The 144179-nt window shown below is 40.8% G+C and overlaps 2 protein-coding genes across 4 annotated transcripts in view; both read right to left on the minus strand.

The window, feature by feature from the left end:
* Positions 1 to 25806: 25806 nt before the first annotated feature.
* adamts18 (ADAM metallopeptidase with thrombospondin type 1 motif, 18) lies at positions 25807 to 89089 on the minus strand. Its single transcript, XM_040129332.1, has 24 exons — positions 88928 to 89089; positions 88530 to 88605; positions 86807 to 87120; positions 71101 to 71395; positions 69203 to 69417; positions 68234 to 68317; positions 67951 to 68110; positions 66359 to 66464; positions 65251 to 65388; positions 65006 to 65159; positions 63108 to 63203; positions 61282 to 61430; positions 54688 to 54860; positions 53554 to 53684; positions 50639 to 50762; positions 50072 to 50316; positions 41412 to 41532; positions 39706 to 39832; positions 33099 to 33303; positions 30650 to 30844; positions 29014 to 29084; positions 28664 to 28829; positions 27105 to 27300; positions 25807 to 26676 (listed from the first exon to the last, which is right to left on the minus strand). The coding sequence occupies exons 1-24, from the start codon at positions 89027 to 89029 to the stop codon at positions 26561 to 26563; spliced, it is 3759 nt and encodes a 1252-aa protein (XP_039985266.1). The 5' UTR covers positions 89030 to 89089; the 3' UTR covers positions 25807 to 26560.
* A 44262-nt stretch (positions 89090 to 133351) lies between these two features.
* Positions 133352 to 144179, minus strand: part of phkb (phosphorylase kinase, beta) — a 106461-nt gene continuing 95633 nt past the window's right edge. For 2 of the 3 annotated variants that reach the window (XM_040130981.1, XM_040130800.1), the window contains 8 exons: positions 141693 to 141783; positions 140233 to 140438; positions 139385 to 139519; positions 138904 to 139033; positions 137324 to 137431; positions 136804 to 136944; positions 134690 to 135206; positions 133352 to 134542 (listed from right to left, as the gene is read on the minus strand). In XM_040130981.1, coding sequence (XP_039986915.1) covers positions 135069 to 135206; positions 136804 to 136944; positions 137324 to 137431; positions 138904 to 139033; positions 139385 to 139519; positions 140233 to 140438; positions 141693 to 141783 — 949 coding nt within the window. In that variant the 3' untranslated portion in view covers positions 133352 to 134542; positions 134690 to 135068. The remainder of the gene's footprint in view (positions 134543 to 134689; positions 135207 to 136803; positions 136945 to 137323; positions 137432 to 138903; positions 139034 to 139384; positions 139520 to 140232; positions 140439 to 141692; positions 141784 to 144179) is intronic. The other variant, XM_040130895.1, reaches the window with a different exon arrangement.

The raw sequence follows: 144179 nt of genomic DNA on the forward strand, positions 1-144179 counted from the left end.
ATGTTGGAAAACAGTTTTTATTGCTGCTCGTACACAGTCTCTCTCCCTAATGCTCTCTGTCTGACTGAAATCTTCAAACATTCTTCTGCCACTTCCTTCTGAATCCTGGATAGAAAACTTAGTTTACAAGTTTCTTCTGTACCACCAGTAGAATTTAGTTTATTTCCTACATCGTATATGATGAAAATACACAGAGTGCATTTTAATTTAGTTATCCATTAAAGTCAATGCACCATTATTTTTGAATAAACAGGGATGCTCGGCTGAGAGAAAAAAATATTCACAATATCACTGTACCATGATTCTCTAAATGCTGTTTGAAAGTCACTCAGTTAGGTGGACTGTCATGAAATTTATGTTTAACTTTGACGATCCCTTACCTTTTCCTCTAGTGCCATCTTAGGCCATTTTATAATTTGTCCAGTACTTTGGTTTATGACCAAATACCTGAAAAACTAATCATTTTTCAGCCTCAGATGTGCTTTGTATTCAGTGCTAATTAGCAAATGTTAGCATATTAACATGCTAAACAAAGATAGTGTGGGAATCCTTCTACCTGCTATAAATCAGCATACAAGCATTGTCATTGTGAGCGTGTTAGTACGCTGATTTTAGTATCTAGCTCTAAGAACCAATGTGCCTTAGCCTTGTTTTCTTAAAAATAGGACATACAACCTTTTAATCCAAGTGTGTTCAAAGTGAGACTATTTTTGATGGAAGAAATATCACATTTTTCATCTTACAATGGACAGACATCTTTAACAGTAAAGCTAGCAATGTAGTTGCTCAGTCAGGGGTTTACTACAGCCTCACTTGCCAATGTTAGCATTTGACCCTAAATTGAGTTTGTTTGAATCTCCTGTCAAGGTGGAAAGAAAATTTGAATTTGGGGGAAGTTAACAAATTAATGCACTTCATTCCCTCTATAACTACCACTGAAATGCCTTAAGGCAGTGGGGCTGCCAGCAGAAGCAGAATCGGGGCAGCTCCCAGGTCCAAAAGTGTGTGTAGTCAGAGTCAATGGTTACTGAAACAGAGCAGACTCCCTCAGTCTGCCCGCTCTGCATAAAAAAAGGTTAAAAACCGTGAGCTTTCCTTTTCTCTTTCTCTCTCTTCGCCCTGTCTCTGCTCTTGCACTTTTATACCTTCCACCTTCTGTGCTCAGAGGCAGCAGTACGCCCATTAACATTTAACTACACACAGTTAATGATGCCGTCCTTCTGTAAGTTTAATCCTCGCTTGTTTCATAGACGTATCATCTAGCGACTGAGCTGCAATGCAACAGACTGTAAGAAGGGAACACACACACACACAAAAACACACAGTTTTGACAAGAGACTTATTAAGGAGGCTTGTAAAATTATCTCTGAACCCTCCCTGTCCTGCTTTCAAACTGCCTCCATCAGGTGTAAACTGCTTCCATTCAGTTAGTCTTTACAACTGAGGAAATAAGGAGGGTGGGAAGTGAGAGCGCAGTTTATATCTATACTTAGTCTTAATTCATTAAGCCTGTGAATGCACTGTGAATGTCGGTCACTGCACTATAATTGTCTGTGTAATTGGGACAAATAAAGCAATCTTGAATGGTGAACCATACATGCATGGACACACAAACAGACATGAGTGTGGGCTCCCTGCTGACAGATATACAAGGTCATTTAATATTCACCGAAGAACACAGACAAGGACAATAAGAGGTACAAGACAGACAAAAAGAAAGTAAAAGACAAACACAAGGGGGAGGCAAAAATAGAGAAACAAAAGCTCTGTAAAGATGCATACAAGAGTGTGTTTTTCATGTTGTGTCTTCTCCCGCTGACAATTGACAGTAGAATAATTTGAAAAAGACTGGAAGTGTTTCTTGGCGGTGAGGGTACCTAGTGACATCAGGCACTCTCCCCTCCAGGGAGTCTGCCAAAGGAGCAGAAAGACCTTCACCAATTAGAGACCCAACGCATTCTCATTCCCTACTCGTCACTTACAGCTGTTTGGTCAGGACACTTTGGTGTCACTTTTTGACACACTGGGTACCCCTTTAGTGTCATTTTACAACGTGCAGGGTACACTACAGCAGGACTGAAGTGCTACATTTATTAACAGAAGCAAAGTTGCCAGGAGGTGCTTGAGGTGGATGGTGTGTGTACAAAGCGCACAACTGTCACACCAGAGACCAGAGTTCGCATCCAGAGTCCCGTCTGGGGTTAGGTTTGGGCAACAAAAGGGGTTAAGGTTAGGGAAAGATCGTTGTTTCGGTTAAGGTAGGTCCGTCTGAACCTTTTTCTGTATTAAACTAGACCACAACCTTTCTCTAACCTTAACCAAGTGCTGTGAAGTCCCAAACATAACCATAAAAAAGTGTAATAATGCTGTAGTTACTACAAGTGGCAATTTTTACTGACACGTTCAGTATCAATATATTTGCAACTAACAACATACCCTCATTAGGTTAATTAAAAACACAATCTGAACGCAGTTATGTTTTGTTCAGAATGTGTTTTGTTTTACACTCTAGTTGTATAGAAACTGAATTTTTAGGAGACAGATTTCCTTACAGACTACCTTGCACATTGAAAAAAACACTAAAAGGGGACCCTGTGCGTTAAAAAGTGATGCCAAGGGTGTCCTGATCAAGCATCTGTATGTGACGACTTGGGACCATGTTGACCCTCCTACTTACCAGTCAACACACACACACACAAAAACCCCTGTCCTTACCTCCTACCTCATCCTATTCCCCCACTCCATCACAGCCGATCTTAGAAAATAGAGGAAACATTCTCTCAAACTGTCATTTTGCAACCACTGTCAAGTGGGAAATGCTGCCTAAATGGGTGAAAATTACTTAGCAGTTTCAACCGTAAAAATCATGGTTTCAAATTGGGGAAAGGCAATTATTGCCTCTTTCTTTGTAATATTGTTTGTGGGAAGAGAAATTTGAAATTTGAATTTTGTCTGTTTCTTATGATTCTCAGACATGGGGTTTCCGTTCAGCCTCATTTTCATTCCTTCACTAAGCGAGAATGTTCACATTGGCAGTGCTAGAGGAAGCACTCTGATCTTTAGAATACTCAGTCAAAAGTACTAGTGTTAAAAGTAAGCATTCAGAATTTTACTTAAGTAACAGAACAGGTTTATTTTCAACACAATATACTTAAATTTACTTACAGTCTGTTAAAGGGGGAGATCATTTTAAGTACTTAATATTCTGCTGGATAGTTTCATCTATAATAATGCATCATATTTTATTTGTTAGTCATATTTTTTGCACATAAAATCTGTAATCTGCAAAGTAACCAGTTACCAGCTGTCAGATTTAAAGAAGTACATTGTTTCCATCTGAAATTGAATAGACTGAATCCCTCCGTCTAGAAGTGGGGTAGAAGTATACAATTACATAACATGTAAGTAAACTTCCTCAAAACTACAGTTGAGCAAGTAAATGTACTTAGTTACTTTCCATGACTGGTATTAATTAGGTTGCTGACTGTCACGATTACCATCATTTATCTTAATTTTCCTCTGCCTGTCTCACTGGACCGACCAGTAACTAAAAAGTAACTAAATTTAATTTATTCATGTGAGGTACTTGTACTTAACTTGAGTATTTTCATTTTATGGTACTTTATATTTCTACTCCACTACATTTGCAGATTACGATTTTCAGATACATATCATAACAACTGAATAAATATGATATAGATTAAACTGCGCAGCAGTATAAGGCTACATATTAACACATCTGTCACAGTTTATATAGTATTCTTACAGTATATAACAATATAATAGTGTATAATGATATAACACTCTCAAAGTAGCCTGCCTTATGAGTACTACTACTTTTAATCTACGTACATTTTATTGGTAATACTAAAAGTACTCTAGGAGTAGCTGTAATCCTTAAGATTTCAGTCCTAGTTTATTTTTTCTGTGATTTGGAGATACACATGGTTATCGTGGCAAAAGTCATTTGCGGTACCTGTGGCTGCTTCACAATAAAAGCCACCCAGTCTTTTGCCACCTGAACACCTGTAAAGTGAAGCAGCAGCGGTAGTAAATGTTCGGTTTAGATTTGTGGATACTTAATACTGACCTGGCCTTGGGAGACCAGTAAGGCTGGTATCAAGATAAACTACAAATAGTAACACCGGATTTAATACATGCATAATTTCCTGTGAATCCCTCGTGTATTTGTAGGCAACTTGTATCCAGGGAGGGAATGGTGGACTTTGCCACTAATGGCGACTGCTACTTTATAGAGTGGTAAGAATGTAAATACACTGAATGGCTATTGCTGAAAAAATGTCAGCAATAAACAGTGTCAAAAGTTGTGTTGATGTCATAAAAATCATAAACATAAATTCATTATATATAAGTTACTGCTAATTCAAACCAAACATTCTCTACTCTACAAACATTTCCAGTTTTCAACTGGCGAAACACAGGGTGACTTTTATTATTTAAGTAGTGACAGGAAACGCAAAGTATTTGTCACTGAGTTTAGCACTGACCTTGAACGTTCAGCTAAAATGTGTCTGGACCGCAGGCAGTTGCCTACCTTGACTAATGGTAAAGTCAGCCCCTAGTAGAATTTGAGCCGTTTTGCATTCCATGCTGATTTTTTGTCTATATATTTCCTGGTGTGATCTTATGCCTGTTTGAATAAGGAGACATCTTGTGAAACAATTTTTGAAACTTTCTCCTCACCTCCCAGCCTGAGTAAATTAGGGGAGTGAGAAACTATTTCTGTCTGCGCTGCAGGGTGTTTAATAGCAGCTGATATCTGCAGTCTTGTAAGCCTTTTGTCATCCCATTGTTTTCTTTGTCATTCCCAGTAATCCACATCAAAAAAGAAAGCCCTCCAAGCATCATGTCATTACTTTGCTTGTCACGCACTGCTTCAGAATCCGTTTTATTCTGCAGTGTCGCTCATTTGTACCATCCGTCGCTTTGCAAAATTGGACACTTCAATCCATTAGGCTGTTTACAAGTATAAAGTTTTCAGTTTGCTTTAGTCAAAGTGGTGCCATAAATTGAATATATTTGTCTCCTTCAAACAGAAGAAGGTGTTGACAAAATTGTCAGAAAAAGAATTAGTGAAACGAGAGTTATAAACATACCAACCAATGCTCCTTATTGACTCTTCAAAGAGGAGGGGGCAGTGTTTGATGGGGCTGGAGACAGTGAATTTTGGAAGAAAGGAAGATTTGATGAGATAACTATGACTTTGGTCATATTCATTTAGTGATAACAAGGTAGAGTCTGGAAAGATAAATGCTCTGTATTGTGAGTGTGTGCAGTTATTTATGCATACATATTGTTTTAGCTTGAATATGAGTGTGTTTCTGCTTGATTTAGAGTGTGTGCTCTCTGGCTTGTGTTTTTGACAGTGTACTTTTAGCAGTCACAGTCAACAGCGTAGTTGAACAAAACAACGGCGTCCAATTCCCTCTCCAGCAGCTTCTGGATGGCTCTTACACCATTTCTCCTCGTAATCTTTGCCTCCCTTTTATTCTCTGTCTCTCCCCTCATCTCCTCATCTCCTCCAGCCTGTGTTTCTCTCCAGAGGGCATGTGACAGCTGTAGAACCTTGTATCAAGGCGCTGACCTACGGTGTGTTGCCCCCCCCTCATCCCTCCCACTCTGATTCTCCCCTTCGACACTTTGCTGAAGTGTAACCCCCCCCGTCCTCAGCCCCAGTGGCTCGCTCTGCCACTGCAACAGAGCTATCTGCAGCTGATGCTGTGGAGCTGATAACAGTCTCTTTTATCTGTCGCTTAGCAGCACAAAGGGACCTGGGCATTGATCAAATGCCAGCAGACTGATGGCTGCTCAACAGGCTGCTTTTTACGCCCGCGACACTGCCTAGGGGACGGAGGGAGGAAGAGAGGAGGAGGAGGATTCAACTAGCTGAAAATACAAGGCCGAAACTGACAGTCTGATTCTATGGTAATAGAGATAGAAATAGAAATCTTGCTGGTTTTGTGAGCTCTCTGCAGTATAAGCAGAGCATGACATGAGATTGGCTGGCTTAGGCTGATGGTAACAACTGCTGTGGGTAGCACCAGTGCCGGTAGCAAGGTGAAAGTTGTTGTTCCACATCAGGAGTATAGTATTAAGGCAACCTAAAACCATGATACACAGATGTTTTGTATCAAACAAAGAGCAACATGTAACCCTGTTCTCCTCCCTAACTTATTTTTTTATATTCCCTTTTTTAGCCCTAGTGGTTCTAGAAATGGCAATGTCTTTAATTCCAATTGATTGCAATTCATGGTTCCCAGAAGACGAATCCCACTGACTTTTGAGATCCTCTAACTTTTCCTCCTTTTGGTTTTTAGTGAAATGAATCCACAACTTTTGGATTGCCATGGAATTTGGTACAGATACTCATACCCGGAGGATAAATCCGGGTAACTTTTGTGATCCCTTAACGTTTCATTTAGCACCATCAACAGATCAAAATTTTATTCATTCTCAAAAGTTTGGTTTATGACCAAATACCAGCAAAACTAATAACATGTTCATCAGCTTCATCTGTAATTTGTGTTTAGTAATACTTTGCAAATGTTAAAACAATTTTAAACTAAAATGGTGTTAACATTATACCTGCTAAACAACAGCATGTTAGCATGCCAATGTACATAAGTACAAGCTTAGCATGGGTAAGTAAGTATAGAAATAATCTAATTTAGTGAAGCTTTGTACCTTGGACAAAGTGATCTGAACCACTTATTTGCTTTTTCCAGAGCTTTCAACCACATTTTACAGTCTTCATCATGTTGTATGTCATTAGTCATTGAGATATCCATTACTGTGATGAAGACTGTGAGAGACAGTTGAAATCTATGGAAAAAGCTAGTGGACCTTACGTTAAAATTATTTTGTCCAGAGGAAAAAGAATGTTTTGCATAGCTAAGTTATAACTTTTAATATACAAGGACTAAAACACAAACAAATGCTACTATTTTGTTGGTTGATTTGCTTGAACAAAAACCAAAACCAAACAAAAACAGAATGACAAACAAACACATATAACTCAGAAATATATAAATAAATAAAAAATGACAAAGAGTATATACAATATACTTATATATATTTACACCTACCAAATATTTGACTTCATAATTAATAGGTACATAGTTGTGCATATAAAACTAAAATATGCTAGGTTGAGAATTCATCTTATATTTTAAAGAGAAGGAAGAAACTAATTGTAATCCTCACATAATGTTCTAGTTTTACATCAGCTAAGTTCAGCCTTTTTTCAACTACATCCTCAATGTTCCCATCCCTAAAATTAAAAGGAAAGTCCAATCAAGATTTTTCTGTCATCCAGTAAAGAAACAAAGAAAATCTTTCATGTTACAGCAGCTGAGAGCTGTTCTATTTAACCAACCTTTGAAAGAAATTGTAATTGCATGACATTTTAAAGAAATGCTTTCATTAGTGATTGACCTACAAAACCATTATTAAATATGCTAAGTGCCCATTTTGAGAAATACACAAGTCATTATGAAAACACATATAGGGTTTATATGCAATACAATTTGTTTGCTCACCCCTGCACCCTGCAATGATTTTCTTTCCATTCCTTCTGAACACATTTTTGAAGTGTGTGATTTGAATCGATTCACACTGAATCGAAAAATAACCAACAACAGTGCATTACAAAACTAGGAAATGGTCCTAACTTGAACGACATGTTTTGTTCAAGCTGCCCAAGCTGCACTTAATCATTTGCACTGCATGGGGCAAGAATTTTGTTCAATAACTGCTTGTATGGACCTAAAAACACTGAAATCATAAAAACTTCCTCTCTAATTTCAGTTGTAACTATTATTAGAGGGAGTTTCCTGTGCATTCATGTGCATTATATCCTGTGAACACAGTATTAGAATCCTAAAAGGAAGTGATGTCATGTTACAATGGCACATTAGTCCCTTTTGGGATTTACATGAAATTGTGAACTTTTGTGAAACCACACGCCAGTTGTCTGAACAAAGCCAGAGATTAGGAAGATCCCTGCAGCAGTCTCAGCTAAGAATAAAGATAAATATAACAATGACATTTTAATTTTGTGCTGCTAACAGACCCACTACTTCTCTTCCTCCCATTTTTGTGTGAACTGCCAAACATTCAACATCGCTGCTTTCACAATTAAACAGAGGGTGTCAAACATGCAAAAGTGAGAGTGGCATTACTCTCTCTTGACACCAAGGGCCACCTTTAGATTGTTTTGAGGTTTATGCTCAAATGTGACTCATGTCAGCATTTAATTATGTTGGAACAATAGTACTTCATTTGCCTGTTTCTTGATGTATCTTTCTGTGAAAGAGGCACGTGTCAGCCTCAACTATTCCCTGATGTTTTTCTGACATTTTGAAGTAATCAACAGGATTCTGTCTCTAAAGGTTCACTTCAACCGAACCCGTATAGCGATGAGTTTTGGTTAAGTTCTGAGATATCAGTCTGTGAGTTTTCTGCCGCCACCACAATACAATAGGGGTGAAATTGAATCAAATGGGTTTTTTCAAAGCTTCAAGAAGCACAAACAAAATCCCATTCCCCCATTCCCATTCACCCCACTTAGGTTTTCAGAAGTGGATATCTGAAAACCTAGGCAAATAACACCAAAATTGTCTGAATACCACAAGGTTTAAGTTTATCTTATTTGATTTAATGTTTGGTAATCTGGGTCCTTAGAATTGCTGTAATACATTTTTTTATATTAATGTAGATGAAATGACTACATGTAATTTGAAAGATGTCACTGATACTGACAAATCTATGAAGAGCTACCACCTGACTCATTAGCTTATTGTTTTGGTTTTACAATCTGCAACTGTAACAATTCTAGAACTAAATGAGACTGGGAAGCAGAGAATTTCAAAGGACACAACAAAAGGTTAAAAACAGCAATGTCTTTACTTCAAAAGCAAGAGGTCACACACAGGCAGTCAGTCCAATACAAGAGACAAAACAAAGGCAAACAAGAGCAGGCAGGGAACAGGCAAAAATCCAAAAACCGAGTAATAAAGCAAAATAACAAACCATGAGAGCAACATGATGGGAACACTGGGAAGCAATGCACACATTAGGAGTAACAAAGACAATCTGGCATAGAACAAAGGGACACAGGGGTAGTATATAAACAGGTTGGACTGGCGAGAACAGCAGGGGCAGGGAAGTAAGTGAGACCAGGTGAGGGTGATCAAGGGGGCGGGAAACACATGAGGGCAGGAACTGAAATGATCCCACCCCTCAACAAACGTCTTCAGACATCCCAGGGTTAATAATTTCAGAGATAGGAAAAGGGCCAAAAGACCTGGGAGCCAGCTATGGGATTGTACCCAGAGGTTAGGACCAGAGAGCTGGACCTTTTGACCAACACCATATTGAGGACCTGGAGTGTGATGATTATCAGCTTTTCTCTTGTACCAGCCTAAGGTGCGGAGAATAGTTGCCCGTTGCCTTCCTCCAGGTGAAATGACAAAGTTGCACCAGTGCCCGGGCAGAGGATAGGGAAACTTCTGCCTTGACAGCTGAGTGTGATGAATGCCCACACTGCAGGACCTGCAACTGGAGAGCAACAGGGACAAAGGACATCTGAGGACATATGTCTGGGATCTGCACCCCCCCAGGTCCCGTTTGACCGTTTTTGCCTATTTTTTACTTTCTATGCCCCAGATCAGTGCTCCGAATAGACAGGTTGCTGGCAAGATGGTGGTTGGGTTCTTGGGGGAGTCGTCTGGTTTGAACTGACAAGACAGGGTATCTGCCTTGATATTGCTGGAACCAGGGTGATAAGACAGGGTGAAATAGAATTGGCTGAAAAACAGCACCAACCTGGCTTGATGGGTTTAAGTCTTTTGGCTGTCAGGTTGTACCACAGGTTCTTGTAGTCAGTCCGCACTAGAAAAGGTTGTTCTGCCCCCTCCAGGCACTCCTCCAGTGCCACCTTAACGGCCAACAACTACCATTTGCCCACATATCATAGTTTCTCTGAGCGGGGGACAGTTTCCTGGAAAAGAAAGCACACAGCTGTTATCTTTAGGAGAACACTGAGAGAGGATAGCCCCCACTCCCACATTTAAGCACTGACCTTGACAATGAACTGGAGCTTGGGGTCAGGCATAATGAAGATGGGTGCAGAGGTAAATCGATGCTTGAAGGTCCAGAAGGCTAAATAGTAAATGGTAAATAGTAAATGGACTGCACTTATATGGTGCTTTTCTAGTCTTATCAACCACTGACAAGACTGGGCATTCAGCTTGACATTACTTGAACCAGGGTGATAAGACAGGGTGAAATAGAATTGGCTGAAAAACAGCTTCTTATAAACCACTCAAAGTGCTTTACACTACAAGCCACATTCACCCATTCCGACAAAAATTCATACAGCGCCTTTTTTCCCCTAAACTTACAACACTTAGCAAGCAAACGTAAGCAAAACCCAAAAACCTTTGCAACCGTTTACTGTCAGCAGGGACAGACCAGTCTGTAACTGCACTAATCTTGGCAGTGTCCACCCATTTCATGACTGCTGGTGAAACCCGCACTATTCAGTCTTTACAAAAAGTTGATTCCTGCCGGACATGCAGCACACATTTCTTCTCAACCTTAGAACAAAATGATAATTTCCATCCAGGAGAACAAAAACAAAAACATTCAGCATGTCACGCAGTGCGTCATCACTAGGGCATGAAACACGGCTGGAGCATTAACTTAAAACAAAAGGCATGACAAGGTACTATAGTGGCCACATCAGGTGTTGAATGCTGTCTTCCACTCATCCCCCTCTCTAATGCAAACAAGATGGTAAGAATTTCTGAGGTCGAGTCTGATGAAGCTAGTGGTACCCTGCAACAGTTCAAAAGCAGTACATATGAGGGGAAGAGGGTACCTATTCTTGACAGTGACATCAGTAAACCCAGATAGTCAATGTATGGCTGAAAAGTCTGTCCATCTTGTCCACACAAAAAAAAAAACAGCACCAGCAGGTGAAGAAGAGGGGTGTATGATGCCAGCAGCCAGGGAGCTCTGGATGTACTTATTAATAGCATCCATCTCTGGGGCAGATAGTGAATAGAGACAACTCTTGGACATGATGCCCCAAGAAGGAGGTCAATGACACAATCATATGGTCAATGAGGAGGCAGGGATGTAGCATGGGCCTTGTTAAACACTTAATTGAGGTCCAGAAAGAAAGGCAGAACATCAGAGAGGTTGGGAAAAACTGAGAGAGAATCAGAGGACTTGGGAAGAGACATTGGGAGATGCAGACAGGAGACATGATGAGTGGCAAAAATTACTACAGACGAGAATGGGCCCAGTAGACCAGTCAATGTGAGGGTTAGGCTTCAATAGCCAGGGATAACCAAGAATAAGTGTTGACTGAGGAGAGTTTATAATGTGGAAACCAATGTGCTCTGAGTGGTTACCTGAGATATGAAGGCTCGGGGTGGAATCTGATGAAGCACACTGCAGGGAAGGTGATATCAAAAGAGGTGGCAGCCAGAGGACTGGGAAGAGGCTTTAAGCTGGAGCTGACAGGCCAGTTCTCGATCCATAAAGTTCTCCTCAGCTCCAGAATCCACAATGACAGCCAACTCCAAAGAAGTAGCAGGAGACTCCAGGCAAGCATGTGTCAGTAGTTGGGAGGGAAAAGAATAGGACGAGGTTTGGCTCATCAGTAACCCCCCCTTTCACTGATGAGCCAGGCCTTTCAATGGGCACATTCCTCCCTTAAGGCGGCGCTGACATTCCTCAGCTGACAGGCGGGTGCGTCCAAACTGCATGGATTCCTACCTCCTAGCAAGGGGCACAGAATTGTCCTCTCTGCTGCTTGCCACAGCACCAGAAGATCAGTCGTGCAAGCACAAGGACAGGCGGAGCACAGGACTGCAAGCACAATGTCCAAAAAATCTTTTTTCAAAGCTTCAGAATAAAGGGGCAACAGTCTGACATGTAGGAGATGCTTGTTGACATGCTTGTTCTTCAGTAGCCCAATCTTGTGCTTTCGCTGTGAGGTTTGTAATCATGAAAACAACATGGAAAGTTCAGTGGAGAAAAAGAGGGGTTGTGGTTCCAAAGATAGAGAGCAGAGAGCCAAGGAGGAGGGACAAGTATCAGGATCGCCATAATACCTCTCTATTGGCGGAGCAAGTGATCCATGGCATGGGCCCAGTTGATTCTTTGAAAGTGCAGTGGAGGCAGAGGTTGAGGCGGTGGCAACCACTGACTTTTGGGGATTGAGGCTGGCAGGCACTCACTGCTTCTGGGTGAGTACATGGAGCTGTTCAGTTATGATAACTTGGAAGGCATACTGCTGAACCTGAAGCTCCTGGACACCGCTGACCAAAGTCCTTAACATCTGCTCAAGGTCATGTAGTTGCTTGCCTTGAGACTGGGGACTGACCAAAGAGTGCCATTCTCTGCTGAGTCAGTCATGGCCAGATCGTACTGTAATAACTGACCCTTCACTAAGCCCCGCCCTTTGTTGTTGGCAGCTGGTAGTCCATCAAGCTAACTGCACTCCTTGAAGAAATATTATCTAAGTTTGGAAAACCAAAAGGAAATTTCAGATAGAAGCACACAGAAGGGTCTACAGTGTGTACTTGAGGGATATATCCAGGATGTCAAACTGACTCAGCAACAAAAACAAAAATGTTAAAAGACAGGAGCTAAAGCCTACAGATCACAATGTAAAAGTGAACCACCACATCACCTGCCAGTCGAAACAGAAGACTATTAAATTAAAGAGCAACACTGTTTCTGTAAAGCAGGGTATGTTCACTGTTAAAATTATTAAACAGGAAACGCAGCATGTGTATACGTTCAGTATACCTTCAGTAACTAGCGCAGCATGCTAGTTAATGATTGATGTGCTGTACTCTGCTAATGTTAGCTCCACAGGTTTTTGCGTCGATCTCATCAGACCTGCTTTGAGCGATATCACTGTTACAGTTGCCCCAGTCACAACATTAACCATTACTAGCCCAAGACCCTCAAAACCAGCCCGAAATTACAAAAATCTGAAACAATTGCACGAGATTCCATGGAGTAAAGCCATTTAGTTGTTGGACCATGGTCAGAGCTGGCTAATGATATGCTATGATTGGCCAATGTGCGTTTCGAGGGGTGGGACTTAGCAAAGGGTCAATTAACTGAGACTTGGAAGCAGAGAATTTCACATGGATATGGTTCAAACAGTAATGTCTTTACTCCAAAAGCAAGAGGTCATACACAGGTAGTCAGTCCAATACAGGCAAACAATAGCAGACAGGGAGCAGGCAAAAATCCAAAAAACCAAGTAATAAAGCAAAGTAACAAACCATGAGAGCCAAACGGGGGGAATGCTGGAAAGCAATGCACACACTAGGAGTAACAACGACAATCTTGGGGTTTCTGCTGAATGGTGTTCTGGTCAGCTATTGTAGGAAAAAACAGAAACACATCTCGTGTGCTAGAAGATTTTTCACATAAAGCACAAACAATTTGTTTAGTTCAATAAATTTCAAAGCTTCCGTGAACTGATCATTGGTTGAATCATTTGTGCTGCCCATTAAAAGGGCTTACATACTATTTCCACTACTGGTTGTAAATACAAGAAAACTCACCTAAATATGTATTTTTTTTTTTATTTTATACATGAAAGATAAGAAACTTGATTTATTATTTTCTTGTACTATTATGTTGTTTTAGGTTTGGACGAAATCTGGTGCAAGGGTGGTGTTGTCGTCAGTTTATTTTTGTAGTTTCAATCCATTTCCTTACATTTTCATTTAATATTCTCGTCCTCATTTAATTCCATATTTTTTTCCTTTCAAATTTCTCTTGAATTATTTCCTGACTGAGAATATGTTGCACACATACACACACTACACACAATTAGTCATTACATTTATTTCTACCTTTGATGTATTGCTCTGCTTACAGTCACACAACAGCTAATGTTTTTTCTTGCCTTTTGCCTATCCATCACTCATCCGTGATTGTGATGGTTATTCACCTGTTACGCAGACATACATACATACTCACACACTCTACATGTATATGCACAACAAACCGACATTATTTTCTCTGACATGAATCAAAACATGCCAATAAGCATTTAAGCAGGGGTCAGTAGGTTGAGGAAAGCTAAAAAAAATGCTCCAATGGATGTGGTATTGTCTCGACACTCCCCTCTTTTCATCCTGAATGCTGTTTCCTCCTCTTTCACCTCTTTTCAACATATATATCCATCCATCTTTTGATTTCCCTTTCCCTTTTTTCTTCAAAAGTGACAATGATGCTCATTTGTCATGCCTCTGACAACACTGTAAATCTGGGCCCTGTGAAGACTAGGAAAAACTTGTCTCAGCTGATTTATGAAACCTCCCTAACTATTGATACAACTGCAAAATCCAATGTGAAAGGTGGCCTGGTGACATTTGTCAGAGCCATGCAGTGGATACAGTCTGCATGTGGTTTCCCAGTGAAAGAGAAATAGGCCATCTTTTCTTGTTTGTGAGGCTACGGCTGAGCCTCTCCTTTGAAATAGTTTAGTTAATTCACTAAAGGCTGTTCTATTCAAAGGGGATATGTGCTGTGACAGGAAAATACTACCTCAGAATACAAAACTGTAATGCTGGAGGTTGTCATTTGTTGCATCACAAATGAAGTTAGTTGATATTTAGTTTAATATCCTGCTCATATTTTCTACATTCAGGCTCGATGTGAGGTGGACGCTGACAGTACCAGCAAAATTCAGATGATACATATTGTGGATGCCTCCCACTCACTCATCTCCTTCTGACTGTTCAAAGTGAAATGTAAAAATAACATAAGGAGATGTGTACCCACTTGCCTCCCTGAGTATTCAGCTATCAGTGTTAATTCCAGAATATTGCAGCCACTTCAGCCCGCTGCTGCTCCCCTTTCACAAGTGGCTCTTATGGGCTTTTTCATAGAAATTCAAGGAGGGTTTTCTGGGTTTATGGTATCACACAGGTGCAGAGACAAAGAGCAATTATTCCAACCTTTCACAAAAAGCCACACTGAGATGTGGGTTGTGGAAACAAGCTGTGTAATTTTCTGCCCTCCCAAATAAAGAATGCAAACCCTCACAAGCTCAAGGCCCCGTGAGCACACAAGTGTAGGCTCAGTCGATGTCTTATTTCTGGATACAATACTCTCGAGTATCAATTTGTGGCAGCTTAGTCAACGAAATATATAGTATAATGCTATTACTAGAATAAATGAAAATGTTTTTACATTTATGTTCCATTGGAATCACATGATTGTAAGTATGCACTTCTGATTTTTTATTTTTATGGTTTGATTTTTAATAGTCAAGACAAATGAAAAAGAATATCTTAGCTCCAGCTATTGGCATATATGCATATACAAATATATACACATACATACCTATTCATACTCACATACAAACAAAGCCTCATTCTTATTTTTCTATAACCCATAAAAACCCATTTTAAGAGAAAGCAGTTTTTGCATTTTTCTTCAAATTTATTGCATATATAGTATCAGCCTGTCTCAACCTTTGGGTCAGAACCTCACAGTGGGGTTGCAAGACAGCAAGATTTTAAAGTTTTTTTTTCATTTTTGAAAACTTTTCTTTTAATTATAAAAACATGAAGATGTGTTAAAAGAAAAGTACATTTCCTGAATTATGTTGCATGACCCTTGAACTTTCTTTTTTTTCATGTCAATTCCCTCTAGAATGAAAAGGAAAAGCATTTTCTAATCTAACACCCCCTTGCTTAATATTCAACACGTTAAGCCCATTCAGCACATGTGTATGTGAAGGAAGCAAGTCTTCCTGAGATGCACACTAAGCTGGTAAGTTAGCAAAGGGTGGCTGCAGCTGAATGATCGACTGATACAAGGAGTTTTGGTTTTGGTGACTGTAGCCAAGTAGCATAGCGGTGGTTCTATGCTAAAATGTTTTGTCATAACTTGCCATTCACATTTCTCTGATCAAAAACATTTCCAACTGACGACTTCATTTTAAATAGCTCGGGTCGTGAAAATTTCACCCCTACAATTGGGGTCCGAAGTTTAAAAAAAAAAAAAAAAAGGGTGAGGAACCTTATAGTCTTAGCAACAGGGAGAGATTCGGCTCAGGATCAACAGCCAATATCTTACTGAATTCCTGTTAGACTTCAAAATGGAACGTGTGAAATTTATGGCAAGACCACAGACAATGAGTAAAGCTTTAAGTCCCTACTCTACAATTGGAAGACGAGTCTGTCTGAAACTTACTACATTGAGTCGAGGTCAGGTGAGCTCTACTGCATATTGTAAGTATCTTAAGTTTCTTCTCTAGACTTTTGTCAGAAGAGACAGTGTGATAAACAAATGAATAAGGGTAAGAATAAGGTAAAAGAAAAAAACTATATATACATATATATATATATATATATATATGTATAAAAACATGATTTTAATTCAAAGAGGAATTTCATGTAGCATATGGTCTGACGCATTGAATGAATTTTAACCATTAAAATGTAAAAACCACAGACAGTTAGACCAAATGAAGGTGGAAGGAAAGTTTTGCGATGCAAAAGTCTGTTAACTATTTTTTGCAAGCCTTGTAAAATTGTTAAAAGGCCTCAAAACAAAACTTATTTCACAGCTGTGCTCTTGACTGTTTCTGCATCAAAAACAATACAGAAAGACTCTTCTCTCCCTGGACTTGTTGTAGGCAGCAGGAAAAGATAATGAAAAAAATACAGTGACACTTGTAGCACTGCACCATTGTATCAGCTGTATAACTAATCTGCATCTGCCTGCTGATTTGAACAACACTGTATTGCAGACACCCCCAAATAGGGCTGGGGTGGTGCTGGTTTGGGGGATGTCTTGCTTTGCAATCAGTCCCCAGCAGCACATGGAGAGCTGCTGTAATTAAGGAGCAACGTCCCCCATGAATCCCATCCGTGAAGCAGGACTTTAATTCCCCACTAATTGAGGCCAACACAGGGAGGGTGGAGGGAGGTACGAGGTATCTGAGGCTCCTGCCAGGTGGACCGACCACTGAGTTAGATGATTAGCTGAGGTGTAGCAAAGGTAGCTAGGAAACTGAACCTCGCCTGCACAGCCAGACACACCTGCCCACCTCTCCCTGCTTCCCTACTCGCACCCCACTGCTCTCCAAAGGAAACCCGAGCCGAGTGGAAGCAAACTTTCCCATTTTAGCTCCACTTTAACAGCAGCTGTCTCCTCTGCTGGTGGGAGGCAGATGGGAGAGGGTGGGGGGAAAGGAGGGAAGAGGAAGAGGAGCAGGCAGCTTGATTGATTTGCTTCATTTGGATTCGTATCTATTGCGGTTGCGAATGCTGTCGACAGAGGTTGATACAACTCCAGAGAGAACAAAAGAGGGGTGGGGGTATGTTTAGAGAACACTCCAGGCTGCTGCAAGTGCTTCATCTAATAAAGGGAATCATTTGTAAAATGGGATTTATTTATTGTGTTGATATTACAGTTTGCATGGATGTGTGTCAGAGAACTTTTTTGGGTTTGCGCTTATCATATTTTCACTACTTAAGTTCACTGTAAACAAACTGCTGGAAGTAAGGTGAGGTAAGCCGTCAAACCCTCTGACTCCAGCTTCAGGTGACAGTTGTTTTGTATCCGTAATGGCGCCGTTCGCCGATTTGGCTGCATGTGATGCCTCCTTCACTTTCATGCACATTGTCACTGAAATCTGCCAGACTCCTCTCTCTCACTCCATCTCCGCCTGTCTCTCTCGTTCTCTCCCTCTTTCTGCCTGTATAAAAATCTTTCCATTTCAGAGCAGTTTCTGACAGCAACAGACGATTCAGTGGGCCGAGATCTACTTGCAATTGTCACTATTGTCTTAGGAAAAGTTGTGATTTATTCCTACGCAACTTCGCCATACAGATGGATGTTTTTGGTGCCTTTTTATACCAATTGTCTAAAGCTTTCTGTAAATATTGTAGGTTTTGTTGATTGAAAAGCACACCAGCCCCCATACAGACGTGGGTTATTTAAGCAATATGAAACTGAGGTAAGATGAGACACAGCAGCAATTTAACTTTGTCTAAACTTGTTTCGATTTCTGGAATACCATTTTAGCTTGACATTAAAATTTAATCAAGCTATTCTGATCCATTAAACTGATCTGAGCTGCCAGAGATCAACTTATCGCGGCGGTGATGGAGAATTTATCTCCACTGAGTTGCAATAGCACCAACTAAAATGAATCTCCCTCTGAAATAACTTCGGACATTTTGTTCATGCATAGGGCCTTTCACTTTCAAAAATGCAATCATTTCAGTCTCATAAAGGCCTCAATAAGATGAGACTCTTGTTGAAGGTGATTTGGAGGCTCTTCTTCGACCATGTGTGCAACTCAATACAACTGAACATACAGTGGGAGGTCAAGTAATGGGGATCGCTTCTAGCCAGTAGTGGGAAGTACAGTCATTAGATATGAGGACGTGGTCGACCAAAGTGTGTGTCTGACAATAATGTGTCTGCTGTAATGTGACCACTGCTGTGTCCTTGTTTGAAACACTAGCGTGGCTTTGATTTATCGAGGTTTGTAACCTTGGCCAATTACCTCCAAACATGTGCCCTAGCTGTTTTCCACAATGAAGGAGAAAAACTTCACTCCCCCCCCCCTACATTTTTGTTGCTTGCCTTGCACAAGAAAAAGTAATAGATAACTGGTAATAGTTCTGACCTTGTTCTCTCTGTCTGATGATGTTTCCTCCTGATTATTTGTAATTCAGCTTTTCCGTCAACATTCTGGAGAGCGCTTCAATTATTTCGGAAAAGCACTGGTGGTCTAAAAACCATGCCTGGTTTTTTCGCCTATTCATCTTTCTATCCACGAGGGGCAAAAATGAACAATCGCCTCAGACATTCAGCTGGCATTGCGCGCCAAAGCGTCCAAAAAATTGATGGGTTTGGAATTTACGTATCTGTTGTGCAATTGAATTCCCTGTGGTCAGCAAGAGAACACAGTTCATCAATAAAATATGACTGTCTGAGCTGCAGATATTGAACCGATGCCATTCAAAATCAGGTTTGGGAGTGTGCATACAGTAGTAGTTGTTACAGTGTTAAACTCGGCAGCAGAGGTGGGAGCTGTCAATGTTTCTGTTTAGGGTACAAGGAAATCAAGGGAAATCTATTTGCATGCATCTAGCATTTTAGTTGTGAGAGAGTATGATTTAAACTCTTTTTGCTGTTGTTCTTTGTTTATGTTGTTGTTAGTAATTTGCATTTAAAATGTAGTTTAAACTGTGGAGGGAGAAGAAGACAAATTGTGGTATTATTGAGTAAGCATTGCCCTCTGGTGGTCAGATAAGGAACTGACCAGTGCTCTGTCTCCCACATACATTTCACCAGCAGCTCACTCAGTGTGTGTGGCAGCTTAAAGCTTGCTCCACTGTAAAACACGGCAGAATATCATTTCAAAGGCAGCCTGTGTGCATATACAAGTGCCTACATGTACTGTACACACTGCATGTGGCTCTATATGAATAAATTGACGCCAAGCCAAGCAGAGAGGAGGAGGAGTTGGGGTGAAATGGATGAGCTTTCTGCTTTACATTGATTAATTCACATGCATACAGACACTGAACAAACACCACATTAAGGGGAAAAGACAAGACACAAAAAGCGGGACCCCTTTGCAGCTACTTGGATGCTGTTTCCTCAAGGTCGGAGGGTTAACAGGCAGGCGGGCACTGCTGCAGCTGGTGCCTACAGGGCCCCGAGGACCCTAATCAATTCATACATTTCAGGGAGAAAATGATGAGAAACCGGCCGCTCAAAGGAAGATAGATGAGAGAGAGTTGCAGCAAGCGCATAGATCAATAATATTCATAGCCTAGAGGAGAAAATACGTTAAGTAAAAGCTTTTTACCCAGTGTATCTAAGCAGAGATGCTCAGAAAAGCAGCTGTTATGTCCACCTTTAGAGTAAAAGAATGAGCAATAAGAAAGAAATTGTCTACTGTCAAGATTCTGAAACCAAACTATGCGCTGTGGGAGGATGAGAAAAAAATGCTCTGAATACTGGTTAGTATATTACTGCATTTTTGGTGTCCAAATTCTCAGAAAAAATGTAATAGGTGGACTATATTTTGTTAGAGTGGTGCTCAAGCAACCACATTGAAAAGTGCTGCTTCTGCTGCAGAATGACAAACTGAGATGGTACAACATTAGAGAGCAAAATGTTCCAGCAATCAGTGAAAACTGATTCTTAATCAAGCAGGATCAAATGTCTTTAAAAAAAAAAAAAAAAAAAGAAGTAAACTTTTCTCTGCTTCACAAAGAAAAGAGCTCCTGATGATTCCCAAAAGAGGGAGGCTTTTTCTGAATTTGAAGACTCGCATAGACACTAGCTGTGACGGATTCCCAGAGGACGCACACTGCAGACAAAACACACGGCAGGTGGGGTTACAAAGTGATTTGGGTGCTCCAAAAGCCAATCATTATAAACTTTGCAAGGTTTGCAAACGCGTAAGCAAGGGCAATAAGACGAAAGGGGTGAGAGAGAGGTGGGGGATGCGATGAGAGCTAGAAAAATCAAGATGGAGGAGGATGACCGTGGTGCTCAGAGAAAAGCAGAGGGAGGAAAGGAGTGGACAGCTGGAGAAGATGTAAAAAAGCAAAAATAGAGATGGATAGAGGAGGAGGCTAATGAGAGGCAGGCGGGGGGCGTGTGATGGGTAAGGATCAGGGTGAGGGTTCAGGAGAGCCGAGGAGGTTTAGCTGGGCACAAGTGAGTTATCCACAGGTCTTTACCCGACTCTTAAATCATCCAGTGTGACAGAGGCACAAAGGCTTGGCTTGACGCGGAGCTGTCAGTCGTCTTTTGAGCTGCTAATCAGGGAGATCTGCGAGGGGCAGATCTCTTGACGTCGGAGGAGATGCCTGGCAGCAACAAAATGAGCCCCACACTGACTCCCACGCAACCGCACACCTCTAAAACCCCGCCAATGCCGTGATCCACCCGCAATCACCCCGCAGCCAATACCGGGTGCTCCCCTGTGAAGGCAGCCACATTGTCTCTGCGTCTGTGTGTGTGCGTCTGTATGTGAAAGAGAGAGAGGGCCAGAGGAAAGAAATGAAGAAAGAGGCAAGAGTGTGTGCTTGTTATCTTTTCGTATGTGTGGGCACGCGCTCAGTGAACTCTGCCTGATACAGAGGTACTGATGGGAGAGGTGTCATTGAAATATGACAGCGCTCACTTGTTCTGAAGCCTGCCCTCGGAGTAAGCCCTGCAAGAAATAGAGAGATCACTCTGACTTTCTCTCAGCCCGCACACACACACACACACACATACAGACACACTGAGCTGGAACTCCGTTAAGATGTGATTAGGCGGACTGTCAGTTGCGCGGGGTCCTATCAAGGTTCACTGCACGTCAAGCGCACACAAACGACCGTCTTACCCGGGGCTGCCTGACAGTTGGCTAGCGGAGGAATGTCGAAGCTGGAAATAACAGCCAGCCCTGACTTACAGCTGGACCGACAACGACTGGTGCTTTGCCAACTGGAAAAAAAAAAAAGATGGAGCTCCAGAGCATGCTGAAAACAGAAAAGAAATACCTGCATCGATCAGCATGGGTAGGGAAGGTATTAAGAGAGACAGGCCTATTTTGGAGTTGACAGACCAGGGCATCTACTTTGGCTCAGTGTGCACATTGTGTACTCTCTTTCCAAAAAGGGTGAACTGGTGCACATACTTTACTTTAGAGAAGGTTTCTTGTCTACACAGAAAGGTTGTTAGATTGTTCATGAAAACAGATGTGATGAATCAGGAATTTAAACAAGACTAGAAATCTACAGCCATGCCAGCAGCCTCTGAGAGCCTGTACTCAGGCACGGCAGTGCTTTCAGCTAAGCGCTAACGTGAGCACACGAACATGCTCACAGTGACAATTCGACCATGCCGACGCAGGTAGAGGTATTTGTTATGGCTAATGCATCCGATAGTTGTCGAGACATCTCACTAAAAACCAAGAAGGTCAACTTCATGGTGGCAGTAGACGAAAAAAACGTGGCACACCATCCAACAATCAAGATATCTTAGTCAGGACCAGTGTGGCGGACCGAATAACGTAACTATAAAATGCTGTCAAGCCATGCAAGATCTCAACAAAGGCAGAGCTGGTTATTTCTAATTTTTTTAACCAAGTACCAATACTATAATATACCTGAGTTTCTGTTGCAATACTAAAATAATACTGTTTGTTATACCTAACATTGACGAATACTACCATATTTGTCTACTAAACCTTTTCTACTTACCAAAATAAGTCAAATGCCCTAATTTTATCAGTGAGTGCATCAGCAGCTGTAAAAAATAAAATTAATCAATCAATAATAATAATAATAAAATCTAAAATTTACATAAACATGATTTTAGAGGAGGGTTTATCTTTTCAAAGAATAAGCAAACAAGCAACTTTCGGGCCCTTTTCAATACTCAAAGTTACAGACACAATTCTGTTGGTACTAAAAATTTGTTGAGAATCATGTCCCACATGGGGAAAGATCCAAATTAAAGCTAGATACAAACTAAAAATAGCCCTCAGTTTCTGTCTATTTATCCGAGTCTTAGTCTCTTTATTTCTCTGCTGCAGTAATGCTTACGGTTGACGTGGCACCGCATGCTAAGATAATCAAAATATGTTATTATGAACCAATATGGTCTGAAGAAATTGAGTCCCATCTGGAACTGAAAGCAGTATGCTGAAGAAATAGAAATCCTCACATCAGCTCAGCGGTAAAATTGCTGCCCCACTGAGAGGTAGACATTATAAGCCAGGCTGTAGGGACATACATATGTAATGTACAAGCTCTCTCTCTCCTTTCAACACACACACAACTAGCAAACACAGGCATGCATCCAGGAAAGCATGCAAAACATGCATGCACGCACAATTTGCACAAGCATGCTTTCACCCACACAAATTCAAGCACAGTAAATACACACCTTCACAGCTAGCCTGGTGCTCCACGGACACATTACATGCATGCAAGTTAGCTGAGTCGACATATTTGTGTGTATGTGCGTGGGCCCCAGATCGCGGTGTCTGGCTCACAGCATGCCAGTAAACAGCATGCAGCCGGGACGATGTGGGGACTCCAGGCTTCGTGATCATCCAGACGGGTTGATTAAAGAGCAATCGCAGCCCCCGCAGCGCAAGAAAGGGTGGCATAATCACCGTAAGAAAAACACTGTTGAGAAGCGCGAGCCTCAGCACGCTTCAAGTTGTGAAAGTTTTGAGGGGGTAAGAAGTTATCAAATGTCCAAAGTTGCCGAAGAAGCCAATGATAGTGCAAGCAGATTCCCACTGAGTGGCCAGACTGAGGAAATAACTGGGCATAATAATCACTGTGTTCATGGGGAGGACAAAACAATTTAGCATGCAAGAAAACTCTAATGTCATACAGAACATTAAAGCTGCTCTATCAATATTTTTTATAACAAAAAGAAATTAAATGAGCATGTCTAATGTGAAAGGACTCTTTTGAAGGAATAAACCCCCAGTGATCTATCAGCAAATCTTTAGTTCCCCTCAGCTCTACGGAGTATTTTAGTGTCTTTAGGCTCATTTATTTGGTTTTACAGCCCACAACTTTGATGTTATGATACACACCCACCGCTCTGATCAGCGTTTTTCAGCCACAGCAGGAAGCTGTTTCCAGCGAAAAAGCTCTAAAAAAAACAACTGTACATCACGGACCCTACACTAAATGGCAGACAGACAACTAGGTAGTAACTTGCCAACTAGTAGAGCATTCGGAACTAAAGATTGTATTTCTCAGGAGTTGGTAGGGAGCAAAACAGAGCTAAAAGGAGAGAGAATACTAGACTGCCTGTCTGCCATTTGGTGCTGGGCAAGGAGTGTACAGTGGGTTTATCAGAGCCTTCTCACCGCCTGCTGCAACTGAAAACGCTTATCAGAGCAGTGATAGTGAATCAAAATAGTGAGGTCATGGGCTGCAAAAACCGAAACAATTAGCTAAAAGATGCTAAAACACTAGAACTGAAAGGAACCGTGTGACAATGCTCTGTGATTTTGTCACAGTATACATACCATTTTTATCCACCATTGTTAAAATATGTCGGAGCCAAGTTTTGTCGAAAAGTGTCAAAAAGTAATATGAACTACAAACCAATAGAATAAGATTCTCAGATGTGTTGTGTCTCTCATAACTTTAATTACAAGAGTATGTTTTTGCTTTGATATGTTGCATCAGGAGAAGGAGACAAAATTGAAATTTAAAAATAGACTTACAAAGTCACAAAACTTTTTTTGTATAACATATACAGGACTCTGCAAAAAAAAAAACCTGAAAAAAAAGGCTTCTCAAGCAGGTCAGTAAAAGTACTCATAAAAAGGTGAGGATGTAGATCAAGTCTTGGATCATCAGCTGCCTCTGACTCCAAGTTTGTGTTCTACATGCCATTTAGGGCCTGTATGCGTGCACATATTGAGCATGTTAACATCTTTCACTTTTTGCATCCCGTCTTGGTCTGAGTTGTCTATCATATACAAAGTGAGTGGTTTGCAAACATGTTTTTGTATTTATACATCCCACGGCACATTTTTATGAATTTCTGAAATGAGATATAACAGATTCATAGTACCTTTGAGGATAATTAGCTAAATTTGAACAGATGCCTCTCAACTAATTGGGTGCAGAGCAGATAAGATTCTCTCAAGAGCTGATTGATTTAACTGAACAATTGTATCTGTGCTGTGTCTGGGTGGTGGGTAATAAAGGTGCAAAATAATATCTGGCTCCGGTTGCCAGATGATGTGAAAGAATTATTTTGTGTATGACATAAAGAAATTGAATTTCACTTCAGCCCAGGTGACATTTGTTTGTGAGCACAAAAACATCTGTGACCAAGTCATTTCAAACAAAGCACATTCAGGAATTTTATTTGAGTAAGCATTGTGTTACCTATTTCAAGTTCTATAAAACAAATATAACCCCATTTTGCTCTGATTTGATATTTTATTTGGTATCTTTTGGCTCAACTCAGCCAAACTACACTGCATTTTTCATTCTGTATAAATAAAGGTTGAATGAATTGCCAGAGCCCAGAAAGCACTGACTTTATGTGTTTCAGATGTCAAGACTATAAGTGGCAAAAAATTGATTGAAAAGTTTTGTTGACATATAACTTAAATAGGACTTGTTTCAAAAACATTTCAATAACTTCATTTCAATGCACAGTTAGGACGTGCTTCACATTGAAATGGAATCATCTAAAAAATTTCAACCACATTTATCTGAGTTTTTTAGACGTCTAGATGTCTTTTGACCTGCAAACCACTGGCTCAATGCTTACTGGGAGACAGTCATTGTTCAAAATGATAACACTTTTGGATGCAGTGGAAATTGATCTGTTTTTATGATTAGTGTGTAAAGGGAAGATTGTGTCTGCGTCGAGTGAAGCCTTCAAGCCATTTTTGGCTGTTTCGTGACTCAGGTATCACATTGCTCAAGCAGTGCCTGAACAACACCAAGCTGAAGTCTCCGAAGTCCACTGGCCACATCGGAGCGAACTTGGTGGAGGGATGGGGCATTGGCCAGGGAAGAACCCATTAAGAATCATTTACTACGAATTTGAATTTTTTTCTCTGAAGTCTGGTGTATGTTGTTTGACATTGGCCTTGGTGGAAGTTTGCGCTCTACTGAGTGCCATTCTAGTTGTGTTTGTAATTGAAAGAGAGAATGCAGGGAAGAAAAGAAAGACAAATAGTTCAAGTTGTATTACCATAACGATACAGGAGAGATAAAAACAACCACTTACAGCGTGACTGGATAAAATGTTTTACGTTCACAGATACGTGTGTTTTATAGTGTTTACATGAATGGAATGCACAGGAAAGATGCGTCATGGATTCAGCAGCAGCAAACAAGACAAGCGGAGAATGTGTGAAGGAGAGCAAGAAATTCTGACCAATTGATTACTAATGCCTCATGTAAAATCTCATAACGTGGATTCAAGGGTGACTGGCAAAATCCTATGGTATATCACAACATAGAAATAACATGTCACAGATCCACTGTACACCTGACAAATATTAAATCATATATTACGAACCATAATAATTTAAATAAAGGTGTATGAAACCAGACGCCTTTAAATATACAACATACAGTACAAGCGAGCTGAAAATGCAATTGTCCTTGCCTGTTCTCTTAATGGCTTGTAGTTTCAGAGGTTTCAAAAAGAAAACACTCCGCAAAATGACAAGATGCTGGATATATTACATCAACGGGTCTTCAGATGCTCTGCATTTCCAGTTTCAAGGCGACTAATGACGTGATGACACCGCTTTGGCAGATGAGCATCAGCAGCCCCATTGCTTTCTTTAAGAAAGTCCACGGATTCTCGCTTTCACTTCTTTCAAAATTCATTAGTCAAGTACTCCAGGAAGAAAACACACAGTTTTGTGTCCTGATAGTACCCCCCCCCCCCGATGGCCTCTGAAGTGTTGTTTCCTCAAGAGGCTTGAAGCCATAGACTCAGATGTATCAGAGCTCTACGGCCGCTTGCTGGAGCACGATTTGCAGCACTGCTGTCCATAGAACTTGTGGTTACAAACGCCGTGCTGGGGCACCAAGTGGCACCAGCTGAAATGGTCCACACAGTGTTCATCTGCAGAGAAAAAACAGGAAAAGGCATTTAGCAGCGATTGTTAGGCCACCACTAACACAATTTCCCAGAACCCAAAGTGACAACTTCATATGGATTGTTTAGTCTGAAAAATGAGCTTTGCCGACGGGAGAGCCTCATTTTATGACGATAAAAAGCAGAGAAAGTAGCAAAAGCTGACATTTAAGAAGCTGGAACTGGTGAATGTTTAACATTGCCCTTGAGAAATGACTTAAATGACAAATTCTTCCATTTCCACATACAAACACATACCATATAGACAACGTACTGTTGAATTCACTGGAGTTGCTTGTCTTTAGAAATTGGAAAGAATTCACAAAGAGGAATGCCAACTCCACCGCCATTGCAGTTTCATGGCTATAAGTGAATTAAACAGGATGAATCTGTATTTTGCTCCCTCGGGAATTTACCTTTAAGTGTCGATCCAGCAGCTGTGATCCAGCCAGAGCGTTGTGCTGGAGCAGGGGGAGCGGCGGGGCAGAAGTGTGTGTTACATGCCCTAGAAGTGACAGGCCTCTGATGGGGCAAGCAGCCAGCTGCAGGGCGACCTTGCCGGAGACACTGGATGGACCGAGTCTGAACCCCTCCGCCACAGGACACAGAGCACTGAGACAGAGGCAAGGGAGGCACAACAGAGAGACAAAAACAAAAGGAAAGGCAGAATTAGAAGGAGAGAAATGAGAAGGAGTGCAGGGATATAAATAGGAGAAGGAGATAAAACGTTGAAACGCATGGAGGGAAAAGAGTCGTCATAAAAGGAGCAGAGGAGGGAGGGGAACAGATGGAGGAGAAAGTCCACACAGAGACAAAGAACAGATTAAGAAAACATCCCATCCAGCATGTACTTGCCTTCCAGGGAGCTGTCAGGACATATCTTCTCTGGTTGAAACATACAGGCATCACAAGCTCCAGATCAAGCAGAATAAGACACTGTGCTATGTGAGGTTGCCCTTAAGATGTTTTGTACAATAGATGATACAACACATAAACTACAATGCAACTGCCCCGAAAGGCTCTGTAACAGAACGGAGCTTTCGGATAGCATCTGAAGTCCTTTCCACACAGCCAGCCGCTGTGGGGAAGAACTAAGCTAAGTCTGTGAACCACCACCACCTACACTGTACAGTCTGCCTTTTTAGGGAAACAGAGATATTGGAACAGAGGGGCCACTTCCGGTCATATGTCCTGTATTGATCAGGGTTTTGGCCCAGATGTTGTGCTGCCTTCCTTATTCCAGGGCCTCCCAGAGAAGAGGGCCTGGTAAACTCACGTGGTGTTCCCAAGTGAGAGATCACAAAGTGGGATGACTTTGCTAGTAGCTACTTTTAAGAGCTTCGCACTACTTAAAATTGAATTCTACATTCACACTTAATCTATTTTGATTCTGTTTTCATTTGACCTGCCCCCCTTAGTTACCCTTGCTTCTCCTGTTAAACTTTCTGTTCTCATAGATTTACCGCTCAAAATTCTTAGTATTTTTTAAACAATGTGTCCGTGATTTCAGACACATCTAGACAAAGGCGGGCTCCTCATTTCAAGTCAGCGGCTGTCGATATTAACGCCTGAATGACAGATGTCGCCGGCAAATTTTGCCACATACCACAAAATATACACACATACCACCATTACATCCATTTTTGTTTTAGAAGCATTTTTCAAATCCCCAATAAAATCCGGTTTTCTACCTCCTGCCCCTGTCCTTGTCCAGGTAACTGATGTGAGATCTAAGTGTCATCACGGCTACAATGACAAAGTCTAGTTTCAGCATCCAGTCATGCATCACATGCCCCGGGATCCAATTTTCTACCAAATATCCATCTAAAATGACTCTTTGCAGCTTTTGGCCATATAATCTCATCACACATGTCACCATACAGGAGTGTGTCACATGAGGGAAAAACGCTGCAAACAGGAAGACCAGAAGTCTCTCACGTGGACAGTTTTTGGATCAAAGCATGAGCAAATGTACCTGCTGCCAGGGAGAGGAGTACCAGCCTAGGACCACAGCATTGGAGTTAGTTCTGCCAGGGATGGCCCGAGGGAGCTCTGGGCACAGACCCCGGTTGCAGCCCTGCTGGAGATCCACCAGAGGTTTGGCCATGTTCCTGCACCTCCGTACGGGGAACTCCACATACCTGTGCGTGAGAGCGCAGATTGTCGGTTCAAAATGACTTTTACTACAGAGCTCCCAAATTTGAAAACACTGAAAGTCTGACTCAGAGGATATAGTACACAGATGACACAGTGGGATCTCTTAAGTATCTCGGTAGATCTATTAAAGTGTGAGGGATATCTTGGTGTGCAGTTGCAGGCACGTACCCTCCCTGTGAGTCCCTCTCCCCGCAGCGAAGCTCTCTCTTCTGGATTCCTGAGCCACAAGACCTGGAGCACTGAAAAAGAGTGCAGGCAGGAGGGAGGATTTCAGCAAATGAACTCTGCGAGTGTGTGCGTGTGATGCAGAGGGCTCCCCGTAGCAGCAGACACCACAAGGTCACTTAGTGGTAGAAACAGAGCCAAAATACTGACTACTCCACTGAGTCATTACATCTGATGAGCATGCAGTGTGTATGTACGTGCATGAGTGTGTCTGGCTCCTGTTCAAAATCCAAATCACAGTGTATTCTGGGAACTGTCTTCGCTGTGTTTTATCTTGCTAGTCTTGTGCTGCAAACCTAATCCTTACACTGACCTTTTTCATTCCATACTCTTCCAACTTCCCAGGTATAAACATTTTAATAAAACATGTATGCCTCCCTGTTTTTAGGATGTTGATTAGCTTTGGAGTAAGCGAGCTTATCTTGGAAACTGTAAGCGAATCCTTGGTAGAGCGTATCATCTGACAGCATAAATTCTTGGCAGAGAATCCTTCATAATCCCAGGAGTAAACTGGCAAGATTGCTGAGCAAAAGCGGTAAAATAATGTGAACGATCCGGCAAACTGAGCTGCTTCTTCTCTAAGCGGTGGTCAGCGGCCTGGCTTTTGCAAAAACTGCAATGATTAAATTCACTAAACAACTGAGATGGTCTGTAGACATAAAGTTTCTTTATTTATTGGGCTGCACACTAACACTTACTTTCATTTCTGATTAATCTGTTCAATATTCATGTTATAATGAGATCCTTTTCCTGCTTTGATATTTTACATGTTATTACTATTTTCATTTTCTCTGTAACAGTATCTTGTTATATCACAAAAAAGGCAAACTTCTAGTAATAATACGAAAATCTACCATAATAACTTAAAAAAATGTTTTGTTTTAATATGTAAATGATCTGGTAAAAATGAGAAACTTTTCGAGTTACATTGAGAAACTGAGCAGTTATTTCTGTGGCAGCTATGCACTGCCGTATATAAAAGTGTAAAATAACAGTCACAGTTTGTCTGAACTCAAAATGACGTCTTCATACTGTTTGTCTTGTCCAACCAACAGTTCAAAAACTAAAAGACATTTAACTGGCAATCAATTTTTACAAAGGTAAAAGAGGAAAATACACACATTTGACAATTTTGCTTGATAAACTAATTAAAAGATTAAATCAATTATGAAAATTGTTGTCAATTGATTTGGCTGACTGTTTTTACATTAGCTGCTTTAACATGTGTGAAAACTTCTCGATCTCTCGTTAGTTGCAGATACTAGACCGACAGCTTGAAAAGTGCAGTTTCAATTATCTTTATTAGAAAAATGTACTGTACTTTAATGAGTTATTCATTTTCAGTTATTCCCTTTTCCTCAACCTGCCTCCTCTACTTCCAGGCCAGTTTGTTTGTCATGTCCTCTACATTTGGAACGAGTCACACATACCACCAAGTAACATGGACCCACAAACACCAGGTGCATCACCAAAAGCTATTTCTTTTAACATATTTCAAGTGCTTTAGGGTGGATCTTTCCACAACACATTTCACCTCTGATGCTACTGCTCCCTGAGCTTCATGTCTCTTTGTGCCTACCTCTCCCCAGGGAGTGGGGATCCACTGCAGCCTTTCGTTTTTGGGGCAACGCCGCAGGACGCATGTCTCTTGGGCTTTAGGTCTGTGGTGCTGTCTGCACATGCTGTCGGGCACCACAACTGCTTTGGCCCCCGGATCTGTGCTGCGGCAAAACACACTCCGCTTCTTCAGTCCACGGCCACAGGTCTTGGAGCACTGTGAGTGGACAAAGAGGAAGTAAAAGAAGTCAGCGTGGAGCCGAAGTCAGAGACACAGATGACTGTATCATCAGGAGTTTAGTGTTTCAGTTAGCAAAGGTTATTGGCCATACATAGATTAAATCATACATGCATGCACATACAACCTAGCCTGATACTTTCTTATAATTGTTTTGACCTTCAGCTTTCATCACGTTTAAGCCCTAGGCCATATTAACAGAGTAAAAAGCCTTGGCACTGCAAACGCATTTGTAATTCACCACATGGTGGACAAGCAAACAGAAGGTCACTGGTTTGATGACAGCCCATTATGGCCTAACGTTAAATACAATAAAACCATAACTTGGAGATGAATGTGACCTCAACTCATCAGAGTCTCCACCAACAGCGGACGTTGCTGCTGTAAACTCCACATGAACTGCAGAGAGATGGACAACAGAGTCAAACTGCTCTGCTGGGACTGACGACCACAGCCATCAGGGCAGTTTATGCGACAGCATCACATTAATTTAATAGACATAGGGCACATACACATCTGTGTATATCCATTTACACACACAACCACACACGTTCACGCATCCCACTTGTCCTTTTGTCACTGAAACGTCTGATTGACCTTTTTTCAGGGAGACTGACCTTGTCTCTACATGACCGCCGACTGAACTCACACTGGTGTTACAAAACAGTCCAAGAGCACAACACGAGTGACCTAAAGAACGATGGCTGACTGACAGCTGAATGTCCGGGATGTGCAGGTCACACCAGCTAACCATTCCTGAAAGTCTGACAAAACTATGTGATCTGCTGCCAAGCTGTTATTACTGTATACACGAGAATGAGCAAAATAAAAGCCCTGTCTGCTGTGTGATGCACTGTGGTCACACAGTATGACTTTTAAAGTCATACTTGGTTAACAGCCATCGGATTAAGTGGCCTAATCAAATGATAGCTCTGCAAAAAGCATATTTCCATGCAGCAAATCAATTCAATCCTGCAAATCAACATTTGATGAGTACTAATGACCCAGAGGAGTTTATTGAAAACCAGATAATAATGACTTATGATCACTTTTGTGTGGCTGTTTTGTGATTCATTTGGTGACTAAATGTGGGTAGAGTTCGTTCTGATGAAAGTGCACAAATTAAATTTCCAAAATGTTAAACATGAAGAACAAGGGAAAAATAAAAATAAAACATTTCTTTGTGATTGCAATGAAAATAGAACACTAAGAATGTTTTTCAACAACTATCAGATGTCACAGGGTAAAGTTAAACATTCCTGACTAGTGCCTCATTTGTATCTAGAGACAAGTGGCACATTGTTAAATTTAAGTCCTTTGTTTCACTGATTTCCACATGTCCAACAGAGGGCAGCAGAGCGTTTGTTTTAGCTTGAGAGAAACCTCTGAGCTTGCATGGGAAACCGCGAGTGTGTGTATCTCCTCTCAGGCACACACTGTCACTGTGTTTTCACCTTAGGCTGGCAATTTTCTGCATGAAATTTAGCCAATAAATTCATTATGACCGTGATCACATAACCTGTAGAAAGAATGATTTAATAAAAACAAACAAAGAAGAGTCAGAAGTAGTGTATCATCATCATGATTGAAACCTGTTTTCTTACTGTTTTTCTTACAATTCTGTACTTGAAAGGCCAATATGAAAGTCTTCTTTACACCTAAACAAATTAAGTCAAATGATACTTTATGTCAGCTTGCTAACATGCTCACAGTGACAATGTCATAATGCTGATGTTTAGCATCAACTAAACCATGTTTACCATGTTCAGTTAGGCTTAGGACGCTAACATATACTACTTAGCACTAAACACAAAATACAGCTGAGGATGTAGTAATGGTTCCACAGGTATCTGGTCACGATCAAGTGATGAATGATTTGAAATTTGTCAGGGGATGACCAGAGTCATTAGGATTCACTGTCTCAGAGCCATGAAGGTCAGGACCAAATTATGAGCCAATCCAAAGAGAGGATATGACTATTCAGTATTTCACAGAATGGTATTTGACCTGCTACTGGCACTACATTAAGTCAAGGGACCACCAGAGTCATTAGGGTTAATTCTCTGGGGGCCATGAAATTACATGGCCAACCATCCAATAGTTGTTGAGATATTTCAGTCTGGACCAAAGTGGTGGACTCACCCACCGACCAGCCAACCAAAATTGCCATCGCAAGAGCCGCGGTGCTAGTGTGGCTAGGGCTCTAAGTTTTCAAATTCTTCTGCAAACCCACCTGTGACCAAGATCCAGTGCTCCACTCAGGCGGACAGGCCTGGGTGTGGCAGGGCTGGATTTGGGCCGGAGAAATGACGGGGCAGAGGGAGTGTGCCACCACCTCTTCCCTCTGGTAGGTAACCTTCCTCAGGCAGCGCAGCGTCCTCGTCTGCTGGCCTCCTCCACAGGAGCGACTGCACGGACCCCAGTCGCCTGTTGCCCAGCTGTGGAGGGATATTGAGAGAGAGAGAGAGAAGGTGAGTGAGGAGACTTAAGGAAACACGAACGGTTTGCATCAGTGATCGGTAGTATTAATAAAAAGCCTTTAGGTGTAAGTGACTGAATAAAATGCTAAATCGTACATGCAGGGTTTTGTACATGGTATACAGAGGTGCTATAGCGTAAACTCTGTCTCCAGAATACCAGCCACATGACAGAGCTCCTGATCAGGACCGCCGACCATAGGTCCCAACTCGAATCTGCGGCACTTATTCTGGGCCCAAACATACACTCAAAAAAACACTATTTCACCCTAAATTACCATTAAGTGCTATCACACCAAACACTTCAGAACACCACGTATTAGTAAGTGATTAAAAACTCAAAAGAATGAACCAGCTAGGCTTTTCTTTCTTTTCTTAAAAGTTATAGTTAATTAAAACTTGGACCTTCTGCGTTTAAAATGTTCACAATATTTTCACCAGGTGATCTTTGTCATTGTGCAAATTGGTAGTTTTGGACATACAAAGGAAATACAAAGGCCAGAGTATATATCCATATTCATCCATCTCTCTCTCGCATTATTTGTATTTGAAAGTAAACATGGAAACCATATTGTATATACAACTCTCAACTCTCCAGCACAATATACAACATACGATAAGGCACAGACAAATTTCATCCACGATCCCTCAATTCTCTCTTTTCTCCTCTCCTATCTTTTTCATTCCTCTTTCTATGTTTTTCACTCGTCTTTTCACCTGTTCTCTCTCCTTTTATTTCTAATCTCCTTTTCCTTTAGTCCAGTGTGTGTTGCCTCTCCTGTCCTCTCCTCTCCTCAAGTGTCTTTGAAATCGTGCTTCGCCAGTGATGAAAGCCTACTGCTGCTTCGAAAATAGCTTCTGTCTTGGCAACGGCGCTGAAGGGGGAGATTACAGCAAATGAGTGGTCTGACAACCACAGGTTTAGAAGAGGGACATGGAGAGATGGGCAGATGGCTCAGTCCAGTTCTGAGACGACATGCTACCGCAGAGACCGTTCCTCCAAGCCCTCGACCTTCTTTGGGGAAAGAAAAATGCTTTCATTCTCTTTCAAACACCACAGAAAAATGAAGCACCAGGACTAAACAGCAATTTGGAAACGGGAAAGATGTGAACCAGTGGGACCTGAAAGCATTGGTTTGGGATTTTTGGCATTGGGACTATTTTCTTTTTTTCCCCTGGCTTATAAATAACAATATATCATTGGGGAAAAGTGGCTGAAGAGCCACTCTGCTTCGCTGCAAACCACCACTGACCTAGCTGTAATTTGTATCTCTGACATGTTTCAATAACTGACACACAGTATTTTGAGGTAGAAAAGTGCAATGCTGCAGGGGAGGTTCTGAGAAACTCTCCCGTGCATTTTTTTTAGTACGTGTGTGGCTGCAGACCAGTTACCGCCAAGGAATGAACATGTATTCTTACCCTAATATTGAGTTTGATTGCAGGCCAACAGTTTTCAAGTCCTTCAAGTAGTTCTGCATAATTATACCACCTCTGCTTAACAGGTTGCTATACCCATATTAACGAGGACTCTATGAAACTATGATTTTTAATCAGATTTTTACCCACATTTGTGTGGTTTGGTGTACTTGTGTACACTTGTGTTATATACATTTCTTGCTGTACTCGCTTTGCTTGTGTAAGCAGCTCTTTTATCTCTTTCCTTGTATTTTTTCTTTTCTCAGTACTTCATTCCAACAAGGTGACATCTGACATTTGTATTCCTTTCTTTTACTTCTTTAAAATGAGCAGCTATTTAAGTCATTGCCAATGTTATTAGTAGCACCTGCCCTTTTCCTACTGTGACAATTCAACATGTCTGCTGTGCAAAAGGCCTATTAATTGTACAAATCGAAATCTGTGCCAGTATTTATCAATCTGATAAAAAGGAAATTTTGGACTTCAGCGAAAGATAAAGGTAAAAATCCTTCAAATGTACTCCTACTACCAAACATAAGAATAAAAGCTATGTCTTTTGACATAAAAATACAACAGAACCCCAGGGGTCCCTTAAATTGGTTATGTGCAAATTACAGATGATTGCAGTGCAGAAACAGAGGTGAGTATACACCTTCTGAGACATGATACGCGGCAATATGTCATCCAAAGCAATTTGTGTAATTCAGAATAGTGTACTTTAAGCCTACTAGTTAAAGTTGTCGCTTACTGCTAAGCTTTTAGCTCAGATTTGCTTAAATGTTGCACCAGTTTTTTTATATCCATATTATTAATTATTATTTATTTGACTGTGTGCTACAGTGCAAAAAACAAGAACAAAGCAAACTGATTTGATTTGCAGTTGATTGCTGTGCATCTTCATTGCCTGCTGTTGTCAATGTGTTACTTAATCCTTTCTCTAACCTCATCTACTAGCAGCAGAATTACTTTCCTTCCCCAGTTTAGGTATCTTTTTGTTTCCCTTTTAGCCTATTTCCTATATCATTTCAGCTCTATTTATATATTTATATATTAGAAATGTGTTCATTGTTAATTTCCCATGTTAACTGTTGCTGAAGCTATTCATTTGATACAAATAAAATAAACTTTTGTAAAGAATGAACTCACACGTTTTTCACAGTTTTTACCATATCATAGCCATATCTTTTTTCGTCTCTGATTAGCTCTTCCTGCTTTGAGCATACGTGTGATTAATCATTTGGTCATTTGAACTGCTCTTAAATGTTACTCTTATACTTTGCTGTAAGTAGAAGTAACTTGATAAATTTATCTTATTCGTCACTTTTAAGCAAATTTTTTTACTAGCTTTACTTACTTTAACTTTTTTACTTGTAAGTTGGCTCTTTAGAGCAATCTTCGGTGTAAATCTTACAGGTTTGATAAATACAAGCTGTGGTCAGCATCTTGTGCATAAATCTTTTTCTCTATTTTTCTGCTTATCTTCTCTGGCACGGATACAATGCACCTCGCTCTCATTTGTGTACATGCTGCTGCGTGATACACACAGAGAAATCCCCAAGCTGTGGTAACTGGATCTACAGATGGCCTTTACCAAGAGAAAGAGCAAAGAACTTTAAACAGCAGGGATTGAACTACAGAGGAAGAGAAGATGGAGCGGTAGTAGGAGCTGGGAATGGGGGCAGGCAAGTGGACCAAGCAAGACAGGAAAAAAACTTCTATGAGATATGAGTGTATCTCTTCCTGACTGCAAGTTGGGCTGGAAGATTAAACTACTGTCTTGAAATTCTCCTTGCATCCCCTTTTTATGTTCACAAACTGCTGCAACACCAAAGTCTAGGATCCTCATTTTCCCTGTCAGACGAACAACAATATGTGGAGTGAAGATCTAAAATGGGTCTAAAGCAAAAGAGTGTAACTGGGAGTGAAGGGGTGAGAGTGTGGAGGGGGAGTTTGACTGCCTCTGCGTGGCTAGACTGGCCGGGCCCCATGGGAATCTCGCCGTCTCTGCACAATAAAACATGGATAGGCCTGTCAGCACCCGAGATACACACCACAGAGATAAGCAGGCACTTTTACATTCCCCCTCCTGTCAGGCACACATACACTCACACACGGAGCGCACATGCATCCCACCTCACTGTCAATTTTTCTTTTCTCTGCTAGGCTCTTGAATGTGTGCCCATACATCCTGGAGGTCTTAATGCAGTCATTAAAGCTCTCATGCTGCTCGCTCAGTTCAACTGTCTTCCTGTGCAGCGCCCATAAATTGACTTATACATACAACCAGCTGAGAAATGGTGTCAGCTACTGTATAATGAGATCCATGGGGGTCAAACACTGCTTTGGTTTCCTGGATGGACAACCTGCAACGTCATTTATCTGGACTATACCACTTTCTTCGACCAAACAGAGGGGGGAGGTCAGGACACGCAACAAGGCTGTTTAATGCCTTTCGCCAGGATAAGAGAAATGGTATGCCCAAGATTAGGGGCAGGAAATGCCCTCTCGGGTGGTGGGAAACTTGGTGAGAAACAGAGGCTGTATGTTGGAGGTGTAACCGATCCTGACACAGGAGAAAGTGCAGTCTGGACTTGTTGCACAATGGCTGATGGTGGACAAAATGACAACATCACTAACATCAGACACAAGCAGCATGTATTTCTATTTTTACTTAAAGGTTTGGATCCGTAATACATTATTTCAGAATCATACATTTGGAAAATGTGTGTGCATATGAACGGTAAAAGTGCATGCCACCTTGTGTGTTTGTGTATGTGTAATTGTGTGTACATGTGTACGCTCTCACTGAACCCAAGACGTGGAGCAGCGCTGTAAATCAAGCTGGCTCCAGTTCCCTCGGCCAAAGGCCTACATAGGAGAGAGGCCATTTTTTTCAGTGCTGCTGCAACTTCTTACTTCATTGCACTTTAGCCTGGTTTCCTCCTTTGCTTGATCCACTGGCCCCTAAATGCTCAGTCTCCTTTAAAATACATGCCATTAAGTACACTGTCAAGACAACTGAGATAAAACATAGGCATGAATTTGCTTCTAAGAAAGTCAGGAATGTTTGGACTATGAATATATAAGGGGATGTTATGCACTGAAAGCAACAATCCCTCCAAGTTGGCTTTCATGTCTCCCGCGTTCCCTTCAGCCTTGTCTTTCTTTATTTCTATTTTTCTCTCTCCTATTCTCAAGTGTTCGCTAAAGTAAAAAGTCCACTGTAGACTTGAAAAATCAACCTGTATTTACTTCCTGACAAAAACAGTCAACCAGTTGTTTGAACCTTGTGTCTATGGATTAGACTGAAATGAAATGTAGCCAGGATTTGAGAAACGCTGAAGTCAAAACTCCAAATTCCAAAACAGAACCCCATCCACCTAAGAAATGTTTGACCCGCCACCAACTAAAACCTTGAAAAGTTCTCTGGGTATTTAGCAAGACTAAGAACGAACAGTTGTGCTAGCAGCTCTGTGAGGCTGTACTTAGCCACAGCAGTGCTTTGAGATAAATGCTAACATCAGCATGCTAATAGCTGATGTCTAGACTGTAAAATGTAAACCGTTTTAACATCTTAGTTTCACTTGTTAGCATGCTAACATTTTCTATTTAGCACTAAACACAAAGTGTATTTCAGGCTGATGATTCCCATTTAGAGACACGAATTTCACATTTTATTTGTTCACTTAACTGTTCAGTTTTGTTTTCTGTAGCTTCCTACAACATAGTCTAATAATAGTCTGAAAAAGAGTAAAATATTTATCTATTTAATCTAGAAGATATCAAAATCAGCCTTAAAAAACGGTGATTACCAACATCCATCATGTGGGTAATCACAGAATATAAACTTCTTGTGTCATTTAACCACCCAGACTCCCAGAAATACTACTGATGACATGACACTGGTGACCTCAGTAATATTTCTATTATAGTAGCCCTGCTAAGGTTTAATTTCCTTTGAACAAGTGTGCTTAAAATAATGCTTAAAATGAGTGTCCTTGACTGTAGTAACGAAAATTAAAACATTTTTGCATATTTTAAACTATTAGGTCTGAGTTCCTCTACTGGTTAAGACTGGTTAAGGTTTGCCAGCCCAAGAGAGTTCAGATTAAACTAAAAGCTCTGCTTGCCACCCACCAGGAGCCTGTTCTCACCAAGTGCTAGAACAAAGATGGACATCACAAACATGAAGACAAGAAATCAAACACTGCGTGATTTTTTCCATGACAGTGTGATTAAAATCTGCTTCACATTCAGATGGACATACAGCTGGAGAAAACACTGTAATGCATTAAGTAAAGACTGATTCAACAGCACAGTGGACAGGGAAAGGTTTCTTGTGTTTTCTCAAAAAGGAAAATGGAAAGAGAAATGAAAAATTAGAGAGTGGGCAGAAAAGAGGAGCATGGAGAAAGGCTGAGCAGAGTGGTGGCTGGCCACAGCAAATGGACCACAGGCAACCCCTAGACTGCTCAACCACAGTGTATGTGTGTGTGTGTGTGTGTGTGTGTGTGTGTGTGTGTGTGTGTGTGTGTGTGTGTGTGTGTGTGTGTGTGTGTGTGTGTGTGTTTGTGTGTGAAGTGTACTTGTACTTCTATGTTTGTGAGGACCAGTTTGAGTTATAGACCCTTATGGACTGAGGACATTTTGGGAAAGTGTGGATATTTTGGGCGGGTCCCTTCTTAAGACTTGGTTTTAGGGTGCAGGTTAGAAATAGGTTCAGGTTAGGGTACAGGTTGGGTTTAAGCATTTAGTTGTGATGATTAAGGTTAGGGTAAGGGGCTAAGGAATGCATTATGTGTGCCACATGTGTGAATGTGGCTGTGTGTGTGCACCTGCAATAAAAATAAAAAATAAAAAATAAAAAAAGATTTTCCTGAAAATTTGGCAACAGTCATAAATTTACCTATGCCCTGACCGCCACACACACGCAGCAGCACTTACTATGAAGGGCAGGGCTGTGTGTTGCAAAGATGGGAGCCCAGTGTCGGTCTGGTAAGGGGGTTACACATGGAGGAGTTGACCTGAACTTTCTGGTCCTGCAGACAGATAGCCTTGGTCGAGATACGTCCTGATGGAAAAACGGAAAATAAACAGTGAGAGAGAGCGAGAGTTGTTGCAGTTCTTGACTACTGCAATTACATTTTTTAAATGTCATAGATCAACATCTCTTAGTCAAGTACGTCTGCATGCCTGCTGGCTGTCGCTGCTCTTAAGACAAGCCAGAGGGGAGCTACAACGACCACAGTCAGAACACATACACATCTATCCACTGGCAAGTGAGCAGGGGGCTGCTGAGACTCTTTTGGGACCAACAGAGTCTGAGCTTCTCAGGTGACAAGGATGCTTTTCATTAGCATTTACACACTTCCTGGGGCACACTGTAGCAGCAGGGAATTGTACAGAATATGAAAACACGTACACACAAACAAGACAAATACAAAAACACACAAACATGCAGATACCATCACACACATGGCAGTACACATTGGCACACAGGAAGATGCCCATGTTTCTACCCATCTTTTCTATTAATTGACCATTTATAAGCCCCACCCTCCTTAATTTCTGTTGCTATGCAACAGAACCTTCTGTTCTCACACAACATATATGCAGTTTACATTACTTTGGCAGATCTACCACTTTTAAGTAGTTTTGAAACCATGGGTTTCAGACAGAGATAGACAATAGCACTGTCATCTGTCAGTTTTACCTATTGAGATTACAGCTTTCACTGGAAGATTTTATCAGCTGAGGCCAGCTAGCTACTTAAGCTAATATTAAGTTCCATGACTTTGAAAATGCCCTCTCCGTCTGACTTTTTAATGTTTCCAGTTGACTTGTTTTAAAACAAGAATCTCATAAAAGGGATGTTAAATATGCATGATACATGATATGCTAAAAGACTGAGGCTAAGGCCTGGTTTATGGTCCATCAGAACTAGTTCGTTGAGACGTGCTGTCCGACCACGTCAGACGTCAAGTGTTTATACATGATCCAAATGGCCACACTCGAAGGCAGAGTGTAAAGCATGCCGTCAAAGAGAATATCATTTAAAAATGGGGATAACCATGCACATTTTCAGACAGCTTCTCAAGGAAGACATTCAGTGCTACACTTGGTTGTACGCATAAAGCTAAAGTTCTAATGTAAAAACTGTATGAATAGCAGATGTGCTTTGCAAATGTAACTCTATCTTGAGTAACACTGGCTAGGGTGGCTCGAGTGTAAACGTCCCCAAATCCAGTAAAGAGCAGCACAGAGCTGCTAAAATTGCTATTGTAGGTAGTAAGCTAATTAGCTTGACTTGCTAACAACTGCAGCTTATGTTGGAGGAGACAAACACACTGTTTCCATTTCTTACACTTTTGTTCTTGTGTTTTTAGCTTTGGTAAGGCTAGGAAAAAAGACAACCGTCAGAACTCTTTAAAAGCAGAGGACTGCTCTTACTACAGCCCCCCTGCACAAAATCCAAATCTGTACAGGCCTGCTTAGAGTTGCTGAGTTATGATTGAACAATCACTGCTCAAGGGAGGAAAGTTCAATTAATGTACACAACACATGTACAAACAGATATATCCTCTAGTTTAATCCCATAATAAACAAACTTGTACTGGCCTACATTCAAACACAAAGACACACAGTCTCACCTCCAGCACACGGAGCGGAGCAGTCCGAGCGCACTACACCCCAGCTGTAGTCAGGTTTCCTCTCAGTGCGAGGCAGAGTGTACTCCCATACCACACCCGGGTTCCTTCCCTGCAGGAGGATCTGTCAGGCAGGAACACAGTCAGTTAGAAAAAGTGTCACGTGTGTGAATATAGTTTGTCTTTTAATATTTATTCGCGTCACGTCTTCAAATGTTCAAATGTTCCCAGTGTAATTTGAACATTACACTGGGAGTCATCCACTGTAACCGCTTTTTCCTGGCTGCCCTATGGAGTCAAACCAGCAAACCGCCACGCCCAAAATCTCAATGCTACTAGTAATCACTTTAAAGTAGGGATCACATGTTCATACATCAATCATAATACCGAATATACAGTAAACCTTAAAGGCATACCTATTGTTAACAATTACACCTATGAGAGGCTTTTGCTAGAGAGCAATTCACAGGTGGTTGTCAGTGTTCTTATATGCTTCCTCAACTTTTCAGTTGCTATCTGCAACTACTAGTTATTTTCAATCTTGTAATTTTTTTTCACAGTCTATTTTTGTAGAATCTATTCAGCTCTCTACTCATGTATTCCCTTATATCCGGATAATAAAAAGTCTTCCCCCCACATACAGTAGGATGTGTACCCTCTCTCTGAGCCAATCTGTAATTGGTAGCACTCTATAAATCTATACAGTATGCCTACACTGTATAAAATAACTACATGGCAGAAGTGCAGCCAAAGAAGAGCAGAAACAAATGGTCCGTTATGGACTCAACTGCAATAGACTAAAGGTAAGACCACTGACAACGTGGCAGCCTAATTCAGCCACTCAGTTCCCACTGAGCCGTTAGATTTACTACCCACTAACCAGAAGGCTCTAGAAACATTAAGGAGTGCTTTGTTCCCTCTCTAGTCCAAACTGGCTGACCACACTATTATAAGGTCATTTTATTTGGACAGTACAGTGAACACATGAGGGACAATTTCCATTTTCTTTCGAGAGTTAGCTCCTTTTCACCACATCCTTTATACTGGCTGGTTATTCTGAGTTACCTTTTCTGTTCAGGAGATTTATTTGGACATTCAAGTCAAGCAGACACAAACGGATGAATGACAGCAGACATACCCATTACAGGAGAAGCATCAGGCTATCATTAAAACAACCCCGTGAGGATTCCCTGCCATGGGGAAGAATTTTGTGTGAGGTGCATTTACATAGTCGGCTCATAGTGTGTCATTTTAAACCATTTCAAAACACTGCACTGGATTATCTTCAGTATAGCTATGTCTCTTTTACAGCCCACTTCAGTTTAGTTCAGGTTGGGTGGTTATAAATCCTCAATCCATTTGGCAAATTGTATTAAGTCCAAATGTCAACATCTACTCCAATGCCTGGCAAACATACCAGTCTATCAATATCTGCAATAATCAGCTTTGACAAGTGTATTTTCTTTGGGGTATATCCTAAAGTACAAAGGAATCTACCATCAACCATCCAGTTTAGAAAGCCAAACACCTCCTGGGTTTAATCCACATTCAACAGTCCTGGGACGCTTCCACTGACTGGACCAATCCCCTCGTGCTTCTTGTTAACTGTTCCATGTGTACGGTTGGCCCTGTGCCAGACAGGAGGCAAAGGACAGATGTTTATCTGGAGAGGAGCAAGTTGCTGTCTAATATCAGACACACATCTGCATATATAAGTACAGCATTCGCAGACATGTGAACACCTGGAAGGAAAAACCTATGTGACAGCATGTAGAAATATGATGATATTAAGACAGAGGTAGGCACAGTCACATGTATTCCATAATTCCCTAAAACAGAGGCTTCAAACTGTGAGGCATGCCTCACCAGAGGAAAAAAAATGAGGCAAGGTCATTTCTGAGGTAAAAGAGACAGGCGCATGCCAGTGTTCTAAAAACAACAGGAAGTTAAGTTAATGTAGTTTGGTCCACTAATTTGGCCCGATCACCAACAATAGTTGCAGTTGCAGCAGCAGTGTCTGTGACACACAGGCCATAGATGCAGTTAAGTACTTTGCCTCACTGCTTCTCAGAGTCAAGTGTGAATTACACTTTCCAAGAATATCATAATCTCTTAGAACCTTGTATCTCCAGAGCCTGCCAGAGAAACTTCACGTTTTTAAGTCTTAAGTATCGAAGTAATTCAGTAATGGGGGTCTGTACATCCATCGGTACACTGCAAACAAGAACTGCTAATAGCTAATTAAAAACACGATGGAACATATTTCCTTCTTCATAAAACATTTGCCAAGCTGATTTTTTAAAATATTTCAAATCACAAAATGTTCATATCCATGTTTGCTTGCTTGCAGTCTTCTTCTTCAGTGCTTTTGTTGGCATGTTGCTACATTTCTTGCCGCATTACCGGCGCCAATTTTCAGTCAGCAGAACATCATGCTGCCCTTGTACATGTGTGTGTATGATGCTAACAAATCGGGGACCCAGTCATAAAAAATATGGCTCCATATTATTACTACAAGTCATAAACTCAACAGTGTACCTTTATAGTACAAGTTTCTGTCTAAAATGCCTCAAGATCAAATGCAAACATCCATACAGTCAATTAAAGAGCTACCAGGCTTCCTTTCTTCACCTCAGCCACATTACTATCCTGTTCTTGGCCATAAGCCACAAGGCAAACCATTGGTTTAATGTTTGCAACCTCAGTGTCTCAGAAAATGTCCCCTTTAAACTTCAGGGTGTCTAGCCTAAAATAATAAAATTGTGGCCTCTACCAAACTGCAAGATCGAGCAACACTTTAACACCCACTTCCTTTGCTGATGCAACCCACCCCAACCAAACACAAACCCACTGCCATTACGCAAAACTGCCACCACTTACCACACCGGGACTTTATGCTTATCCAAGCAAACAACTCTTACCAACATTCCTGCTCTTTTGCCGAACAACCTCCAGTGATCTGAACCAAAAGTTATAAAAACAACATTCAGCATTTTTTTTAATCCCTTTAATTAGGGTCCTACACATCCTTGAAGCCTTGAAGTTTTAAAATAACTAAGCTATCCACAATGTTGAATAAACCCAACCAACCACAGTGTTAACATTGGCTGCCAGGACAGGCACTAACTTTCAAACAATAATTTCAGACCTGCCCAAACCTGTCTCCTCTCCACTCCTTCAGTCTGTGACAACTGCAGCCAACACTCAAACCCTGGATGACAACTGAACACCAAGACTAATAGGACCAAAGACAAATATCCAACCTACCCATACTGCAAAACCAAAATCCCATAACTTCCTGCAATCAGTCACAATATCAACAGTGACTTCATGCTTGTTCCCAGACAGCCACTGCCCTTGTAACTCTTTGGTAGTCAAAGCAAACTAACAGGAGCACACTGTCTTGATATTGGTCATAACAGATAATGCCTTATCTTAGCACAACCTACTATCAGTAGTAATTGTTAGTATAGAATGGGTGCAACAGTAACCTCTGTAACTCAGTAAGCTTACATGCTATTCAATAATTTGATTAAACTCCACTTCTGGTTGTTACTTGACTTCATAAATGTCCATGCAAAAACAAAACCTGATTTCTGTTTTTGCAAATTGAAATGCATCAATAAACCTTTTTCAATAGGTAAATCATGGCAGAGAACCCATATTACTTGGCCAGAGCTAGAGTTGCGAAGTGACTGATCCTGAAGTGTATTTCGCCATTCTGTAATCACTTTTCAAATATTTCTTCAATGTTAATCACATTGAAAACTCTCCTGGGGAGTGTTACAATCCCATTTAACCAAAGGTTCAGTCAGAGACACATATGTCAAGGGAGTGACCATTTATAGAAAATGGTTATACAGTTAGATTTGGTAGAAAAGGCTCTGCTGTTTGAGGGAATTTTCAGTGAATCCAGAGTAACAGTGAGGATGTGTAAGGTTATAAAGCAGAATGATTATGATTGGATGTTACTAACGTATAAGGCTGTGAATAAGCCAATCATTGTAAAGTAAACAGTAAATGGCTGGAGCCAATCAGCCAGTATAAGTGTGACTGAACTAACACTATGCTATATAATTTCAACTTTTTTTCCCAGTTTCGCATGGCAGATGGCCCTAAACACTACACTACCCAGGTGCCTCAAGTGCCATTGCTATGGAGAAGAAGCCAGTCAGAGGTGCAAATCAGAGCTGTAGCAATTTAAAAAAACACTTTGTGGTTGTAGTTAAAAACTGCATCTATGCCATAGTTGCTGAATTCTTTCAAAATTGACCCAGAATTCAAATGTTAACTGATTTAAACTTCAGATTTTATTATATGTTATCTCAGCATGATTACTGTTTACTGCCGACCTTTAGCAGCGGACATAATGGCATTTTAAGATCCTTGATTGGATGTTTTTTAACTGAAAAATCTTGACTAATCAAAATTGTTGGATTTTTAAAATTTGTATTTGTATTTAGAAAATTTAGATGCATGAGCACAGTAAGAAAAAACTCTGCTGTACTACTCCATGTCCAACAATACACTTCAAAAATACAGGTGCAAAACTACCTTAGGAGACAAATGTGATCTTGAGTGATCAAACTTATCATGGAAAAGATTTCTATGCAAGTTTATGCATTAAAATTTATGCAATAAAAAAAGTGTATCTCTAACATCGCGGTGGAGGTAGATCTACACTGTGCTCACTTGACTTGAATTATTCTCTTTTCTTTGGATCAAAGTTGGAGAAGCGTTCATTAAAGGCAAATGTTTGAATCTCCTGAAAGGCTTTTTTTTTGGTAGTATGGTTACAAATATCGACTCTTTAGACATGCAAAAAATCAAATTTTTTATAAGAAACAAATATTTACTAAAGAGAAGTTAAGCAAGAGGGGCCTTTCAAGTTTAAGTTGTGTGAGTGATTTGAGTCTGTCTTCCTACAGTGCAACACAAGACCACAGAGTGTCTTGGTTTTCACAACCCAACCACCACACCACTCATCAAGTCAGATGAGATGATGATGAATTACAATGCAGCAGACGAAGATATCAGTCTCACTTGTGGACCCACAAAGCTTTGCCCTGGACTGGCAGGACCTTGCCACACCACAAAAATGTCAGTTCAGTGGGAATAATCCTGCTTGGCATCCACTGAGACCTCCTTAGGCAACTATATATTATATCTATTACCTCCTCATGCTCTCCTCCAATTCCCCTTCCCTCCTCCTCCCTACCAGCAGAGCAGCTGTGCAGATGTGAACACCTTGTAACAGTTTACGCTGACACTCAACATTTGTTTTTCTTTGAGTGTTTCAAGCTGAGTAAGGGTCCGGGGGTGATCGGTGCATATACCCTCCCCCATTGCACTCTCTCAGTTTTTCAGTGACAGAGCCAGTTATGTAGAATGTGTGAAACATATGAAGATCAGCAGTGAAAAAAAAACCCTACTCATTTTCCTTAATTTGGCTCTTTTCATTTGCAGTTGAAGTCCCATTGCCCTGACCTTAACTTCTCACATCCAGAGAGTTCAATTGCAGAACTCTTAATCTTTTAATCTCACTCTCCCTCCCCTCTCTCTCTATCCTTCTCTTTCTATCAACCTCTTTCTCCTTTTTGTAATTACAGGACATACTTATAGAGATTATGGTTGTGTCATCTGCAGATCAGGAGCATGCTACAGCTGAGTTCTCTGCTGGACAGATGTATGAATGAGACACACAAACAAGCAGAAGGAGCGACTTAGCAAAGTCCTTCCTTTAAAGGATAATTTATCCCTATTACAACTTGGGATTTATTTTTTTGTAGTTGTTTCTATTGGTTATGATAACACTGTACTCAACCAGAGAAAGGGATGAGATCTGGAAAATCACAGACATTGCTACAACAAGGGCGGGAAAGAAAACCAGTGCTCTGACAATCAGACAGGTTGTATACAAGCCAACAGTTAAGATTATCAATAGATTATCCAAAACACTTTTGAAAGTGAGTACACCCAAAATGTTGGTTATAATCCCCCCATTGCTCAGAAAAACCACAGTAAGTAGGCTACTGCTTGTGATTTTTTTTCCCCCAGTTTACTTCTTTTTAGCGATGCCGCCATGTTCCTAGAGCTCAGCAGTTATCATTTCAACAATGTCGCCGTTACCAAAAGGAATAAAGACCAAAAGTATAAGAGTAAGAGTCTAGTCTAGAGCCATGCTGGGAGCTCTGTGAGGCCGAACTAACACACAGAGATGCTTTGAGCTAAATGTTAATGCTAACATGGCAACATGCTCACATTGACAATGCTACCATGCAGCTATAATGTTCACCATCTTAACTTAGTGTTTCAGCATACAATCATTTGATAACACTAAACACAAAGTAAAGCTGAGGCTGATGGGATCATAGCTAGTCTCACAGGTATTTAATCATAAACAAAAGTATTGAGACTGGGTCTGGTAACCATGAATGTCTGTACAAAATTTAATGGCAATCCATAAGATACTGTTTCATGAAATACTGTTTCATGGATTGCTTGGTGCAATATTTCAGTCTGGACCAAAATTGTGGACTGACCAACAAACGTTCCCTTTCCTAAAACCACATCATGAGCATGGCTAAAAATAAGATGCAAGTTGTAAATAAAAATGTTTACTGTTATTATCTCTAAATAATAACATGCTCAGTGAAAGCAAGATTGTAACACTGCAGAATGCAGAAATTTTTGCCAAGTTGCTAAGAAACAAGAATGAAAGCTATGCTGCAACCTCCTCAGGGAATGGCAATATTAGATTAATGTTACTAGTCTGTACCTCTGCAAGCAATCATCTTGCACAAGGAAACAAGAATGGGCTGTTCAAATGCCAACTACAGCAGCGACTCACCTAAACCGCCCACAAACAGAAGCCTCTTTTCTAAAATAGCTAGAAGACCACGCAGACATTTCCTGACGGCCAAACAAGTGACCAGCGTAGTACTTCGGAAATATCACTCTGGTATTCCTCCTGGATTTACAGGCCAGTCATTCCTGACTTAACCGCAGTATTTCAGTAGCACAAGGGACTGAGGGGAGACCAGCTCTTACATGACTATCACTTTACCCTGGATGGAGGGGGAAAAAGCCAAATGTCTGCTCTTCACCTGGTTTCCACTTCTGTTTCAACAGCTAGGGTTCAAAGTTCAAGAAAAAATAAATGCTTTTGCTGACAACGTTATGTGGGAAGAACATCCCGCTCTTCCAAACGCCATTTACTTAAACCTGTCCAGCATCACATTCTGCTGAAGTCTTCAGGACAGGTAAAGACTAACCCTCCCCTAAAACTTTTGGTTTCTGACACACCGCTGATCACAAACGCACGGCAAAAAAAGCACCATCAGCTCATAAATCACCTCCCACACTATGCAGAACATCACACTCCGAGCAACCATCTGATTTTATACTTTTCATCCCTGCCTCTAAAGGGTAGTTGACTTAGGGGTTTTACTCGCTCTATCAGCTTCAAATCACATGGCTAGAACAAAGCACTTTTGAGGTCAATGGCCCGGGGGGGCCACATCCATGGCTTTGAATATGTGTACATGGACAAACACGTGACTGCGTTTACACTGGAGCTGGCAGTACCAAGAAACTATAGCGCTTATAAACAAAGGGGCAACTTTCTTCCATGTGAGACTGATCTGAGTAGTGAAAGTGGCACAAAGGCTGATTTAGACTAATTGTGCTACATCTCCTTATCTCTGATGTGTGATTATTCTCCCTGTCATTCTGGTGATGCTTAAAGGATGGATTCAAGCAAACTACAGAAAACATATTTTCTCACTTACTCTTACTTATCCTTTCCTTAGTTGTATCGGGTCATGTCGATTTTTGGTTTTATTTGTCCAGGTATTGAGATATCTGCCACCTTCACCAAACCCCTTTACAGTTTGAATTTCAACAGCAACATGTCTTTTCAGGAAGTATCCCAATTACTCTGTATAATCCACAGATCGTTTTGTGTTTTCAGTGGAATTCTCACAGAAGAATTAGTCCCCATGAAAACTGGTAACACTGTGTTCTGTGTTCCGACCCTCGAGATTTATGACTCTAATTCATGAACACATAAATATGGGAGGAAAAAGGAAAAAGGACTATAGGAAAACAGCCGAATGAACTGGAGTTTCTGGTGTGAGTTCTGAGAGAGAGTCTGAGTCTGAGCTTTCACATAAAGACATACACGCTCTACACATATGCTTACATTGCTAGCAAGCTACAGTTACCAGTACAGTCGATACATAAGCTGTTTGGGGCAAATATCCCCATACCCCACTTGAACAGACTGATTTTGATAAGTCCTTGAAATAACATGGAGCTTTTTTGTCTTCTCCTTCCTCTACTTTTTACCCTTATATTCTCTTCCTTTCCCTCTATAACTCACAAAGAGGACAGCCCTGCACAGGACACACTGTTTGAGCCCCCAAAAGCTGGTTTCTTTCTAATGCCTTCCACACCACCCACCCATCGTGCCTGATCTAACCAACCACCCAACACAATTAATCCCCCACAGAAGCATTGCAGGCAGCTACAACCACCCCTGTTCTCCCTACCACCCAAACTTCTTTTTCTATCTAAGCCTCGTCATGTCCAGACATTAAAAAAAAGGGACCCTGTCACTGTCAATTGCCACAAACGGACGTCACCCGGCAGCGGCGGCTTACTTCAAACACCAGCGTCTCATTAGTAGGTCCAGCAGCATACAGGCTCTCCGGCTTGTTGAAAGAGCGCTGGTAGTCAAACACAGTTCCACCAAAGTGGAACTTTCCCGGCCAGTCCACAGTCCAGTCCCCGGTCAGGTAATACTTCCTTTTCAGGGAGCGGACGGCTATGTAGCTGGTGGAGACCTCCATTTCCTGAACGTGAATGCTTCGTGCCCCTGCTGGGACTGTTACCATGGAGTAATACTCTGGGAAAAAAAAGAAGGATGGAAAGGCAATACTGAATTATGCTTAGATATTTGTTTATTGCTGTTCTCCTTGAAATTTTTTCAATTCTTAGGACGTGTTTCTTCACATACTCCTGCTACCCATGCATACAGGTAGCATCATCCCTGCTTTACCTCAGCTTTATCTCTCGTATATGTTATTGCACATATCCATGCATGAAATGGGTCATCTGTGCATGGTTATACTTCTTGTCCTTCTTGTCCTTTGTCTTGAAGAAAAAAATCAGTGTACGGTACTTAACATGTACAGACACAATACAAACAAAGACAAAGACAAGATTACCATTGGCCCTGTGTTGAAGGGTGTATTGGCCCTTGAAGAACTTGCAAGTGGAGTTATTTCCCTTACAGACTCCGCAGGCGTCCAGAGAGGCCTTGGAACCCAGAATCTGATCACAGCCCACTGCCTACACACATAATAACACACATTTACCATCAATGACAACAGTTCTGCAATATAGAAGACGTAAATACAAATAAACTGTATGACCAGCTCTTTTCTACTCATGTCAATGGAATAAACTATCATACTGTATTGCGACAATAGGTGTTTCATGTAACAACTGCACCTGGGATCTAGATTACAAGGACAATATAAGCATGGTGGTGTAATGCATCATTACTCTTAAGATTAAATGAAATGCAGGAAAAAGACAAGTTTGCAATAAAATGGAGTGAACTGTAAAGGAGAGGAGATTCTTAATATCTCGGTGCACTTTTAACAACTTCTTGCACAATTCACTTTTTCACTGTTACACTGAAGCACTTAACAAGCTGAGGTAAATTCACACTGAAGCACACAAAACTACACTCCACCTTTTCCTTATGCCCTTATTCATCTTAAAGGCACTGAAATGACATATTGGCAGGAATTACTCATTAAAAAACAGCGAGTATGACCAGCAACATGACTCATTTTGACAACTAGACAGGTTTTAAAAAATTCCCTGGTTTAAGCCAATTACCTACATCTCTTATTTAGAAGTGAAACTGAAAGTTAACATACACAAAATGTCCATTGTAATCATATTTTGCACTGCCGTAATAAATACAGTATATCAGAGCTGAACAAGTAATTAGTTCTTGCACTTTAACCTTTGCCTTTGTTTTCCTAACAAATAACGTTTAGATGTAAGAAATATAATAGTCGCTGTGTTGCCATAAAGAAAAAATTCCATCCGAAATGAAATCATAAATAATAGGAATTAACAACAAAAGTAAATGTTAAGTCTTATGTTATGTCTTTCTGGCCTTATTCTCCCAGTAGTACTGCTGAAATGTTAACATGTCTTTGGGTAAATGAAAGACATGACATATATGCAGTAAGTGTGCTGTGCCAATTAACACTGTAAAAACAGCACACCACAAAAAAAGCCACAAAATGGCGCAGGTGAACCCTCTCTTAAAAGGCGGTTGGTATTAGGGCAAAACCAGTTCACCAAAAGTTTTACTGGGCCACTTGATCCAGACACTCTCTCAACTTTGCCTCCCGTCACCTTGAGAAGAAAAGTTGACAATAGGCAAAGGTACTTGTACACTCTTACAAGTACACACCTGTGTACTAGTTAAGAGTATAAAAGTACATAAACCATTTGCCATGCACTGTCATGTAAAACCTTGAGTTTAACATTTACAGTTGCTTCAGAAACTATTCAGAAGTCTTCACGTTTTGCACACTTTATTGCATTGTAGATTTTTGTCCATCAATCTACACTCGACGCATAATTACAAAGCAAAAACATGTTTTTAGAAATGTTTGAAAATTCATTTAAAATCAAAAAATGAAATCTCTTGTTTACAAAAGTATTTAGAACCTTAATTCAGTACTATGTAGAAGCCCCTTTGGAAGTAATTACAGCTTCCAGTCTTCCAGTAATTCTCTAAAAGCGTTGTACACCTGAATTTGGTAAGTTTATCACATTCTTTCTGGTAGATCATCTCAGGCTCCATCAGATTAGATGGGAAGCTTCTGTGAACTGACATCTTCAGGTTTCTCCACAGATGCTCTATGGGGTTTAAGTCTGGGCTTTGGCTGGACCACTCAAGGACAGTCAGAGACTTGTCCCAAAGCCACACCAGGCTGAAAGGTGAAACGTGAAATGTCGCCCAAGTCTCAGGTCACATGCACTCTGCAGGAGGTTTTTCTTCAAAGATCATACTTTATTTGGCTGCATTCATCTGTCCTTCTATTCTGACCAGTCTCCCTGTCCCCCATAGCCTGATGCTGCCACAACCATGTTTCATTGAAGGAATGGTATTAGCCAGGTGATAAGCAGTGCCTGATGTTCACCAGACATATTGTCTGAAGCTCTGCCCAAAGACTTACATTTTCCTGTTTTTAATATCAGTTCAGAGAATCTTTTTCCTCAAGCTCTCAGAGTCCGTTAAATACAGTTTGGCAAACTCCAAGCTGGCTGTGGCTTCCGGCTGCTGAGATGATCATCCGTTTGGCAGGTTCGGCCATCTCTGCAGAGGACTTCTGAAGCTCCGCTAGTGGCTGTTGGGTTCTTGGTCACCTCCCTGACCAAGGCCCCTCTAGCCCAGTTACTAAGTTTCAACTCTAAGAAGAGTCCTGGTGGTTCCAAACTTTTTCCATTACACAGTTACTGAAGCTACTGTACTCCTGAACACTTAAAGCTTTAGAAATAGTTTTATACCCTTGCTGTGACCTGTGCCTCACCACAAATTTTTATTACAGAGGTCTACATAGAGTTCCTTTGACATCATGGCTTGGTTTTTTTGTCCTGACATGCTCTGTTAATTGTGGGACCTATGCACAGGTGAGTTCCTTTCTAAACTATGTCCAGTCAATTTAATTTGCCACAGGCAGACTCCAGTCAAGCTCTAGACACACCTCAAGAGGATGCTCCCGGTCACAATTTGGAGTGCCAAAGCAAAGGGTCTGAGTACTTTTGTAAATGACAGATTTCAGTTTTTGATTTTTAATAAATTCGAAAAAATGTAAAAAAAAAAAAACAACATTTTTTCACTTTGTCATTATGGGTTAATGAAATTAGAGTGATAGAAAGAAATGGCAGTTTTATCCATTTAAAATTCAATCTAAAGCACAATAACGTGCAAAAAGTAAAGGGGTCTGAATACTTTCTTTCGTAGTGTCACTGAGGAAAAAGTCTAGGAACAAATTTTTCTTTGCGTAGTGCCATATCTTTCATTGCACACACACAACAGCTTATGTACCTCACACACTCCATCAATGCAGACATCTCCCTTGTGATCAGAGCAGGGGGTGCCATCTTTGACCTTGCTGGACATGGCGAAGAAGAAGTCAAAGTCCTCTGCAATGCAGTACAGCTTACAGATGTCTTCATCTGCACAGAGAACATATAGATGTATACAATACCAATGGGAAAGTTAGAATGAACAGATTTTAAAATTGTAGGACTAAAATCTCAGTGATTAAGTGAAGTTCTATTAGGATCTGGTACATGTGAAGTAACTACTGTACTGCAACCTGTTGCACATACAGTATGTACAGCTCCTGCTGAGACTGAATTGGAAAAGATAGGAACTGACTATTAGCGCACCCAGGGGTATTCAAGTGGGGCAACAGGTTTGTTTTGAAGTTCAGATCAGTTATCACAGAAAACTCTCTGCAGCCATCTTTGATTAAAATAAATGACGGTGAAGGTGACTTGGCCCAAGGTCCCAGAAGGCAGTTCAGAATCTGTTCCTCTCTACATCACCTCCCATTCATCAACAGCTTAAACAGGCCCGGGACGACAGCCAAACACACTGCTCTCCTTCATTTCACTCTTTCTCTCCCTCGCTCTATGTAACAAAGCCGGCCCGCAGGCTTCCTTTTTAAATCTAACCCCACTGTGTCAGAGGGTGCAGGTGGCTACATGTCTTCCATGCACATTACACAGAATGATAGTTTCCTCCAGCTTTTTGGCCCTAACCACCGCAGCAGTAAATAGAAGTTGGCATTACAGAAACACTTTATAAAAAGAGATTTGGACCAGCGGAGTACCGCAGGGTGCAGAATGTAAAAGAACTACAGAATTAGGACAAGAAAAAGCTTGCCCTGAGCCATCTGCAATTCTGTGTATTTAGTGGTGCTGTGTTCTTTGAACAATGAGGTTTCATTTCTTGCGCACTATGTGCCAAGAATACTCATAATCATAAACATAATCCTCTAGAAGTACTGTGATTTAATTCACGAATAATCTATAAATATTCCTCAGATATCAAAGAAAGATGCAAGAAAACTACATCCACAAAATCCCCGGAGCAAATCATACATTAAATATAAATGCACCACAGGACTGAACAGCCTCTGTTTTTTGGGGTCTAATCAACTAACCACCTTACCATCCACTTTGGTGTAAGGCTTCCATTTGTAGTACCAGCCCCTGAAGGGCTTGCTGTTGTACTCAGCACACTGTTGGGCCCTGAAGTCCACGGCATTGAGAGGGCACAGGCGGGTGTTACACAGCTGGTTGAGCCGACTGGAACCCGAGCAAAATTTACCATTGTTCTGTGGCCTGAGTGGAAGACAAGACAAGACAGGGAGGAAATAAGGTTCACAGATCCGAAAATGTCTTATCTGTTTCATTACCACAGTTCTGCTATCAATGTATCAATAAGCCATTTAACATCATTACACCACTGATGTCCTGATGTTTACTACACAGAAGAGATCATTTCTGCTGATAGGGGAACAATAACCTAAAATGCTACGTGGGACTGAGCAGAAAGTACTCCTTATTATTGTTCTCTAACCATTAGTATTAATGAAATACACTTGAGTCACAGTTTTTTTTAATATCCAGATATATTTGTAGGAATAGTTTGACATTAGAGGTGAGAGCTAGGTATTAATACCACTCATGTCTGTCCATGAAACATGAAGCTACTGCCAGCAGCCAGTCAACTTAGCTTAGCATTAAGACTGGAAACAAGTGGCAATAGCCCGGCTCTGACCAAAGGAAGGTGCAGTTTCTATGTGATTTCTTCGCTGGTTGTCTGGCAACCTCACAAGACTCCAGGACATCACTGCTACCAGCCAAGAAATAGTTCTGCAAATAACTCCCTGTGAAACCACAAATTGTTGTCTTTAAACTTTAGTTTCTGTACAGATTTAACAAACAAGATATTACATGTTAATTATTTTTGTTACCTTTGGACCCCTGTTTGGACCCCTGTTTCCATTGTTTAACCTAAGCCAACCGACTGCTGGCTGCAGATTTATATTCAACAGGCAGACATGAGAGTCATTTCCATCCTCTTGTTTTACTCTCGGCAAGAAAGCAAATAAGCATACAGTGAATCCCAAAATGTTCAACAATTCCTTTAAGCTTCACAAGGAACTTTTCTGATTATTAGCCCCAAATCAGTGTGGATAATGAGCCACCAAGACATTATCATCAAATTGAAAAAGAATACATCACAAGTGCTACTTTCATACATGAAAATGACACCATCTCATCTTTTAGTATATGTTCATCCAGGATCAAAGTGTAAATTACAGTTTAAAGTTTTGGAGCAACAGGATTAAAGCTCACGCAGGTGCTGTCAAAGAAAAGCCTGGATGCTATGTCAGGTGTTACTATACACCATGCTACATCAACACTTCTTCAATCAGAGAAATAAATTAAGCTACACAAATTAAACAGATTGGAGCTTTAATATGCCATCAAAATAATGAAAGCCATCACCACTTGTTTGAAAAAGACAAGCAGAGTCTTGACATTTAGTGAACATTAGAATGCCATGTCAGACTTCCCAAGCTTTTTAAACTCATGCCAGGCATTCCAACACAAACACCAGCTGAGAAAATTGAGTTTAGCCATTTACCAAAGTGGCCTGCACAGACACATAGACACACACACAGACTGTGGAACCATGCTGATCAAACATGTCTAATAAAAACAATTTTACAGTGTAATGAAATGCTTTGGAAAAGGACTGAGAAAGTGCCTAATAAGAACAGTAAACACAACGAGGACAAAGGAGACAGATGCATAATTCTTTTGAATTTCCTGTAACAGTACTGAATATATCTGCAGATGAGAGAGGGCCACTTGATCCGGACACTCTCTCAAGAGAGAGACATGAATGTTAGCAACAATCATAAACAAAAATGCATGTTGCTTCACTGCATTTTTATTTAACTCCAACTGTTCATCCCTTCCATTCAGACCTGGACTCAATCACAGAGTGACTTAGCTGCCAAGAATGATGGAGCTTCATTGAAGGTGTGTAAGTGTATGTGTGTTAATCTGCTTAATTTTTTTCGGGGGGGGGGGCAAGTTTTCATAGTCCTGATCCTATTAAGACTTAGCAGCAGACAAAAGCAGCCCATATGGTAATGTGCTTACGGCAGGCCAGTTGGGGACTACACTGTATACAGAGTCAGTCAGGGCCTTCTGATCAGAGCTGCATAGAAGATGGACAGTTGCAGACAGCCCCTTTCTACTTGAGAAGAGAACTGAATTCACTTCATGGATTCTGGACATCTGGCCCTACATTTCACAATACTCCTGGTTTCTCTTCCTCTTCTCTTCTGCATCTTTTTCTCTCCTCTCCCTATATGATCCATTCTCATTGCAACTGTAAATCTACTTCCAACAACAAGACAGAAACCAGATATGACAAGTTTTTGGTTTGTGTTTTCTGTCATTCCTCTTCTGTCTCAACACCCGGCAACAATGCAGCCCTCAAGACCCTTAAGGATGCTTAAATGCCCTTGGAACCCGATAAATCTGACTGCCAACAGAAGCTGAGACTGAACTCCTTTAGGTCAGAGGTCACCATGTGTAGTCTTGTCTTGAGTCACCTGCTCCCTACCTGCCCCTCTCACAACTTCCCACATAGATCCACATTCTGCTGCTGTGCTGCACGCGTAATCCCTGCAAAACACCTTTACATGTCTACCGGGAGACTCCACCAAACAGGGTTCCATCTAAGCACAATCATTGTACACTCCCCACTACCTTTAAATCCAGTGTGTGACAAAATGTGCTCCCTGCAAAACCAGGTCAAGATCATGAACCTAATCTCCCAGGCTTGTTCGTGAGGATTAGGCTGACTGTGTTTGATCTGGCAGTTGGTCTACGGGGGAATGGAGGAGTGAGGAGGGAGGTGGATAGAGGGAGGGAAAAGGAGAAGATTCATTTTTCCATCTTGGAGCAAGTCTTCGAAGGGAAGGGTTTAATTGGCTGACCCCATAGAAATCTTTTACAAGACAGAGCAAAAGATACATGCTTGCCTCATAAAATGGATGAGTTTGTGCTGAATCAAATGGACGATGTTTAAGACTGCTCCTGCTCAGTGAAGATTTTAGAGAAGGCCAGAGGTGAAAATGTTAGCTAAAGTCAAACAAACAAGTCAGGATCGTATATAGCTAAACATACATCTCATTTATACATATAGTTTACTCATACTGCAAGTTTGACAATAATCTAAATGTCTAAAATGTGTCAAGTGTTGATGTTTCCTGAGATTGGAGAGTGACACCCAAGACCCTCCAGACAGTTCAGTTTGTGGGTGAAGATGACTTTACAGACAAACTGCCAGATTCAGGCTAATCCTTCTTGTTCTGCTCAGATTAAGAGCAGAGGGGCCCTGCCAAAATAATCGCAGAGATTACTGGGGACAAACGCGCTCTGAATGTCATGAGTCAGGGACTAAAACGTGACTCAGGGGTACATGGTGCAGTTGGGATAAGTGTGTTTAGGCAGCTGAATTCTTTTGGTGGAGGTGTGTGTTGGGAAGGCGGGGTTGAGGATTGTGATGGAAGTGAAGAGATGTCGTATTAAGACGTACCCCAGCCTAAATTCATTGTTTTCACATCGGAGCTCTAAGGGATTTGATAACTACTTGGCCCATTGTATGTATTTTGATAATGATATCATCACTTGGCATTATTGGATTTATTATTTCACCCTCACCATCTTCACATCCCCTTTCTGTCCCACTGACCCCACAACTCCCCGTTTAGCAGCATCAACCCTTTTTTTTCAGCAGCAGCTGCTGCAAAGCGCTCTTTAGTGCCACAGGAATGATAAATGAACTTGACAGCTAACCTGGTTTAAAGGGCTCTCTGGCCCTTTTTGGTCTGCCAGTCATGGTGTATAATGTGTATCATATGAGGGCCGGTCTGCCTCTGAAAACGTCTTTGATCCCTCACAGGGATTAGGAGACAAGTCGGCTGTGACGGACAGAACAGCCACATCAGTATCTGCCCCGCTGTTAAGTAAGCAGTGCTGAAGCCAGTGGAGTAAAGAGGACAGTGCAGTAGAAGTCTGTGAATATCTGAATAGACTCCTTAATGGAGTGCATATATATATATATATATATAAAAAAAGGAAATTTAAAACTAGAAAAGGCTACATTTTCTGAAGAAAAATGAGGTGTGCCTACAGCAGAAAATTTTCATGAGACATTTAAAATAGCTGAAATACCGAAACAGCTGAAGTCATAGCTTAAGTGCAGACGAAATACACTTACAGAAAGAAGTTTAATTGTCAGTTTAAGTGTGAGCAATTAATTAAATCAAAGTATCAGTTTAATTCACCCTCTGAATTAAATTGAAGTATCAGTTTAATTCAGTTTAGGCTCGAGCACTGAAATAATCAAAGTCTAGGTGATATATTGATCTGGAAGTGTCAGTTGAAGTTCTGAAAGAAGTTAGTGCAAGTTCCATGTAAGGACTGAAAGACAGAAGCAATTAAAATTTCAGTTGAAGTGTGAACACTGAAAGCAGTTTAAGTATTTTGTTTTGGAAGTTAGAAGAGCTGAAGAAGTTTGTTTTTTTCCAGAGGTGAAGACCTGAGACTTGAAAGGGTTTGAAGTATCAGCTGAAGTGTATACGAAGGAGTTGAGATGTTGAAGTGGGATCCGCAAAAGCAGAAGAACTGATAAAAAGAATAAGAAATGTGAAACTGTCTGTTGATGTATGAGCACTGAAATCTGTTGAATTGCAAATTGAAAAGTAAGGGATGAAAGCAGCTGAAATGCAAATTGAGGAGTTAGAGATAAATGCAGTTGAAATGTCATATGAAGCACCGGTGCTCAAGTGTGTTCACTGTAAGCACTGATCGTTTTGAATCAACTTTAATTTCTTGAGGCCAACAATTAAATTGCATTATTTTTTTCAAGTGCACTAGTTATTTTGTCCAGTGACACAGCGTAGGCTCTTATGTATCTGACTGACAACCATGGAGTTTATGTGAACAACTACGTGAGACAAAAGACGATGGTATTGCAGACTCTGCTTGGCTGATAGACAGTGTACAGGGGCTGCAGCAATTAAGAGAACACCTGTTTATTATGCTGTGTCACGACAAAATCGTCTCACCTGTACTTAAACACACAGAGACACACGAGTCTCTGTTCATGCCTGTAGGATTGGATGTGACATGCCACTATGATCTAACCTGCTATGACTAATTCTTCAGTGATGGCAATCATTAACAGTACAAACCCATCAGCAGATTCTTTGTGATGAAGTCCAAGATCTATCCGCCAATCAAGTTGGTGCAGCGGCCTTGGATGTTAGCCATTAACCATGATCCTACTGGAAACTTACTTTGGTATGAGTGTCTAGTTATACCGTATGTGTTGATGTGTGTGCCCATGCATGAATATAAGTTTTATGTGGCATTGCTTTTTCCTTCAATTGTTGCAGATCCACAAGTTAATCCATCAGAATACAACTAAGTCAATTTTTTTTTCAATTCACTTGATGGCTGGATAGAAACACAATAGGGAAAACCATCAGAGTAGCCGTCTAGTAATTTGTGTTAACTTGGATTCTCGTTGATTGTGAAAATAAAAACACTGTTAATTGGTTACCCCATCCCCATCATAAGTGTCCCTGTGTTACAGTATGGGGGAAATTGTTAGCATAAACATTCTTCAAGGAGAAGATTTTAAACCCTTCACAACAAAAAACCTTGTTCAAACATTGCATATATTTGCAACATATAGTCAGTGTTTATCAAGATCTCAGTAAGAGTGGCTTTGGTCTATGGATTACACATACTGCGCTACACAGCAAAGGCAGAAAAAATGGCATGAATGGTCAGAGAATGAATCCTTTCTCTAAATATCCCATTGCAGACAGCCCCTTTGTCCTTGTATTCAACTTAAAGGGCTAGTGTTGTGGTGACTGGCGAACTAACTGCAGGCCGAGACAAGCAATTATTTGATCGCACCATACGGACAGTTCAACGAGAACGAATGTATATATATATATAATAAAAATAAATAATAATACATAACAATAGATCTATTCTGTATCGTACGAAAGTGAAATATAGCCCCTAAAAACATCTAATAAATCTCTTAAAAGTTCTGGGGAATACCAACAAGGTATTGTGTGTCTGTTATGAAACACAACATTAAAACTGAGAATCTTTCACGTGCATGTAATGGCATGCACAGAGCCCTTTGCTAACAAAGAGATATGCACTGTGGGATCTGGGTCTGAAGCATTATGTAGAATTATGTTTGTGTGAGTGAGCAGCAATAGGGGACGCTTGCTGACTGTCTTGGCAGCTTTCAGAGAAAGGAGCGTGCTATTAGGAGGTTTTTCTGTCTGGAGCATAGCAAGAGATAGTCTGTCTGGACTGTCAGCCTGACTGATGAGAGCCGTTATCAGGCACATATGTGTGTGTGTGTGTGTGTGTGTGTGCATGTTGTGTATGTGTGTACGTCTTTGCTGAAAGCTGCCTGGCAGACAGCACTTTCAGGTGTTCAGAAAGGAAGAATTTTGGGACACGAGGCCTTAAAAATTAGTTTGTGGCCAAAATCACAACTCAGCTTTTCAGTGTAGAAGCAGCCACATGCCAACATGAATCACTTTGTCATCTGCTTGGCTTGTTAATATATCTAAAAGCATTAAAAAGGAGGTGATGAATCAGATTAGAAGACTATGCAAGTATTTGCAAATGTGTATACCTTGGGCTGGTGCAGGAGCGCTCCCTGTACATGACCCCTCCTCCACAGGTTCTGGAGCAGTCGGACCACTGGGACCAGGCTGACCACTGGCCATGGACAGCCCTGGGACCATGGTCCCCATATTTAACACACTGACCCCGCCGACACCACTGCAGCAAAGGGAAAGAAGGAAATGAAAGAAGAGAAGAGAACAAGACACACAGAAATAGCTTTCTTATCAGAACTTGAGCATTGGCCCAGGCGTCTTGCCTGACTTTTCTGGTTTGGACAGATGCCCAGGGCCACACCTGGACACCCAGACTCTCTAGCTACAGCCAAAACACACACATACATTGTGCACCACACCTGTGCCGATCCAAGCCAAACCCTGCACTCACACACATCATCACCTCTCTCTGTCTTTCTAAATATCATCTTCTGATCCATGAAGGGGTGCAGCTGTTCTGTGTCCAGCTGAGACAAAATGCTCCTGCAGGTACATACAAGTGTGAGCAGCAAGGATTGATACTTTAGAGTATTTATTGATATTAGTAATTATTTTTTAATCCAGTAAGTGTCCAAATAAAAGAATCTACTTTGAGATGTGTTCTCTGCCTTTTTAAGTTGCAAGGATTTGTTTTCGCTCAGGAAAGTCAGAATGCTTTAATTTAAAGGACAACTGCAGTTTATTACAACTTGTTTCTCATATTTTTAGCCATTGTTTCTATCACTTATTAAAACATTTTACTCACTTAAGTTACTATTGTGATCTAAGATCAAAGTTGACCCAAGAAGTGGGTCTGTAAACTGCGGGGATGTTTACAATGGATTGTCTGGGTAATAATTCTAAGGTTTGCCCTCATTTAGTCTGACTAACTGGGGATTTGTTTGAAGGCCTAGCTTTGGGAAGTGTGCCTATTTGCTCTCTTACAATGAGTTAAATGAAAAGACCAATACCACTTTCTAGTCTGTACAGTAAATAAAAAGCTACCACCAGCAGCCACTTAGCTTAACTTAGCACAAAAAGTGGAAACATTTGTTTGTTGAATCTGTACAAAAAGCAAAGCATATAAACATCAAGTTGTGGTTTTATGGGGGGTTATGTCTAGACTACTTCTTTCCTGGAAGCAGTGACTTTCTGAAATTGTGTTGTTACCATGAGAATGCCAAGCAACCAACAGAGACTCCAGCAAGTAACTACACGAAGCTAAGCTTAGCTGGCAGTAGCTTCATATTTACCGTGCAGACGGGCCAGTGGTATCCATATTCTCATCTAACTCTCAGAAAGAATGCCATTAAGCGTATTTTCCAAATGTCAAACTATTCCTTTAAAATCATCGGACTGCTGATGTTCCTTGCCCCAGTAGGACCTGGGTTTTAGAGATATCACACCATTCCCAGATCTCAGTAAGTAGAATGTTGTTCTTACCAATAGGAATAATGGCCCAAGACCCAAGTTGTAAACAATCATAATTGTAATCAAAGTATCATTTTTAAATTCTTTCACCCAATTATCAGTATCTGTTTCTTGTCCTCTTGATTCTTTTGTCTATGCTCATCCATAAACAAAACATATACATTTTATGCATCCACGTGAGACACTGTTTTGTCGATATTTGTCCATTTATCAATAATTATCTCATGGTTTTGGTTTTATTTTGCCGCCCTTTTGCACTTTGTAACTTGAGTTTTGGAGTGCCCTGGTATTATTATTACTATTATTATCATTATTATTTTTATTAATGTATGCATGGTGTCTAATTAGTGCAGCAGAGAGTACAACTGTCCGTCATCAGAATGAAGGACTGGCTACTGTGATTTACAGGAAAAAGATGACCTTTCCTCACCATGTCAGGACCACAGCTGGTACCTTCTGCAGCAGGCATAAACTTGGTCTCACACCGGTGTCCAGTGCGATGACACCACAGTGACTTGCAGATGTCCTGTCAAAAAAGACACACACAAACATGCAGGATGAGACGTCTATCAAATATGGTGTTTTCTACTATCCTCAATTTTGGCACCTTTTGGCATCATGTTCCTTCCCTCTTTCCTCTTCCCTGACCTGACAGCACCTGCTTCTTGCCAGGACCACCATCACGCTGGTCGATAAGCCCCCACCGCCTCGATAACCGGGAATAAGCTTCTCCACAAAGCCTTGGTGTCAAATCTAATCACTGTACTCCTTTAATGAAACGGGTTATAATTGTATGTGTCATCTGACCCAACAATACAGAGACAGACCGAGCGAGTGAGCACAGAGGGAGAGCCGAGGTCGAGAGACAGGCGGCAGAGTCTGGCAACCCGCCCAACTGCAACTGGCAACAGGAGAGAAATCAGAAAGGAGGGAGGGTAAAAGCAGAAGAGACAGCTCTGGTGTGTGTGTTGAGTCTTTGTCCTCACTTCTCTGATACGGAGCAGGTGGCTGACACACAACACACCACCAAACAGAAAATCATTCTACATGAGCCGAAAGAGGTAAAAAAGTGTGAAAGGCAGCCCCAACTTCACTTTTAATCAGTGTGTAGATTAATTTACCACCCACCAACTAGCACGCGGGTCAAAGAAATGCAGATGTAGTGTTTGATCTTCTGTTAGGGAAACATAGCAGGGATTTGGAGAAGTTGTGAATAGCCAAGGTGATGTCATGTGTGCTAAGCCGTCATATATACGATTTGGCAAAGTCGATTTCCCAGCAATTACAACCCTGTAAGAGGAAAGCCTGTAGTATTTTAAACAGCATTTACATGTGAATCAACATCACTGAATGCACCTAACATAAAGGATAATAACAAGACCACAGGGATCCAGAGGGGTAACATGGGGGGAGGTCGGGGGGGTTCCCATTCAAATGATGGAATGCATTTTAATGGAGGGTCAAATGTGGGGGGCTTTAAGTTGTTGTGCAAAGATCATGCTAATTAATAAAGTGCCAATTTAGTACTTCATCATTAGCACTGTAAAGCATACAATTCCAGCCCCTATATGATCTGAGTGCTCCATCTCATTACTGGAGACTCATCTAGCGCACCTTGATTTAGGCAGAGACACATGAATAGGAATTGATTTCAAGTTGTTGAGGTCTATGTGAAACCAGGACCATTCAACTTCCACAGATTTGGTTCTCTGTAACTACACCAGACCGGATTAGTTTAATGATCTATTGTAGGAATGATCCTTCCTCCTTCCCTTACTCTTCTGTCTTTAGTGTATAATGTCTTTGTTTCTTCTTAACATGTTTTGCTGTCATTTTGGCCCGACCTTTCTCAAAAAGTAGACTTACAATATATACTGTCAAGAGAACACCCTGGTTAAAGCTACAATAACTTATTCTTCAGCCTCTTAGGTGCAGGGGAATCATCCATAAACACAACACAGACATATAATCACCTTTTGAGTTGATACGGTTAATTGATTGTTAGAAAACAGCTGCCATTTAAAACATCCTACTGATATGGAGCAACACTAGCATTTGGAGTTTTTGACACTTTGACTATTTGAATGTAAGTCCAATATTCCCTGTCCTTTTATTTTATTTTGTTTTGGTCTCCACCAACTCCTAAGGGAAATGTCTTACTGTTTAGCTCTACTTTTTTCACTAGTTAGTCGCTAACTTGGTCTGTCTGCTGTTTGGTTCCGGGCAGGTTATATAAAAAATATATTATAGCAGCTTAAAATAAAGGTAAATAAAAATAACCACAAATGAAGCCGTGATAAAAATGTTTAAAATGAATACATATCTCACCTTGACAAAATCAAGGCTGCATAGCTTGGCCTTTGAGCCAAACTGCCACTTGCACTGTGTGTCTGCGTCATACAGCTGCCCGGGAAGCTGTTCAGGGTACTTGTACTGACCAATCTGCTTGGGCTCGTCCACCAGACAGGATGCCTGGGCTGTTCTGGTGAACACAGCACACCACCCGCATCAGTCAGAAAGAATGCAACGAAAACTCAACGGTAAATTTAACACTGTATGTTTTTTGTGCCTACCCAAGGAAGCGGCTGAGGTATTGACGACTACAGGTGGACCAGGAGAAGACCCCGTTGTTTCCAGCCAGAGTGGGAGACATAATGTTGCCTTCTGTCTTGCGACAAGGATTGCCCTCCCCATCGTGGATCATCCCAAAACTTGACAAAAATGGAGAGAAATAGGTGACTGTAAGACTGAGGTCACACATAGCAACATGCATAAAGACAGTGTGAGCTCTTGAGCAAAAGTGTTTTAATGACAGTACAGTGTCATAGTGATACAAGATAATTAAAGATAATGACTTTTAATGAGAAACAATATAAGGTAAGTGTTTTTAATTTATTTGATTTTTATTGATACTGAGAGTTTCCCTTGTGATGATCAAGCTGATGTCATTGTTTACCCACCTTTTTTATGTTAGACTATGTAATAAAATGAAAATATAGCTTGTTGTATGGAGTCATTACTACACTGAGTCATATGTTTAACAATTACTTCTTTGTTAATTTGTCAGTTTTAGGTCTTGAGTCAACATGCTTCAGGGCCCACATTCTATTTATCTGGCTAAATTAGGATACTGAAGCTTATAGATATTCTGACATATTATCACATGGGTGAATTAAGAAAAAACACTTTGTTCCCAGTTTCTGTTGAGAGCATGCCAGACAAACAGAAGACTTTTACCACAACATGAAATCTACAAATATCAAAAATAAACTGATTTCTATCTCAATTGAAACGTATAAACAAAAACACAGAGTTGCCGCCTCAGGCAGTTTCCATTATTCTCTCATAAAGTCTCATGGAGTAGATGAAGTAGTGCTCTAACGTAATGCTTGTGTTTCAGAGTGTATTTGTTTCTTTAAATCAGACCGCGTTCATTTCATGTAATATAGATTCATTACATCCACTTAAAGAACAGAGCCACCACAGAGACTGGTATAGTTCACTGTTCTAAAATGTCATCTGACACTGTTTCATCTGTTTTAAGTCTGGTACAATTTCTGTCAATGTTTTTGTCAACTTTGTAAAAGCAGTTTTACAACTATGGGATTCAGAAATTGATATGGTGTCCAGAATTTATGTGATTTATACAGACTGTCTCAATGCCGTTTTTGCTAAACATACTTGTGTCCAGACTCGTGAGCAATGGTGAAAGCCAGGCCCAGTCCTGTGTCCTCATTGATGGTACAACTCCTGTACTTACTGCACATGCCACTGATGGGGGCAAAACCTGCATAGACAAAGGAAGAGGGAGAGACTTAAGGTGTCGAGAGTATGGAATACTTGGTTATTAACTATAACATATTGACTACATAAAAAAGCCAAAGTTAACATAAACAGACCTCAAATCTGTAACATAAAATCCTCGTCTCTTTCTCTGTGTTGTAACTGAGCACATTCTTTCTGTTGAAACCTCTGAGAGGTTTGGCAGGCAACTTAATGTGTGTCACAAACGCATTCACATACTTGCTTGCATGGAGGGGAATTTCACACCAGCTGCAAAGAGCTACCTCACAAGCCTGGCCCATTAATGATTTTTGGATTGATCAGAATCTTTGATAGACACAGATATTAGTTAAGAGGCTTACTACTGATGGTGGACCTGACAACATTAAGAGAAAGATAAGTGAGCCTAGCTGTGGGATTAACTGTAACTGACAAGCTGATGAAAATATTCAGTTGTGGTCACTATTTTTTCCTATTTTCTGGCAGCAGTTTCTCCCAATGGACCCAAAAATAAGAAAATGTACAGTAGGAACATCAATATGTGGTTGATGAATGTGCCTATAATTTAAAGAGCCAGATGCTAAACTTTAACAACACTGGCAGAAGATAACTGTGTGAGTGTTGTTACTCTCAAAGCCAATACCTCTTCACCTCTGTCTAACCTCAGTTTTGTGTTCTCTTTGGCTTTGTCAAAAGCCTCTTTTGTACAGACAAAGAGTACAGAAGTTACATAAAGTTAATAAATAATTGTACTTATGAGTCAGTTTTCATCTTTCTCTCCCCCTAGCAGCTAATGAGATAAAGTTCTGCCCCAAGATTACTAGCATTTAGTAGTGTGAAAGCAATATGATTGTGATATTAGCCAAGATGAGATGGCTACAATGTTGTTGTTCCAGGTGCATCTCCTTCCTACATGTTTTAAGATTTATGTGTTGACTAATCTCATCCTAAAGTACACTGGTCACTTCAGACATGGTGGACCATGGTTCTTGCTCAGAATTTGTCACTTTGTCTCAGATTTGTCACCTTTCTTAGCCAGACCCAGCTGTTTTTCACCTTTGTTGCTTTTCACACAGATTTGACAGACAACTATGGCAGGACACTTTTTAATGAGCTCTTTTCCCCCAGAGTGACAGCAGATCAAGGGGATGTTTGCATTTCTGGCTTGGGACCTCTACTGCAGGTCATACCCCCTCTCTCTACATGTTTCTTGTCTGCATCTACACTGTCACCATTCAAGAAAGGCAAACTGCCAAAGAGTCCCAAAAACACATTTGGGTTACTCCCAGGCATGCGTGGTTGGGATACTCATCTCTTGTGCTTGCATCTGTCAAATTTCCATCCCTACTTGTTGTAATGTCTACACCAACAGTATCACCTTTACACCTGTCTACATGCCCAAAATTCCAACATTTAAGGGTTTCTAATTGCTTGTCACCAATTCAGACATCTCCCTCATCACAGAACTTTGTCGCTGAGCAAGGTCTTACCCAGAGTGTCACAGGGCTCGTTCTTCCAGGAACAGATATCCAGTCCAGTGAGGAGAACAGCATGATCATGCCGTTTACCGCCTTTCCCCACCAGACCTGATTGCCACTGACAGAAACTGTTGAGGGACTGGTCAGCATGGTGATTTATGGTCAAGCCCAGCTGCAAGGAAAGGGAGAGAAAGAGAGATACAGAGAATGAGAGAGTAAAATGTGAATTAATCGATCACCAGTGTCCAATGCAAAACAACAGATTTTAGCAAAATTGTATTCTGAATCCGCTCACCGGGTCTTGTTCTAGTAGTAACAAGCTAACCACCACAATGTTGATGTCGGTCCCAATGGTGCCATCTTTGAAAAGACTGGAAACCTGTAAAAGAGTAGGAAATAGAGTTTGTTAATATCCCACATGTGCCAAACTTAATATTCATGATTTTCTGATTTGCCTATTCTTTCCTTTTCTCTTGGAGAGAAACACCAAGCAATGTTAGCCTTAGGTAGGATACATGTAGGCTAATACTTATATCCACTTCCTGGATCATGAAAATTTTTTGCACCCAAAATGAAGGAGGTTAAAGGTTAAAATCTCGGTGCCTTTAAAACATTTCTGACCACGGAATAAGGGAGACTCTTGATGGACCGCTACCACCTGCAAGGCAAGGATCACATGACCAACAGCATCAGCAGGCTACTTTTTGTTGGCCTTACTAGCTTGTCTACTTCTTCTGTTGAGAAGAAGTAGAGAAGGTTTACAAAGTTAGCAACCATAAGCTACTGGTCATACTAAACCAACAAGCAAGCAAAACCCCTAAGTGTAAGGGTGCATTTTAATGCTCATGAATTTTCCTTTTCATTTGTAAGAGAAGGAACCAGGTATTTCTTCTTTCAAAAGTTACATACTCTCATTTTTAGGATTCATTCAAAATAAATTACATTCCAAGTTTTATATTCCGTTTCTAGCTGATGATGAAGCTTTTAGAATGTCCGACTGGATCAACAGTGAATGTGCTAGCCTAGTACACTAGGGTTATTGCTAGTTCGATTATCCCCATCAATCACATGACCCTCGTCTTGCAGGTCATAGCAGTCCGTCCAGAGTCACCCATGTTAGATGCCAGGAGAAGAAATGGAACAAGAGCTGAGATAAACTGAGCAATACAAAAGATTTACCATGCATCTTCTAGCCTTTATTGTCAAGTGTTTTACATGCCTCCTCCTCCTTTTCTTCTCCTCCCTTCCCTTCTCCCACCCTCACCATGTTCATGACGGTGAGGACGTAGGTGGTGACATTGTCCCTGCCGTGTTTCTCTAGCATCTTCCTGTCTGCAACCACCAGGGTCTCCACATTCAGACTGCCCACCCTGTTGGAGTTGATGGGTGATCTCTTTACCCTTCCTGACCCTTCCACCTCGGGCATCATAAACTCATCAGGCATGATGAAACGGTCCTCAGCGGGAGGCTTGGGAGCGTCTACAAGGGCAAAAAGGAAATAATGGAAGGGAGGAGAGACAGAGAGATTGTGACACAGAGAAAGAGAGCTTGGCAATGAGGGTCAAATGAATGAACTGTCTTTTTCCTGGCTCGTGCCGGGTGATAAGGGTACGGCTCGGGTGTTGAAAGAACAGGAAATTCACTCCCAACGCTGCTTCCTACCTCTCACCACTAGAAGGAAAGATAAAACTGTAACCTAGGCAGAGGGTTTTGTAGCCTTGGGCTGGTGTAACCCTCTTACAATGACCTCAAATACATTTGTGATAAATACATTATGCATTCAAATAAAAAGACAGATAAAGGACAATAACAGACATGACTCTTCATAATAGATATGTACATATGACGAGACTGAAATGGTTTAGGGTGGGCTGCTCTGTAAAACAACACCATTGTGTTATGAAATGGTTGTAATACTATAATAATGGCATGACAATGTTTTTTTGTTATATAATTTTGTATTGCAGCTAGAATTAGTAATCCCCTGATAGTATTTAGGCTTTCTCAGATTTCTTTTTACCCAGACAGAATAGAATCTGTACAGAACTATTCTTCTTGTTATGGAGATGATCATGTGAGCTTTAATTAGAGATGATAATACTGAGAACAAAAGTCAGTTACTAGAGTCTAAAAATGCAATTGTGGTTTCAGGATCCAAGAAATTTGCATTCAATAGTGTATTTCAAATAAAGCTGAAAGTAAAACACAATGGCCTAAAATCATAAAGACTAAACCAAAAAAACTAACATTTAGGATGACAAAATGTGCCCAGTTTAAAGTCGGTATTTAACCCATTAGTGTTGAAAATGGACAGTATATCAGTCTGCGTTGAAGAAAGGTAAATTTATTTAATGATATAGAAAATAAATTTCATTTTGTGTCCTTATGTCCTTTTCACTGAGGACTTCACAATACTTTGTTTATTATTTAAACATGGATGATGCGTAAAGACTGAGTTGGCAGTTCACATACAAACCTTGATGTAATGTTAAATCACAAATGGTCACACAGTGGCCAAGGGATATGGAGATGTACAAAGCACCTTAGGAAGAGCTGTTCAAAAATAACACTGGCATGTAAGTAGTGTGTTTCTCTGTCACTGGAAAACTGTTAACTATAGTAGATGTCGTGCATCAAACAATGCATTAACCAATTTTCCATTCACCCTGAAATGTATTTTTTAAATAAAAAAATGATTGATTAATGTATTTGCATTTTTAAACTTAACAATGACAAAATTATGTATTAATTACTGAATAAAACATTAAATTACTTATTATTCAGTATGTTAACCATATGTATGCACATGCAAGCCAGTGATGCATGGGACACTATGAGAAAATTTTGATTCATGGTGTGCACCTCAGAGGAGAGTTGTGAAATTTCTGCATGACGCAAAAATAAATTCTGAGTGTGTTGTCTTAAAGTACATGATTAAATAGCTAATGAACGCCAAGGCTAGAAATGCCAACCTGCCTGAATTATATCACACATCACAGTTATCTTAGTAACATATGACTTATGGGTATCTACAATTTGTATGAAGAGTGCATGTAATAAACTGACAAATCATTGTAACAGTAACTTTACTTCCTCAACATTAATACACAACTATCAGATGGTGAAGGAGGAATATAAGGAATATAAGGTTCCCTTACATACATTGCTTGCGGCGTCCGCAGAAGTGTTGTCTCTGCAGCTTTCCATGCTGGAAGTCATGGTGATGATGCTGGTGCTGATGATGATGATGATGATGGTGAAGATACGGGTTGTCAGGCCTGGAAGAACTGTTGATTGATGGGCTGCTAGATCTTCTCTGGACAATATCTTCCGCTGAGCGTTTGTAAACAACATGTGGGTGGTGACCATTGGGGACGCTGTAGTTGTGCTGTGTGGCCAGATGTTGGGGTAGTGGGGCAATCAAATACTCCTCTTGAGACACACGTATTAAACCTGACTGGAAAACACAGAAAAACACAGACATATGCATACACAGAAAAGGCATGGACAAAGAGTAAAAACCACTCAATCACTCACCATTACTCACAAAACCCCACAAAAATTCTTCCAGACAGTAGTTGCTGTTAAATATTTAGTATTGGTATTTGATAGCACACTCTCCACTACCTGGCGTTGACACAGCTATACAGTATAGGTGAAGCAGCCTTTGGTTAAGCAAGCAATCCTTCCTGCAGTAACCACAGGGCTAACACCCATTTAACCTCCAAATCTACCCAGATCAGACCCACCTAAACTTAGGACCTACACTGTATCCTAATATTAGGAAGATGTGCACAGTGCATCCAGCTGTTGAGAGGAAGAGATGTCTTATTCAGCTGGAAGACAGAAAAGCGTAAAATTGCTGTTTTTATGGAGAGCTGCGTTTGGTTTTTAATTGATTATAACTAAATCTAAGTCTCGAATGAGTTCACACAGACACAACTAGAATGACTTCAATCCAGTTTAACGCTTTACTTCAAAACATAATTTACTCAAAGCAGAAAAAAATGCACAACTTGATGTTGGCATATTCATATAATTACAATACTGGGTTCCTGGCTTTGTATCCAATATAAAATCTGTCCAGTGTACCATGCACTTTCTCAAAATAAACTGTACTGAAGAAGCCTTTGGTATGAGAGTCGAAACATCTTCATGAACCTCACGCAAGTCCAGTTGCCTTCATATAGCACTTAGAAATACCATGACCTGGATTCCTGAGAATCTTTACAGACATACCTTTCAGATAAAGTTTAATGTGTAATTTTTCTTTTTTCAAAATTTAATTCTGTTTTGAAAAGTTAAATTCCATTCTTCATTATATTCCCTGACCCTTACTAATCTTACTTACCCATTTGAAACAGTCAACTAACGTTTCATCTAATGTCATCTCTACTGGAAAATGACATAAACATGTGGACATGCATATATGGCAGCTCTATACTAAGCATGTTAATCTAATCTAATTTGACTTCCTCTTCTGCAGAAAAATGCTAAATTTGAGGAGATTCACCTATGTTTGTAGTTTTTGATCCCAGACATGTCAGCCTACCACTACAATGTCAAAGTAACGGGTCACCTCAGTGATTTGGCTGCCTGTTTTAATTCTGTGGCCTTAACTGCACTCTGAACTTAGAGACTAAGCTAGTGAACCTTAAACATTCCGTCTGACCACAGAATTCAACCTAATTCACTCCACAACCCACCAAATATACACAAAATAGCTGTGCAATCAATCAGACACACACACACCCATAAGCACACACCAAATACCCACTGAATTTATCAAAAACACATACACGCACATACACCCACTGACCCAGTGACATCTGGCCTTTGTGTGTGTGTGCGTGTGTGTGTGTGTGTGTGTGTGTGTGTGTGTGTGTGTCTGTGTGACAGGACCCTGCTCCTGTTGAACTGACCCCATTCCCCCCAGACTAGCAGGTGGCAAAATAAACAAAGGCAGGACAAAAGGGAAGCCATGGCGAGGCTCTTGTTGTCAAAACAGTGCCTGGATACATGGCAGGCTGCCATCATCACCCTCATCCATCCATCCAACCATCCATCCCTCTAACCATCCATCCCTCTAACCATCCATCCATCCAACCATCCATCCCTCTAACCATCCATCCATCCAACCATCCATCCCTCTAACCATCCATCCAACTTACCATCCATCCTTCTCACCATACATCCAGCCAACCATCTATCCCTCTGACCATCTATCCATCCATCCATCCATCCAACCATCCATCCCTCTAACATCCATCAAATCCATCCATCCAACCATCATTCCCTCTGACCGTCCAGCCATCTAACCAAACATCCCATCGATCCATCTCTCTACCCATCCAGCTGTCAGCACATCTTTCATCTCTCCATAAATCATCTTCTCCTTCCATCAACCTTCAATGGTGCGATGTGAGGTTTTACAGGAAGTTAACCCTCAAGCTTCAGTATTTTGAATCGATGTAAGGTCCATATGGTCCAGTGGTCAGGACTTTAGCTCTGCAGTGTCAGTGGTTTGAGCCCCAACACATCAACACCTTAAGCGAGATACTTCACAGCTACCTGTTCCAGCTACATCACTCTTAAAGGCTCAACCTGTGAGCACAGATTGGAAAGAAAATGTTCCCCCAGGTCATGAAAAAATTATATCAAATCAAAGATTTATACTAACAGAGAGACAGGATCCTTGGAAAAAAATTACTGCAGCTTCCAAAAATAGATTGGAATTCAAAACAGGGCTCAAGGAGGTCGAAGGAGGTGTCTCCCATCAGCACACCCTGCTGTCGTCTCTTGTTTTCCCATCTTTTCATCTGTCTTTCTGTCTGGCATTTACAACAGACCTGACCTGTAAAAACATACACCTCATCAAATATTCTACTTTTAAAGATGAAACACTGACAGTTCCTTCTGTCAAAGGGTATCACAGTAATCACCCCACAACATTTGGAGATAATTTCATCATTTTCCTCCCCTCACCCAAGACCCTTGGAACATCACACTGACCTTATTAAGGCAACATGAAAATATGCATTTTAAACATGAGATTATACTGATTGTACTTTAGATTTTGCAGTACATATATAATTTGCCATCAGACAAAGGTGTAATTAGTGACTAACCCCCAACCCGGAAACCACCAAAATCCAACAATAAACTAAAGGCCCAACTGCCTGAAATTCTTTCATTAACTTACAATTCACATGCTTTACAGCTCTCTCTCTGTCTGTCTCTTTCTCTCTCTCTCCCTCTTTTTTTGCTGCATCACCACATCTGCCAGGTCTCCACTCTCGTTTCCAGTAGTTAGCAGATGGAAGTGTCTGTGATGATAATGACAGGAAATTAATTCCATCTGCAGGGATGGCAATAATGGTGCTGTGCTTGAATGCGTGTTTGTGTGTGTGTGTGTGTGTGTGTGTGTGTGTGTGTGTGTGTGTGTGTGTGTGTGTGTGTGTGTGTGTGTGTTTGTGTGTATGTGTGTACTGCTTAAATTTTCTTTTGTCAGTATGTACTGTATGTTGTGAATACCAAAGACAGAACAACTAATAAAACATAAGAGTTACCTGCCTTTCAGATCTTTCAAAATAAAACATCACCTATTGCAGCTCTAAGTAGAACAGTATTAATGCATCATGTGATGTAAAGGTGGCTTTATTGTTCTGCATGAAGGGTTTAAGGCTGCAAGAACTGTGAATGATCAGCACAGGCTGCTTCTGTTCTGCTACAGTTACTGATGCATGTGGAGATTGTTGATTTCACAGTGAGTTGTAAGAGCATAAATATACAGCAACTACACAACAGTATGCTCCTATTCAGTAATGAGATACGAGGACCTTCCCACCATTGATAGTAACAAAGGGTATATGAAAGACTGTAAAACAGTTTACTGTGGGGACTATAATTAAAACAGGACACGGCCCAATCATGTACCATACATATGTCCAATGTTGCAGGGGTGCTATCAATGGATGAAATCTGATGGTGAACTATGGATCAAAACAGCAGGACACCCATTAACCCATTGCGTCAACTATAAATCATCTTAATTACTTACATTTCCACACATCCTTCACCTCCTAGCCATCTGTCAACTACGTTATGTGACTGGTTGTATGTTTTGCGTGTCATTTGGATTTCGTGTTTCCTACTGCCATCTTCCCCCACTTTGACTCCTCCATCTGGCCAAAATTCCATGAATCAAACACATCTTCCAGTGATAGTTACTAGTAATGCTGTACCTCAACTTTTGTGCTCACAATTCATTTTTATTTAGTAAGTTAAATAAGAACTGGTCTCTGCTTGTAATTAAAATATTTGTCTAAATAGGGGGCATCATAACTCTTTACTATCACAATCCATGCTGCATTTTATGGTAATTCATCACTTACAGGGTCACTCCAGCTATTTTACAAAGGTGAATGTATTCATCACGGGATGTGCTACGCCACCTCTGGAAATGACTGTATAATGTCTTCTGCGGTTCTGGAAGGAGTTTTCGAAAGACTGAAAAAATAACCCCGATGATGTCATCACGTTTATATCTGCACAAGCTCAGAGACCTGAAATTCTTAACAGAAAGTCTTTGCTACAAACTGGGGTGTTGTTCTGCTGCTTTGACCAGCTTTGTAGAGGTGCTATACTAATTTGCTGGAGCACACGTTTAATGCACATCTACGTCTTTGGGTCAACCCCTGCAAAATTGTAATAAATTTAAGTTTGTTTCTATTTGCTGTTAGTCAGTAGAAACTGGTACAGTGAAAGATGTCAGATTATTGAGTCCACTTGTGATCTGTGGAAGTTGCAGTGCTAAAATTTTTGCCCCAAAGATTTAGATTTTTGCATGTTTTTTTTTTATGTTAAGCATCTTGCAGATCAGATAGATATACAAAATTATTCCTGTTTCACAATTTGTTTCTAACACATTTTTTTCTCATTTGGTGAAATACCAAATGCTCAGGTGCTGGCCTATACATTTAAAGATGTGTGAAGAAAAAGGTAGATGAGCTGAATAGTTTCACAGGGTTCTATAGGGCATCTGTAGAGACCAGAGAGGCCAGCAAGTGATGATACAGCAGACCTCTAGTTATCTCTGTACATTAGAACTTGTAAGACTTGACTAGATTAAAGGGATGAACACTCTCTGATAAACACCACTTTACTTTCCACCCACGTTTACATGCCGACTCACACATTTCTCTGACTCTAACACACTCATATCGCCACAGACAGATTACAGGGTGAACCAGGTTACCCCAGTCAGTAATGATACTATTTTCAACATGAGAAAAACTTGAGTTAAAAAACTCTCTCAGGACTTTTCCCTTTCCTTGGAAAAAGTCAATACAAGCCACTCCAACAAACAGCTCGGCCGCTTTGGCAACGTATCGGTTTATGTCAGGGGAGACGGCATCTTTAGCCTGTCTCTGTATAAACTGTAGCTTCTTTTAAGGCTTCCCACCATGATATTATAAGACAAATGAGTAAGTGCTTACATGCTATTAAAGACTAGGGCCGAGCGGCGAGAAGCCCCAAGCCGGTGATTACCGAGCTCTAAAGCACATCTGCACTCCAGCTCAGCAGAGAATCATGTGAACACAGTGTGTGGTGAGGAGGAAAAAATCATTCAGGAGCAGAGAAGGCCCCTCGGGCATCTAACTTATTCAATAGAATCATAATCTGAGTAATTACAGTTTGCTCAAGAGAAATTATGTGCCTTTAAAATGGGGAAGAAACGGGTAGAGACGAGATGGTAATTTTGGATCTAGGATTACAAGAAGACAAGTGCCAAACATCAATGAAAGGGCATAACATTGTTTGGATTTCTCCTCCTTTAACTTCAAATGACTGTATTTCACAGCACACAGTACCATTCATAGAAACACGACCGGATTAGTGAACCAAAGCCAATTCATTTACAATCTCTCCATTGGTGATAGCATGTCTAGATAACCCTCTTCATGTAGGACTGATTAGGATCACAATGTGTCAATAGCGCAGGGTTTTGCTGTCCTTGTTTGGCCTCACTAATTATCTTTGAACAACCTACTGACACCATCTGAGCATGTCTGGGGAACAAAGCAGAGGTGGGCACACACAAAGAGAGAAACTGATGCTGCTGGATGAGTCTTTTGTCATTTGGAGCCTTTCAGCAAGGCCCCACTCGTTATCCCATGTAGACACAGCAGGAAACAGGAGGGCTACTCCCACACCAGTCCATACAAATGGAAATGTACTCCTTCAAAGTGCTATTAATTGCACTCTAACTGGTTTACAGTGCAGCTCTAACACTTTTACTGACTTAAAAATACAGTGCTGTTGTGATGCAAATTACCTGAGAGTGTAACTTAACTTAACTTAAAATTTAACTTACACTGCAAACAATGTTCATAAATGTGCTGGAGATGTGTGTGATAGTAACTTTTCAATTTTCCAGAAAAGGTAGCCCAGCCCTTAGTAATAGCACCTGGGGCTGGACCGGTGGAGGTGACAGAGATGGGAAGTCACACCCTAACACCCAGAGGAGCTGAATAAACTGTAAGTTGTAAAGGAAGCAAAAAGATTTACGTTTTGGAAAATGGAAAACCGTATTTCTACAGTGGGTAATCATATCCAGTGACGATAAACTGTCACTTCCACAGGCATGAAATAATTCAGTAACTGATTTTACTTTTCACAAATTTACCAAAATTCCAGGACTGAAAAACGTTGACTGAATATATTCAGAAATAAGAATATTAACACAACACTGAAAAATGAACTATCCATCACATGAAAAAACTTTTTATACCTGCATCTGACCAAACAGAAACCAGTGTTCGCTGTTGATGTATATGGGTGGTGTAACATGTTTGTGGTGACTAGCTCCAACTGGAGCACAACTCGACTCAAGAACTTTAAGCTGCGCATCCAGTCTGAAACTCTAGTAAAAGTGATATAACGATTCCTAATCGAATTCTACCTGGCCGCCAGAAAAAAACATCCTCACATTGACAACAGTCTGACACACTTTTGTTAAAAAGCGGGTCAAAATCAGATAAGACCCCTCTAACCACTAATCCCAGATTTTGCCTTCCCAGAAATTGGAATGGAGACCATGTGTCCCCAACTATGATTTTACAATTGGGGCTAAAAGGTTGCTATATGCCAATTGACAAATAGGCCTTTAACATATAACAGCTTTACATTGTATTCAAAACATAAACTTTGAAATTCGTGTCTGTCCTAGTCAACAAAGAATGAAAAAACTCCTCAAAACAAGCTAAAATTACAGCTATCACACTTTAAAAACCCACCAAACTGCTTGTTACTCTTTATCAACCTGGCAGTATCAAGTTTACTGTAAGCCTGGACTGTTTTACCACAGCCCCTTAAATGTAATGCAGTGGTGACAATAGTGGGTCACATTTGATATATGGGCTCTGTTTGTAGAAATCACAGCATCCACTAGAAGATTTCAACACCAGCCATTAGTCTTGTATGAGAAAAGACCTTGCACAAACTAGAAAGGACATACAAGCACACACACGCATATACAGTACTTACATGCACACAGACGTTCTGTCTTTTCTCCTCCTTTCACACACACACACACACACACACACACACACACACACACACACACACAGCATCCCACACCCATGCTGAGATCCTGACCCCCCTCTCCTGCTGGCATCTAACAGTGGGCACTACATCACTGTCAGCATCCAGACCACCAGGGAACTGCTCCGGGCCACTCTCCTCTTGTAGTGCCAAGCTCTGAGCTCCTCTGTGGCCCAGCCCAGTCGCTGAATTATGGCCAAGCCAGAGAGGCACATTGTAGTGGGGAGACGTTCCAGTTTGTTGCCCTTTACAGAAAATGGACAGGTACAAATGACCCGAGTGCTGCCTGGAAATCGGTCATTCAAGTGTCATTTTAACTCTGCAAAAGCCTAAGGGATTTGGAGCACACTGACAAACACACACACACATCATATGTTCCCAGCCCTAAGGATGAGTAATCATATACTGTCTCAGCTCCATGAGGAGTCTTATGGGATTACAACATCTACATGTTAAATATTCAAACAGAGAAAGCGAATGTTTAAATATATGCCTTTTGGCTAAAAAGTTTTATTTTCCAGATGTAGTTTACGGACAGTTCTTCAGATATTTGTATGTCGTTTCAAAATCCCATATAGCAGTTTCAGAGTGGAACTGACTTTTAAATCATCAATTATTCATGAAGTACATATTCAATTTCACAAAACAACCAGAGAACCTAGAATCTTTGATGCCAGCAACAGTTTTGCAAGACAGGATGTCACATTTTCCAAACAACTAATGGAGCTCAACCTCTCACATATTGTGATCACGTTGTGATGTGTTCTACAACCACAAAGCCTTCCAGAGACTACAGTACCTCCAGCATCAATAACAAGGCCCGGGAAAAGAGCAAATGCCTTTTTCACACCACAGCGAGCCCTGTGCCTGGTGGAAAGAGACAGAGGTCGTAGGTTGAGCTCCCATCATACAACAGTCACTGGTGGTTGTCACAACATGCGGCTCCGTGTCAACGACGGCCATCACACAGCAGGTTTGATCTGAGCTGCCCAGAAAGATGAAGGGAGCTGAAGGAGAGAATAAAGGAGGTGTGTATTGACACTTTCTTTATGGTGTTTTTCCTCTCACACATGGCTGTGCAAACACACATCTAAGCTATAAATTCCAAAACCGTGCGATGGTAAAAAAAAACATACATGTGGGTTTAGATTGTAACGTTTACTTATAGTTTTCATTATTACGAGCTCACAAGGATTAAAGACATGGTACTACAGAAATCTAAACAGAGGAAACTGACCAGGAAAGGAAAATGAGACACTTTGACATAAAACACCCCAGAAGGCAGTGGTGGCTGGTGGGTAAGGTATTTCACATCAGCAAGTCTGTGAAATCTGCAGAAGCTTAAGGCAAACTTTACTTTGATCTCTCTTTGTTCCTTTCTGTCTTTTTGTCTGTAGAAGCCAGTCAAATATACTGCTAAGTTCAAACATACTATGCCATCAATTGATCAATGTCCCCTGCTATTCCAAATCAGACTGCATCAGGAGGGTCCTGACACATCTCATCTCCTGATAAATTTTGTTACTAGATGATTGTCTGAACAGTCAGCTAACTCATTATAAATGTTGCCTCTATTGTGTACCTTAATGTGTTTCTTGAAAGAGTAATTATTTCTTCTGACATCAGTGGAGGTACTGTTTAATGGAGGGGCAGGTTACATTAGGAAAGAAGTGGTTCATATAACATGTTATCCAACGACGTCAGATATCAAAATGTTTATACTTGATTCTGAAAAGCCTCCCATCAGAGAGAGGGGTTGAGATGTGATATCTTTTAAATACAAGGATAAGGACCCACATTTTCAGGCATCTTCCTCTCAGGAAGACATTCATAGTGTTGCACTCAGTTGTGTCAAACAAATGAAAAAGGAGGACTAGAGAGAAAAGTTCAAACCCAGTGCATTGAATGTCGGATGGTGGGTTTCGGAAAGTTAGAGAAATGGTCGGACACAGACCCCCTTAATCCAGAATCAGAAAGGTGGGGCTGGGTTCCAAAGTTATTTTCTATGTTCTATTCCAAAGATAGCAGAGTAAATTGGCTCATTTGCAGTTCAATTTACATAAACACTTTATCTGTTAAGCTTCTACTCACAACTGGACACAACGCACTGAAAACGCATTGAATGACACTGTGCTGGGTGTAGAAACCTAAGGATTACAAAAGTGCTACAGAACAGGAAAACTGATCCTTTGGATTGCACATGTTGGTTACTCTGAACCTGAGAGCTCAGAACCCAACCTGCCCCTGACCTGGCCTGCAGTGGCTTGGAAAGGGTCACAGCAAAGGTCATGGTCAGCTCTGGCACAGCCAGCCTGACGCGGGGTGTATCCAACTCTCAAATGTTTCAGTAATGAAGACTGCCAAGTCATAAGCAATGATTTAGGCATCATTTAAAGCAGCCATACTAGACAACGATGTTGCAGCAAGTGCATTTCTTAAACACTTGTAACACTTCATATGCAAATTATAAACATGATTAAATAATTATACAATTATAAACTATTGTAAAATATTTGCAGTATATAGTACACCAGTCCAACACTGACATTGTCCCCGAGTCCTAGATGTGGCTGCATTGGTATATGACAACAAATAAAAATCCCAAATTTAGATGCTGACTTCTGCAGAGAAACATATTTCAGATAACATAAAAGCGAGAAAATTTGGTGCCTGGCATTTTTCCCACAAGGTACTGCATCTTAAGCCACTCGCCATACGTTTAAAGGGTGTAAAAATAAAGTATCCTAATATAGTCTATCCAGGGTTGAAACGATAACTACATTAATTTATTAGTTGATTCATACTAAATTAATCCCCAATTATTTTGATAATCACTTCAAAATTATTTGTCAAGTACAAATACTAAACAGTTTCTGGTTCTAGAATCTCCCACCTGAGGATCTGCTTCTCTTGTCCATTTTATATCATTAAAAATTGAACAGATTGAAAACGTGCAATGTGAAGATGTTATTTCCTGACATTTTGTAGTCCAAACCATTATTAATTGATAGTAAAAATAATCACCACTTGCCACCCTAAATAAATAAATATTCAATAGTTTTAAAAAAACAATTTCCTCAGAATTGTATAGTTTCACTATTTTAATTATTTGCTTATTTGTCTGTTTAGTATACTTTGTTTTTTATTCATTCGCAAGCTGCAAAGAAAAGCATCAAATTTCTGATGACATTCTGAGGATATGTAGTGTGGCTATTTTTCTCACAGGGACCAGCACAGTGGCAGTACAGCACTCAGATCTGGCCTCATCACCCCAGAGAAGAATCCTATCCTGGGAAGGGGCTGGGAGGACAGAGGGGAGCAGTAAATCACTTCTCTTGTCTGCATTCACACGAGTAGTGAGCAACTCTGAACTTGCACTATGTAGTAAGAACCTGCGAGAGTCCAGGTTAAAACCACTCCACCCACCCATCCACCCTCCCACCCCCATACGCCCAAGCAGAGAGGATTGGGGTCAACCAGCAAAACGACCTCAGATGAGAAACCCTCAAAAGAAGAAAGAAGGAGGACCCCCCCAAACACACACACACACACACAAACACACACACACACCCACTCCACTGCTCTTACTAATCAGAGAGCATTATATCTGAAATGACATCCTTTCATCTCTCGTGCAAAAGCGAAACAGAAAACATTTCACTCCAAAACATCATCTTGGTGCTTCGTGAGGACGCTGAGAGAGTAATTAGAAGCCGGCAAATAACACCATGTTCAATTAATGGGGATTTACAGTAGAAAATCCCTATTTGCCAGTCATCCATCCATCCTGCTCTGCTCTTAATACCATCTCGCCCTGGGCTTCATTTAAACAGCTGAATCCCACTTCCATCTGCTTTGCCTGGGCCAGCATGAATGTTTAAAAACGGCTGATCTTGGTTTGGCCCAGTAGCTGCTGCTGACACCTCTGTGCTATTAGAAAGCAGGGTCAAGTCCAAAAACCCTACTTCAGACACTTTCTTTTCCCTTTTCTCCTCTTTCCTCGTCTCTGTTGAAAAGAGACAAAGACATGAAGAACGAGGAAGCAATTTTTCTTTCTTGCTCTCACCCCATTTCTTCTCCAAAACTCTTTGACATAAACCGAGTCCGTCTTTCCAACTCTCTATAAAAAGACCATCCAGCCTCCCTGGGAGCTCCCACCCTAGACAATGAACTCACATTATTCTTGCAAAGCACTCTCTCTAATGCTGTGCTCCCAGCTCAGCCCAGCTCACTTCTAATTCATTATTTCACCCTCTCTGGTCTTCTCCGTCTTGTTTTCCTGGATTTTCTTGTCTGCTTCTCTTTTTTTCCTGACTTCTTCCTCCCTAGCATTGTTTTTAATCCCACCTTAATCTCTTCCTCGAGCTCGTCACTGCATCGAACAGGCTTGAATGGCTCATTCCTCATTTGTACTTAATCCAAATATTCTGGGCAGAGGGCTAGATGAAAAGCAGGGGTTAACTGCTTTCGTTGTTCTAAGCCTTGCAGCAGTCTAACAACACACACACACACCCACTCCACTGCTCTTACTAATCAGAGAGCATTATATCTGAAATGACATCCTTTCATCTCTCGTGCAAAAGCGAAACAGAAAACATTTCACTCCAAAACATCATCTTGGTGCTTCGTGAGGACGCTGAGAGAGTAATTAGAAGCCGGCAAATAACACCATGTTCAATTAATGGGGATTTACAGTAGAAAATCCCTATTTGCCAGTCATCCATCCATCCTGCTCTGCTCTTAATACCATCTCGCCCTGGGCTTCATTTAAACAGCTGAATCCCACTTCCATCTGCTTTGCCTGGGCCAGCATGAATGTTTAAAAACGGCTGATCTTGGTTTGGCCCAGTAGCTGCTGCTGACACCTCTGTGCTATTAGAAAGCAGGGTCAAGTCCAAAAACCCTACTTCAGACACTTTCTTTTCCCTTTTCTCCTCTTTCCTCGTCTCTGTTGAAAAGAGACAAAGACATGAAGAACGAGGAAGCAATTTTTCTTTCTTGCTCTCACCCCATTTCTTCTCCAAAACTCTTTGACATAAACCGAGTCCGTCTCTCCAACTCTCTATAAAAAGACCATCCAGCCTCCCTGGGAGCTCCCACCCTAGACAATGAACTCACATTATTCTTGCAAAGCACTCTCTCTAATGCTGTGCTCCCAGCTCAGCCCAGCTCTCTTCTAATTCATTATTTCACCCTCTCTGGTCTTCTCCGTCTTGTTTTCCTGGATTTTCTTGTCTGCTTCTCTTTTTTTCCTGACTTCTTCCTCCCTAGCATTGTTTTTAATCCCACCTTAATCTCTTCCTCGAGCTCGTCACTGCATCGAACAGGCTTGAATGGCTCATTCCTCATTTGTACTTAATCCAAATATTCTGGGCAGAGGGCTAGATGAAAAGCAGGGGTTAACTGCTTTCGTTGTTCTAAGCCTTGCAGCAGTCTAACAACACACACAGACTGATGCACTAAAAGAAAGAGACAGCGAGAGGAGGGAAAGGCCCAGAATTCACTTTTGATGCACTTGTCATTTTGTCTCAATTTTTTTTTTCCTTACCTTTCATTTTTGTAAAAATGTTCCTCATCTGCCAGAGATATAAAGACATGAGTCCATTTAACTGGCTGAGTGAACATCCAACCAACGATGGCCCTGGGGTCCCACTTGGGAGAGGAGAAAGACAAAAAACGAGGCAAAAGCTCGGGAGGAGTAAAAAATAGATCAAAGCGTTCGTCGAGGCCCATTCAAACGCAATCATGACCCGATCACATTGTGTCCTCACAGCGCTTTTAAGAGAACGGGTCAGTGGTGCTTTATTGTGGGTGGGAGCTAGCTTAATGAAAGGGACAATGCGAAGATTAGCAGTGCCAGCCAGGCAGCTCAAACTTCACCCTGGCTTTAATTGCTGAGAACAAGAGGAGATGTAGAAGCAGGGCAAACAGAGGACAAAAGAGCAGGGCAAGCAGGGAAGGAGGAGGTAAGAGGAGGTATGAAGACTGGATGATAAATGGAGGTATGGCCTTTAAGGAGCTGTAGTGTGTCCATCTGGTCCAGGCTGGTGTGGGATGTGTCAAGGAATGTGTATGTGCTGGTAGGCCACAGGGTCCAGGCACCTCGTAAACCACAAAGTGGTTAAAGGAAAAATATCTGTATCTTGGATGTGAAGACTTCACGCAAATCAAACGAAGTTCATACTTAAAGCCCAAACACAGCACACCTTGTGAAAGCAGGTCTGATGTGAACATCATTAGTTCTGTGGTTTGTGTTTTCTCAGAAGTAAAATCAAGTTAGCATGAGCTCCGAATTTAACCAAGCTAACCGACTAAGTAGCTTAAGTAGCTTAGAAGTAAAACAGCTAGCTAACCTGGCTCCGTACAAATTGGAAAAATTGCAAAAACAGTTTGAACAGTTTGATCTGCTCAGTATGTCCAGCTATGATTACTATGGTTAGCTAGTTACACCATGAAACTCCCGCTAAAACTACTAATTGTCATTTTTACATTTCTGTTTATGTTATGTTACAAGATACAACGTATACATTTGTCAGCTTTAGAGGTCCTGGTAGGCATTTTTTTTGTTTGTTTTAGTTTGTTTAGCCTTTGGTAGTCTAGCTTCTTCATCCCTGCTTCCTGCCTGTAAGCCGGGCTAGCCCTACTTGTGACTTCAGCACTCAGTACGTTAGTTTTACATAGCATTTCCTATAGGAACACCTCAGTGGAGAAGTCGAGAGTTTTTTTTTTTACCTGTTATACAGCAACAGGTTTCATCTTCAAATGTATCTTCAAAACCCCACAGATGTCTTCTGTCTGCCTGGAAAGATCAAATGTTTTCTTGGGGCAAATATTTACAGACAGCACTGGTCACTGTCGCAGCCGACGCAGACTTAATGCATGATCCACTGAAGAAGAGGAGCAGAGCAGAGCGGAGCAGCACAGTCTGTGGGATTACTGGATTTAAACTTTGGTCTTGCCCCAGGCAAACACTTTATGCTCCAGGCGGAAAGCAGACATCTGTGAGATAGTTTGAAGACGCAACCAACTTCTGGATATCGGTTAACAAAAAGGACTTCTACTCCTTAGGTTTTTGGTGGGGAACGGTATGTGATGGAATCATGAAGTAACGCACAGAGAGCTGAAGTCACTACTTGGGCTAAAGCTAGACTAAACCCCGTCCTAACTCCAGCTCTGTACTAAACACACAGACAAGAGGTTGCGATTAATCTTCTCTTCTCACTCTCTGAACGAAAGCAATAGGCGTTTTTCCCAAAATGTTGAGCTATTCCTTTTAATATTCATCTGCACAGTGCACCAGTGGGTGTGGTGACTGAGGGGAAAATGGAAATAGCAGCAACCAAAACTTAGCATAGACGTGGAAACTGAAATTACATGAAAAATGTGATGAAGACGCGTTTCCACAAGGCAACACAAGCAGTCCTGTACTTGGAGACAGTTGTTTAATTAGTGCCGGTGTGAACAGCTGCACTTAGCCAGACTGTTCACCATGGCGCTTCCGAAACCAACGTGAAACTTTGTTTTTCTCTGTACTGTCCGCAGCAATTTCCTATTCTTATTCCATTATTTTGCGGTTCTGATTTTAAAGCAGGTATATATGACAAACACAATCAATGTGTCATCCAATTCTCCCTGCCATTGTCCTTTCTGATCAATAAGTTGGGTATGTTTTTCAATGAACAGTTGTACTGAATTATGGCCTCTCTTCTGTCACTGTAATGTCAGCGGTGTGACGTTTCCCTCCTCTCCGGCTTTCTTCCTTTTACCCTTTCATTCTCTTTTTTTCCACTCCTCCCAGTGTTCAAAGAATTGCAGGACAAAGCACCGGAGTGCTTACACTCATGGGTAATGATGTCATGTTACCGTTGACTCATAATATTACCAAGGTCTGAATTGTGCACACGATGATGCATCAAAACAATTGGGTCATTAGAGGAGAGTAGGCTTTTAGGACATACAGGCATGAAGCTTGAGATAGGGGTGGAGCACAAAATCTGTTGGGTGAGTGCCTTTTATTCCTAAATGTCCTTTCAACTGTTCAGAAACTGACAACACAGCTCTCCTGTTAGGATTTTTGAGGTACTTTAATACGGTCCAGAAACGTTTTATCAACCCCATGGGATGGTGCATTTTCTCAAACCATGTAGGAAACATGTAATCAGGTAATCAATTAAGGTACATTACAAAATGACTGTAGAGTTTTTCTATCACAACATGAACTTGCAATGCCTAAAGAACCAAGAAGTTCCTGGCAGAAACTTACCAGTCCGGAGCACGTCGATATGGCTGCCGAGGAGGCTGACAAGTTTCGGATAGATCCCTGATACAGGCAGTCGTGAAACCCCGCATCACCCATCACTCTGGTGATGCCGTCCGAGCCGAGCTTCTGCACGGTGAACCCCGGGCCGACCACAGGGGACGGATGCAGGTCCAGGTGCATGTCCTGGCCAAAGGCAGAGAGCCGGTAGTGCAGAGAAGAGGAGAGGGACCTCCTGCTGCGATGGCTTCGCCCGGTCACATCGTGGGTCAGGTATCCTCCCTCAGAGTCCACCTCCACTGGGATTACAAACACGTAGTCTGAGGAGGAGAGGGATGAAAAGGAAGTCACAACAAAAAGGGCCAACATCAAATACTCAGATGTTTCTGTTCCAAGAGTTATTTGCGACTTATTTGTGTTCTTTCTTCCTGCTTCATCTCCTTCTGGTTCAGTAAGTTATTTCCAATATTTTCCAGAATATATTTGGCCAAGGAGAAGTGTGAAAATTTGAATTTAGCTCGTGCTTATACCTGTCAGTGTGACAGATTGACACTTACACCATATTAAAAGTATGGAAGTAAAGAAGTGAGTTGCAGCCTCTATTCAAAACACAACATCTGGTTGTTGATTTACATCCTGGTTTTATTACCGTAAAGCTAAGGGTGGTGGAGTTACTGTTTTACCCCTTTTAAAAGAAAGCTATATCTTTCTTTATGAACATTTTCTGCATGTCAGTTTCTGCTAATATTTCAGACACTGGAAAAAAAAAAAAAATTGATTTCACACTGCATCTTAGATGCAATTGAAAGATCTCAGCCTGGTCTCTTATTTAGCCAGTTATACCAAGAAATGCAACCCAGAAACACAAGATACATCACCGGCATCTAAACAGGTTACTTTCAGAACTGTCAGTAGGAAACAAAACCTCTGCTTCTGAAATGACAAGCTTGTGTTCAAGTGAAAGGGTCAGTGCTCAATTGTTATTCAAGTCATATGATCACAGCATTACGCCAACATCAGACTTCCATGCATGTCAGTTATGGGTCAATACGTCAAAAGCAGAGGCTGTAATTATAAAAAGATTTCATGCAGGTGCCGTGGTGTTCCGCTAAAATAAAATGCTAAAATTACTGCACTGTTTCCATACAGGAGAGCAGTGAGAGACACCGCAGTAAAAGAAGCAACAATAACATTTCCATTAAGTTTTTTTTGTTCCCCCCCCCCCATCGTTTTCAGCTTTGTTCATTTGACAAAGGATATGACTTTCTGTGCGTTTGGAAAATAACCCCTAAGTGGTGTGCTGGGGAGAACCGGGATGCTTTCTTTCACAACTTGGGAAGGAAAGTCCATCTCCCGTCTCCCCTCAGCAAATCAAAGTATGTAAATCACCTCAGCTCGTCTCCTTGGTTTCTACAGGGCAAAGCAGCCAAGAAGGGATCCCTGTGTGTGCCCCTGCACTCATCAGTCTAGACCCAATAGCCACTGCAGCGGTGTCATCACATTATAAAAACCTAACCAAGGGTCCCTCGCATTTTTTACCACCTGAGCTGTGGACATGACACCCCACTCGACAGCGAAATTGCCGTATTCCTAATCATTTCATCGAAGACGGTGGTCCAGTAGCCGACCCATGCCGCCATGCATCTCGTTTTATTCACGTTCCCTCTACAAACATGGAATGCTGCCAGCTGGAGGAAACATCCGTGGATGCCAAAAGACAAGTACTCACCATGATTTAATCCGTGGCTGCTGCTGGAAGAAGAGCTGGCGGCGAAGGAGGTGTGGGAGCAGTAAATGTGCAGCGTCTGCAGTAAAAAAAAAATATATATATATATATATATATATACATATATATATATATATATATATATATATGTATATATAAATCGTGAATGGACATGTAGCAACAGGTAGCAGGCGGTGGAAGAAGTGGAAGCCAAAAGTGATAAATGAAGTTCCTCTGTTGAAACCTGAGTTTCACTTGGGATGACAATCACTTTGCCTTACTTTTCACCACAAGCCCCCGTTTGCTGTTGACAGACATCGTGCTGACAGGAGACAAACTCTCGTTAGCTGCATTGTGCCGAACTTAAAGAGTGTGTGCATTTGATATTGGGCGCCACATGCCTTGATAATGTTCCAGGACAGGAGGGTGGAGAGCAGCCTGCTTGAGGTGCAGCCGACCAGCGGGATGGGTAAAGTCCATATCAGAAGAAAAAGGCAATCCATGATGATGGCATGCAAGCTCACACCTCCTCCGTTACCTCCTAAAAGAGCGCAGAAGTAGTAATAACCTGCGGTAGCGCATAATGCAGTATGCACGCATTGTTTGGTGGTTCTGTTCCACGCTTTGCTGGTTCAGGTGAAAAGTCTGCAGGTTGCAGCGGCCGGCGGTGCGCACAGTGTGTGTGTGTGTGTGTGTGTGTGTGTGTGTGTGTGTGAGTGTGTGTGTGTGAGAGAGAGAGTGTGTGTGTGTGTGTGTGTGTGTGTGTGTGAGTGTCTGTGTATGTGTGTGTGTGTGTGAGTGTGTGTGAGGAGCAGTAGCAGGTAGCGGGTTCGGGGATCACCGGGAGCAGCTCTGACTGAGCACTCCCCGGCTCTGTGAGAGTCGGCCTGCAGGATGGAGCACAAGTCAGCGGCCAGCAGCCAATCAGCGCGCAGCATCATTTACCACGCGGAGATAAAAGAGAAGAAAAAGAGATTCTCCTCCTGGGCTGTTGCTGCCTTCAGGGGCCGCTCGTAAATTTCTCCTTTGAGAAGGTTCAGCGAGCAGACCTGTTTGACTAGTCAAATTGGTTCTCAAAGATTTTTGTCTTTGCATAGGCAGGATGAAAGGCAGAAAATACTCACATCGTGCACGTGACTATTTCGGTGCGTAAACTTTAAAATGTGTAATAAGAAAGACTCGAACAAAATACAGAAAATACAGTCAATACTACACTATTAACTATTAGAAATTGATTACCGGCCTTTTTGGCTTGTAAACCCTTAAAAAGCAGTCATCTTTCAGTCACTTTTCCCACTTTTATTTGCAGTGGAGTATTTCTACCTTTTTGTATGAGCACTGTTACCTAAAAAAGGGATCTTAATAATTTCTTCACTACTACCGTAAAGATGTTCAGTATGATATCAGTCAAATTGGTAAATAATTGGGTTTCCAATTTCCTCCCACTTTTCAGTCAGCAGAAAGAATACTGTTTGACCAGATGGTGGCGCCATAATAAGAAATGTTGTGGTTCGGCCCAGAAGTGCAGAAGCATGAGCTAAAATTGCAGTGCCTACATTGGTTAGCAATGCACGTAACGATTTAAGCACAGAAAGTTCCGTTTGAACAGAACGGTCTGTGTGCTGTTGTGTGTGAAATTCACCACGAAGTGTACATTAAGGTGTTTAACAGTGGGATGAGGGGTGAGCCGATTGACACCACTGTAGCTGTGATTTCAGTACTCTTCTTCTCGTCGTATTATAATGTATCTATCACAAAAATATTTTAATACAGTTTCAAAGTTCTAGCATAGCCTATATAAAGTACAGCTCCAGTTCCACAAAAGAAATTGCTTTTGCAAATGAACAAACCCTGATGATGCGAGATTCCCAGAATCCCACATCACACACCCATAAAGTTAGGAAAAACAAGGACTCAATATAAGTAGTACTTTGAAATTGTGGTGCGTGTTTCGAAATGAATTATGCAAACTACTAAACTACTAATACATTTTATTGTATCATTTTTTATTATATAATTGATATTATAGGTTTCATGCTTGTTCCTCGGTGTCTGTATCAGTTAACTTGAAAAAACAGTATCAAGAAACAATGAGGGTCTGGACTGGGTCACAATGGTGAAGAAGTCTCTCAGAATGGCAGTTCAGGTGCCCCTAGGATAGCAATAGGTCAGAAGTGAAAGACAGCAGAATCTGAGACACGACAAAGCCATAAATAAGGGCAAATGTCTTTACTGAATCTTGGCTTGACACCATCATGTTTGATCTTCAAAACAAGTCTTCGTGCTTCAGGCTTTAGCTTTATAGAAACAGGCATTACGATGTTTTTATTTTATACTGTTTAAGTTTCTAAAAATGTTCTGTGGTGCCTAAAATTAAGTCTGACATACAATGTTTTCTGTTTGCATGAATTTAACCACGTTCCTGGGTCACTCACCTTAACAATTTAATGTTACTGACAGCATTTTAAGGCAGCATCATGCTTTACCCAATTCTTCCCACTAGCAGGAGTGTTAATGACTAGTCATTTTAACTAGCCAGAATGGCACATTGTCTATGTGTTTAAGAGTCATATAATTAAATCTGTCGTGTTAAAGCGACAAGTTGTGCACACTTCACTGGCTCGTATTGTTAAAAGCATGTGTGTAATCCTAATTGTTGTGAACAGGTGGTCCTGCAGTAGCCTTTTCCATTCCGGTGGCTGGCAAACACCTGGATAGGTTGCTGGAATGCACTGACAGACACACAGCTGAAGTGTACAGCCAGCTCACTACACAGATATTCACACTCCGCCGAGCATAATAAGGCTTCTCACAGCTCATGCCAGCTTTTCTGGCAGAGCACAAAGCGCGGCCCGAATAAAACATCACCTTAATAACCTCGCAATATTCTCATGGGGCTTATGAATGTCTGCACTACTTAATCGTGTATTTAGAGTATACTGACCAAATCACCCTTCATGGCATTTTTTTACAATCTATCTATGAGACCAGTAATATTACAACAGGGAGCTACAGGGACATTTTGTTGTGAAAGCATATGCAGGGTTAAGTCTGTGCATTATCCTGATTTAGATTTTTATATTGCAAGTCCCATTAAACAAACATGAGATCATCAACCACCCCATGGCTCTATGAGGAGTAAAACACAGATCTGTACCGTCTAACCGATCTACCTGTATGTCAGTGCTTTCACCAGACTAGGATGTTGATCTTGAATGATTTAATTGGACATGAACCTCGGTCTCCTTGCCCAATTCTCTTACATAGACTAAGGTATCATGAAGTTTATTTGGTATAGCTTTTATATATAACCTAAAATTTCCTTACTCTCTTATTTTATTTGTATTTATTTCAATCCAGCCTTCTTTATCTGCTTTCCTTACCTCTTGGCCTGTCTCTTTTGCTGTTATAATGTGAATTTCCCCCAGGGATCAATAATTTCCTATTATATCTTATGCTATCATATTTAATCTAATCTTATAAGTCAGACATGCTAAACATTCACCCACCACTTTGATCTCCACTCACTTGCCACATAAAGGGCACACTACTTTCTGCATTGGCACTCAACGCTGACATTGGCTGTAAATCATGAGGTGTAGATTTGTCCAATATGGCCAGAATTCCAAGGGATACTCGGCTCATATGAACACAGCTGGGGACACTGAAGCCTCAATTATACTCCTGTGCACACATGGACAGCTACGGACACCACAGACGTGTTGCTGTTCGTATTTTACTACACCTTGTCGGCTTGGAATCCGCTTGGAGTCCGCTTAGTACAGACCGTGTGCAGTCAGTACCCTTGTAGCATAGTGGATCAAAACAAATTGGAGGGAAAACAGATGTCCACACGGAGCCTGGCATACACACCTTCTGATGACGAAATTTACATCTCTTGGACCCCAGCCGATCCTCGCGTACTCGCAGATGCGGAAAGTATAACACTAGCCTGAAAGCCCACACAGTCCAGCCTCCAATCTTCCCAGCATCTTTGAACACCAGCTGTGTGAGGAAAGAGACTGATCAAACCAGACACCCAAACCAAGGATCAGTTGCATCCAAATCAGCGAGAGGTAGCCAGAAATGTCTTGCAGGTAGAATCAAATGAAGGACCAAGAAAAAGACCAAGATGACAACCTTAACAGCAAACAGACTGCTCAGGCAGTTAGACTTCTGGTGGGGCACATGCCCACAGCACCTGGAGAATCCAGAACTGCCAGCTTGTAAGTATATGAAATGCCTCAATGTACTGAATGAGCTACTGTCTGCTTTAAAGGGATTTTCTGTGCATGCAGTCATAGTAACAGACATGTTACTGTTGCTGTAAGCATCCCAAACAAGCTGTGCATTCCACATTGCATGCCAAAGCATGCAGGAGACATAATCACAGCAACATTTTGGCAGCAGTGTTGGGGAAGGGGCTGATCATTTCTTCATTATTTATTACTTACTTAACAGTGAGATACATTGCTTTAATAAACAATAGGTGTGATATAGTTTTAATATGAATTTCATTTACATTAACCATTATTTTTCATCACTCAGACCTGCGCCATCAAAGGTGCGTTCTAATAACTCCAAAGCCTCCACACCCACATGTTGCATCTTCTGTATTCTTCATTATTTTCAAAAAAGTGTAATGGGAGTGACAGGTCCATAGGCAAAACTTTGGCATTGTTTTCTTGAAAGTTAGCAACACTGTACTCTATTCCCAGGTGGATGTTGCAGGCAGTGTATTAGAAGTCACCATGGTGTGAACATAATTGCATCAATGGAAAGGAAGCTAACGCCATCCTCAATTACAGGTTTTTGTCTCATTGTTGTGTTGCTCTTTTACTCACTGTAACAAACATGAAGCCAGGTTTGGGTTTAAGGGCTACTGCTACAACCTTCACCAGATAGGGTTTTAGGGTAGGTGTTTGCTTCCGTCCTGAAAAATCTGTTCAGCTGAACATGGTGAGGCTGTATAAAATGGCACTTTTTCTTTAGTTCCATGTCAAGCATGTACAATAGTAGTGAAGGATGCTAAGAAAATGGAATTGCATCATATACTTGAGTGCGTGAGAGAGAACTCACCATCCTTTACAATATATTATAAGTTTCTTTTTATATACTGTGCTTTCAATAACTTGAAAATAGTTTCACCCACTGCGGACAGAGGATGTCACATTACGGAACAAAACTTTTCATGGGAATAGACACCATTATGATGATATTGTAGCTCATTAGCTCATTACAGCATCTGCTTGTCATTAAGATGTAAGATGCAATTTTGGTGGCCCTGTACTTGGCTTAAGTGTTAGTGTAAGTGTCAGTGATTTGAGGTTGCTGGGAAATTTCCTGCACTGTACTTTGGAGGGTAATTGCACTGTCATCTGCGCAGCTTGATGTGGAGTTAGTGAAGAAACACAACCACAGTGTTTCCACAGATCGCAGTGAAGATCCCTGAGTTGTTGTATAAGGTTGCTCATGTTTGACACTCCGGAAGACTACCTGATTAAGATTGGAAAGTGGAAAGATTTGTGGGCTGAGAGGCATTTTCTTATGTGGGAGGTGTGGTTATTGTCTTTTGTTTCTCGCTATTTCTCCTACTCTCTTGATCGGTTTCTCTCAGCATGTTTCTCTTTCTCTCCCTCCGAAAATGTAGTTTGTATTTGTCTTTGGTGGCCACAGATGTTTTTAAATCTGAACAGTATTACACCCCGGCACACCACAGCTCATCGCACCATGCCACTATGTTGACAGACGATGTGCTTATTTACGGCATGCCAAACCAACTGTCTAAAGCGCTTAGCAGTCTCTCCCTCTCTCTTCCCCTTTCTCACAATGTCTCTCCTCCAGTTGGGTTGTTAAGTTACCATGGCCTGTCAGGGCAGTCTGTTGTTTGTTTCCATAAAACAATACAACATATCTGGCTGCAGCTGGAAATATAAGCAGTTGGGTTTTCTGGCCAGGAATGGAAATAGATTGTAAGATTTAGAGACCACACTGAGATGAGATCTATCCTCTGTGCCTTCTGTCCTGGGAACACCACGTGAGAGGAACCAGAGTAAAGAGACCCTTTGACATGTTGCTGTTATGTCAGAACTAGTAGACTGCATTAATATACCTATTCAGACATATTTGAAGGCACAAGGTAACCTAACATATGCAAGGTTTGAAAATACTTATTTGTGAGGTGGTTCTCAAAGCTCTTTATTATGATGGTGAACATGATCGGCATGAGCCATCGCTATGTTACTGTAAACACAGCAGCTTAGTCTAATCTACTATGAAACACCACCACAATGTTGATAGGTTTTAGGTGGAAGGTTTTAGTTTTTTTACTGAAATGTCCTGATAGCAATTGAAATTTTGTACAGACGTGTGGAGCCCAGAGGATGACTCCTAATGACTTTGATGTTCCCCTCATTTGCATTGAGTGCTACCATTATGTTTTCAATTATCCTGTGAAATATTTTCGACATCTAACACATGGACTGACACAAAATTTTGTACAGATGTTCATGGTCCTCAGATGATTAATCCTGATGACTCTGGAGATCCCCTGACTTTTCTTCTATTGCCCAAATTAACTTTAAATTTCAATATCTTCTTTCCTATTGTCATGTTTGAATGTCAACAAAGTGATGGTTAAAGTAAATTGATTTTTTTCTTTGGCGTACTACATCTGTAGCTCAGTTCCAACTGGAGCCCTCTCCTCTCATCCAGTTTTGTGCAGGAACACAGTTTACTTTGTGCCAAAAAGCAGTCTGACACTGTATCGCAACCAGGTGGAACAGAACTACCTTGCTTTCCCTGCTGCCTGTCTCTAGTGATCAAGGGTATCCCCAGACACCACCTTTTGAGAGAGTCCTTGGTTTAGGGCATGGGTTGGGCTACAGTGGCATCACTCATACCCACTTATACATTTCTCAAAACACTGCCACAGAAGTATCTTTTACGCAGAGATCCTGCTGTATTGCCATTGAGAAGACCCCTCATTATGCCAGCTTTGCTTCTTTACACTGACCCAAACTAAACTGGCATAATTTGAATTATAATAATCATGCGTTATTAAAGATTCAGAACTGGGGAAATAATACCAAAAAAAAAGATTGGTTGAAGAATAAATACATATATTGCAATATATATATGGGACAATGCCTTGGGGTCAGAAGTCAGAAAGATATGCCTCTCCAAAGGCTTAACAGAATTCAGCATTTAATGTATTCGAAGAAAGACAAAATTATACATGATTGGCCCCATGCTGCTTACATAAGATAATCATCCAGTGGTAAATTGCCAAGCCTTAGAAATTGTTGAGGTGGACACCAGCAGCAACCTTTATGGCAACCTCTCCATAAAAAGAAAAGAAAAGACTTCAAGCATCAGGTCACTAGGACAAGATCACATCTCTGGGAGCCCCTTTCCAGGAATGGGCTAAGAATGTATACACAGCCAGCATGTGGTATTTTTAACGAAGGTACAGACGCATACATAGGAGCAAAAACTCACACAAAATTAATAAATGATAAACTGTTCTGCAGGTACCTCCACTGCTGGCTTACTGCCGCAGCGGAGGTAGTCGCAGAACCCCATTGATATCTCTGTGAAAGGGAGAGCTGCCATGGCAGGACAGATGCTGACGCTGTTGTGTTACAATGTCATACCTCTGATTCTGGAGAACTGGAATACTATCTAAAATCGACTTGCTATCTAAAATCACACACAAGGGGTTTCCATACCTTTCAAACAGAACAGTGAGGCAGAATAAAGGTGCAACATTCCCACCTTGAACAGGCTGTATAAAAAGGGCTAAAGATACCCATGGGAGACCCCTCTCCTTCAAGGTTGAGTGTAGTGCTGGCTGAGAAAGTGGGTGCATTCTGTTTCTAATCAGCTGCAGAGCCTATTTACTGAACAGTCAAACACTTCAGTGAAGCATTAAAAGAAGCAAGCTGTTACTTCAGGAATATGTAAGCTTTTCCCTTGATTTCTCCTCCTCTCACTTTGCTTTTGTTTGTATGTTTTGCCTGTCATGTGGCACTGCTTTTTCCAGTGTGGGTTCCAGAATGCACAACTCCAAAGCCAGACACTACTCATCTGTCCTGTCCTGTCCTCTCTGTCTGTATCTGGTCCTCATTTCAGACCGTATAATTTTCCTGCTGCTTGTATCTGTGGGACTTTTTGGGGTGAATTTCTGTCTCTTCCTCCAGGATTATTTTTGGCTGTGTCAGCGGTTGCCACAGTGGCAAGCCTGTCGCTCACATCTCTTCCTATGCGGCCCTGTGTGACTACTTCTTGCAGACAGACATACACTAAGTGCAGTATGTATGCGCATCCCGGAGAATCCCAACAAAATAGGTCCAAGGGCTCAGATTTCACTCAAGAAGGATTAGAATTAAAGTTTATTTTTCCTTTTTAAATTTATTATTGTAGATGATCAGTGTTGCATTTTGGCAGATGGAGTCCAATTAGAGATAGAGAACCAAGTTCACGAGGAATGTGTATGCATGCAGGAACTGTAGTGTATGTCTCTGTGAGGGTGTGTTTTCAGTATTAGGCAGTGTCATTCACAGCCTCATCTTTTTCTGAGTAGCTGTTCTGTAGTCAGGCCCTCTGGAATCTCTCTCTACACCCCCAGCAGCATCAAAGGCGTGAAATGCTGTAGTTTAGCTCACAGATTGTCCATCCAGAATTCTAAAATAGCATCTATAATATCAGTCATCTACCAAGGAGGACTGAACAGTACAGTTTAGATTATACGGCTTTACAGTGACTATCTGACTTCAGATTACATGCTTATGGAGAGGATCGTGGACTTGTTTGTCGCTTGTCAGGAGGAATATGACAATTCTCCTACACTATATCTTTTATAGGTAAACTGTGAGCCTGCTTATTGACTGCTCCTCCGGACAGCAACAGATAAACAGTGTTGGTTAGGTTGCGTCTAACCATTTCTGTAACTTTAGGAAATCGGTGATTCGACATTCATACCCACTTCACTGTTACGCAACTATCTGTGAGACTTTTCATGTGTACAATTGCATGTAAAACTATGAATGTCTTCCAAGAGAGACTGTCTGAAAATGTGCGCCATTATCCCTGTTTTTAAACAATATTACATCTTCCCCCGCTCTTTTCACTCTGCCTTTGAGGCAGTTCAGATCAGCTATAAACACTTGATTTCAGATGTGGTTGGAAAACACATCATACGAACCACTTCCTTTGTAGAATAACCCGGCTCTTAGTATCAGTCTTTTAGCACAATTCTTGCTTTGAATGAGTCTGTAAGAAACAGCAGAAAAAAAGTCAGCCAGGGCACATCTTCAACAAACTCAGGGTTATCTTATTTAACTAGCTATTTACAGCTAATATTATTAAAGCTGATGTTGTTATTTCAGATGGTGGAAAGAGCAGGTGCGGGTGAGAAATGCTTGCTTCTGTTTATGTCTGTCTGAAATCAAGGACCCACTGGTTCAAAAATTAACTAGAAAGTGAGTGGTAAATCTTCCACCATTATCACTGTAAACTGCATATGTGCCATGCAATAATGGAAACCATGTCAGTAGTAGCAACAGTATGTAAGGGGAATGGTGCTTAGTCAGTTACCCTTACCTTCAAAATTATATTGGGTAGTTTTTGAGTATATACTGATCTGCCACATTAAAACCGGTCACTGGTTTTATTGTCTGGGCTGATCAGTGTTTATTATATGTAATGGGGATATTTTTTCCACTTTGTATATTGAAGACAATGAAACTGCTCATTTTTGTCTACAATGCACAATGCAGTCAACCAGTTTTGTTTTATAATCAGTACATTCATTCATCCATTTGTGCCCTGCTGTGTTGGTAACTGTCTTGGATTTCACATAATGTGACCATAATTACATAAAACATGCATTTCTTGAAACCCTGTATTTAAGAGTTGAACATCTAAAGAATATTTACAAAAAGGAAATGCCAGCTATAATCATCTCACACCTTGCCACTGGGGGAAAAAATAGATAAATGCATATCCAAATGCTCTGTGTACATGCATGTTTGTGTGAGTGTGTTTGTATGTGTGTGTGTGGTGGGATTCCCCTACTTTCACTTTGAAGTCAAGGGTCTCATTACATGAAAAGGCAGATGTCATCAGTTGTCAGCCAGGTGCCAGGAGTCGGAGGAGCGCCAGCGAGACCATTTCCTATCCCATCAGCACCTGGGATGTCTGTCTTTGATGACGTCAAGTGGGCCCATGCCAGTGGAAGTGCTAACTGCCCGGTGTGTGTGTGTGTGTGTGTTTCATGTATCTCAGTCTTCTGCCAGGCAGAATAAAAGCCTGTTACTCCTGTGGCACTAGGCCAGACTATTTTCTTATTAACTTCTCTAAATTAACTGTGAAATGTGCATGAAGTATCTGTCATACACACTCCAACTCAGACACGTTATTCGCGCACACACAGCAATAAACCTGAATGAAAGTGACTGCAGGTGCAGTATTGTATTTATCATTATTATTTATTATTTATTATTATTATTATGATTATTATTATTATTATTATTATTATTATTATTATTATTATTATCAGATATAAACTATTTCCAGTTGCTCTTTGTGTCTTTGAGGTCAATCCTGGGAAACATGAGCTTGCACACAGGAAGAGATGCATTTTATGTTTGTGGTTTGTTTGGAATAAACATAAAAAGGACTGGGTAGTTAGAATGAGCCACCATCACTACAAGAAAACAATAGAAAAGAAAATAATAAGATAAATAATAAGTGTAGTATATATATATATATATCTTATTTAGTAAAAAAGAATAAATTAAAAAAACAAACCGATGCTGCCTACAGAAACTCAAACTTCATAAACAAAAAAATCCAAAGATTAGGCCTCTGTTTGATTGACAGCTGGTATCTGGAATGAAAGTTTGAAAACGCTTCTAATTCTAAAGATCGTGAAAAAAATGACCCCGGGACATTGAAAAGAGCAAGAATATATATCTATCTTCAAAGAAATTTTTCCTTTGTTAATGGCTCTGCTGCTCCAGTATTGATCCAGCCAGTTTTGATAACCCAGTTAAAGAGGAATTTTTGGTGGAGCACATATTTCTTGACACTCCCATTTGGCTGTGTCCATTTATTTGTCTCATAAAGCACTTTGTAACACTATTTTGACAAGTGCTCAATAAGTAAAGCTTAATGGAATACAATAAAGAAGGGTAAATCAAAGGCAAGGCATTAGATAAACAAAATTACCATTAACTGTTAACTCAGTTCAGAGTCAGCGAGTCAACAGTCTGGCCAAAATCTGTTCTTTGCATTTGAATGAAAAAAGTTTGTCCACTTCAGATATTGAAGCTGCACTAATCAGTGTTTATATAAACAGTGGGTCAAATGGCTATGTGTAATGTGAAAGGAGTTGCTTGTTATCTGAACCCACAGAGAATTATCACAGGACTGGGAAATTTTCCTCAGCTCTGTGGAGCATTTTAGCATCTTTTAGCTCATTGTTTTGGTTCGCTCTCATCACTCTCAGCTAAATGCTAACATCTGTATGCAAATAAACTCACAATTACAGTGCTAGCATGTGGATGTTTAGCAGGTATAATGTTTACCTTGCTCACCATCTTAGTTTAGTGTGTTAGCAAGCTAACATTTGCTGATTCCTATTATATAATAACAATAACTTTTACAGCACTTTTCTTAACATAATTACCAAGTGCATTAACAAGGACAGGAGATACAGTAATACAATTATACAGTAAAAAGTTAAATCAGATAAATGACATAAAAATACTGAATACAATCCTATATTATTGTTAATGAGATATAAAATAATATGCGTCAATTAAAAGCAGGTATTTTGTCATAGCAGAGTATTGGACAAACAAACCTCTGGGAACAATTAATATTTGTGCCAAATTTTAATGGCAATGCCTCCAGTAGTTGTTGAGTTATTTCAATAACAACAAATAAAAAAGTTAACCTGCTGGTGGTGCTTAAGAAAAAAACAGGGGTTTACCAAATTCATTAGGATCCATCATCTTTGAACAATGAATGTCTGTTCCAAATTTGGAGCTGATCCATCAAGTAGAAGTTGAGATATTTCACTGAATAATTGAAAACTTTGACCTGCTGATGGTGCTAAAGGAAACATCAGGAGAGCAGTACGGCCGATAGATTTTTTTCTAAAGACCTTAAATATCTGTAGCTAATTTCATCACACACAACCCATCCAGTACTGTAAATGTCAACAGCGTGCTGACAGTCAGTGCAAAACTTTTGTGAAAAACAGAGAAAAACGTTTAAATATTCTTTTTTTTATTTTCCATTTTTGTCTGAGTTCACTGGCTTGCTAATTACACCGGCTTGCGTAGAAAACTATGCTCGGAATAACTGCTGAATGTCAGATTCAATAAGCTTTGAAAGACAATGCAGGGAGACAGAGAGCTTATGCCGTCAAATGTAACTGCAAAATGTGTTTATGGAGTTTTCTATTAAATGGTAAATGGACTGCATTTACGTAGCGCTTTTCTAGTCTTATTGGCCACTCATAGCACTTTAAACTATATGCTACATTCACCCATTCACACATCACATTCACACACACACACACACACACACATACACACACACACACACACACACACACAAACACCCACATAGTGATTTGGGGTTCAGTATCTCGCCCAAGGACACTTCGACATACAGACTGGAGGAGCCAGCGATCGAACCACCGACCATCCGGTTAGTGGAAGACCCACTCTACCTCCTGAGCCACAGCCACATTAATCTCCTGTACTTATAGTAAATTATCCACATCTATTAACTGTAATACATCTGAGTTCATTTAGACACCTTTACCTTCAGACAACAAGAAGGATGCATGCAGGACTGAACTCTGTCATAAGGAACAACTTTAACAATTTTGAATTTTTTTCATCTTGTATTGTAACATTTCTAATTTTTTCTTCTTCTAAGTATTTCTGAACACCAACACCGTTCTTCTATCACTGATTTTGCCCATCATGCACTGTCCCTTCATTCAAAAGATGTTTTGGCCTTCAAACCTGGCCATTAAGAACAGGTATAAACACTTTTGCCATCTGATGTGGTTGGTTGATTTGGTGTGTGAGGTAACTGAGCCCCTAAAAGATTACTGTCTCGCTCAGTGTCAACTCAACACATTCAGTGACACAACAGTGCAATGTAGCAGAAGTATGGAAGTACATAAATGGACTTCTTTTGAAAGGCAGCTTGGGTTTTCCTGCTGCACACTTTCAGGCCCACCCACCCAGGATTAAAACTGTTCTTTTAGAAATGCCTTCTTACAAACCATGTTTTTAATCAATTCTCCAGTTACGTCCTGATGTCTTTAATTCATTATAGAGTACACAAAGTATAGATCAAATTTAAAAGGTCTGTGAGATTCTGCTCAGCCACAAAACCACTGACTGACTGTTTTCCGTCAGACAGAAAAGCAGCCCAGAAATCATGTTTATAAAATAATCTGATGTGTACTGTATTTGATATTTAAAGCCTGACTGTACTTGATCGAGAGAACCAACACAGACACAGTTTACTATTTGTAAACAGTGTATTGTCAAAAGTACTGCCATAAATCCAAGCACTGCTTTTCAGACACAAACTAATGTTTACTTTTGCCTCCACTAGATCACAGAGACACAAACACACACAGAGATACTGTATGTACACAAATAGGAATATGGCAGAGGAAGAAATTCTGTCAAGAGATGACTCAGTAGTGTATTTGGCCAAGTATTGTGTCAGTGATGAGAAGGATGATGGTGAGGTTGAAAGGTATAAACTAAGCCAATGAAAGACAATCCAAGCAGCTGTCAACCCTTCCCCTCATTCGCTCTCCAATGAAAATAGGAAGCCCTTAATAAACCCTTATTGGACCAAAATATTTACAAGGCTGTCTATAGTGGTAATCCTTTGATACCTTAATGCCCCGCAAGAAGACAGCAAGCCTGAGCTGGAGATAAGAAGAGGCAGATTTGGTGCAAGAACCAGCAGCTGCAGTCTGACTAAGGAGTTTGTCCTAGAAAGAAAAATGTGTTATGGGCCAGTCGACCTGCTCTGTTTATCCGTCAAACAACACAAGGTTTATGACCTGTCTGTGCACTTGTATCCACGTACATGTATGTCCAAAGATTAACTTCCAAACTTATGTGTGTGTGTGTGTGTGCGTGTGTGTGTGTGTGTGTGTGTGTGTGTGTGTGTGTGTGTGTGTGTGTGTGTGTGTGTGTGTGTGTGTGTGTGTGTGTGTGTGTGTGTGTGTGTGTGTGTGTGTGTGTGTGTTTGTACAAAAAGAGAGAAGGCATTTATCTGCGTGTGCACATATCGTGTAAGAGGAGCAGCATTACCTCATTCCATTTCCCCCAGGAACCGCAGGTAAAGAATAACAGAGGGCGTTTGTTTTGTGTCACATGGCGCCCTGGCGGCCTCAGACACCTGCTTAATGGCTTTACACAGACAAAGAGTTGCAGGCGTCAGGTGACAGGTGATAAAAAGAGCTAATGTTTGGCAATACCTCGTTGTCAGCACTATTCCATTCATACCTCGGTCTTCTCAGGATCTCTGAAGTAGACTGCTTTCTTTTTTTTAATCTGCCCCCTGTTAATGGGTGAGGTACGTGGGACAGTAGAAGCCTTCAGGTGACCATGCAACACAGTATCAGTGTGGGAGCATCACTTACGACAGCTCTGCTTGTGGGAAGTACATTATAGAGTACAACATTGTGCACATAGAAACCGAAATCCACCGAAGAGCAAAATGAAAAAAAACTTTTTGCTCAGATTGAGTAAAGTGTGTTATTAGTCTGACATTCGTTGAAATTTTTTGCTGCAACACTCGTCATTCATGCAGATGAGGCATCTTTTGAAAAGTGTAGGTTCATCTAACACTGATATTCTTTCAGAAAAATATTAGGTCCATTGTGAGCACAGATGGACAGCTGAGAGGTGGATTACAGTATGCGGCTGCAGTGGTTTAAAACATATCCGAAGGCTTTCTATAGACTTCAAGCTGCCCACAGCTGCTGTTCTCTGTAAGAGGAAACTGCAACAGCACTTTAACAGCCACTTTTCAAGCCTATAGGGATACTTAAAAAAACAAATTTTTGTTGAATATCACTTTAATGAAAAGGACAGCAACAGGGAACTCGAGCGTAGAATGAGAAACACTTAAATGGGTGCATCGAATAGCCATTAACTGCATCAAACACATTATTTGTGACAGATAATATGATCAAGTCCTGTACCAAAGTTGCTTACATAAATCACGTGTTGCTTTACATGTTACGTGATTTCCAATTGTTACTGTTCACTCCCTATCGAGTAAGGCCCCGAAAAGTCTCACCAGGCCGCAAAGCTATCTGCCAAGTCCAAAGTGCTGGAGAGAGATGCACATGATTGGCTGGTGAAGAAATCTAACACCCAGCAGGCTAAAGAGGGTCTTGATATTCTTCTCATGAGTTGGGCAAATCCAAGGCTAAAATGTCAACAAATATTATACTGACATTGGACAGTTGTGTAGAGACCTGCAAAGGGATTGCCATGTTGCTGGCTTTCTGTTAGGCAACTGTACAGTAGGCTATATCCAGTCTTCCAGCAGTTTGTTTTGAGGTCTTTCTGCTCCCTCTGTGTCAAAAAGGCAACAACTCACAGGGTCAGAGACGTTATATGATACAGGCCACTAGTATTTATTATTGTAAACTGAAATGTGAGATAAAGCTGTTTAAACTAGCATGAGATAAGTCAATGATGAGATCAGTTAAGGAAAGGAGTGGAAGATAAGCAGGTCTGGATGAAGACAGAGGTGCTGAACAGTTACTGGAGCCATCATTTACAAGTGAGCAAGATGTGTGAGGAGCCAAATCACTGCCATGTGCACCATCTCTCGTTGTGTATTCCAGAAAGCTTTACAGACAGAAGGTGTTTATAGCTGAATAGCAATAACCCCGGGTGAAACCTTTAGTGGGAACTTTGATCTTTGAAATATAAAACTGAAGCTATTTGTACTCGACACGGACCTTTTGACCCGTGCTGTTAATATAAAAAAGAGAAGAAACAAAGCAGAGGTGTCCAGAGACAGATTATGTCAGACCGCTGCCCGTAAAAAAAATATTGTACACCAGCTCTGTCCTCCTCTAAAGCCAAGGCCTCACTAGAAGATGTTTCAGTTCAGACTAGGGAAATGATGGTATTTAATATAGTAATATGTGATTACATGTATCACAAACCAATTATTCTTCTAACTTCATGTCGTACATTTTTAACTGTTGTCATCTGTCTCACGTTTGTTGCGTCTTTCTGCCTAAAACAGCGTGAGCCCACATCTATGGCCCTAAACTGTCTTGAGGTAATTTATACTACTCCCAAATTCAAAATTTTAAACTGATTACAGTTAGTTTAGTGCTGAAGTTTTTGGGTGTACCCCAGCCTGAAGACCCATGTTGCATTTACTATATACTTAAAGGTACAACGTTGACATTATGAACACTAGTGTTGCAGTAGAGCAATGTTTTAATGAACAGATTCACGTATTCTCTGTTTGTTTCCGAGGACATAACAAGACTCTGCTGGATGCGATGGGTCATACCACTCAATTCGCATGGTTACCTGCAAGACTGGATATAGTCTCTTTTGTAGCATCTCACAGCTGTTAGATGAAAATTTCAGGGATTATTCCAAATAATACAAAACTATCAACTGTAATCCCAGTTTAGTGATAAAATACCAATCACTGCAGACCTTCGCTTATCCTGACTTCTGATGCTGTGCTGCTGACAGCACTGTTTGTGACATGCACACCAGTTGGTGGTAGAGGAAGCGGTAGCAGAATATTTTCCATTGTTTGGTATGGAGGTGTTTAGAGTGGCAGAGCAGCTCAAGGATGTGGTGGTGGAAGAAAGCAAGACCAAAAATGTATAAATACTAATGAGGCTCGTATTCAGAGAGCAAAGCTCAAGAAAGATTTTTGTCCCAGTAGTCTTTACTGGACAAGTCAGTCAAACTTATATTCTTTTAGCACAGATACTCATGGCTGGCTGTTTAAATATCCTTACAGAATGTTGTAATTAGTTATAAATGTACCCTAAATTGTTAAACAAAAGTAAATACAGACTTTTATCAATGCATGTTTCAAAAAATTCTGTAACAAGGATTTGTAATTGTTCTATGGGGTGGCAAATGTATATAACATTTTTGTTAGACCTTAAGGGTATATCTTTTGAGAAACATACTGTAAACTTAAATGTGGTCAGATCCAACAAGAAACACATAAATCACATATAAAAGGCATCTGATAGCTCAAGAACATACTACAAAGATGCTCAGGATGCTGGTGTGTCGAGAACAAATGGTGTTTTTCACAGAGGTGTGATGTGAATCTATACATTAGTCTTTCATCAGGCTCAGGCATCAAATATAAAGACATACACAGTATGTATACAGAAGCATTAACACTAACACGGTACATTATGTTAGCTTATACCATCCAATTAAAAACACCTCTGGGAAAATTATATTATTTTATATCTGGTTTCCCAGTGTAGCTTGTCTACAGTACAATGTCTACTAAAAGGTGCTTCTTGACTATTTGAACCTCAAAAGCTTTCCGTCTTCACAACACTTGGTTCACATCGTAATGAAACTCTACAAAAGAAGCTGAAAATTTGCTTAAATGGATAGAGGTGATTTACATTCGCTGGCCAGCTAACATTAGTGTGTTAAGCCAATTTGTTTTCTGCCCATAGTACCCACTGAACATTCTCCAGTTCCCTTTCATTCCGAATTCGTCAGTTGTCAGCACGAAAAAGGCAATCAGTTTAAAGTGGTTCTTTTCATCTTGTCAAGAATCACTGACGTTACCTTGCTTCTTGACAGTAGAAGACAAAAAATACTCCATAGGATGGATATGGGAGATTTGGAGTAAACCAGATAGCACTGAACAGTTTTTATTAACCTTGGCCATAGCAGACAGTAATAAAAAGGTGGGTAATATTAGAGTGGATGTCATTTAGCTATATTTTTCAAGACAACAGAGCTCTAAAAATGCCAAATTATCTAGGTTCAAACTGCAGTTGCACCAGTTAAGCATGAAAATTATTTAATACATCAGGAGAACAGTCTGGAAAATTATGACAACATATGCAAAACACATTTAAAAAAATGGACAGCATTCAGACAGATGTGACTCATACTGTATACAGTAAAGTGGTGGAACAAGCTGTTTAGCATGCAACCTAATATGATCCACCCTTTAAGTGCTGGATTTGTTTTATAGTTTTTAAATGTTTTATTTAATTACTGTTATACAGAATTATGGAAAAATTAGAATATGCAAAGTATAACGAGCCTGAAAACACAATAAAAGAAAGAGGAGGATGAGGATGCAGCAGCTAAAACAGGGAGTGAGAGTGAAAAAGTCTGCCTAAGTGAGTCACTTTCGAACTGATGGGATAATGAGGTCCAGCCAGGAGCCTCAGACTTGTGGTTCTCTGTTTTCCACAGTGGTACAAACACAACGTGACAACTGGCAGCACTCATCTCTCTCCATCTGGGATGCCCCGCCTGCCAATGTCCCTCCTGTCTGCCCTCCCCCTCCCCAACAGAGCCACCCCAACCCCATCTCAGTCAACACATGGCGCACTGTCCACTGGCTCGCCATCAGTGCAGGACCATTGGCTTGGCCCTGCATACTGGGATTTCCCATAGTCAGCCCTGGTGTCCCCCTTACCCCCATACCCCGTCACCCCAGCCTCCTCCTACAGGCCAAGTCAGGCCCACTCACCTCCTGGGGGGACGTGACAGAGTGCAGGTCCATAGCTGTGCTACCTGGCATGGTAAAATGGGCTAATTGCTGCTAACCATGGCTTTTTTTTTTTTTTTTTGAAACCATACACATCGATTGATATGATTGCTCCAGAGACCTTGGCCTAGAAAAGACTGGTTTGGTTTGAACTCTGGGATTTCATAAGCATCGATAAAATATCTAATGATCCGTTAAATGATGGGATTATAGACTAATGACAAATCTTTACATATAGTTTTTAGATTATGTGGACAAAAAAGTCAACATCTGTCAGTGGTTCTCCACACAGTATCTGGAGAACATTCTGAAATCTGTTTTTGCAAATATGCACTGCAATCTGTTGCAGGGTCTCGAATTAATAAATGACTTGGTTCAACAGTGCATTTGAAAGTTCTGTCAAGCTGTATGTAAAAATGTTTCTAATTATTCAGAATGCTGACAAGTCTTTGGACTGTGGGATGAAACTGGAGCACCCAGAGGAGACACATGCAGACACGGGGAAACGTGAACTCCATACAGAAGGGCCCCAACCGTAATGCCAACCAATGGAAAAGTGGGCCACGTAAGTATGGCATTTAGTAGAATGTGTTTGTCTCTGCAGTACAAGTTAGCCGTATGACAGTTACTATCCAGGGTGTACTCTACCTTTTGCCCAGTCCATACTTTGATTTTTTTCAGCCCCTCACAACCCTGAAGAGGATAAGTGGTCTAGAAAATGAATTGATGGATAGACTGATGGATTACTAATACCAATTAACTCAAATTGCTGTTCCCTTTTGAGAAATGTAGGTCACTTTTCTGTTCATTCTGAGTGAGAACAATTCAGTATGTTTTTTCCTCTCTTTTTTTAAATACTAAATACTATATATCAAATACTTATCTTTTTGTGTAAGCTCTTCATTTCCCACTGCTCTTCCCATTACATTGAGAAATAAACAAATTGACTCTTGCTTAGATTGAGTCTCTATTTGCCAGTCAGCACTGCAAATATTATTATTTCAAAGCTTAATAATAATACCCCTTAAAAGGATCAATACGTCCTGAAATAAAATATAAAATGTGCTGATTTTTGTTATATCTCTTGTCTGTAGTGACTGTAATCACTGTAGTTATCAACAGAGCATATTGTGCAGGACTTTAAAAGATGTATGAAGGCAATGATACAAGGACACAGCAGATGACTAATGCTCCACTTGCCATAGGGAAGTAGACAACTGTATGTTATTGCACTGAAATTCATATTTTCAGAATTGCAACCTTAAAAGCACAAATGCAGCAGTAACACCCAGGAGTGTTCTTCTCTTTTCAGTAGCTTGACTGAAGCTGTGTCCTAAGCATGCCAGAGGTGTTGCACGTTGCATCAGTGTTACTGTATGAGCCAAAGGAGAAGGAGCACGAGAAGCTCAGTCTGTGCCAGTGTTCAGCAGCCACAACCCCTTTCTTCCCCAAGAGAGCAACAGACAGACGTAGAGACGGATGGATGACCCGAAATTACAGCTCAACCGGCATTTTGAGGGTAAACATCTCTTGTAAAAATACACCAAGGGGCCAAGAGCAGAAAAACCAGCAGGTTCTCCAGGGCGCAATGGGGGGAAGGCTCGTCGGCCTGCTTTATTTAGAACCTGTCTTTCCAGGGATAATCTCATCCTCGGACTTCTGCACATGGATCTCAATTTGTGGTTTCTCTGACAAAGTAAGGGTGGAAGGGCCACCCTGTGATGTATTTATAAGTACGTATGGCTTGTTTGTTAAATGCACCGCAAAGTACAAGGGAAACAGAGAGCATAAGGGAAATTTGAATCACAGGGAAGGTCATTTATTTTACGTTAAATGGTGTCTTGTTGGCAAGATGATCATAGCCAGAGAATTAATTAAAGTTCTGTAGTAGGGAGAAACCTTTCTAAAAAAGGGAAGAACGAGGGGTTCACAAAAGGATATCTTGGGGCACCGTGATAAGCTATAATTGTTCAAAGCTCTGATCCTGACATGTTTGACAGAAATCCCTCAAGCATCTATGCATCACCTGAGACAGCTTCAGATTGAATTCCATTAAAAGTGATCATTTTCAGACAGCCAAATTCAAAAGTCATACAAGTTGAGGTGTGAAGTCCAATGACCTCTCTGACCCCTTATATCTGAACGAGGGCCCTTGTTGTACTTTGTCAGTCCTGGCCCCCTCCAAGGGCCCCATTGTCTGGGGCAGAAGCTGGAAACCCTCCCCTGTCTCTGGCCTCCATGGCTGGACAATGGGCAAAGACAAACCCCTGACACCCCGTCCTCCAAGGGGACAGCACTGGATTATTGCCGGCGATGTTGACTTTTCTACCTCCTCTCTCTTCACTGGTGTGTGTTGGTGTATGTGTGTGTGGGTAAGCCAATTTGCTTTTTCAATGAAAAGAAAAACACAGAAGGAAATACAGCGAGAGAGAGGAGAGGACAAAAGATGGAGGGCCTCAATGATGAAGTGACCTGAAGAGAGGTGAGATCATTTCAAATGGGATTACAGTCACACACACGCACACACACACACACACACACACCAGCTTCATTGTCTCCAACCCTACTCAACCTACACAACACAGAGCAGGATATTGCTGCACCATGCAGTCTTTTCAATATGTGGTCTCAAGCCTGCTGAGTTAACAAAAGCTAAAGCTCAAGGATTTTTAGAGTTGGCAGGCACAGAAAAGTTCTCTTGAAGTCAGTTATAAAAGGAAAGTGAAGAAAATACAGACTATTTTCTGTACATTTCTCAAATAAATTGAGGTAAAATAAAACTTTCAATAGATGCATCAGATTGATGGTGACGTTATTTGCAGACAGATATCTTGCAAAAATATGCAATGCACACAGCTTGCTTCATCCTCTGCAGGTAGCCTCAGGGCTGGCATAATGAATCAAGCAACAGATCAAAATAGACAGAGCAGCACCAGGCAACAAGTGTTCTTCAGCTTCACCTCCCTGATGGAAGGAAACACCTCCTCCACTGCCTTCTAGTTTTTCTTTTGTGGGCAGAGTCAGTCCTGTGGGCATTAAATCTGAGGAGTTTGTTCTTGTGTCAGTGAGACAATGAGATGTTGTGTTCCAGTGTATATCCATAAAAGAATATCAAAACATAAATCATGAGTGTCACAGTTGCTTGTAGCAGCACTGCGTTTTGGGTTTTTTTTGGTTATTTTTTGCATCCCAGGGAAGCTTGTCACTAGATTTCTGTTTTATGTAAAAAAAATAAATACTTTTCAACTTTAGGTCATGCATTTACTAAGTAAACACAGTAACACCTGATTAATAAAAATGCTTAATTTAACATGTGTAGTATCTTGTGAAATTAATTTTGTCACAAAGTTGGCAGCTGCAGTAACACTTGAAGCTTCTGCGGTAGGACAGTATGCTGATCAAGCTTGGCGGTGACAGTGAGAAAAGACTTCAAAACACCAGTGGTACAGTGCTGACTTGTGCAGGATGGACCTGCTGTTCACAAATTACCAACCTGAATCGAAGGCTTGTGTGGCAAGAAAACAAAGCGCCAACTGTTACCCTGCTAATAGCATTGTAAACAATGTAGACTGGTATATATTCCATTTGGCTCTGCATGGTTGAATCCACATGGAAAGATTACCATGCTGACTCCTCAAAAGGTGTTCCCACAACTTCAGCCACATTACGTACCACTCTTTGATCATCAGCTGATAGAGATTCATTGTACAGCATGTATCCCTGCTTGCTGATACACTACATGCAGCATGTCAGCAAGACCAAATTGAGCGCGGCCAGAGAAAACACCAAGCATCATAATACAGATAGAACAAGCCTTCGCCCAATTGCCAGAGATAAAGTCTTTGTTTAGAATACTGGGGCTCAAAGGATGGCATTGAATTCTGACAGGGTCCAACTTCCTGTGGACATTAATGGTGACAGAATTTTTGAAAAGGTTCAAAATAAAATAGCAGGCTGTGTTAGCCAAAACTACCATATTCAATGGACCACAAAAGGATGTTAATTTTAAGGTGAGTTTTTTGTTAAAAAAAAAAAAAAAAAAAAAAAGGAACAAAAAGTTAAAACATGGCACTCCAGTTCCACACAGATGGTTAGGTTTATTTTAATTGTTGCTGAGTGCCAGTTGAGTGACAAGCAGGACTAAGTGCACTTTTTTGGATTGGGTCCTGATATCTGCTCATTTATACCTCCTTTTAAGACCCAATTAGTGAAATAATTAAGAAGTCACCCACTAAAACCTGCACAATGCATGAGGAATGTGTGAATTGCATGAAGTGTCACAGTTGCTCGTAGCAGCACAGGTAGGGAGGACCCAAATGCAGACATACATGTAGGCAGGTTCAGTGATGGAACTTTAATAAATTAACTGAAGAACCAGATTTACAGATGGATGGGTGTACAAGCAGGTAGGCAGGTTTACAGGAAGCAAGACAGGCAGACAGGCACAAACAACAGGTAACCAAACACAGGGAGCAATCACAAAGGAAAACGCATGGGAATTTAAGCAGAGAATCCACCACTAAGTGGGGAAAAGGGGCTGGTATGAGTAGTGTAAAGCTGATTGGGGAATGACGTGCAGGTTGGGAGAGCTCAGGTGACTGCAGGGCTGGTCAGGAATGGGAGCAGGTGTGTGGATGGGTCAGGTAGTCAGGTGATGAGAGAAGGAGGGAAAGTCCAAGGACATCTCGTGGACAGCTAGAGAAAGGCAAGTCTGGGGAAGTAAAAAGGACAGCCAACTCAGGAAAAGGCACAGGAATAGGCTTGACGTCGAAAGGGACCTGCAACTCAGTAACAGGCTTGATGTCAGCTGGCACTACCCATCCGGAACAGATGAGAGGCTAGCCGACTGGGGTGCAGGCTGGAGGCTAACAGGCCAGAGGCTAGCCAACTGGAGGGCAGACTAGAGGTTAGCAGACCAGAGGCTAGCCAACTGGGTTGTAGGGCCAGAGAACGGCTTAGAACAGTTGAAAGCTACCTCCTTGGCAAGTTAAGGCCCTGCCTCCAAAGGACATTGAGCAAACTCAGGAAGCTATGTTCCACATCAAGAAAAGTGTCCTAAGACACATCAAAGTATTCCCAGGTGAATGGCATGCCAAGAGGAATTTTGTCTGCTGAGTCCATGCTTGGTCAGATTGTACTGTCACAGTTGATCGTAGCAGCACAGGTAGGGAGGACCCAAACGCAGACACACACGTAGGCAGGTTCAGTGATGGAACTTAAATAAATGAACCGAGGAACCAGGCTTACAGATGGATTGGTTGACAAGCAAGCAGGCAGGTTTGCAGGCAGGTAGATAGGCAGGCAGGTAACTAAACACAAGTAGCAAGCACAAAGAAAAACACACGGGAACATAAGCAGACAATCTGACACTGACTCAGAAAAAGGGCTGGTATAAGTAATGCAGGGCTGAATGAGTTGCAGGTGAGAAGACCTTAGGTGACTGCAGCGCTGACCAGGAGTGCAAACAGGTTTTTCTGGATGGGTGGTGCAGTCAGGTGATTAGAGAAGGACGGAAAGTCTGAGGACACCTGTTGGAGAGCTAGAGAAAGGCAGGTCTGGGTAGATGCAAAGGTCTTGGGGATGGACGAGTTTTAATATTTACCCTAAGTCTCTAACAACCCAAGTTCATATCCACACCAATTTGAACGAATTTAAAAACACATTTTCTCTGTTTTTTACCCCTGTTAAGGTCATATTCATCATACTCATATAAACTGCTGAGAGCAAACAGAGAACCCAGGGTATACCTGTCAAAAAGGTTCAAAACTTTGGGCCTGCTCCTTGCCAGATGTTGGTTGTTTGCCACCAAAAGACGAAGACTATCAGAAACATTATTTACCTTTTAAAAATCTTAAACGACTATTGTGGATAAAAACAGTGTGCATTACACAAAATTTGAAGACATTCTGTCCTGCTTGTGTCTTTCTTTGCTGAAGAGCACATTTGAAAGTCGTGTTTTAGAAGAAGAGAAATGTGTCTTTTTCTCATCTGTAAATCCATGTAATGCTTTGAGCCAAGACAGCTGTAAAAGTGCACCGAACAGATGAGTTCTCAATTAAGATTCCATAGGCAATTCACTTCTAGTTTAACACCAGCACTGAGAACCCAAAAGATTCATGGACATTAAAATGCTGTTAAAACATCATGTTGACCCTTTTTCATCGATTCATTACTTTGCCATAGTCAATGTAAGGTAAGTGAAAATAAAATCTGACACATTTTAATTCAGATTTAAAGGAACTTCAGAGGACGTACAGTGAGCTATTGTTGAAGAGAAACACTGGGGATTTAGGGATTTACTACGTTGTGGGAGGTTTCATCTCTCCTGCGGTTTGGGCAGAAAGTGATTTAATATCAGTATCAAAGAGACAAAAAAGTGAGGCTCATAATACACCCTACGGCCAAGTCAGCTAAAGAAAGCAGAGATCTCCTCTTAATAATCTTTCATAGGGCTGACTAAGGAAGGTAATATAGCCATCAATGTAACAATGACAAATTATTCCTGTTAGTATAAGAGCCCTGTGACCAGAGACAGAAAAAGAAAGACACAGTATAATCTACCTGTGAGCAGCTCCGCCCTCAGAAGTTATAGGCTCCCATTGTTTTCAAAAATACTGCACACAAACAGCTCACAGCTCCCTAACTGCTTCTCAGATAACATTATGCAATTTTTTTAAATATTGCGTATACTGTACTTTTTGTCCTAAAATGACTCACTAATTATACAATCACTACAGCTGCAACTATATCAAAAGCAGTTCCTTCTGTCCAGTGTAACTTAAAGACAGCCCGTAGTGAGTTTTTGGCCACTTGGGGGCAGTGCAACAAGGTGCATGGTATAACATTCACATTGTATCACCCTCTGAAGTTGTATATAGTGAACATGTTAGCAAAAGGTGGCTTATTTCCACAGTGAACAAAGCAACAATAGCATTCATTTCGAGTCATGTTTCTGGCCACCTCATGAATTTAATTTTGATATTCACTCTTCCTTTAGCGAGCTATGTCTGTCTGCTATTTGTTGCCGAGCAAGTAGTGTACAGTGGGTTTATAAAACCATTGTACACTCACAAAAGCTGGAAAAGCTGGAAACAATGCCGATGAGACCAGTGAGAGTGAATCGAAACAGTAGAGTTGTGGGACATAAAACCAAAACAGGGACTTAAAAGACTCTAAAATTCTCTGTAGCACTGAGGTGAACTGCAGTGCTGGATGCAAATTTCAGTGGGTTCATCATGATGAGCATCCCCTTTCATATTTCATGCAGCCATTTGATCCAATGTTGATATAAAAATATTGATTCTAGCACTTTAAAGTTTTGTTTACTGGTGGTTAAGTGAATCATCTGGATCAGACATAAACTAGCTATAAACTGTATTTGTTCAGCTCATGTACAATAAAGTTAGTTTTTCATTTCATGGGACTGAAAGACAGACTTGTACTAGCAGCAAGATGACATTAGACAAGGCAGCAGTACGTCCCCCAAGCTGTAAACAAAAGGAGCTTCTGACTTCTAAAGGATGAAGTGAACTTGACAGTTAAAGCTTCTTACTGTGACAGATATATTAGTGGCTTTACAGGCTTTTCATGGTTTCTGATCTGCGCTCTTGTCCACAAAGAAGCTGCATGTCAGCGCAACCAAACACCAGCAACAGTAAATAATGACGACAAGAGCAACCGCCAGGCACATGAGCTCATCCTTTGACAAGCCCCACCCATCCCACAGCGGAGTGGCGGGGGAGCTTCAGAGTGGTGACACGGCTCTTATAGTCATCTGTTACAATGGAGGCCTAACTCGTTTCGTCTGATCCCACCGACCACTTTCAACTGCTGCCAGGGCCACAGGAAGCCAGTCATCATCAGTGTGCATGTGTGTTTGTGTGGAAGGGGGTGTTGTGTATGTGTGTGTGTGTGTGTGTGTGTGTGTGTGTGTGTGTGTGTGTGTGTGTGTGTGTGTGTGTGTGTGTGTGTGTGTGTGTGTGTGTGTGTGTGTGTGTGTGTGTGTGTGTGTGTGTGTGTGTGTGTTTTGCGTGGAAGTCCAGCAGGGAAGGGGTCTCTTGTCTCTCGATTTTCCGCCCTGATTGGACTGAATGAGTGTTCATTCTGTTGCTCAGCTGAATCTCTGCATCTCTCTTCTTCTTTGAGTTCACAGTGTGGAAGCAAAATAACACACTCCTTCAGCTTGAGACGTGACATCATCTCAGGCCTGATGTTTGTTTACATGCCGAGGATGCACACGACTGCAAAGTATTAGCTTTTGAAAAGGTTTTATAGTTTAGATATCCAATGCAGTATAGTAGTAAAGATTTTTCAAGGTAATATATCGACTGAAAAGGACAGGTGTAATTATTAACGTTAATGATGCTAAGCCTAAGATCATCCTGTGAGTCCTTATTCTTCTATATTCTTCTAAAAAAGGAGGGGGAAAAATTTGGGTGCATCCCATTCTGAGAATAAGGAAAGGATATGGAGAGTACTCCACCACTTGCAGAGATTAAAACTCTACCAAGGCTGCTTTTAGATCTACTTTAAGTTGTCCGTGGGGTTGTTTAATGTGTTGATGGCAGTTTCATTGTATTTGAATAAGCATCAACAAATGAAGAAATCAGTACAGATGTGCAGATACTGATATACACCCATTTATGCACATTTTCAGTATACACATGAAAAAATCAAGAATTGCAATGGAAACAGACTTGGCAAATTCTTTATGACATACATAAAGCATGTGACTTAAATGTTCACTGAAGCTTCCATGCCAGTATATATTAAATTGAAATTGAATTTCCCCTATGGGGATCAACAAAGGTACATCTGATCTTATCTTATCTCACCAAAAACTTGTGGCAGACAAAAAAATATGGACCAATGAGGAGAGGTATCATTCCTCAACTTAATACATGGAGCCAACATAAATGCCATATTTCTATCATGTTTCCCACATAGTTTTTGTTTATTTGAGGTTTGATTGGAGTTATTATAATTACAATATCTTTTTGCACCCTCTTCTTCTGCGAAAGTTCAATGGTCCCCAATTGTTTATCTCAATGTGTTCAATTTTCAATATTCAATATATAAAATTTGAATTGAAATTAAATTTGAATGGAAACTTGGATCAATACAACGGACAAAGAGAATGCCCATTAAAATTTAAACTAATGAACAACATTATAGCATTAACAGTAACTGAGTATCTAGTAGCTGTTAGATTGTTAGCAACAAAGTCACTGTTGTCTGCAAACAACTAAGCTGGGTATAAACCCATCATTGTCAAATGAAACTGTATTTCTAGTTTTTGTCACTTTTATCAGAAAGTACAGCATTCTGTGAAACAAAAAGGATCGGACGTTCCCCTAAATTGAATCTTTTTGTCTGACCTTCCAGCAAACCTCATGGTGATTGGTCGAAAACATTATTGTCGCAGAGGAAAGTTGTAAAAGATAGACTTCAGGTTTTTTGTTTTTTTTTAAATGAACGTTGCTTTTTTTGTATAGTGAGATTCCATCACTGATATGAGACTGTTGGTTGAGAGGGCACTAATTCAAAAATATGGGTGAAAAAAAGCCACACAAACACATCACCTCCACGTGTAAAAGACTTTTACACTCGACAGGTAAAGGTTTTCAGTCAGACGTGTACACAAAAAAATGTGTACGTTTGAAGCCATGGTGGGTCACTTTTTGTGTTTCAGCCATTAGTGTGGCGGCAGTGAGGTGAGCAGCCTAATCCGTTACACCTAATCTTGGACTTCACAGTCAAATCAGCACTCTTCCTTCCAACTAAGCTGCCGCCTGCACCAACCATTATTAAATCACTGTAAACATGAAGACATGCCCAGTCCTGATGGTGAACACTTTGTAGGGTGTGTGTGTGTGTGTGTTGTGTGTTTGCAGCACACAGTTTGCACATTTTTAGAGATTTTTTTTAACTGTAACTAGGGATTGAGTTCAAATACACCAGACTTCCATCTAATATCTCTTCAAATCCCAGTGAAAATTATGACTCAATCATCGCTTGGGGAAATGACTGTTTACGCTCTGTTTTACAGCATGGTTTTTTTTAATGATCAATCTGTTCAGTGGGAGTGTTAATGCCAAACTCGAATCCCTTGCTCCAGGTCTTTTACTAATTTCCTTCAGCAAAGAACAGATACGAAGATGAGCCCTCGGAAAGTCCTTGGCCTTCAAAACGTGGAGCAGACAGCTGAAGGTGGAGAGCCAACAGTGAGAGGTTACATGGATTGAGGGCGCTCTTGCAAGCATGACCGCCCGCGTCCTCCCACACACCGGCACACCAAGAACCAAACCACGCAATTTTCACCATGTCAGACACAGAAACGTACACACATACAGGCACTCCTCCATCCAGCCTCCATCATTTACCCCTCTACACCACACAGGCTGATATGCACTGCACATTTTTTAGCACATACATACAAGCAAACATTTCCAATACACATACATAAATACAGTATCCATTTTTAAAGACATGCAAATATCAGAGCAAAAACGGGAGCGACATATATTCACTTAAATGTAAGGAAACATATGGAATAGGTTTTTCATGAGGACGTTGCCATTTTTTAATTATGTAGTGATCAAATTTATGCATTAATACATTTTTTCCTCACATGTGATGGGGGCTGTGATTTAAAATTTCCTTCCCAGGCAGCATTTATAAAATAAAATATCTGCCATTGTCTAATAGTTGCCCTGAATGAATGAGAAATATGATCTGAGAAACCATCAAAGTTAAGTGTGAGTTTTTGTGGCTGTCCACATCCCCTTTGATAAGAGAAATCCCCTCATTTTCCCCAAATATCTACATAAACATGTTTCACACCACAAACCCACACACAGGTACCATTACCTTTACAGTCATTCAAAGAAAATCAAACCCAAAAAAATGCAACGATTTTCCAACAGCTCTCATCTTGGATTACAAGATTACAAAGACAGTGCCAGAACTTCAACCCAACAAAACACAAATTGTGTGTCAGTCTGTGCACTGACTGACAAGGAAACATGAAAAAACATGAGTAGGAAGATGTGTGTCGCATATCTCCGACTTGTACACATCTCGTAAGATGTTCCACACAAACAAAAAATGATAGAATAGAAGAGATAAAAAACTTCGAACTATAGTCTAATTATCTGGGCTGGACTGCATCAGCCCTATTTATAAGTTCCAACTGGAGCTCATTTGAGGATGTGATTAAATTCCTGCCAATAGATTATGTTTATTCTCACCAGATTGCTTTCCTTATGTTTGCCAGCATTAGTGAGGGACAATATGTGTCTGTATTTTGTCCAGGCCCCCAGAAAGAGTGCTGGATTGTGTGGGGGATGATGACATAGTGGCTACAGTCAAAACTGCACGTCATGTCATGTACTCTGGCCCGGTAAAGAGAACACTGACTGAGCATCACACACACTTTCAAAATGATTCTTCAAAAAATATCACAATCTAAACTATGGGATCGGTGTTTACAGTCTCAAATGCACCGTGTCACTGCCATCTCTGGTTGAAACTTTAAAGAATGTTGCACATCTGCCAAGGCCCAGCGACACTTGTGGGTGTCGGTTGGTGTGGTCAGAAATGTGCTGAGTCGCACCTGTAACTCCAACCAGCAGTCATGTCACTGCGTAGTGACACGTCATTGGGTACATTTCCCCATCACTGCAGAAAGCTGAGAAGTTAAACCACTGCCAGTCAGCTAAATGAACATTTTCAGCAGCTGTTAAGTTGTTCTTTAAAAGCCAACGAGTCATTTTTTTACATATTTTCGCGGCATTCATGTGTTCTCTGATTATGCTCGGCACTGTTGCAACTCTTTTTTGTGGGTCAAAGTTTCAACTGCAGTACCTGCATGGCAACAATCTTGCAGCAAAACTGCAGTTCACAGTGCAGAGAAAGCAAGATCTTCATTTAACAATCTATCTGAAAGAATGATAGGATGATGCTTGTATTCCAGAGGAATTCTTTTCGTGCAAATGATAAAAACAAGCTTTGAAATAGAAGCCGGTAGTTCATTAGATCAATATTTTTCTGATTCGAATTCTTTTTCTAATTTCTTCAGAACTGGAGGGTAAGAAAGTAAAATTTCACAGGTCGATATAGTAATGCTTGTGTTTTTGTTTCATTCGAAAGCTATACAGTTTTGGCTGTGTACAGGCAGCTGTACAACCCAAGTGTAAACATGGCCCTTTAATCAGTTATTCATAGCATTCCTGCTGCCTCAAGGCCGCCCTTGTTGGCAAACAGTGCTTTGTAAACCAACAAAAGTGCACTGCAAAGAACCAGTGTATAATGAAGCTGTTATTAGAGCACACATACAGCAGCTATGCTTTTGATACACACTGAAGAACCAATTAGCAGCAGGCAATTCTAAGGGTGCACAGGACCAGGAAATTAAAGTACTTAAAATGTTCAGGCAGCAAGAGATGCAAGTGTGGCTTACTTTCTCATTCCCTAGTATTCACTGCAGAGGGAAGCAAGGGCTTATTAGTCATTTCTCATACATTTAACCAAAGAAAACATCAGTTCGGGTTCACTGTTGGGTTTATTTCTAAGCTCTACACATACTGCACACTTATATCTGCTACCAGAGAATAGAACAATGTGTAATATAAGTACTTAGTTAAAGCTGGATCTGTTATATTTTTAAGATACTAAAAAATCAACCTATAAGAAACTACCAGGTTCTGAATTTGCCTATGCGTTTCAAACAGTTTGACCTTCTTTGTCTATCACAAGCTTAAAAGACCTATTTTGACAGTTACAAATACAACTCAGCCTGCCAGGACACCTATTCGATTTACCCAGACACACACACCCTTTCACTTTCCTACTTCAATACACGCATGGAAACTTGGAACAAGTGCTGTAGACATGCTACATGCTATGATTTTTCACTCAGCTTTGTCCCCCTTAGTTATTGTTGCTACACCAGGCCAGGCTTTCAGTTCTCGCATGGATGGAACATACTGTATGCAGTTTGCAGTGATAGCCAACAGATTTACTGCTAGAAATTCTCAGTATTTTTTTTTTTTGTAAACAATGGGTCCATTATTTCAGGCAGAGGTAGACAAAAGCAGGCTCATCATTTCTAGAGGGCGACTGTTAATTTTGTGGCTGAAATAACAAATGATGCTGGCATAGTTTATCAGCTGCAGCTAACCAGTCGAGCTAATGAATGATACTGTGCTAAAGGAATGGGGCTAAAGCTTTATCCATCTAGAGGACTTTCAGATAAAGACACAGCTTTGTAGCAGTGTGGTATCACAGTGTAGAGCTAGTTAGTCCTAGTATACAAAGCTGACAGGCGCATTTTAATCCATTCCTAAACATAACACTTTGCTCTTGTGTTTTGGTTCTTGAAAGACTAAAAAAACATAACAGAAAGAAGACACGCTCCTCCAAACTTTAGTATTGCTCTTCCTACAGACTATGCATACCACCTTAACCCACTCAATCCAAAGCTCTGACAAACATTTACAGACCAGAGCAATCAACTCTTAGTCATGACCCATAATCCTCTGCTTACCATTTGTGTGTCCCACTAAAGGCCACATTGGCCACACATGGTAAAAAAGAAAAAAGAAAAAAAAAAAACAGACCACGTACACACTTGGGGCCTTTGGTTTGACTAATTAATAGACTGGAAAGTGAACAGCATAGGCAGTGCAAATAAGTGGCTAGGGGAGGCTGAGCCTCCACAAAATGGTCATGGAAATTTTATGCTAAAGCCTTTTCTGAATGACCTGGCTTGCTGATTGTTATTTGGATGCAATAGCTAAAAGGTTCTTTTGGTGAGCGAGAGCAAGCAGGCGAGAGAGACAGCCGAGAAACCGAGCAGGAGAGACAGAAGCCTCTAGTTACTGATTATAACAACCAGTGCAAGCAGCACCCCAAGCATTTCCTGACCCTGAACCACATCTGTTTCTGAAGTCACTCTGATGGCACTTCATCGATTTTATTAACAAGAACAAATTAAATTCTTTCAGCAAAAGCACGGAAATAATGAAATAATTCTTAAAATGTAAATAAACAGTTTTAATCAAATTCTCCTCTGCCAAAAGATGCATTTAAATCAGCATCATAAAAATCAATGTTTACTGTGGTTAAAACAGGAACGTTGGTAAAGCAGTTTTGCATTGATTTATAAATGAATTAAATTTATTCCGACAGTATCTACTGTCCACAGTTGCTTTATACTGTATGATAAGCTTCTTCTTCAGTTTATTCAATTCCTGCAGCAAATTCCTGAAGGCAGCAGGACACATATGCTGATTAATCTGCAAACTCTGATTTGAGAAGTGCCACTCCAAACCGCAGTGCCATTACGCATGACCGTCCACCGTGTTTACCTTTATTAATTCACATGCAAATGACACCAGGTTGCTACAAGATAACCAAACACACCTGTATACACTTCAGACTGGTCGGTTAGAGCTCCGTATTCTGCCTGTTACGTGGGACACATCAGATTACTGGAGTTCAGTAATCGTGTGCACCATGACCCTTCTTTCCAACTTTGTTTACAGGTTTTTCAGTGGTTCATGTTTTATTCTTGAAATGCTTTAAAATGTGAATACTGCTGTATCACATCTTGCAGTATGATGTGACAATTTACAACATGATATAAAGTACAATTAAGACTTAAACAGCATTGGATCAATGCGATCATATAAACAATTTCACCGAAGTATTACTAAAAAAATAACTACTAAAAATAACATGTTGTGGTTTGATGAGCCTTCATACTTCACTGTGATTGGTTCAGCTGTTTTAGAACTATCAGACGGGTGGTGTGACTGGATGACATATTTATTAGTCATCAGTCCCTATCATCTGTATTCCATCCCAACAAGTTGTTTTGCATTCTGCACTGCTGCACCTAGTCTGTATTAGTGACCTGCCATCACCATAAATGTTTTCTTTTTATTTCAAAGCAACAAAAAGACACTTTTAGGTTTTAACTGTACAGTCTTCTCAGTCCAAGTAACCTCCTTGCAGCAGTATGATGTACTAATTGTAGTACATCTACAGTTTCCCTCAGGAAGCCAGAAGGGACGGGATTGCTTTAGTTGAAGTGACTATGACTGCATCTGTTAGTTTTGCAGCGTCGTCATCAAGAAAGGTCTGATCTTACCAGCATTCTTCGAGTGATAGAAGGCAGATCTAATTTCTTGTTTTAAAACTGAAATTGCTAGAAAAATAACAAATGTACTTTTACTCTGAAACACTATGTTTAATGACAAAGTAATAAGATATCTTTGGTTTGTCCCGCCTATTGTTTTATGATTTAGATGGAGGACATTATTGGCCATCCATGTGTTGATGTGTTACAGTTTATAATTACAATGTTAATCAAAGATACCAAAAAAAGTTAGGTATCATCTGCATAAGAAAAATAAATGCTATACTTGTGCTTGATAGGCCTTAGTTGGAGCATTTACAAATCAAATAGTAGGGAGCCAAGGTCTGAGTCCTGGCATACACTGCCTACAATGTTGACCCCGAGAGGTCAGTCTTTGAGAAAAAATAATCTTGTACAACCATTTATCCATCCATCCATTTTTGCAGCTTATCCGGAGCCGGGTAGCGGTGGTAGCAGGTTAAGCAAGGTAGTTCAGGTGTCCCTTTCCCCAGCTCCTCCTGGGGGATCCTGAGGAATTCCCATGCCAGATGAGATAGATAGCCTTTCCAGTTCATTCTGGGTTTACCCCGGGGTCTCCTGCCGGTTGGACGTGCCTGGAAAATATCCAATGGACACAGGAGGCGTACTTATCAGACGCCAAAACTACCTCAACTGGCTGCTTTCAACGCAAAAGGGCAGCAGCTCTACTCCTAGCTCCCTCCTGATGTCTGAGCTCCTTACCCTATCTTTAAGGGTAAGACTAGCCACCTACCCAAAGCTCATGACCATATGTGACGATTGGATGTACATTGACCTGTAAATTAAGTTTTAGCTTCCGGCTCAGCTCCCTCTTCACCACAACAGCCGAAATACCTCTGACGCTTTATCAATCTGCCTGTCGAGCTCACGTTCCGTTTTACGGAGTTGGTTTGATTTTCTTGATTTTGAGATGGGCACAGAGATTTTGTGGAAAAATGAACAACTAGGTGGAGTTGTTGAGTTTAGTTGAGTTACAGAACTTTTGTGGGGGCACAGAAGGAGGGCAGGTTGAGCAAGAAGACCTTTCCTGACAGCAGGGGTTAAAGTGGGATCTGGCAGGTGTATAAAAAGTATTCAAACAAAAAAATTCAGAGATAATAACATCAACATATGTTTTGGTAGAGAACAGTCTGCAAGCGATGGCTTGTGGATGTATGTGTTGTTCAGATTGTGTTCACAGGTGAGGTCATTACTTAGAGTACTGAGTACTGAGTAGAGCTTTGATTGTTTTCTTACATGTTTATACACTGGCCTGGAACAGAAATACAGCAATCATATTCACATGTATAAACTTAGCCCTGTTCTGCCTCACAACTGATCATATTTCACAGAGTTACCTGATTTTTTATTCATAACGTTCCTGTTTTTATCTACATGTTGTCTTTAATTGTATGCCTATGTTATTAACCTTATCAACATTTATTTTATTATGTCACTGTATGAGACAGCATGCAATACTTCAAACTATGAACTAGTATAGGTAAACTGTGTCAATTCAATTTGTTGCTGTCTTTCCCCATCTTGTGGCCTACTTTGGTACTGCTGGGAAATAAACCATGAATACGTATAAGCAGAGAAAATTTATGTGATGCTTTAATGATCACTTAGATGTATTGTTGGCCTCCAAGGGCAGTGTCAGAGGTCAGGTCAGCTGCAGAATAGACACACGACATCTTAGATCTTAAGCATTTGGGTGGAGGTGTCATCCAGAGCGATTTATAGTCAGGGCAACAGGAGAATACATTTTAAATCCACAATCGCTAAAGACACAGAAATAAGGAATTCAAAGGTGTGAGCCTTAGAACCTGTATAAAAATTCATGTGTGATCAGCGAATTCTTGTGTATGAGAGAATGCTGAAAGGTAGCAACTTTTCTCTCAGATGATGATTTCAGTGTTTGTCTCAACATATATAGTACATTTACCTAAATAAGCTACATGCATATATTAAAATTAAAATTTGAAAAAACGTCGATTGTGTTTATGAGGGATACTGTATTGGATAGAATTTTTATGTACAGCACCTGTAATTGACTTATTTTGTATTTCCTATTTTTGCTCTTCCTATCCCTTTTTTCTTTTTTCCCGCTGTTCCCCAGCCCCTGCTTGACTCAGTTTTCCCACAGGGATCAGTAAAATGTTATCACATTTCATCTTAAACAGAAATATATTCGATACAGAAGGAGCCATAACAATGAAGCAGGAAGAAAGACAGTCAGCCGGGTCCAGACAAATAGATGAACTGACAGGCAGAGATGAAGGTGATGTGAGGAAGAGGGGAAGCGAAGGTAAAAGAGTTATAATCAGCTGACGGTTATGGTCAAGCACCAACATGACACCAGCAGATGTGACGCTGTTTGAAGCAGCTTGTCACCCTCCTGGTGGGCATTGTGGAAGACAGATAGCTCGACAGACAGCCCGTCCTGCCCCAGGGTGAGATTGATTCATAGGGTGGACTTACTGCATGGTCAGGGTGTGGGAGGAACAGGGTCCCTTGTTTCAGCACCACTCCCCCTGTGTGCACACTGAACTGGATGGCAGGGCAAACCAGTCTCTGCTGCAAAAAATATCACTTTTACAACTCTTTTCATCTTTTACATAAATGTAATTATTATTTTGTTTGTTCTTTACCTTCTTTTACTAACTGCTACTAAAATTTAACATAGCGAGTATTTCCTCATCTCAAGTGATCGAGAGTTGGTTTATAGCGCAGATTCTTAAAACTAATCCACATTATAAACAAGTGGAATTATGTCTATATTTTGATTAAAAAGAATAAACTAACTCTGAATAAAAGATTTACTCTTTCTTTTGCAATGCGCAAGATTTGGACTTTGACCCAATGTTGCCATACTGTTTTCTCCCTCTGTTTCTCTTAAGGCATACCCTATTTGTAACACTATGTTTGACCACATGGGTCAGAGGGCAAGCTTAGCTTTTTTACATCTGGAAAAGATGGAAGTTCAGTTACCCTTTCTCAGATGTTTGCCACAGCAAGTAAAACAGCTGCCCCGTAGGCTTTGCAGTAGTTATTGAACGTAGCACATACAGCCAGCATGCACATAGAAGGAAGGGAAAGGTTTGTGAAATAAGAAGAGAAAGGCAAAGGTCTCCTCTGTAGACAGGAACACATGTTGCTTTTTATACAGTATATACTGTATGTGGGATTTACATACAATCACTTAGAAACAAACTTAACAACCTGACACCGCACAATGACACATTATTGCCTTATAAAGTTGATATAGCAAACGTATTAACAAACTGTTGCCTATTTATACAGTGAGAAGTCATGCAGCAACATTGAAACTGAAGTTGTGTGTCTGGCCACCTGGCAGATGTTAAGTCCAGTATTCGCTCTTCTTTTAGCTCTGTTTTGGTTTCTACTAACTCCTGAGGCTAGTGCTGGAGACAGTGGCCTGAGGTGAAACCAGAGGTGAAGCAGGGGATTCTGGGGGGTGCGTGAGGAGTGCAAAGGCCCGTTTATACTTCTGAGTAGAATCAACGCTGTAGGTTCGGCGTAGACGTGTACCCTATGCCGTAGCCTACAATTTAGCCTGATGTGCACCTCCCTTGGATTGTGACCACACGTTGCAGCGACGCAGACTGCAAGAACTCTGATTGGTCAGCTTGGTCGTCACTGTCTCTCAGTGGCTGGACAAGCAAAGAAAATTCACCTTCCTTCTGCCTCAACCGGTTCAATGGTCATACACACCATCTCCTCCGACATCGTCTCTCTTTTCTGCGTTGCAGTCATTTCAGTGAAAGTAACTGTTGTTCAACATTTATTAGCTCCAACTCCAGCATGATCCGTTCAGTTTCAGTCTCCATTGTTTTAAGTACAAAAAGAAAGTCAACACGGTGGCATAGGGGTTCGGCAGAAGGGGGGATGGAGACTGTGTGCTGACAGGACAAAACAGCGCTCGTTCAGTGACCAAGGACTTCAGCTGCTAGAGGCTCCATTGCTTTGACCAGCTTTACGCTAACTTTGTCTGTCTGCAGTTTGGTGCTGGGCAGGTACTGTACAGTGGGCTCGTCAGAACTTTTTTTGTGTGTGCTGAAAACAGCTTCCTGCTATGCCTGGAAAAAAAAATTGATGGGACTGAACCAAAACAGGAGATTGTTATGTCAGAGAGCCAAAACAATGACTCGAAAGATACTAAACTGGTTATTAGAGCTAAGAGGAACTGCAGAGTTGAGTGATTATTCTCTGTGAATTGGTCACTACAAGCAACATCTTTCCCATTAAACATAGACCAGTTAATATAAAAATATTCTTAACTATTAATTAGTGCAGCTTTAAGAAAGTTTTTATTATACATTTTCTTATATGTGAAGATTACACGATGCAATAGGGGATTTTAACATGGGAAATGGGAAAATTCATATGTTGATAACCAAAGTATCTGAAAAACACATATTGTTTGAAAGTTCACAAGCAAGTTTTTATTTGTGATTTTTATGAACGTTTCAAAGACTAAACAGCAATTAAGTAGAACTTATATTCCTAGACTGACTGAGCTTCAATACATCTGAAGTCACAAAAATACATTATGTGGAAGATACGGTTTCAGGATGCTTCCTTGATAAATTCAGCAAAATCTAATTAGTGAAAGTATGAAAAATCCTGACAGCAGCAGGTTTGAACAGAGGCACTGAAGGTGACTTATAAGCCGATATTTACTGCCGTGAGTTTGGCTAGTCTTGCTTTAATGGTGCCAGCCACCACTGCCAAAACACTGAACCCTGAACTCCTCCTGGGGTACAGATCTTCCAGAAGACCCGAACTGTACATGTGACAAGAGTTGTTGGTCTATGAAGTAATCCTCGAACGAAGCACTGCACGTACCGGGACAGGAGCTTTTGTCACATTTCGCTACAATAGTAATTCAGCATTAAAGACAGAGACTATAGGATTAGATTACTCCTCCATGTCTCAGGGCTTGTTTTTCTTCTTTCTCCTGTCTTCATCATAAAATTTACTGTAGTGTTCTCTCGTGTTAAACCCATCCTCCCTGACTGAGAGTGGGGCAGGCCGAGTTCCTTTCCAGGCTTCTGTCTGGCTTGAATTCACTCTTGTCCTACACTCCCTTTTCCTCTCTGTCAACCTCCTGCTGTGAGGAGTTTCTATCTGACAGGGTCAGGGGCTGTGCTACTTCCCCCAGTCTCCTTGAAGATTTCCCATCATCTTCAGTCTGGACTCACTGCTGCTCCTGAGATACACACACCACAGGAGGTTGGATATGGATGTCCCTGACATCCTCCTCCTCTTTCTTTTCTTGTTTCATCTCCCACTCTTTCAAAAGTCCTGTCACCCTGCATCATCCTTCCATCATACTGCGTGTCTGCCACCTTCTCTTATATTTTATTCCTTCTACATCTCTTCTTCAATGTCCTCCTTCTATCTTTCTCCCCCTTCCTTCTCCACCTTCTCCTGTCCTCCTCTGTCAATGTGCAGAAAGCATTAACCCTCACATGGGTCCCTGGACAAAGGAGAGGATCAGGTTTCCCCAGGAGGGGTAACGCTTGTCTGGGAAGTGTCCAGACTGTAAGGTGGGGCTGTTATGTTCATATTAATCTCACCTACAGTTGCCGCCTTCCAGACACAGACAGACATGCGAGACAAGGAGTGCATGAATGGAAGGATCTGTTCACCCTGTCGTTAATTTAACACACTCCCCTTTACATTCAGCAACCATTAATGCACACACACAGTGCGAACAAGAATAAATCTGACAAATAAAGTTTGTTTAGGGGCACCTTTAGTAAAACTATATTTCTAAAAGTGGGGATTCCAGATCCCAAGATGGACTCCAACCTTTTGGTGAAATGTAAACAAAAGTAATAATTACTTTATAATAATTAGTTTTAGTCTGGACACAACGCACAGTTATATGACAATTTTGTCATTTTTACAGTGTGATTTTGCTGTGAAATCAGAAGCTCTAATCCAAGGTTCCATAAAGTTCTGAATCGTCAGCAGTCCAAACCAGATGTCAAAGTAAGCTTTCTTTCGCTAAAATCCCAATGCAGACATACAGGTACATACATGTTCCTAAAAGAAAGACAAGCTGGTTGGTTGGTTGGTGGACCAGCTGTACAGCCTCACAGAACCGCTTGCATGGCTGGAGGGTCTTGTTTCCACATATTTGCTTTCACATGATAACTACAGTATATGTCCATGTTAGCATATCTATGTTCAGAGTCAAATTCCTTGTATACCTGAGCATACTTCAGTTCAACTCAGAATATTTATTTCATCCGTCGAGGATGGCAGGTGAAGGCAAACGGGTTAGCAAACACAACCACACTCAAACAATCCATTCACACGCTTGCAAACAATCAATCTATCAGTCTACATAAAGGTCAACTACCTCGGCTGTTCACTGTCTTGCAGCCTCTGGAGTAAAACCCAACTTTTTCAGTTTGTTTTATAAACAAACCAACACATCTCAGAAGCTTTTTCCCACATTTGCAGTTCATTTATCAATCACATTACTACATCTACCGTGCCTATTATTTCACTGGTTAGCTGACTGGACACGCTTTAGTAACTCAGATCATCTTATCTTCACTTTACTCACCTCACCTCCGTACATGTGTATAAGCCCTGGTGCATGATGATCATCATCATCACAACCACTGATAAGGAGGTATGCACATGTTACTATGCACAAAATCTCTATAATAGACTGGTGTTTTTAAGTAAGCTGCTTATGGTCAGTCGGTCAGGCTTGACATAACTGTGGCGAGAATCAGTGGGAGCTGTTTGGGAGAAAATGAAATGTATTAGACCGAGCTGTTTTTTGTGTGATGTTGTTTTAGCTTAACTTGCATGTCGGGAATTATCGGAAATTGTGAAAGGGCAATTGATATACTTGTCTTTGATACTTTATTTTGGCCTCCTTATACAAGATTGGTGGCAAGCTTGAAAGTGGCACTGGGCTTGTTTATTTTTAATTAAGCAATGTATTTGTGCCCAAACATGAAGCTAAGCATGTTTGTAATGGAGTCCCAAAACACAAGAGTGTTTGTATTGAATATGGTGCCTCCACAGAGCAAATGTGCTCACGTTACACTCTCTCACACCAACAACATCTGTACATTCACACGTAGCCAAACTGTTAGTGGCCCACCATGGTACTTTATGTAAAATTAGTTAAATTTCTACATCTGTGTGAGGGCAAAAAGATTCCAAAATTAGATTCCAATCCTTGGGAGTAGGCAGAGATTAGTGGTTAGGGTCAGCGCAAGGTTGGCGTCAGGTTAAGCACCACAAGGCGGGACTGGTTAGAGTGAAGTTTAGGTTTGGGTTAAGAAAAGAGGAAACAGAATCTACTCCCGGGTATTGGGATCTAACACCAAGCATCGTTCTACTGTTGTTTAGCATTAGCTGAGGTAAGGAGAGAAACACTGGTTTTCATCACGTCCCGCACATTGCTATTTATCCCCTCGTGTTGCCATAACATCTGTTCTCTTAATGCATGGGTAATGATTAAAATTACAGTGCTCGGTAAAACCATCAGCTCTGCACTGCAATAAATGTTTTGAGCTAATTTAATGGACTGATGTTGAAATCAGTCTTGAACCTCTTAGCTACATGTAGCTCTGCAGAGTGAACTACTGTTATTGTCCCATGTTGTACATTAGTTTAGCCATGGTAGAGAGAAAAATTATGGCTTACCAGTCAAGGTCTGTGTTTGTGTGTATGCACGTGGGCTCAGAGCCACTTCAAATATGAGATGTGGGTGGATGTGTGTCACCTTGGCTCTCATGATGTCAGTCGCTGAGTTATGGGGCCACAGCAGCACCTATCGTGTCATAACACAAGCAAACTGTTTGCACTACTCCTGTCCAGCTGTCCACCAGAAGACAATCTCTCTTGTTCTCTAAATTGCACATATTAATACAATGTCAGCTATAGCTGAGGGCAGAGGTCAAGGCTTTACTAACCTTCTATTATTCTTGTGACCACAGAACCATCATGAGCCTACAGCTTGAAACGAAGAGGCCATTATACTTCATCAGAACTGCTTGTTGGATGGCCGAATGGCTTTGGAACCCCACTCCCCCAAACCTCTCTGATGTCAGAATTGTGGGGGGGATTTGTTTTTTTTTTAAGTGTTGGAAGTTTGAAATTTTGACCTGACGATGGCACTAGAGGAAAAGTCAGGACATCACAAAAGTCATGGGGATTCATCCTCTGGGCACCATGCATGCCTGTGCAAAATTTCCTGGCAATCCAGCCCACAGGGGTGGAGATATTTCAGACTGATCAAGAATGAGCCACAGCACCAGCGCCGCTAAAATGTATCCAAGAGGACAAAAAGGATTTTTCAAAAAGGCCACCCACCACAAACCAATTTTGTGGTGGGTGGCCTTTTTCATTTGAATGACGTATACATGATATACGGATGACGACCACCTGTGGATCGGCCGTATAAATTCCCCAGCGGTTGGCTGTCTGCAGACTCAACACATTTTTATGGTCTTTTATCCGCTGTCTGACAGTCACTCACATCTCAAACCCAGATAACACCAAGGGAGGAGACGTCCTGCTGTATTATAGGTTGAGGTGTGACAGAGTTGCCGACGTGGGAAGCCGTGCTCACTGCCAGTTGAGAAATTGGCAGTGTTCAACAGTCAATCGCGGCACACCGCATTAGTGTGTCATCTGTGATTATGCTTCCTAACAGTCCATGTTGACAACACGCCCCCAGACAAATGTATGGTTGCAGTGCTGTGGCCCATGTGTAATTATGACAACGCAGGTGTGTCAGAGAAGATAAGAAAGGAAAAACATAAAGAGTGGAGAGAGAAGCACATATGAGAATTGCTCTCCCACATTTGTGGTTAATATATGTATCACCATAATACCTCAGTCCTACCTCTTATTTCACTGGTTGGTCAACTGAACATGCTTTGGTCTCAGCCTATCCTCTCTTTACTCACACTTCTGTACATGTACATTAATCTAATCTAATCTAATCTAATCTAACAATCACTGTTGTGATTCTAGTTTGATTTTATATATCCACAGTTCTGGCATTAAATATTATAGGCCACTAAGGCCTGTGATCTTTGTGCTTCTTACTGTTGGTTGCTAATGTCCCTCCCTGTTCCTCTCCATTCAGCCAAACAGCAGGGCCTCATGCCAGCTCCCACGTTAGTTTTTCTCCCAACCGACAAGAAAAAGCCACTCTGGCCACTCACCTTGTGTGCCCTTTGGTCAGAAAATAAGAAAGCAATGTCAAGTCTGTGTTCTGAGGTACTGTGAGTTGATTATGAGCAGCAAGGAGAAACTGCTGTTTTTTTTTTAGTTATTTCTTTGAGGATTCATCCATTGATCCGTATCGTTTCCGCCCTCGTTATCTTTTTACCCATTTTCCAAAGAACAAATCTGACCTCAAACCTGATTTTAAAATAGCAATAGCAAATTGTGAGGAGATCTGATAAAAGAGAACAATATACTGTGCTGCATAATAGAGCCCTGGTGCTATATAAACAGATGATGGATTTGAATCTACCTCATTTGTGCATTATCTTCAGAAACTATGTCATTTATAGTATTTGAAAATGAAATATCTCAGTAACCTGAGACCATATCAATTCCATTTCTTGAACTCTGCTGCATCCTAGTGGACTGATAAGGCATACATTTTTAAAATGTCAGGACCATCTTCAGTATAAAAACATTACATCAAGGGTAGTATCACTTATTAATATTAACTGCATCTGAATTCTTTTTAAAATATGACTACGTAGTCAGGGTTTTACTGTAAATAGACGGGCAATCCTGGACAAAGTGAAATTTCCGAGTACAAATTCTTACACATTTTCTAAAACACTCTTAACTCAAACCCCATTGAGCCCCATTACAGGCAATTTCATGAAAGGGACTCACAACTGACGGATTTAAAAAGAGAGAGAGAAAAAAAAAAATTTTCACAATCTAAGCAACAGAGGCCAAGATATCCAGACTTTTATGGATCCCGCTCAAAAAACACCGGATTCAACACTTTCCATTAATAGCATCTTTTTGATAGGTCATCCCTGTGGGGCTTATTTTTTTTCAGACTAGACAAACCTCTTTCAGAGCAACAGAAGACGTTATACAACTGTTTTCACAGTATAAACAGTACTCACCGTGACTAGTAACTGACTTTATGCGTAAAACCAGTGGAATTTCCCTTTAAGGATCTTTACTTTTTGAGGGGAAATGTGTTTACTCTAAAATAAAATGAAAACATGACATGAAAAGATGCAAAACTAAGCTAAAAAATATATATAAAACAACTTAAACCCTTTTTGAGATACTTTACTTAATGCTGAGAGAAACAAATTTCTTTTGGCTGTTTCTTAGTGAAGAAGACATTTATTCAACAAGACAGGCAAGATCTCCTTTCACCAGTGTGCAAGATGATTTGAATATATTGAGTGTGAGGCAGAGCTCATTTATCTTCTCCTCTGGCTCTCGCCCACCTCTCTCTGCCAGTCAGTTAGTCAGTGTTGCAGACAGCACACACAGCCTCAGTGGTGAGATGCAGATTGATAAGGGGCTCAGGCAACATAAGTGGGTGTAACTGGTAGGATCCGACACAAACGCCAAACACACCCCTCAGGGCTGTGGCAGTCACGCTCCATTTCCGCTGCAGTTTTAGCCAAGGAACAAGAGCTTTATGTGAATTAATTATATGTCTGTATTTGATAGTCACATAACTGTAGAATAAAAGGGGGGGGGTTGTTCCAGAAGCAGCTGCATAATGGAAACTGCACTTATTTACACAATCACAAATACAGTTTCTAAAGCTGATAGTAAAGTCACACATTTATAGTTTCCTTGATAACTTTATTCTTTGAAACTACAGTTAAAAATACTTCTTCTGAACAAACACGGCACACACAACACACAACAAACTCACACACAGTGACAAGGTTGGGCATATTCATCACTGTGATGATATTCAGAGGCACGCTTTAAGATAAGTGAGTGTGTGTCTTTCATCACTACTACCTAAGGATGACAGCAGTCTTTTCTGTCGCCCACATTCGGCAAAACAGCATTTTCTAAAGGGTCATCTGTTCCAAGACTTCAGATGAGCAGTCATTGTCATGCAGAGCCCTGTTGTGCAAATCAGGCTTCTCAGAAACTCTATTTTGGTGCCTACAACATTCTGTTTGCCATAACGATGGTTATGGCAAACAGTACCTATTGTCATGCAGCACACCGTGCATGCATAGAGGTAAAAGGACAAAAGCCTTCCTATGAAAGAAACTCAACACAGTACCACAAACACCTAACTCTGACATGTATCCATTTATTTATGCAGTGGTTCTCAGACCCTCTAATGCCAAAGACCAGCAGATAGTTGGACGGAAGTTACCGCCGCCAGGCTACATTTTGGTGAAGACCCATACATTTCATTTTAGGAATCTCATATGAAATAATTGCAGAATCAACTGTTTTCTGTTTCAGGTGATAAGCTACACATGCTTTAGGCCCTTGGGAGCCAATTGTACCAATTTGAGAACCACGTCTCTCATGATACAATATGACCTGGCACTGATTGATTCACTCTTGCACTTCAAATTGCTATGTAGCAACTAGGTTATCGCTGGTGAGGTATAATGTATAGTTTGATCAGGTACATTTGAGCCTGATTCATTTAGCAGAGTTTGTAGTGGCATTATTTTTAAACACTTGACAGCCAGAATACTGAACATTTGAAATGGATTTCGAACACCAAAAATGAATGAAATAGTTTGACAAATTTGGGAAATATGCTGATTTATTTTCTTACAGAGAAGTAGCTGAGAAGATTGATAACACTCTCATATCTGGCAGCTGCTACAGCAGTTTTTATGCTAAACTAAGCTAACCCCAAACTATTATCAGCTATGTGGTTTTTCCTTCAGTTAATTTCTATTTTGATGTTTTTTAGGAAAACACTTATCCTAGGTGAAAGGGTAAGATAACAGTAGTTAACTAGTTATCTGGCATTCAGACAAAGCTAGCTAGCTAGCTATTGTTATTAATAACGCTATTGAAACCTTAATTTCAATACACAGCCGGGCGACTGAACCAGATAAAGGGTAGGAGAACAGCTTGCTAGTTATGTTTCAATACTAGCGAGTTGTTTGGCATTTAAACAAGATAACGCTATTAAAACCTTTATTTAAATATGCATTACTGTCAAGATGCAGTGCTCTGACAAAAGAAAGATGTGTAGAAATAAAACTAATGAGACTGCGGTGATACTGTGACATTTTTGTTTTTAAGGATGACTAGTGGATGCATTTTAATGCCTGGAGCAAACTAGAGACATGCTAATCCGATACAGTTGAGGCCTCTGCTTACAGCTTCTGCTGTTGAGGCAGAAGTTGAGGAAAAATATAGCTTGCAGGAGTGGGTCAAGTTCTACTGAAGGGGGCCTGGAGAGGTTAGAGGTTATCTTCTGAATACATGGGATGGATGCTCAGTAATCCTTGCTGGACCATTTGATGACTACACTGCAGAGGGCTGGGATTAGGGGTCAAAGCATTGTAAATCTAACTAACGGAGCATGGGTCGTCCTTGCAGGGCTTGACATCCCCTTCCAGCAACTGGATCATAACAGCCTTTGTCAGATAGCTAGAGGTGCCTCTCTTTCCCATTGGTGGTGTGTTGTAGAATGCCTCCATATCATCCTGGGACAAACACAACAGAGGTACAGATGAAGAAACATATTTGAAAGATAACAGATAACAGTGGTCATTAGTAGTAAATGATTCAAAGTCTGCAAGTATGAATATGCTGCTTGAGAACCAACCAGTCAAGTTGCAGTTTAAATCCATGTCTATCTAGTATCATATAATATAGGTAGTAAATCTTGTGAAGATTTCTGGAAATATAAAAAAAATTGATTTGACTTGATTGTGTTAAGCTTTGTTGTTCTTGTTCTGCTGTATGTCTATTTTATTAGTGAGTAGGTTCACTGAGATAAACCAAAAGCAGACAAATTCCTTGTCATCCTTCTGATGCAGGATTATAAACATCACATCTCTTGTGACTGGACCAGCACGAAACTGAGGCAGACACGGCTCAGACAGTTAGTCCATATTTATTTCTGACTCAGACATTTTCTTATAACTACATTTACAGTTGTTGAAGAAATTGTGTACAGGAGAAAACGAGACACATTCTGTACCAGCGATTTAGGAGCTGATAGCAAATTCTCTAGTGCAACGTTAATGCATGTACTCGGCAGCAACGACACACAACATTCTCTCCAGCAGTTAACGTTGCCATGACAACCATGATAGGGAAATAAGCCACATTAAAACCCCTCTTTCATTCATCTGGGGAGAGGATCGCTGTGAATAATCTCCAGCAACACACATCGTCAGTAACAATTTATAGATCTATATAAAATGTATTTCAAATAGAGAACGTTTCACTTCATAATGTATTGTACTCATAACACAGGGTATTGGCTGGGTCCGTATTGACTTGCCGTTCAGTCCGGATGAGGACCTAGGTCCAGACTTTTAGAATCCATGATCTATACAGTCACCACAGTTTAAGGTGAGCACCAATTCAGTCACCAATTCAGTATCCAACCAAATGTGGAATATGGCCACAATCTCCCTTTCTGTTCCTGAGTTATGGCTTTGAATAAAGGCCAGAAAAGTGTTTTTGCAGAACATTATAATGTCAATGTGAAGTTGACCTTTGACCTTTTTCATTTAAACTGTCATCACGTCCCCATTTTGTCCTATTACACATTTGTGAAATTTCATCATAATTAGTGGATGAATTCTTGAATTATGGCAAAAAACGTGGTTTGAGAGTTAATACTGACCTTGACTTTTGATCACCAAATTCTAATCAGTTCATCCTTAAGTCAAAGTAAACATTTGTGCCAAATTTGGCAGCATTCCCTAAAAGCGTTCCTGAGCTATGGCATTCACAAGAATAGGACGGACAAATGGATGGATGGAAGGACAACCTCAAAACAGAATGCCTTCGTCAGAGGCATAAAAACATCCTAGAAGGATTAAATCTCAAAAATCTAATAACGCTCTGCTGAATTGGAATATGACAGACGTAGTCTTTTAAACACCATTTAATTAAACTAACCCCGTAGTTAAATTATCAGTGTATGGCTGGAACGGAAGCTCAGTTCAGTTTGGTAGCACATCAATTAAGAAAGTTAATGACTTCATTATGTGGTAGACAGGTCGCATTCAAAGGAGAAAATGTTATGATATCAGTTAACCTGACCGCCTAGAGGAGAACCTCTACCTGTTTCTCTATGCCTTCAAAACAGCTATGATCCCTCTGGAAATCATTGAAGGCTTCCTTCACCAGATTGTCCAGATCCACCTTGTTGCCAAACTCCAGCTCCGGATTTCTCTCCAGCACTATGGACACCACCATCAGCAACTACTCAAACAGTGGAGATTGGACAAAGCTGTTAAAAAACTTTAAAAAAAAGAAAGAAAAAAAGACAATAACAGCAATAGAGTAGACTGTATATTTTTTTAAGGGTCTAAACCTGACTTTGTAATCACACATAATCTTAATATTAACTTTAAACCAAACAGACAGCCAGTAGAGATTTGCTAGATTCATTTAATGACGCTGCTTGATTCTGGACAAGCTGCAGTGCTTAAACAGAAATATGTGACTTTTCCACAATAAAGGGAGCAAAGTCAGTGTTATGTTGATTAAAAATCCATACAAATTTAATGTGATTTAAGTTATCTTCATTTATTCTGATTCTCTTCCTTCTGTGCGCTTTGGTGGCATTGGGCCCATTTACCTCTACAATGATTTGTCTGTACTCAGGCAGGACAATGTTCTTCAGTGTGTCCTCCACCAGCAGGGAGAAGTTCATCTCATACATGGTCATGTCAGACAGTGTGGGTTGCTACAGAGAGATGGTTAAAAAAAGACAAAAAAACGTGAGACTGAAAATCTCAACTGCTGGATACTGTAATTGATGATCAGTGTGGACATCTTCTGTGCATTTGTGGACAGTATAAATGTATCATAGAGCTGTAAAAATTATTTTGTCCTCTTTTACTATAATGCAGTTTTATTGGAGATATAGGTGGCTGATCCAGCTCACAAGTTGCCAAATCATGCTTGCCAAATTAGCAAACACTACTGCGAGGCAACAGTAAACCAGTTACAGTAAGTGTGCGTAATTTTTTGGATGGCATGTCAGAGCTCCAGCTGTTGAAGGTGGTGGAGAGACCAAACTGCTCCTTCCAATAATTGCCACAATTCTAAATTTGCAGTTAAATTCAACGATTTGCCAGTGTGTTTGAAAAAAAAAAAAAAGAAGTGTTATCATACAATATAAACGCACTGAGCAGTTTATTAGTAATCACCTGTACACCTGCCAATCATGTGTGCATAAAATCATACAGATACAAGTTGGGAGCTTCAGTTGATGTTTATATCAAACATCAGAATGGGCGTAAAAGTGTGATCTCAGTGACTTTGACCATGACAAGATTGTTGGTTACAGATGGGCTGGTTTGAGTATTTCTGAAACTCCTGATCTCCCAGCATTTTCCTGGGTGCTGCTGGGAAATGATGTGATGTAATCATGTCAACATGGAGCAGAATCTCAAAGGAATGTTTCCAACATCTTGTGGAATCCAGGCCACGAAGAACTGAGGGTGTTTTGAGAGTAAATAGAGGAACTACCCAGTTTTAGTATGGTGTCCCCAATAAAGTGCTCAGTGGGTGTAGTCTGAACTGGATTTTTGGGAAATAGCTAATAAAGTCATAATCTGTACATGAAGCCAAATACAAAAGATCACATCATCGATCTTTCTTTAACATTATGTTTTTGATGATACAGCTATCAGATAAGTTCTATACACTATTTTAATAATATGCCAACAGGCATTCAGAGCAATAATTTTGACTTGTCTTGACTTGATTTGACAGGAAAAACATAGGTGTTACTACTAACATTAACAAAGTATAAGTGGTAATTATAAGTGTCTGGAATTTTCTGTTCACTACAGAGGAAACTATTGAGTGTCTGTTAAATAGGAAGTAGTGGATGATTGAACGTGGGAGCGATTTTAGACACAGTTCGAGTTAGCCATGACAGTGTGACAACCAGCCAACATGCACAATACTAGGACTCTCAAACTGAAGCAGCTAAATCGGATTCAGCCATCATATGTCTTGAAATGTCTGCAATGAGAAAAGTATCATCAGAACAGCAGAACATCATTAATGACATCACTGAGTATTGATTCCAGTAAATAGTAATATGTATATATATATATGTACAAATATGTATATATACACACACCGTCCCTTCAGCCACAAAAACTGTAACCAGTGTTGGTCAGTACTGTCAGGGGAGGCAGGTACCTGTGGGAGGTGAGTCCCAGCCACCATAATACCATTGGGGGTCCTCTCCAGGATCTGCCACACACGATCATAAAAGCCCAGAGGGGTCCTGTTCAGAGAGCCATCGATCTGACGCCTGTTCAGCCAAGAACTGAGGCAAAACAAAGGTGAGACTGTTGAATCAATTCTTAGAGACCGGGGAAATATAATGTTGATAGCCACTGTGCCAGAGGAAATTGTCTACGAGTCAATGTATATTAGATTAGATGAGATAAGATAAAAATGTAATAATTCCCATGAGGAAATTGGGTTTAGGCAGCAGCAGATAATAAGATAGAGATGTAGACAAGACAGCGAAGAAGATAAAATAATTAGAACTAAAAAGATTATACAAATAAATGCATTAAGATAAAGACATGATGTCTTCAATGGCAAGTGTGTGAGATGAAAGGGGTGAGAAAGCATGGATAATATTCCTGGTAGAGTCAATGTGTTGTAGTACCTGCTAGTGTGCTGCGTCTGCAGGACGTCCAGCAGGAGCTGCTTGATGTCGCTGGGGGAGAGTTGGTAGATATCCTGGTGTGGCATGCCTCCAGCCTGGATATTCAGCTCATGTTTCATGGCCTGGACAATCCATCTGGGAGATCCACAGTACACACACAGTCGCACATTTGCTATTAACTCACTCGCACTAACTTCCATTTTGCTGTGGCTTTAAGGTGGTCGCTTCCTTTAAACAAGGATTAACAAGTTCAAACTGCTTTCATGTGTCCCTTTTTTTCAGCATTGCTTCACAGCATCAAGATAATTTAGGCCACAAATGACAACACCAAAGCTGAAAACAGAAGAATTGCTTATCAAACTGGGGTGATGGAATACTATTTTTTTCTTTAGAAATTGTTGATAGTTTAAGTGCTAAGCTGTACCTATCTTCACAACACTTCCCCCAACATTTTGTCTTGATTTTTCTGAGTTTTCTCAAAAATACGCCTGAAGAGATCCATTCAAACTCTAAAGAGTCTCAGTCTGCAACTGCACTGTGATTCATTTAGAATAAGAAACAACTTCAGAGTTAGAACTTGAAATGCAATGCCTCATTGGTATTGACACAGATACTTGTAATTGACAGCTAGAAGTTCCTAATGTTTGGATTGGGTAACGGAAGAAAATAAACTGAGGGCAAACTAAAGACTGGGCTGATGCTCATAAGTATTGATTGCTCCGTGTTTTGTTGAGTGGTCTGAACACTCCGGAAGGAGAATTACAGCAGAGAGCACATTCTGCATGAGCCCTCATTGCTTGATGTTGCCAGGCACCACTGCACCCATCCTCAACCTGAATTTGTCGTACCCGACTCTGATCTTGAGCATGCCGCTGAACAGCTCTGGGTTGTTGGAGATAATCCATCCGATATGGATGACCAGCTCCTGCTGGAGAACCGACTCCTGCTCCTCGCCACGAGGGGAGCACTTGCTGTAGATGATGCCCTGGATCACCCCTGGTGACAGTGGGTTGGAGATCACCTCCTCCTCATGCCCGAATACGCCGAGGGTCACCTGGTATCACAGGCATTAGCACACACGCACACAGAGGGAAAAAGAGCATATACTGAACCCACACACAGTTAGAAAGTTGTCAGCAGTACATCATAATTGTTCTGTTTGTCAGTGCAAGTGCACAGACACTTCTGAGAGTGTGCACAGGCACAGACTTGCATGTGCACACAGTACTTCCTTCGAGGTGCAATTCGTACAACTATCTTTGTTCCATCACTCTAAAATTGGCCTCCTCTCCCAGAGTCACATAAAAGTGAGTGGGAAAAAATTACAGAATTACAACAAATTACAACAAAATGACTCTGTATTTTGTTCCTTCTGAAAGCCATCTCATGAAAATAACACCTCAGCAATCCTCCTGATTAGAGTACGCAGTTCTATCCTTGCCCCTCAGCTGATGAAATCCACTACTTTCAGGACTTAGATGTATGCATTCATATTTACCTCTAAACTGAATCTAACTGAGCGGAGGGAAGCCTGGAGCCAGACATAAAGTTTGGAAATGACCAGCTTTGAATTCAAGGGGAAGACATTGCTGGATTTCAATATTGAAGAGAAATATAATCAAAACTTGAGTCAGAATTGACTTAAATGAGGTGGCGCTTCTTATTTCTTCCAACTGAGCTGTTATTGTAAGCAGAGGAACACGGCCATCTCAAATTTTAAATCAGCTTTTCCAATCATGTTGAGAAGAGCATTCCCTCCGGTAGGCAATCTATATGCAGATTCACACCTTGAGCTACTTCAGCATAATGAAACGCCTAAAACTGTTCAGAAGGGTAAAAAAGAGGCCAGATAACTGACACTCTTGAGAGGAGGCTAATCTCTGAATAACACTTGACAGGAAATTATGCGCCAAAACTCATTCAGTGAGCTGGAAGTTGTATGAGGGAGTGGCATCAGACAAAGTCCTGGGTCACAATATATCAATTGTCTCATGGAGTGTCTAGACACGTGAACATGCATATTAGGATACTATGGTGGTCATGCTAGCAGCTTCACTACAACTAGAGCTTAGGTACACACACAATGGAGGTGAGGTGTGATGAGGAATACAAGCATGCAGTTATCTTATGTAATTGCCATAGGATGAAAGCATCAGGAGCCTATAATCATATATTTCCAATTTAATTCTTTGAATCAGTGAACATTAAAATCATTGTCCTGACATGCCATTTTCCCAAACATAAACCAAGGTAATTTTACAAAAGGGATAGTTACTACTCAGGCCCTGCTGTCTTTGTGTCCACTTACCTGTTTGCCATGCACTAAAACACTAGTAATACTGGGGGCAAGGCTGTCCACTAGCTTAGTTAAGAGACTGGCAGCAAGACGGACAACAGACCTAGTGGGCGACAAGACACAAGAACATTCTTGACATCATGACAGATAACAACTAACAGCTAGGACTTTAACATCTTTTTTGTTCATTTGGAATACAAGGCTGAGGAGCCAGTTCCTCAACTTTACTGCAGCCTTAATGGAGCATGTATTATGTAGTGTACAGTACATGTACTGTATGTGTCACACTAATAGCATTGGAAAATAATGAATTAGACTTTCAATTCATGATCCTTGCCATTCCTCAAATATTAAAAGAATACATAAAAAGTTCATTAACATGATAAAAAGGCAAGAATGTGTCCCCAGAGGTTGCTGCTAGTTGCTTCCCTCATCTTATTTTAGCAATTCAATGCCCCCAAATTAACAAATCAACTGAACATCAGAATGAAAATGAAAACAAAAACCGCAACTGATTCCTTTTTAAAATCAAACCCACCATCAATTTTTAAATTAAACATTTTCTACCATTCAAAAAAAAGCTAATTGTGTTAGTTCCAGTCTTAATTAATGCATTTCATCTGAAGCCCAAATAGAAAAGTTTGGCCTCCCACAAAATATTTTAATGTTCACTAATTTCAGAATTATTATTTATGAGAGTCACTGCAGCCTTCAATTGCCTCCTATTGCCTGCAGGAATCCTATGAGGAAAAAGCAGCACACATTAATGGTGGTTAACTTCACATGGTAGCCGGGGTTGCTATAGACACACACATGGAGTTGAAGCCACCCTCACAGAAGCAGTGAACAAATGAAGTAATTTTACTAATGGGGTCATTAATATAATCAGCTGAAAAACAACCTTCTCTTATTATATGCTGAGAACAACTCTTTTGTGTGTGTGTGTGTGTATGTGTGTGTGTATTTGTGTCTGTGTGTGTGTGTGTGTGTGTGTGTGTGTGTGTGTGTGTGTGTGTGTGTGTGTGTGTGTGTGTGTGTGTGTGTGTGTGTGTATGCAGAGTTATTCAGTGCTTAAACCTGCGGAAATTTGGAGGCGCATCTTGAGCCCAATGAATAAAAAGGCAACAAAAGCTTTAATGTTTAGAAGGCACGATGTGGCGTCAATCCACCGATGCTTTGTCGGGGAACCTATTTCAAGCTTCACTTCCTGGCTCATGTTAGGTAAATGAGAAAGTAAATTGAACTGAGTATTGATGCTATTTCCCTGCAAGTTGGAAATCAGCCTCTGGGCTTTTTTTTTTTCCTCTCCGTCATAATCAAATTTCTCTATGCAAAAATCATATTCATTAATAATACAGCAAACGATAAAAGTTGTCATGTCAGTCAACCTGATACAAATTCAAATCAAAGCATGGACACAGAAAACACTGACCACTAAAGAGGAGAACAAAAGCTCACACGAGAAGCTGGAACAACCATTTACGGCATTAGGTCAATTCTTTGTGAGTCAGGCCAACGATATACCACAAACAAAATTAAGATTTGGCAGCTTTGTGATCAGAGATCAAAAAGGGAAAGGTTTTTTCGTTTCACTGGATCGGTGGGCACTGGCTTCTTATTTCATTCAACATTATTTGCAACTACATTAAAAAAAATGAAGTAAACTTTTTTATGACTGGGTCTTTGAAACCACGGCGTCATGCATTTCCTTGCTTTGAGAGAATTGAATATCCAAAATTAGGTCATCCAAAAGAGACTACAATATTTAATCTAGGTCCCAGATTACTGCATGCTGTCTATGCAGACATACTGTGTCTGTAGTTGGAGTGACTAAGTCAACTTTTAGAACAGCTTTCAGATCGAAAAGATGACAGTGTTAGAAAGCAACCATAATCTAAATGGGTAATTTAAGTCCTTTGTGCCCATTGTTTGGTTTACTTCCATACAGTTACACTAGCTCTAATACTAGTTTATGTTTACTTTTTGTCATGATGAATTTGCAAATGCTTTCTGCTCCCAAAGCAACTACCAAGCTCTTCCATCGAAGCACGGATGCACTTGATGAAACAAACCTGGTGTGACAGTGAATGGAAAGGCATTTACAGCACCATATCCAACAGCCAAATTTATTCAAAATTTCATTTAAGAGTATACAGCCAGCCTGAGCGGTGGGTGATGCTGCAGAAGAACAAGACAGCAGAAACGAGGGTCCAGCCCCTGTGATGGTTAATGGAGAGAGAAAGCAAACACTGATGACAAACTCCTCTACACATTTGACTTGCGGTGCCTACTAGCTTGGCCTAGCAGGCTTGGTCCAACTCATGACTTTGTCAGAGGCAACCATCTTATTACGCTAAACTTAGCAGTTTCATGAGAAATAGCTTCAGCCGGTTAACATTGTGGCAAGATGCCAAGATACTAGCCTACTACTGTGTTACACCACCTTTTACCAGGGTGCCTACTGGTCAGTTAATTACTACTTTGAGAAGTTAAATACAA

The sequence above is a fragment of the Xiphias gladius genome, chromosome 1, assembly GCF_016859285.1.
Source record: "Xiphias gladius isolate SHS-SW01 ecotype Sanya breed wild chromosome 1, ASM1685928v1, whole genome shotgun sequence".
Taxonomy (NCBI): Eukaryota; Metazoa; Chordata; class Actinopteri; order Istiophoriformes; family Xiphiidae; genus Xiphias; species Xiphias gladius.

Excerpts from the sequence above, each read along its gene's own strand:
- adamts18 (XM_040129332.1), bottom strand. The coding sequence starts at position 89,029 with ATGGATTGCCTTTTTCTTCTGATATGGACTTTACCCATCCCGCTGGTC. Across the intron at positions 33,304-39,705 it reads ACACAGCCCTGCCCTTCATA|CTGGGCAACAGGCGACTGGG; the intron begins GTAAGTGCTGCT and ends ATCCCTCCACAG. Across the intron at positions 27,301-28,663 it reads ACTCCTCTCCCTGGCAGCAG|TGCTCTGTGTCCTGTGGCGG; the intron begins GTACATTTGCTC and ends CCTCTGTCTCAG.